At 41.6% G+C, this 142,977-nt stretch overlaps 3 protein-coding genes and 2 pseudogenes across 14 annotated transcripts; 2 read left to right on the top strand and 3 right to left on the bottom strand.

The window, feature by feature from the left end:
• Nucleotides 1-17,185: 17,185 nt before the first annotated feature.
• Nucleotides 17,186-28,054, bottom strand: KCNE3 (potassium voltage-gated channel subfamily E regulatory subunit 3). Of its 8 annotated transcripts, none has more exons than XM_082749800.1 (6): nt 27,477-27,684; nt 25,592-26,587; nt 24,740-24,908; nt 22,448-22,584; nt 20,074-20,192; nt 17,186-19,245 (listed from the first exon to the last, which is right to left on the bottom strand). In XM_082749800.1, exon 6 carries the CDS (start codon nt 19,203-19,205, stop codon nt 18,906-18,908), a length of 300 nt encoding a protein of 99 aa, XP_082605926.1. In that variant the 5' UTR covers nt 19,206-19,245; nt 20,074-20,192; nt 22,448-22,584; nt 24,740-24,908; nt 25,592-26,587; nt 27,477-27,684; the 3' UTR covers nt 17,186-18,905. The 8 variants fall into 8 exon arrangements, 6 of the variants coding, with proteins under 6 accessions (XP_082605926.1, XP_082605923.1, XP_082605927.1 ...); XM_082749797.1 differs by lacking the exon at nt 20,074-20,192 and having other exon boundaries at nt 25,592-25,716; nt 26,395-26,587; nt 27,477-27,670; XM_082749801.1 differs by lacking the exon at nt 24,740-24,908 and having other exon boundaries at nt 26,395-26,587.
• An 11,609-nt stretch (nt 28,055-39,663) lies between these two features.
• Nucleotides 39,664-41,755, bottom strand: LIPT2 (lipoyl(octanoyl) transferase 2). Its single transcript, XM_082749688.1, has 2 exons — nt 41,174-41,755; nt 39,664-40,619 (listed from the first exon to the last, which is right to left on the bottom strand). The coding sequence occupies exons 1-2, from the start codon at nt 41,637-41,639 to the stop codon at nt 40,390-40,392; spliced, it is 696 nt and encodes a 231-aa protein (XP_082605814.1). The 5' UTR covers nt 41,640-41,755; the 3' UTR covers nt 39,664-40,389.
• An 11,137-nt stretch (nt 41,756-52,892) lies between these two features.
• LOC309840528 (transcription initiation factor IIA subunit 2 pseudogene) lies at nt 52,893-53,591 on the top strand (annotated as a pseudogene). Its single transcript has one exon. The product of its transcript is annotated as a transcription initiation factor IIA subunit 2 pseudogene (transcript).
• A 23,660-nt stretch (nt 53,592-77,251) lies between these two features.
• POLD3 (DNA polymerase delta 3, accessory subunit) lies at nt 77,252-141,931 on the top strand. 3 transcript variants are annotated; one of them, XM_082749685.1, is made up of 12 exons: nt 77,252-77,270; nt 94,187-94,242; nt 99,797-99,899; nt 108,982-109,021; nt 110,245-110,377; nt 115,311-115,575; nt 116,961-117,033; nt 122,083-122,248; nt 124,907-125,013; nt 132,435-132,550; nt 133,922-133,997; nt 139,141-141,931. In XM_082749685.1, exons 3-12 carry the CDS (start codon nt 99,798-99,800, stop codon nt 139,341-139,343), a joined length of 1,281 nt encoding a protein of 426 aa, XP_082605811.1. In that variant the 5' UTR covers nt 77,252-77,270; nt 94,187-94,242; nt 99,797; the 3' UTR covers nt 139,344-141,931. The 3 variants fall into 3 exon arrangements, with proteins under 3 accessions (XP_082605811.1, XP_082605810.1, XP_082605809.1); XM_082749684.1 differs by lacking the exon at nt 77,252-77,270 and adding an exon at nt 88,718-88,736; XM_082749683.1 differs by lacking the exon at nt 77,252-77,270 and adding an exon at nt 92,494-92,673.
• LOC309841243 (GTP:AMP phosphotransferase AK3, mitochondrial pseudogene) lies at nt 107,625-108,260 on the bottom strand (annotated as a pseudogene). The gene has a single exon. The product of its transcript is annotated as a GTP:AMP phosphotransferase AK3, mitochondrial pseudogene (transcript).
• Nucleotides 141,932-142,977: the final 1,046 nt, after the last annotated feature.

Below are 142,977 nucleotides of genomic sequence, written 5' to 3'. Positions count from 1 at the left end.
GGGCTGGATCCCAGGACCCTGAGACCATGACCCTAGCCGAAGGCAGAGGCTTAACCCACTGAACCACCCAGGCGCCCGGAGCCTGTGCTTCTCTATACAGTCATCTTTCCCATTGTTCCAGGCTGCTTCATGCTCATTCATGATATAAGACTCGACAGAGAGGCTTCTATTATGTTTAGTCCACTATGATGGAACTACAAGATAATATATATGTGTATATATTTATATGTATGCATGTATATATATCAAGGTCTTTCACTTTATTAGTGTTTTAAATCTAGTTAGGAACACAGGATATATCCTTCAAAAGATTCAAAAGTTTTAAACACAAAGGAGCATGTGCTTAGTGTCAAATGAGTGATTTAGAACAGTATTTACAAGTAATTTCTTGCTAATAATGAAGCCAATTTTGTAGATGATTTGTCTTTATAAGATAAATTCTAGCGGATTATAAGGATAATAAAGATATTCACATTTCTATATGTTTTTTAAGCTGGGGAGATAGGGGTTGAATTATATCCAGCTAGCCAGAAATGATAAATTGTACATAACAGTAAGTCATTTCACATGTAACTTTACTAAGTGTTTCTATGGGGATATGAAGGAAAGGCTGAGAACTGTTCATTTATACACAGAACTTTGGAATTTCCCAATACATGCCGTTATTGAAGTCTAGTGATTTTGGAAACTTTTGTAAAGAAAATGAGAGCAGAATTGCATTTTTTTGGACTATAGGATTTAAACAGACTATAAAGAGATTATGGGGAGTGGGAGGAAGGACTCGTTCTAGGCCCTAGAAGTGTCAAGTAACTATGATTTAGAGCAAGGGAAACTAACATTGGATAAATAGTTGTCATATGACAAGGAGTTTGTTAGGTAGTTGGCATGTATCATATCATCTAATACTCAGAACCTGAGACAACTGAGATTACTTTCAGGGTTTCCCAGATAGGAAACTGATCTCGGGAGAGAAAAAGTAAAGTGCCCCCAAGGTCAACCAATTAGGAAGTGAGGTAGATTAAATATGGCCGCAAATTATTTTCAGCTCCTGTCACCAAGACCACCATACATCTGGGAGTTGAAAGGCCAAATGGAAGGCACCCAAGCAAAGCCAGACATGTAAGTGAGGTCATGACAAGCCTTCTAGCCCCATAGACTCTCTAGCTGAATGCAGCCCTGTGAGTGAGCTCAGGTAAAACCAGCAGAGGAACTGCCCAAGTGACCCACATAAACGTGAGAAGTAGTAAATTGCTGTTGTTCCAACTTCTGTGTTATGAAGTAATTGCTACATAGCCCTAGATAACTGAAACAGCCAAGCTTTGACTTTAGGTCTTCCTTGTTCCAGTGCTGGTATTCTTTCCATGACACATACTACCACTTTGTTATTGATAACATAGGAGTATTTGATAAGGTATCTATAAGGCTCCTTTGAATTCTTAATAGAATGATATTCTAGATACATGGAGTTGGAAAATCCAAGGTGTATTTGGATTACAGGAGGAAACCAGTTTAAGTAAGAAAGCTATCGTTAAAGAGGTAGTAGAAAGAAATCTTATAGTATAGTGATTAAGAGCAAAAACTAGTTTTGAATCCTAGGTCCACCACTCAATAGCTTTGGGCAAGTCAGAGAACCTCCCTGTGTCTTGGAATTTCCATTCTGAAAAGATAATGAAAATAGAACCTTCTTCCTAGGGTTGTTTTAAGAATTAAATGAGATAATGCAAGTACTAACTTAGAACAGGTACTGACTCACAGTGAGCTCTCAAATATGTGGACACCAAGTAGATAGACTAAGGAAGACACCACAGGCAGAGAGTCCAGCCTGTCCTTAAGGTAAGAGCGATGTCAAAAAGGCAGTGTTTGAGTCTGGTGATGATGCTTGCCTGGCAATAGCAGGACCCTTCTAAACATTTAAGAATCTTGGAAACTTTTGTGGATAGACTGCTGATTTTTTTTTATCTCCATGTTCGAAGCCAAGAAATTTTTATTATAACAATAGCTAGTGTAAGGACTTCTTTTAACATAAGTCTTTAACATATACATATGTTCAACTATAAAGTATTCACATCTTTTTGTCTATCTGATCACTACTATGCAAGTAATTAGGAATCATGGAGTCAGAGTTCTAGACATTCATTCAGTAAATATTTATGCAGCATTTGCCATGTGCTAGGCTCTTCGCTGTGTCCTGGGGAAAATAATAGTACAGGGAAATCACAATGGTTTTTGCAGTCATAGAAATTACAGTGGAATGGAGAATTTGAGACAAAGTAAGGAGGCAGTTACTGTCCAGGGGGATGAATGTTTTGTTGGGGAAAGCTTGAGATCCAGTGGGTACTTGTAGGAGGTCCTACTGACCCAGACTGAGAAAAGAGACCAAATAAAATATATTTCACTCCCTGAAATGAAGTGATCTAAATGGTTAGCTGAGAGATAAGTAGAAGTTAGCTAAGATGATGCCTGAAAATTTGCCCCAAGTCGAGTTTGCTTAAATGGTGTATTCACCTGGAGGAATAGTGTAGGGAATACTGTGTAGTTGGGGGAGGTGAAAGGTTCCCTCTGGAATTGGAATTTTATTCCTGACAGTTAAGGATAAGACAGCAGCAGCTGACTGGGACCTAGAGGTGACTGAACAGTGATATAATAAAACTGACCTAGAGAAAGCATTTGAATAGGTGACCCAGAGGGACAAAAGAATGGAAAAAGGGTGAGATTAAAGGATAGCTCGTATTTCAGGTTGTAAATGTTCAGATAAACAAAGGGTGGTATTAATGGGAAAAACAAGTGTCAGATGACATGAAGTCTGATCTTGGTTTGGCCTTTTAGTATATGGTGTTAGTTAGAAATATTTCCTCTCTGAGACTGATTTCTCCATCTCCAGCCTGTATGTGTTAGACTACAGTTGACTCGAACAACACAGGTTTGAACAAGCACGGGTCCAACTTGTATGCAGATTTTCTTCAGTAAATATAGTACAATACTATAAATGTATTTTTTCTTCCTTACAATTTTTTAAATAATACATTTTTTTCTTTTCTGTAGCTTACTTTATCGTAAGAATACATGAATAATACATATAACGTAATAAAAATGTGTCAATCGACTGCTTATGTTATCAGTAAGGCTTCTGGTTGATAGTGGGCTTTAGTAGTTAGGTTTTGGGGAAGTCGAAGTTACACTCAGATTATTGACTGGGTAAGGTGTCAGTGCCCCTAACCCCTACATTGTCCAAGAGTCAAAGGTATTTGAAAGGAAAGACAAGAAAGGAATGAATGCTACAGAACAGAAAGTGAAAGTGGTCGGACTAGCTGAATAGTATTCCAATTCGGTAACATTGTCATTTGAGCCCCAACCTGGCCAAAGCACAGAGGGTTTTAGGATCTGATGTTGAGCAGGTGAAGTCAGTAGTACCAGTTCTGTAAAGGGAACTAAGCTTTCTAGACTTAGAGCTCACTCCTCTAATTATTCATTGAATGTTTGTGGAGGAAAGTGGACTGTGATTTTTTACTTGGTTGCCTGTCTCTCTCCCTGCTCTTTGTCACGCTTCTGCTGTTAAAAGGAACTCAGAGAAGGCAAATGAAAAAATGAGCCTAGAGGAGCAGAACCCAAACCAAACTAAGTGATTGCAAATATTCACATTTCAGGTCTCAGTGTGGGAATGATCTTTAGAAAACTGTAGTGGACATCTTTTGTCTTGTTTGACTAACACCATCTTTTCATATTGGGACAGTAGCCTCCCTTCTGTTTAAACACCGGTTCCCCCTCTCGAATTGTGTGATTCCTATAGGGGCTAGAAATCATAGTATCCCTCACTCTTGGCACAGAGGTAATGTGTCACTCAAGCCAGGGCAAGGGGAGATTTTGCAAATTGGAATTAAGAGAAAGGGTTCAATCCTTCTCAGACAGCAAAACTGAGATGGAGTCAGAAGCTAGTGGTAGCCATGTCCTTTGTTGCACAAGGAAGACTGACAAGAGAGGAAGGCTGGGATAGGGGGGAGGGAGTCGGGGGGAAGGGAGGGGGAGAAGGAGGAGGCAGGTTACCTGTGGCATTATTGTGCCTGTTTCCATTTGTCCTCAAGACCCTGGTACAACTTTCCCTTTGTCACATGAGGGAATAAATTTGCCTTTTGACATTTTTGGGCTTCGGTCCCTGAAAACCAAAAAGTATTGCTTGACCCAGAAATCTTTGTTTTCTGTTGGCAGTGACTCCTTACTGTGTTCAGAGATAAGGCTGCTCCTGGCCTGGGCCCCTTGTAGGTCCAGCTTCCCTGAAACAGCCCCTTACTTTTCCTGCTTAGTATTTTTACAGTTTACTAAGTGGTACTTGTAAATTGCTTCTCCTGGGGCTTGATTTTGTCTTCTCCAACTCTCGATTTCAGCTCAGGTCATGATCTCAGTGTCAACAGATTGAGCCTCACATCAGGCTCCATGCCGGGTGTGGAGCCTACTTAAGATTCTGTCTCTCCCTCTCCCTCTGTCCCCACCCTGCCTCCACACTTGCATGCACACTCTCTTAAAAAAAAAAATTGTTTCTTACAGTGCCCTTTCATGGTACACAGCATGTTTTGCATGAGGATACTGGGGTGGTGTGACTTGTTGAGAGTCACATGTTATGTAAGAGGTAGAGCAAGGACTTGATCCAGGATGTTCAATAAATACCAATAAATAAATAAATAAATAAAATGGAGCTAGAGCCAAGCACCATTCTGGGGGCCCAGGGTACAATGTTGATCAAGACACAATCTCTGCTATCATGAAGCTGATAAAACAGTGTGAATGCAAACCGGTAACTAGGCACTTAGAATAAAGTGTGGTAAATGTAAACATAGGGGGAATATAGGGTCCTTTTGGAGCAGATGAGAGTAGCACTACACCTGATCTGAGTTAGGAAAAACTCCACAGCAGGGTCACTGCCAGCCTTTATGGTACCTGTCTGCAAATCAGAAAAAAAGGTGCCCTTTCCTCAAAATACTTAACTGCCAACTGCCAGAAAATTGTAATAAAAATATGTAAATCTGTAATATCTATTCTGCAATTGGCAAACTCTAGTTATACGCAGTATACAACCTGCACAACTGTGTGTGGCACCCTGCTTCCCAGAGGAAATAATGTTTAAGCTGAAATCTAAAGGGCAAAAAAGTGAGTTAGCAGACTCCCTACCTGTAGTTCCCCTGCATATCCTAGAACTGAGTCTTCTGCCAAACAGGCCATTATTTATTTAGGCTGCAAGGCCCTCCTGTGGCTGCTCTTGTGTCCTCATGGACACTACATGCTTTCCCTTCCCTTTAGCCTGGTCTCCCAGGAAACCCAGAGCACTCACTCCCTGCAGGTCATACAATCTCCCTAGACCTGTTTGTTTTCCAGATATTAGGTTAAGAGTTTGTGTTTCTGGACCGTAGCCCTCAGTGGTGCTTAATTCAAAAAGGAAGAAACCCCAAGAGAAAACCTGATCCTCTCTGGGAGGGGCTAGCCTGGAAGGTACAGTATTTGAAGTCCTGCCGATTGTGGAGCCTTCTCCTGATTGGCTGCTAATTATGCCATCCTCTTGACTGTGATTTTTGTTTTTTATTTTTAACTGTGGTGCTTAGCTCAATAGGAGAAATAAATGAGAAGGGAGCACAAAATCCTGTTGCTCTGAGAATCCTGAAATACTGAACCTGATAGCAATCCCACAGTATGCCTCCCCCACCCCAGCATTCTCATCTAAGTGAACATAAACAGCAAACTCAGACTTAAAAGGAAGTAGAGATGGTTTGTTTTTTATAAGAGAAAATGGAAGGATTCAGTAAAGGTCACGGACAGCTCCATCTTCCTAGCTTTGGTAACCTTGGGGGGTCCATGTGATTGCTGGAATGTATATGAATATTAGATATTTTAGAACCAGCTGGCAGAGGAACTATTTTCCTTCCCAGATCATCTGCACCTCTATATAAAGATAGAACAGAGTCACATTTCGATGCCCTGGATGTCTTGATCATGAATTTAGCTCCGCTTTAGAGATGTTACTAGTCCCCATTCCTATACTCTACTGCTTATCATAATGCTTGTTATATTGTGTTATGTTAATTATAATATAATACAATGTAATGTAATATATTACATTATATATACTATATGTAATATAGTATATATAGGCATAATAAATATATAATATAATATATTACATTATATATACTATATAATATAGTATATATAGGCATAATATAATATAATATATAAGGCATAATATAATATAATGTAATGTAATATATTACATTATATATACTATATATACTATAATATATATATACTATAGTATTATATTATAATTTATATTATTATATTATATTATTCCTGGGTTCATTGGAAATTCTTTTCATTCTATACTCCCTCCCTTTCATGACTCTCTGCAGACTCTTCCAAGATTAATTTAGGGAAGCTGTTAAAATCTTAGACTGTTCAAATGGAGGAACATTAAAGAATGTCTGGCCTAGTTCTGCAGATCACAGCTAAAGAGCACAGGCCCAGGGGGGCATTGAATGACAAAGGTCAGCCAGAGTGTTAGAGACAGAGTTTAGATGTCAAGCCTGGTGTTCTTTCCACCACTGACACTATCTCTCTTGCCAGGTGATTAAGTTGGGATGAATTTTGGCATGGTTCTGGAAAACCCACTGTCTTATCTTTCTAGCTATAAATCCCTTTTTCCCAGTTTCTTCCTATTCCCTCCCTTGTCTCTCTCAAATTTTGAGTCCGATCCAGGAGCGGCAACAGGTGTTGGGCCTGCCTCTCGGCGAATCCTGAATCTTGGCTGGCAGGCTCCTGGGGGTGGAGCATGCCCTTGTGCCACCCGGTAGGCTGCCAGATCAGTTTCAAGGTCTCTCTGGTAACTTCCAAGGCCAATTCTACTAAAAGCTCCTTTTTCCTTGGAGCATCCAGTGATTAGCATGAGGAAAATCTTCAGGTCTCCTTGGAGCTACCCACGGGTGAGGGAGATTTTATTGCTAACTGCCTTGAGCTCCCTAAGGATTTTTCTCTTTTGTACTAAGCTTGACATAGTATTAATATGCAATAGAGGCTATTAAAACATGCCTGTTGGAGGGGCACCTGGGTGGTTCAGTCAATTGAGCATCTGCCTTAGGCCCAGGTCTTGGTTCCAGGGTCCTGGCCTGAGCCCTCCATTGGGCTCCTGCTCATCAGGGGTTCTGCTATTTGGTCCAAATTTCCAAAAGTCTATTTTTCATGAGGGCTTTAGGTCTCTCTTGGGAAGGAGCTTATCCTAAGGAAAGTGAGGAGATAGACAATGTGGGTCCAGAATGGACTCTTCAAAATTAAAGAGGAGTGAGTCTAGGTTCAGCATATCATGGACTGGTTTCCTGGCCTTGATGCAGCCCTACATCTGTGTCCCCACCATTGGCCTAAGCTTAGTAATTTATGGAGAGGAACAGGGGTGAGGAGGAATCAGCAAAATATAGAAAAGCTGCTTTACTAAAACTCTGAAGGGCATAAATGATACTTATTGGAAGCCCATGTGACGAAGTATAGCATGATAAGGGGAGAAAAGTAGTCTCTCCTCTGCACAATCCATGTAATGGGTTCTCTGTACTGTGGGCTCCTAAAGGGTCAATGTCACCTGGCATGTGGAAGTCACTCTCTGAGTCTCCCAAAAATTAAGAGGAACATTTCTCAAGGAGCTAGGGTAACTTTGTCAAGAGGTAGAGACAAGAGCTTATAAAACTACAACCAAATTTGAATCATAGAGTAGCAGAGCTGAGAGGAACTACAGAGATCATCTAGGCTGCTAATTCTCAAACTGTGTTTCAGAGAAATTCTCAAATACCTGGGGGAGGGGAAGGAGTGCTACAGACGAAATATAAATGTGTAGTAGGTCAAGGAAGGGAGAAATTGATTTGACACAAGAAGGCTTTCAATAAAAACAAGAGGATGAGGAGATGAATTAACCATCTAGGTCAAATGGCTAATAGCTGGAGGGGCTAAGACTAGAATCATGACTTCTGGTTTCTTGTGTATGGTCATATGGGACTTTAGCTGTTACTTTTATAATGTGGTGGCTGTGAGCAGATTACTCAGAATGGAAAGAATTTTGGGGTCATGGTGTATGTTTTGTCCGTGTGTTCCTACTCCTGGGAGAGGGGCAGAGTGGATGTGACTTTTTAATGCAACTGGGTGACTTTAAACAAATATGCTCTTCCTGGAGTGTGGTTTTCATTATTTTTATATCCTCAGGCTCACAAATCAGCCGGGGCAGAAATGCCGACAGAAAAGCCTAATGGAAGGAATATATTTGTTTCTAATTTAGAATAATAACGACCACACCCCACAGATCAAAATCAGGGAAACTTCCACTGTTCTGCAGCACTGTGTTGATCAGCATTTCCAAAAGAGTTCTAATATGGTCTTGAGAAGGGATTCCATATCAATACTTTGGGAGAATGTTTCATATTATATCCTTGTTTTGGAGACTAATGTTGCTCATAGAAAAGTCCCTGAAGAGCTCTGCAAAAGATGTCTATTTAACCTTAATCCAATATTTCGCAAACTTGCTTCCTGATGGAAACTTTTATTCATGGAATATCTATTACCGTACAGAACACACTTGTGAAATGCTGAGGTAAAGACTACTGACTGGGAGCGGAGGAGGTCTGGGTTGTGGTCCTGACTCTACCACCCACTTGCATTTTTCATCATATTTGGACTTCAGTTTCCTCATCTGCGAAAGGAGAACTTTGAAAGCAACGATCTAGAGAGAAACAGAGGACTACTGTTTATCGCACATTGACTCTGTGCCACACACTGGCATGCCATCAAGGTCCTGACCTTAGAAAGGCCCCATGGTTGGTTTAATCACCTGTTACCATCTGCTCTCACCATCTTGAAATTCTTCATAATATTTTAATAAGGAGCTCTGTGTTTTTTTCTGCACTGGGCCCCATAAATTATGTAGCTGATCCTGTGAGGGTGTGTGTGCATTTAGAGAGAGAAAGAGAGAGATTATCTCTAATACTTAATCTCTCAACTTCACATCAGTCTAGTGAGAATGTGTGTGTATTACTATTTGTGATACATAGATATTGAAGCTGAGGTTGAAAGAGGTCAAATAAATTACTCAAGTTCACGTGAGGAGGGACCAGCAGAGCCCAGGGCTCTAACACTCTTGCTTTTCCCACTAGACCAGCTGCCAGGGCAAACATTTGGAAATTCTAAGATTCTTTTGTTCTTCCAACTAGTAGCTCTATCTCAATCTTCCAATAACAGAAGAACTGCATTAATACCATTTGTTGTCTGAGGGACTGTCTGGCTAACTGAATTAGGGAGTGAGGGACCAGATGTCAGGGAACACATGGCTGGGTGGCAGGGAATGAGTGGTTGTAGAAGTCAGACAGACATGGAGTCCAACAAACCTGATTCTGCCATTTACTAGCCATGTGACCTAGGGCTGTACTTCTGTGTCTCAGTCTGCCTCTTAAGTTATTATGAGGATTCAGGGACATAATGCGTTGCTTAACACATGGTAATCTCTCAAAAGATAATGACTATCTTTTTATTAACCACACTAGATTTGCTGTTGTGATATCAGAATACCAACTTTTTTTCTAGAGATTTTAATTATTTATTTGACACAGAGAGAGAGAGATCACAAGTAGGCAGAGAAGCAGGAAGAGAGAGAGAGGGAAGCAGGCTCCTGGCTGAGCAGAGAGCCCGATGCGGGGCTTGATCCCAGGACTCTGAGATAATGACCTGAGCTGAAGGAAAACACCAACTTTTTAGAACACCTTTGATTTATTCAATAACAAATGAAAGAACATTAGATTTCTTTAATTTTTCTAAATCAAATCAAATTTTAATTTCTCTAATTCAAATCAAATTAAATTTAGCTTCACTTTCACTTACCAGGTTGGTGGGACATAACATTTCAGAGCTTTTGTTAGGATTCAAAAAACCTTAAGGCTTACGCAACCTGGGAAACGTGAGCAGCTGTGTTCAATCCATTGTTGTCGTAGCTCATTGTCCAAGCAGGTGTGTTGCAGTCAGATGTATCTGGCCCAGTTGCTCAAGGCATCTACTCCTATTCTATACCTGGACACCAAGAGCTCCTGCATGGCTCCCAAAGCCATGGCTTGGTGCTCATTCCCCAGGTGTCCTTGTAGTCATCACTGTAGAGATACTGGCAGAGAGCCAAGTATGGATCCCTACCACCCCTAGATCCTCCAAGCAAGGCTTGCTTCCCCCTCCAAACAATCCAGCTTTGTCCCTTCATGAAGGTACAGGTTGGGGGCTCAGTTATTAAGCAACTACCTTTGGCCCAGGTTGGATCCCAGGGTCCTGGGTTCAAGCCCTACATCAGGTTACCTGCTCCGCAGGAAGCCTGCTTCTCCCTCTCCCACTCGCCTTGCTTGTCTTCCTGCTCTTGCTCTCTCTCTCTCCATCAAATAAATAAGTAAAATCTTAAAAAAAAAAAAAAAAAAAAGAACATATAGGTTGGAAACAGGGACCTCTAAATGTGTTCCCCTGAGGTAAAGAAAGCCTCCCAACTTACAAAGGACTAACTGTCTTTCCAAAAAGAGTACAAAGGAAAATTTTCTATGTCTTTTTACTAAGTCCACAGCAGAAAAAAAATTAACTGATTAATTCATTCAAGTACACCATGTTCTCAAACTTTTTCATCTTCTGGGAAGACACCTGTAACCTATATCTCCCTTGGTCACTGTTTTTCACACTGAAGCCTACATGTCTTCAGTAAAGACTGAAACTGGGGAAGTAAAGGTTTTGGGGAAAGAACAGGACTAGACGGAATATGTTGCTGATTCTCCCCATTTCTGGGTGAGAATTTTCACAACCAACTGTTTGAAATTCCATATTTCAGATCTTCTGAACCCCTTAGGAACAATGAGCCGTGGGTGGAAAAAACACAGGCTTTGGCAGCCTTGATTTTTAGGAGTATATATGTAGTGGTGTTTGTATTGTAGAGGTCTTGGTAATAGGGTGTTGCAACAGGTTAGGACACTGATGTCCATGGAACAGGTAAAAGGACAGGAAGTGCTGGGTCATTGGGAAAACGTTTTCCCCTAGTAGACACGGTTATGCTAGGTGTCTACCAAATGAAGAGCAAAATTAGAATTTTGCTCTAATGTAGCAACAGAGCTCTAGACCCGTCGTGCCGGGCCCTCTAGTGGCTAGTTCGTATTCAATGAACATAATGCTGTTTTCTCTAGTCTCCATCACTGTCTTGTCTTCTTTTTGGTTTCGTTAGAACCACTAAGTCTTCCATCTATATTCTGCCCTCCCATCCCTCTATCATTACTGGCTCAGAGCTAGGGCACAGAGCTTGAGGGAAATATTGGTTCCTTTGGAAACAGACTGAGATGGAGAGTGGCATGCAGGTTTGGAGGGGAGTACCCCAGTAAAGAAGTGAGGAAGAAGGAGTGGGCAGAGGGAGAAGCTGTCTCCCAATGTGGTTGCGGCTGAAGCCTCCGCTGATCCTAACGGGAGTTCTGGAGTTGAGATGGCACCTGACTCTTCCCAAATTGGTGCCATGGAACCAGAACTTTGTATCCCTGCATCAGTCTGTCATTAGTTGTGAGCCACGTCCAGGAGGGATCCTAGCCTTGGATGAAATAGTTAGCTGTGACCCAGGACAGCATACAGTGAAAGGAAGAAGCTGGGAGCTGTCAGCAGCTCACATTCCCAGCAGCTGGTGATTTAAAAGATCTGGGCCGAACACCACCGTATCCACTCCTGGGAATTTGCATTCACATTCATGGGCTCCCTGAGGACTTTGTTCCTCTCTTTTGTCAGTTTTCCCTTGATTCGTGGAGGGAAAGCCCAGAAACGAAAAGTCAAGAGTCACAGATTCTAGCACAGACTCTTGTTGCATGATCTTAAGGATGTCACCTAAGTTACCGTGGCCTCAGGGCTAGGAAGAGAGTTCAACAACAGTGCTTCATTTACATTTTAGGAAGTGCTCTCACATCCACTTGAAATTGAATCCACTGAACCAAACTCTCTAAACTAAATGAGAAAATGGAGACAAAAATAGTTTGAAAGACTGGAAGCACCCCACACACATGTGAGAGATTATATAACACAATACTCATCATAATGTTGATTTGTTCTCTAATTTATTGAACATCTACTTTGTGCCAAGGTTTCTCCTAGTTGATGGAGGCATAGAGATACATTAGACATGGTCCCTGCCTGTGCCTTTGCATTGTTTCTAGGAAGGGAAAAGACATGCCAAGAGAGTACAATGTGGTAAGTCCTGTCGAACCATAAACAGGGCAGTGCGATGAGTGAAAGAAGCCTCAGTTTATGGGGAGGAGGAGCATAGATGGGGTCAATGTAAAGCTTCATAGAAAGAGAACGTTTTTATAGGTAGGAAAACTGAAGTGGGAGAGCTAATCCTTGCCTCCATGAAGGCAGAAACCATGCCTACCGTATTTGCTGCTGTGTTCTTAGAATCAAACCACGCTGCCTTCATCTAGGCACTTAATAAGTATTTGTTGAACGAGCGAATAAATGATAAACCAAGAGCAGAACTGTAAGCCTGTAGCTGTTCCACAGAGCTCTTTTCAGATGTGCTTAAATAATACCATCCTCGGGGACACCTGGGTGACTCAGTGGGTTAAAGCCTCTGCCTTTGGCTCAGGTCATGATCTCAGGGTCCTGGGATCGAGCCCCTCATCGGACTCTCTGCTCAAGCAGGGAGCCTGCTTCCCTCTCTCTCTCTCTCTGCCTGCCTCTCTGCCTACTTGTGATCTCTGTCAAATAAATAAATAAAAATAAAAATAAAATACCATCCTCACTCTGACTAAGGGAGGTGCAGCCGTGATTCACATTAGATGCTTTCTTGAGATTAAATTCTTCTAATCTCCCAGCAGATGCCGTGGCTGGTCTCTCTGTTCCCCTTGTCTCCAGCATTCAGAGTCCGTGCCGTGGGACTCAGGGACCCTCACCCAAGAGCTGTCCCAACTGGCTTATTATTCCCATAGAATTGTGACAACGTCCTCTCTTCTCTTTGTGGCATCTTAGTTGGGGATGGAAGGTGCTGGGCAGGGATGAGATTGTGACTGCCCTATTTATTCCCTGAAGGAGAACAGAGAGGCCGGTCACAGTCTGTTGGGGGATTAGGAGGTTTAGATGTAAGAAAGCCATCTAATGTGACTCTCAAAGAAACCAGCTACAGACAGTGGGGAAAAAACATGGGCTTTGAATGTGGGCAAATCGGTGTTAACATCTAGACAGCCTCATGTATTAAATGAATGTTAAAGAAGCTATTTCACCTCTGAGCTTCTGTTTCCTCATCTATGAAATGGTGATTTAAAAAGAGTTAAGGGGTGCCTGGGTGGCTCAGTGGGTTAAAGCCTCTGCCTTTGGCTCAAGTCGTGATCCCAGGGTGCTGGGATCAAGCCCCGCATCAGGCTCTCTGCTCAGCAGGGAGCCTGCTTCCCCTCCTCTCTCTCTGCCTGCCTCTGCCTCCTTGTGATCTCTGTCTGTCAAATAAAATAAATAAAATCTTAAAAAAAAAAATAAAAGTGGGGTGCCTGGGTGGCTCAGTTGGTTGGGCAACTGCCTTCCGCTCAGGTCATGATCCCAGGGTCCTGGGATCAAACCCCATGTCGGACTCCTTGCTTGGCAAGGTGCCTGCTTCTCTCTCTCTCCCTCTGCCTGCTGCTCTGCCTGCTTGTGTTCTCTCTCACTCTCTGTCAAATAAATAAATAAAATTAAAAAAAAAAAAAAGTTAAGAGTGTTTGGAAAAGGTGAAATAAGGTAACATGGAAATTCCTAGCATAGTGCCTTTCAGAGGCTGTGTGCTCCTGGAAAACCAGTTTTTCTTCCCTTTTTCTTTCCTGATCACTAACTTCTGACTTTCCTACTCCCCAGGAGCTCATTCTCTGTCAGAGTTTAACCACTGCCATAGATGGGTTCTCTGGTTTCATCCGGGCAGATCATATTCTTGGTTTCTTAGTGACACCTGAAAGAGGATTCTTTCTCCTATATAAGGTTGGCTGAAAGCCTTGCTTAGTATATTTCCCTTATGCCTAAACCAATATCTTGGACATTACCATTCCAGGGAGAGATGAAACAAGACTCACTAATGCCAGAAAAAAATGAGCATAAGTCACACTGCCAGGACAGGCTTAATTATACCCACAAGACTCCAAACCCCCAACCCCCCCAAAACATGATCAAATCAGAGTAACAGCATTTCTTTCTCCTTTACAAGGCTGTATGTGTTTTCTAGTTGTTGTTGTTGTTCAAGGCCAGTCCTGGGGGAAAGAATGGGGAAGGTAGGGTGAAGACCATTAGCTGTCCTCCAAAATCCATTCATCCCTTCCGTAGAGATTCGGCTGGGATACAACTGCCCAGATAGAAACTTCATTTGCTGGCTCTCCTTGACGTCAGTTGTGGTCATGTTATTAAGCCCTTATCAGCGGTTGTGAGCAGAAGGGATATAGGCAGATTTTGCCTTGCTTGTTAAGAGTAAATCTGTGGCTCTGGAATTCTGTTTTCTCTCTCCTCTCTATGTAGAAATGCTCCAGGCAGAGTGCACTTGGAAGCTACCTGTTGAAGATGGCAGTCATTGTCCTTATTCCCTGAATGACTGAGTAGAGCAGAGCCATCCACCTACTGGAAATGCTGCCTTGGATCATACTAAATTCGACCTCCTAATCAAATCCTTATAGTTCTTCAAATCCTTCTTTAAATCTCCAGGAAACATCCACCAATTCTCTCTCCTCTTCTTGACCATCACTTATAATATCTGTTCCCCATGTTTTCTTGTAAACTACATTTTTTCCTCTGTGGTGCTGTTTGGTGTTACTTTGTTTTTTTTTTTTTTTTTTTTTTTTTTTTTGTTTTTTTTTTGGTGTGTGCTTCTTGTCTGTTTAACAGAAGGAGATCCTAAGAGGTGACTCCTTTGCTTCTGCTCCCATTTCCCCAGTAGCACATCTGTCATCATGGACACTGATGGAGCCCAAAGAGGCCCCCTTCCCCAGCTGCTGTGGGTGTTGCTGCCATCAGTTCGGAGCTGCTCCCTTCTCCAGAGATTTGGCTTCAGCCCAATGTGAGCATCCCCGGGAGGTCAAGTGCCCCCTCTAGGAGCCAGCAGCCAATGATGTGTGACATGGAGCAGAAAATGTTAGCCAAAAAAGGTGGAGCAATTCTGTGATGAATACTGAACTTCAGAACCTTCCCGAGGACTCAGGCGGTTGCAAACCTCCAACCAAAATAACTTCCTTGCTTAGCTTTCTTCCACTGTGCTAGCCTGCTGTAAGCTCACATGTGCCACTTGTCTCCAGAGAATTGCTCTCAGCTGATGAGATCCTCCTTACAACCCTCCCCTTTTCCTCTCTCCCCACCAGAGTGGGTCATAATCAATGCCTTACTGATACAGGGGCATAACGGACCAGACCCCTGGCTTCAAGGGGGTATAATCCTGCTGTGCAGTTTGTGCCTCAGCCATGTAGACCAGTTCCCTGTTGATTAGACCAGGGCTAGACATGACCTGAGACACACTTTGTCCTTTCTCCCTTGCAGGTTTTTCCTGGAAACTGCCCAGTCAATAAATGCCTGTCTCAGACTCTCTTTCTAGGGAACCCAGCCTCAAGCTATCGGCATCAGTATTCTGCTATCATTTCCCCAGATCACTTTCCCATTCATTTCTGGGGACTATTCAGATCCACACCCTGGGTTGGGTGTGCAGTGGTGCCAAAATTGGGTTAAAGGTGGTGCGGCAGTTAGATGGAGAACTGGTGAGCTCTACTGAAGTAATTGTAAGGGATACCTACTAATTATGGTTGTTATAAAGGTATTCCGAGCTAAATGAATTAATGTATAAAATGCTTAGACTACTTGCTGACATATAGTAAATGCTCGAACGTGTTAGGGCAGGGGTTTCTTTGATCTTTTTTACTTATGAATCCCCAGAGTGCCGAGATGCGTGCTTGGCACATAGTAGGCCCTCCATAAATAATTGTTGAATGAGTGCTTCCTGAAGTTTGCTTTGAGGGCTTAACATGTTGTGCTGGGATTTGGCCAGCAGAGGGCAGAACTGGTGCAGATAAAAGATCTTGGGCTCAGAAGAGGAAGGGCCACTGAACTCCAGACAGTTGGTGGTGGGTGGAACTGGGGGGGAGGTGAGTACCGAGGTAGATTGAGCCCCTACTTTGTGAATTCAGACCAATAAGTAACTCTGGGCCCTGGAGTTGCCCAGATGTCAGTAGCTCTTCTTTTGAACTTGTGTTCAATGCTAATATACATTAATTTCTGCAACTTACAAGCAGAATTTCTATTATCTTATTATTAATCCCTGTAAGTGTAAGGACTGTGTGATGGGGAGCCACTTCCATGGGTAGGCACACTGAAGTCCCAGAGATGCCACAGTCTGCCTGCTTCCAGATCAATTTCCCAGCCAACCACTATCTTTAAAAGTGTGGTTTCAGGGCGCCTGGGTGGCTGGGTGGGTTAGGGCCTCTGGCTCGGATCAGGGTTCCAGGGTCCTGGGATGGAGCCCCGCGTCGGGCTCTCTGCTCGGCGGAGGGTCTGCTTCCCCCTCTCTCTGTCTCTGCCTGCCTCTCTGCCTACTTGTGATCTCTGTCAAGGAAATAAATAAAATCTTAAAAAAAAAAAAAAAAGTGTGGTTTCACCGCATTTCTACCCACAAGCTTCCTTTGTCTTGTTCTCTTCTTTCACTTAGTCCATTTAGATCTGTCCTCTTTCAAAGATTTTTTTTTTTTTAAATTTATTTGACAGAGAGAGATCACAAGTAGGCAGAGAGGGAGGCAGAGAGAGAGGGGGAAGCAAGCTCCCTGCCTAGCGGAGATCCCAATGTAGGGTGTGATCCCAGGACCCTGAGATCATGACCTGAGCTGAAGGCAGAGGCTTAAGCCACCCAGGTGCCCCTACTCGATCTCGTTTCTTAAAACCCTCCTAGGACCATTCCTATACTTGATAGCATTTTCTGTTTTATTTGGGAGTTTGGGCTGGGTGATCTCTAAGGTCCCATTCAATTGGAGATTTCTGAATCTGTTGTCTTCCCATTTGTCAAATCTTCTAAAGTAGGTCTTTGCCTTCTCCCTCAAGAAGAACTAAAGAAAGGCTTGAACACACAGGGAGCTCAGCACAGATTTTATGGGGAGAGAACACAACTAACTGCTCATGGGAGTGAACTTGTTCTGTGATCCTTCACTCAAGAAACACATAGGCATTTATTTTTATTTTTTCAAAGTGGAAGTAGCTTCCCCCTCCCCTTATTGTACAAGCAACATACTTATGGTCAAATAAATCAAATATTACATAAATTTTTTAAGTAGAAAGGGGAAATCACCCACAGTCCTTCTCTTCAGAGATAATGGCAATTAAAATATTCTTTCAGAGTTTTTGCTATATACAAATTTGTATGTTTCAATAGGACCTTCTGGAGAACCCATGTAGATCCCTTAAATAGAATCAAACAGAACAGTGGGAGGTCCCAGTCTGGGATTTGTAGCTTGTAGAGGATTCACTCGCCGCATTGCACATATGAGACCGAACCATATGAAAACCACTGATAGCTGCTTTTTGACCTACAAACACAATTTTATGATTTAACCCAATAGCTGTGATGCCCAGAATGTCAGAACTGGTAGAGCCCTTAGAGACCTTCAAGTCTTAACTATTCCATTTTGGAAGAGGGAAAAAGATCAAAGAGAGAAGTAACCAGCTCGTTCACATACCAGAATCCTTCCACTGAACCAGATGGATACCTGCCTTGCACAACCTCCTTTTAATTTGGTAATCTTCTAGATGTGATGGTAATCTTCTAGAAGATTTCAATTTGGTATCAGAACTTCTCACAGAACGTCTCACAGAACTTCATCAAATCAGAAGAGGCTGTGTTAGAGGGAATGCCTGGAGATGTGGCTGGGAAGGGCGCCGCCACACGCTGAAACACGTCACTCCTTAGGCTCTTAGGAGGGGGGGTCCTAGTCATGTATTCACATGGTGATGTGTGTTTGTCATTTGCAAAAGCAGGATGTTTTCAAATTACTTTTCTTAAGGAGGGCCCCCAGAAATTGCAGACATTTCAGGCCTGGATCCTGTCTTGTGTGGCGCAGTTTTGAAAAGTGGTAGGCAAGGAAACCAGAGTTCCTGGGTTCTAGTCCTATGGTCCTGCTCTTGCCCAAATGGCCAGAATTGTACTTACTTTGCTTCCCTCACAGGGGGGAAAATCACAAATGTTAAATATCTTGGAACACATAAAATGTGAACAAATATAAATAAGTCACCTTACTCAGATTCTTATCTGTGATGCTATAATCACTGCTGTTCTTCATGGTCGTTGAAGATAACACATCAAAAAATGTGTCCTCAGGAGTGCCTGGGTGGCTAAGTCAGGTAAATGTCTGCTTTTGGCTGGGGTCATGATCTCAGGGTCCTGGGATCTAGCCCGGGTCAGGCTCCCTGCTCAGTGGGGAGCCTGCTTCTCCCCTCCCTCTTTGCCCCCTCCCGCTGCTTGTGCTTTATCTCTGCCTCTCTTTCAAATACATAAAATCTTTTTTAAAAAAATGTGTCCTCAGTGCATCTTCCTGTTTCATCTCCCTTTTCTACAATTTCCTTTTCTCCTTCCTCCAGTCTCTAGCCCCTAACCCCCAGTACTCCAGCCACTGGGCCAATTATTGGTTATTATCTTTTGCTACTTCTATATATTTGTTCACGGGGCTCCCATTGTCTATACAGTCTACCCTTACTGGGGGAAAAAAATCTTTATCCATAAGGTGCAGCTCTGCCAGCCCTTCTCCTCCCACTCTAATGATGACCTCCCTTAGGACTGTTTCTCGTTGATCTTACAGATGGGGACACTGAGGCCTGATGTGGTCCATAACTGGGTTCTGGTGTCTTGATATGCTGCCCTTCCCAGCCCCGTAGCCTCAGATCATAGACACACGGTTCTTGATGTACACATGGTAGGGGTCACTGCGCTTGTCCACTTTGCGGGAGCGGGTATATCCCAGGATGAGGCTGCCCACGGTGGCAGCGAATAGAAACATGACAAAGAGAATGTACATGTAGGAGTTGTCATCACGGCCAGGTAGGTTGGCCCTCCGCCCCTCAGACAGGCTGTCTGGCCCTGTCCGGCAGAGCAAGTTGCTGTGAATAGTGGCATTTAGAACCTTCAGCACTGCGTGCAGGCTCTCGTACCAGGTCTCGGTCCCGTTGGTGGTCTCCATAGCAACAGGGATCCAAATAGGCAAAGAACTGGAGGATGCTCTGTTGGTGAGAGAAAAGAGAGAGGAGATGGCTTCTGTCACCTGTGGCTTGAATTGTCTCCCGACCCCTTCAGACCCAGCTAAAATCCCAACGTCACAGTTTATTCTACCTACTTGTTTGTCTGTCTTCTCCACTAGATGGTAAGGTCAATGAAGGCAAAGAGCGTGTCTGCTCTACTAACTGCTTTATACAAGCACTTAAGACAGCACTCAGCAGATGCTCAGTATATACTTGTGGAATAAAGCCTTCCTTGACCACTGTAACCCATATGAACCTTTTTTTTTTTTTATTCTATAAATCATTGAAATGTTTCTTCTCTTTTCTCTCAGAGATTTTTACTCTATAATATAAAAAATATCCAAAGACAGCCTGGTATTGAAAAACTATGTCATTCCCTTTAAGCAAGGATCCACACTCACTTCTTTCTGGAAGATTTCAATGGTGCTCCCTACCCCACCCCCCGACCTTTTTAAAATATTTTATTTATTTATTTGAGAGAAAGAGGGGGGGAAAGAGGCAGAGGAGAAACAGGGAGCACAACGTGGGGCTTGATCCCAGGACTCTGAGATCATGACCTGAGCCAAAGGCAGATTAACCAACTGAGCCAACCAGGTGCCCTGAGTGCTCCCTACCCCTTAACCATACTCCACAAGTTTTACCAGCACAGCTTTCTCTTTTGGCCAGCAATTACAGATAAGGCAATGTGTGGCTATTTTCTTGTTATTGATAAGCAGACCACATGCTCCTGGTCAGCAGGACTGAGTCTCTCCCTCAAGTCTAGGGGACTACCCTGAAACTGGCTGGGTATTGTGCTTCCTCAGAGTCTACCTTGTGACTGGCTGGGTGTTCTTCCCTCAGCGGGCTCCAGTAAAGATGGCTACTTCAGGGACTTCTCCATAGGCCAAATACTCAAGTGTTCACTGACCAGTTCCAAAGCCCTCCTGTATCTAGGTAGAGTTGTCAGTCAACCAGTTAGCAAACTTGACTTGTAACCATATGGTCTCTTCCCCAGAAAAGATGACAGCTATGACCATGATTAGTATTTATGAACAACTCCATGAATATAGAAGTTGGGAGCAAAGAATCTAAAAATACAGCCATCATCCAGGACAGTCCTACCTTTCAAACAATGCCTTTGGGGCTCCCTGCAATTTGGTGCTTGGACTACCTTGTCTGGGTGGAGGAAGGGAAGATAACAAGGGCTCATGGACTTAAGATCCAGGAGGCAAAGGTTTTTTTCTACCACCCCACTTGTCAGGTAAGCAATTTCTGCCTTCTGCTTCCCTCATAACAGCCTATGGCAAGTAACAGCAGCACAATAAATTAATGCTCAACTGATCATTCAGCCAGTCATCATTTACAGAGACCCACTCTTGGGCAGGCCTCATGCTGGGAGCTTAGGGAGGCTCAGACCCAGTCTCTGCAGTTAGGGACACATTGCCAGGTGATCTATACTGTAGGGAACTGATCAGGGACTACTGGGGCTTAGAGAAAGAAGGGACAAATTCTGATCAGGGCTCAGAGAGTGTCACAGTGACAGAGGCATCTGAACTGGACATTGAAGGGTTTTTTGGAAGTAGAGAAGGTAAGAAAAGCAAAGAGGTGAACAAGAACGACAAAAACGAAATGTTTAGAAGAACAGAAAATAGCATAAAGGGGTTGGAGTGTAAGATGTGTGGAAGGATAAGATGGGACATGGGATAGAGAGGCTGCCCTGAATAAGGTCATGGACAGCCTTGAGTGCCAAGCTGCAGAGTTGGAACTTTATCCTGTAGCTAGGGAAGAGCCATGGAGCAGTATTTTATTTTTTATTTTTTTTAAAGATTTTATTTATTTATTTAACAGACAGAGATCACAAGTAGGCAGAGAGGCAGGCAGAGAGAGAGGAAGGGAAGCAGGCTCCCTGCAGAGCAGAGAGCCCATGCGGATGCGGGGCTCCATCTCAGGACCCTGGGATCATGACCTGAGCCAGAGGCAGAGGCTTTAACCCACTGAGCCATCCAGGCACCCCATGGGGCAGTATTTTAAAAGAGAATACTATGATAAAAGATTTGTGCTTTGAAAGGACACTCTGGCTGCTATGTGGATTGGAGGGAGCAAGAAAGGAGGCAGGAAGGCTGGTGACAAAGGTCTTGAAAATAGTTCAGGTAGAAGACACAGAGTCTGGAGCTGGGGCCCGGGAGATGACAAGGTAGGGGTGGGAAGCAATGTAAGATGTGAGAGGCATGTGGGGAAACATTTAGGGAGGAAGGGGCCTTGGACAGTTTTACAGGGAGATAACAGACAGATGGGATGCCTGAAGGAGCCCACTTTGAAAGAAATGGCCTTATTGCCCTGTGTGGGCTTTAGTTTCCTCATGTGTCAGAATGATTATCATCGGAAGTTGTTCAACGGGTACAGAGTTTCAGTTTTGCAAGATGAAGAAGTTCTAGAGATTTGTTGCACAATGATATAAATACAGTTAATACTACTGAGTTGTATATTTAAAAATGGTCACTAGGGTAAATTTTAGGTATTTTTTTCCTACCACAATTAAAAACATCATCATCCCTGCCCTGCCTTCCTCCAGGCTAGCTTGAGCATACAGTTTTATTATGGCGAAAAAAATGTTTGAACTCTATTCTCCATTTTTAAAAAAAAGATTTAAAGATTTTATTTATTTATTTGACAGAGATCACAAGTAGGCAGAGCAGTAGGCAGAAAGTGGGGGAAGCAGGCTCCCTGCTGAGCCCATAGACTGATGCGGGGCTCAATCCCAGGACCCTGAGATCATGACCTGAGCCGAAGGCAGAGGCTTAACCCACTGAGCCACCCAGGCACCCCAGCCTATTCTCCATTTAAAAAAATTTTTTTATTTATTCATTTGACAGAGAGAGATAGGCAGAGAGGCAGGCTGGGGTGGGGGGCAGGCTTCCCGCTGAGCAGAGAGCCTGATTCGGGGCTCGATCCCAGAACCCTGGGATCATGACCTGAGCTAAAGGCAGAGGCTTAACCCATTGAGCCACCCAGATGCCCCTATTCTCCATTTTTGAGAAGTAAATACATAGACACACTGCATACAATGAAGATGAAGTCTCCCTGTTCCCAGGGGTCCAGGCCTCTTTTCCAGAACAGTCCCTGTTACCAGTTTTCTTAGATATCCTTACAAGGTACTTTTAACTGACAGGGCAGAGGAAGGGCAACCTGAATGTGGAAGACTCACCAAATAACAGGTAGATCCTCTGTGGCGCCCAGTCAGCTTCAGGAATCTTCCTGTGGGTGCCCCCGGGTTCCTTAGTTCGCTCGGCCTCTTCAGGGTGTCTCTGGACACATCTCAGGTCTCAGTATTGACTTTGGGAGCTGGGAAGGCCCAGAGTTGGAAAGCAGGGGACAAGGGAGGAAAGGAAGGAATCAGACGCCCAGAAAACTCTTCAGAACCAGGGTGGATCTCCCAAGGCTGGGGCCCCAAGTGTTGTGCAATAGCCTTACTGTAGTTGCTAACCCCCTCCCATTTCCCCTTCCCCTCCCTGCGGCAGCTGGGTCTGGCCAGTCTAGAGTAGCAGTTACAGGAACTATGCCATGGCCAAGGGATATCTGACTGCTGTCCCTCATTTCCAGGCCTGCAACGTCTCTACTGGGTGACTTTATGAGAAGCCTCGGTTTAACAGGTGGATTGGTGCTCAGGGACCAGCCAATAGTGCAGACTCAAATATTCCTTTTCCCAAGGGTATAGGTATCTTAACAGAAGCCTCTGAAAGGTTGAAAGAGCCTGAGACCCAACGGAACCATGTGTGTGGGCAGAATGGCAGCTGGCCGTGGGGTCGATACAATGATGTCCCCAATGAACCTATTTGGACAGACTGGGTAAAACACAGTTACAGCATCAGTGCTATCGGTAGGGCAGCTCACTGTGACAGTTAAAGAAGAAAATGGCACAGATGGGGAGGCAGTTTAATTTCTGCAAAGCAGAGGTGGTGGGCAGGACCTTCAGAGTCCATCTGGTCTAACGTCTAATTAGTCTCCTTCATCTTATAGTGAAGGAAATGGAAACCTAAAGAGCTGTCTTGGTTCAGTGGCTACTTGTGTGACATAGGACATGTGACTTCCCTTTTCTGGGCCTCCACCTCTGTCTGTATCTATAAAATGAAGGGGTTTTATCTCCATAATCTGGTAAAGTCAGCTCTAACACCCCCACGAGGGTACAGATCACAAAACCACACTGTGAGGTTATGGGAGGTTGGATAGTTTGGTGGAAGAGGCATTTTGGGGTCCTTCTAGAGCCCGTAAATCACAATATAGAGAAGGCTGCCAACTTTGTTCTCACAGATTAAGATGTAACTGAGCTCCAGGACCAAGTTGCACTGAATATTCGTGCCTAGATAAACAAAGAGCCAAATTGGTTGACTTGTTCGTTTTTCCTCTTAACAGGCCATCTACCTGGGTGATGAAGCCAGGGAAGGAGGCAGACTCTGTGCAGAAAGTGGGGGTAGAGGGACAGTGTGGGGGATGGGGGGCTCTGAGGCGGGGTTCACTGAGTGGAGTAGAGCTTATGAAACCGTTCATCCCTCAGATCCTCCTTCAGGAGCCTCTCTGGCAAAGAAGCCACTGGAGGTGCTGAGTGGGGTTAGGAATGAGGGTCTGGGCACAGGGGCACCCTGCTGGGTCAGGAGAGACAGAGAGCTGATAAAGGGACACATTGATTCTCTTTGCACCACCTCTAGGCCCAAGGATTGCCGTTGGCCTACTGAGAATTTTGTTCTTCCTTCTGTGCTCCTTGGCTGCACTCATCAAGATAAGTCACTGATTATAAAGTTCATAATGGTGGGAGATGGAGCTCTTCTCTGGAGAGTTCCTAACTTGAAACAGAAGATAGGCCAGTTAAGAAGTCACTGACCACACAGAAAGCGATTTTAAAGATTATTTAGAATCTAGATTCTAGGCCAACTGCTCCATTTTGTAGACAGGGAAACGGAAGCCCCAGGAGGGAAGGTGATTTGCCCAGAATGGCAGGGCCGGTGAAGGGCAGAACTCCAATGGCAACTGGGACTTGGGGGCATGTGCCGTGTGGGTGCTTTTTCCACTACCATTGGTAATATTCGCTGGCGTCTGAGTTGTGCATCACACTGAACGCAGTCTCCTTGTGTTCTGGGGTATCAGGTCCTCGAACTCCATATTCTCACCAATCAAGAATCTGGTAAGGGCTGTGGGTAGGGGAAGGTTGGCATGTGGGAGGAGGCATTAACCTTCCTTTATAATCTCATCTCCTGTGGTCCTTTCTGCTCCAGATACACTCCTGTTCCCCCAAACAAGCCAGGAGCACTCTCTTCCTCTATACTCTGTTGCTATTTCCTGCACGTTAACAGGTTCTTCCTGAATGTTCTTTTTTTTTTTTTTTTAAGTAGGCTCTATGCCCAATGTGGGGCTTGAACTCATGACCCTGAGATGAAGAGTCAAATGCTTTATCAGCTGAGCCAGCCAGGTGCCCCATCCCTAAATGTTCTTGACTTGAACTCACAAGTGTCCAAGTTGGGATGGAGGTGTAGAGCTGTGATTTGAAGGATGAACTGGGCATCTTAGGTTTTCCTTCAGGTTTCTCTGGGGAAAAGAGAAACTCCACCATTGGTTCTTTTGGGTTCCCCACTGCTCTGTTTCAGCTGCTCTTTCAGAATGAATGTTTTAAGTACCTGGGGATGTAGTAAAGAGAGGCAAGGGGGGATTCACACAAAGAAGATAGGGAGGGGATCCAAAGACAACCCCTGGGACCACACAGATTTGCCATTGGTCCCTCAGGTGGACTTATCACTACCATTGACTGGGGAGCAGTGGAGTGGGAGAGGAATTAAAGGAATGGACCTTAGCACAGAGTTGGAAGGAGACACAGGAGTAAAATTTGACTGGCAGGGATCTTAATAATCATGTTGTTGGTATAAACCGCGTTCAACCAGAGCAAATTAGAGCACCCCCACCTTGAGGAAATCCCCTGCACAAGGCCTCAATCCAGGGGTAGAGCCAGGACCACAAACAGGTATCCCATCCACAGACCTTTCTACTTTTAGTTCCCTGTTGCCTGTAGAACAATCTAGCCTCCTCAAATTGTCATTTAAGCTTCTTTGGGTGTGACCCTACCTCTAGCCCCATCTCACCACAGCTCTCCCCAGTACCCTGTGGCCCCGTACCCATCCCCAGGGCCCAGATGTTCCCTGGACCTGAACCCCATTGAATCTAAAGGGCAAATATTCTTGGCCCCAAAACACTAGCAGTGGTTTTGCCACCCTCTTCCCTGTGTACCTACCCAGGGTGTGACCACACACACCCACCCATAGCACACACACAGTCCAATTCCCAGTCACACAGCCTGTGATCTTGCCTTTCATGTGTGCCTTTGATGGTTCCAATCTTGGCTGTATGCTTGGCTATGTGACCTTCAGCACTGCATTTACTTCCTCTGTAACTCATATATGAGATGGGGATAATGATCCCTGCCCTGTTTACCTTACGTGGGCACAGGGGCAGACAACAGAGGGGAAGGTGTATTAAGAAATTGCCAAGTATTATAGAAGCATAAGAGAGAATTATTGGGCAATCTGATTTCCTTTTCTATTTCCCAACCTCCAGATTACCAAGAACAACCAACCCTATGTTGCCCCTCCCTCCTCCCTTTGGCTTTCTTTTCTTGGGAGAAGTCAGCATGTTCTTATGACTCTTCTTGATTCTCAGACATACTTTCCTCCTTCAAGAGCCTTCCCTGGGGCGCATGGGTGGTGCAGTAGGTTAAGCATCTGACTCTTAGTTTCAGCTCAGGTCCTAACCTCAGGGTCATGAAATGAGCCCCCCCTCAGGCTCCGCACACAGCACAGAGTCTGCTTAAGGTTCTTTCTCCCTCTCCCTCTGCCCCTCCTACTCATGTTTTCTCTCTCTCTCTAAAATAAATAAATCTTTAAAATTTTTTTTTAAAAAAGGCTTCCTTGTTTCTCATACTCCGATCAGCTCTATCGTCCCCTTCCATTTAGCAGTACCATTCAGTAGTTCTGTGGCTGATGAAGAACACACCAGAACTGGAATCAAGAGACATGCTCCTACTGGGCCATGTCTAGCCATGTATCTTGGTTAAGTCACTTCTCCACTCTGGGCCTCATGTTCCCCATCAGTAAGTTGGGGGTTTTGTCTTACCTCTCTCTTGGTAGGTATCTGGAGCACCCACCCATTCAGTTTATGGAGAGAAATGTGTTTTGAGATGTGTGGAGTGAGTGAGGGATGAAGAAGGTTGCTGGTTATCATCTTAAGGAGTTGAGAAAATCTGAAAGCCGTTTCTATGTCTCAAGCAGGAATCTCCTCCATTTGGAACCAGCAAAGTGGATGGATGCTAGGAGATAATGAGGAACTTACACATTTATAATGCACCTTTATAGGAGTGGAGAGAGCCCTGCACTAGAAGTGAGGAGACTTGGGTTCCTTCTGCTTCTCTCAGGTTCCTGGTGTGTCCCTGGGCAAGCTATCTCCCCGCTGGGCCTCAGCCTCCCCACATGCAAATTGGTGAAGAGTGGGGAGGAGGAATAGGAGGAGATACTCTTTATGGGCCCTCTTACAAGGGCCTGTCTGAACTCATCTACTTTCTAGACAAGAGCATCCGAGGTCCAGACCCCTTTCCCCTCATGTCCCACAAAGCGTGCAGTCAACAGGACCAAGAAGCTCATTTTACAAGTGGTGACCCCGGAAAAGAAAGTTCAAGGCATACAGCCGGTATAGGGGACCTGCACAGGTTTACACAACCTATAAACTAGAACCCACTCTCCTGACTCCCAACCTAGACCTCTGTTATTAGCAACAGAGGGTGTCTTTAGGGGTCTTGAGGCTCGGGGCACGATGCAATAGCGAAAGGGCACGTCGGCTCCACGGAGCAAGCAGCTCTGGCCAAAGAAGAAGACCGCGTGGGGTCCCCGGGAGCCGTTTCTGCGTGTGCATTCGCTGCGGACCCTCCGGTGTTCGCATGCGTATCTGTGGACGTGGAAAGAGCTTTCCAGCCGCCGTCCCGGGGCCCGCGGGTGCTGGTGCAAGCCCCCAGGGTTTTCAGCTGGGCTCCTGGTACTCCCATGTGGGGCCCCGGGATTCCTGCAGCTCGGTTCTGGGGAGGTCCAGCTCCGTATGGGAGCCGCCCCCCACCTCCCGTCGGTGTTCCCAAGGGAGGCGGGAAGACCTCTGACTTCTACCCCCGGCTGCAGCCCAGCCTTCCCGACCCTGCGAGCGCGCCTTACCTGCCTCTCGGCAAGACTCCGACGGGCGCCCGTCTCTCGACAGGACCCCGCACCCTGTGCTCCTCGGTGCCCCCGCACAGCTGCCCTCCGCGTTCCGTCTACCTGTCCGCACACAGCCCGAGGCCCCTCGGCTCTGCACCCCGACCCGCGCTCTGCTCCCTTTAACCTTCCCCAGGGCGCCTCCTCCCCCGGCCGCGCCCGGCCCCCAGCACACCCACTTCTCCCCAGGCTGGCCTCGGGCGCCTCCGCCCAGTTACTTGGCCTCACGCGGCGTGGGCTCCGACCCTTCCGTCCCCTGCAGCGCCTGCTTCCTGGACCGGAGACCGAGTGCCTCTCACTTTGCTTCAGCTTGCCCAGCATGAGACTGATCTCCCAAACGCCAGGCTGAGCGTTGGGTGCGGGTGGAATCCAGCTTTGCTCCTAAGTGACTGTGTGGTGTTGGGCAAATCACTGCTTCTCCCTGGGCCGCAGCTTCCTCTCTGTAAAATGGGTCAAGGTCCTGCCTGTATGCTTTGTACGGTGATGGGTTGGGTCGGGTGAGATTGTAGAATTCAAAATATTAAAGCCGATGGTCACTGGAGAAGTCATCTGCTTCTAACACAAACCGTCTCTTTCAGACAGGAATGCAGAGGCCCAGTCTGGGGAAGGGACTTGCCCAGCCTTCCCACACTTGTCAGTGGCAGAGCTCCAACTCAGAATTCACTTTCTGTCTTTCACCCCAGCAGTGTCCCCTCCTTCCAAATCTCAACAGCTCTCACATGCCAGGATGACTGTTGTCCAGCCATACCTCCTCTGGTCCCTGCCCTAGAACACCCTGCACTTTCTGGCCACCAGGCCCTCCCCCACACTATTGCTTTCTTGCTGGTGACACTGCAGGCTCCAGAAAAGAGAAGTAGCCAGGGGCAGTTGGGGAATGAGGGTTGGGGGCTGTAGGCAGAGGAGTGGACAGTGGCCAGGAGCAGCCTCTCTGGGACTCTGTGGGAGTGCTTGTCAGTCCTTTTCAACAGCCTCCCGCCTTGGCATAATTAATAATAAACTGAGGCCAGCTCTCGCTCCCTTGCAAACAAAGATCTGTTCCAGGAGATCTGAGGCACATACTCTTATCACAGAATCTCAGATTATATTTAAGAGGTGCTATCATCTTAAAAAGGCCCACTGCATGGAGAGAACACTGTACAAGATTGCTATTCTTTATCAAAACACATTACTTCCCTGTTTTTCTGTGGTTGCATATTTTGACCCACCTACTCCTTTTTCTCAGTCTGATTAATCACCTCTCAAGGAAGTCATCCTGACTCTGGGCATGAAGAATCAAATTTCAGTCTGCCTAGAAATCACCTCAGAGCTCATTCTGGTAAAGTAGACTTTTGGGTCCCGCTCCAGAGGTTCTGATGCAGGAGATCTGGAATGGAGTGTAAACATGAGAACAAAGAAAGGAAGGAAGAGTGGAAGAGAAAGAAAGAGAAGGAGGGAGGGAGGGAGGAAGGAAAGAAAAGAAAGGAAGGAAAGAAAGAAAGAAAGAGAAAAGGAGAGAGGAAAAGAGGAAGGGAGGCAGGGAGGGAAGAAGGAAAGCAAGCAAGCAAGATTCCCAAATGATTCTGATGCCAGTGCTTCTTAAGATCAGCCTTGAGGAACCAGCCCCAGCTCAGGTAGGGCTGCTACCCAGGGCCTTGCATTTCCTCTATAGGACTATTTACTACAGTTATCAAAAGTAACTGTTTGCCCACCTCATTTATTAGATCGTGAGTTCTTTGAAGATAGGGATTTAGAATCCTAGTCTTTGAATCACACGGTCTTAGAATTCTAGAGTCATTTAGTGATAGAACCTAAGTTGGAAGGACTCTTAGAGTTATCTGGTCAAATCCCTTACCTGAACATCCCCTATATTCCATTTTGACATGATATTGTCCAGTTGCTCTTGCACACCCTTAGTGACAAGGAACTCATTGCTTCCAAGGCAGCCAAGGCTCTGATTGTTAGGACGTTTTCGTGTTTTAACAAAAACTGCCTCCTAGTTACTTCTACCGTTTGGTCTTTGTGTTCACTGGAGACACAAAGTATATGCCTAACTTCTATTCCCCTTTTCTGTCCTTCAGAAACTTAAGGCCTGGGGAGCGTGGGTGGCTCAGTGGGTTAAGCCTCTGCCTTTGCTCGGCTCAGGTCATGATCTCAGGGTCCTGGGATGGAGCCGTGCATCATGCTCTCTGCTGCCTCTCTGCCTACTTGTGATCTCTCTCTGTCGAATAAATAAATACAATCTTAAAAAAAAAAAAAAAAAAAGGAAAGAAAGAAACTTAAGGCCTGTTCTCTACTTCCCTTTCTCTGGAGTGAGGATGGAGCAGGAACTCTGTTAGGGAAGCCAGCTGGCTAAGGGGTTCTTGGAAAGTGGACTGAGATGCCTCATTTTCTTTATCTGTGCTTTGCAGATTTGCTACAAGACTTAGATGACCCAGTGTGTGTAACGGGCCCAGAGCTGAGCCCAGCATGACATATGTGCTTCATAAATGACAGCTCCTATTGTTATTAGATGAGAAAAGAAAGGGTGGGACAGGATTCCTGTCCCCAGGAGACCAAAGTCTGAGACAGATCTTCAGGGACCTCTAATACAAAAATGTTGGAGACAAGGCCCTGACCTTAGGACAGGATGGGCAGGGGAGTGGGGTGGGATGACTGAAGGGGTCAGGGGAAGACTCACCTGGAGATACAGCTCCTTCAAGTCTTTACTTAAGTGCCCTCTTCTTGCTGAGGTCTTCTCTGACCATTCAGTTTACAATCTGTAATCCTTCCCTTCCGCTGCCCCCCTCCACTGCCCTCCCTAACTCCCTTTTCTGCCTTGTTTTTCAGGAACACCTAACATCATCTGATATAGTTAACTTAAAAAACAAAAACAAAAACCTTTTGCTATTGTTTCTTTTGCTACCTGCCTCAACTGAGGCTCCCAGCTTCTGTCTATTAGCCCCATGTCAGAGCGCTCCCTGTTTCCATGTTCCTGGGACCACCCCTTCCCTCTCCTCTCCAGGCCTCGGGAGGTAATGATGTTGAAATGTTTCCAGCTCCAGGGTACATTGTGATCTATCCCTTGTGGTTTCCCTATTCCCTGCCCACCTCTGTGAATAGAGCCTCCTCAAATTACTGGCCTGAGATGGCCATCTGCTTCCTGTAGGCCCCAGGTTGACCCATCTGCCTAGGTCCATTGCTCTTCCCCTGAACACAGTACTTACCAGTCTGTGTTGTAATTGTCTACTTTGTTTGTTTGTTTGTTATTTAATTGTCTACTTTATTTGTTGACTCCACACCTAGAAGATTGGCTCCTAGAGGATGCTAGGGCAAAGTCTGCCCACAGTAGACCTTACTGAGAATGTGTTGAATGATTTAATGAATGGATGGATGGATGGATGGATGGATGTCGTGAAATTTCCTAGGAATTATGTTATGAGGGAAAACTTCCAAGAAGAGATGAAACCTGGGAGAGCCTGCGGGCTGCCTGGGTGGCACAGTGGATGAAAACATCTGAGTCTTGGGTTCAGCTTAAGTGTGATCTCAGGGTGGTGAGATCAAGTCCTTCATGAGCTCTGTCCTCTGTGCTCAGCAGGGAGTCTGCTTGCAAGTCTCTCTCTTCCTTTTCCACTCTCCTTCTCCCTCCCCCCACCCCATGTGCTCTCTCTCTCAAATAAATAAATAAATATTTTTTTAAAAAAGAACCCAAGAGGCTGGAAGGCTAACCGGGTGCTTTTTCAATCTCTAAGCCAGACCTCTCCTCTGAGCATTAGACTCCCATATCTGACTATGTACCTGACATCTCTGAATGATACATGGGGAGTGGGACTCTTGACTTCCTTCCCCAGCTCCCCTAAGTCTTCATTCTCTCAGTAAATGGAACCATCACCCCTCCAGTTTCCTGTTTGTTTTCTTCAGAAAACTCCACGTGCTCTTCGGTTTACCTGTGTATGGACTTGGGGTCTGCCTTTCCCATCAGAGTGTGAGCACTCCAAGAGAACAGACCAGGTGTGCCTTTTTCACCACAGAATACACAGGATGTAGCTCCATGTCTGCCTAGTAAGTAGGGGGAGAAGGGTTGGGAGGTAGGATGAGCACAGATTTTGTCTGTTGATAGTGTTAAAAGCCCAAGTCACCAAGGAAAATACAGCATGAGACACAGAGAAAGCTTAATGGTCACATCCTATCTTATTCCATTACTCACCAGCAGCCTGTACTTCTGTGATTTGTCTTCTCTTGGCCTGTCAGTTTGACCCTCAGAACACTTTGTCTTCTTGTTCTGAGCGTCACCTTCCTCCTGCCCCTACAAGCAGCACAGAGCAGTGAAAAGACACCTGGAAGAGGGGATAGCAAGGGTGGGATGGTGTGGTGTCAGGAGACTAAAGATCTCCATGGCATCTTCTCCCCACCTCCCCCTCACACATGTTACTTCCTGAGAAGCAAATGGTTCAGAACACTGCCTCTAGCGTCTGACAGAGGAATGAGAGCCTACCTTCTCTGAAACTTAGTTTCCTTATCTGTAGAATGGGGATTAAAAATAGCTACATCTGTGGATTACCATAAGATATTATATAAAAGCCTCACCTGGTACCTGGTACATAACAAGTGTTTCGTAAAGAATGACTATTTTTTTTTAAGATTTTATTTATCAGAGAGAGAGAGGGGGAGAGAGCAAGCACAGGCAGACAGAATGGCAGGCAGAGGCAGAGGGAGAAGCAGGCTCCCTGCTGAGCAAGGAGCCCGATGTGGGACTCGATCCCAGGATGCTGGGATCATGACCTGAGCCGAAGGCAGCCGCTTAACCAACTGAGCCACCCAGGCGTCCCCGTAAAGAATGACTATTAATGAGGGTATGTGTGTTCATAGTGTTGTAAATATGGACTTTTGAATCTTATGATCTTCAACAATAGGTTTATGGGAAGGCAGAAGAAAGTAGGATAAATGAGGACTAAGATTTGCAGAGGAAGTAAGTCTCAATCAGGAATCTTAGTTGCAACAGGCAGAAAATCCAACTCAAACTGACTTAAGTAGAGAAAGGAATTTATTGGCTCATGGAATTACAAAATTCAGAGTGTTGACATCAGGCATGGTTGGATCCAGGAGCTTAGATGATGTCTTCAGGAAGCTCTCTCTTTGCATCTTTGGGCTTGTTGCTCCTTTCAGAGGCAGGGTCCCATTTTGTGGAAACAAGATAGTTGCCTGCAGTTTCATGTATACACTCTAACCTGTCTGTAAAACCGTTAGGAAGAGCTTCTTTCCCCCACAGCCCTCCTGGCAGAAGTCTGGGTCTGACTCTTATTGTCCTGAAAGAGGCCCAGTGCCCATCCCTGCACCCATCACAGAAGCCAGGGAAAGAACCTGACAGGGGCATCATCTTTATTCAAACCGCAAAAACTTGGGTGGGAGAGATGGGGGAAGGTGATCAAAAAGTACAAATTTCCAGTTATAAAATAAACAAGTCGTGGGGACATAATAGACAGCCTAGTGACTACAGTTAACTAACAGTGTGCTGCGTATTTGAAAGTTGCTGAGAGTAGATACTAAAAGTTCTCATCACAAGAAAAAAATTTTATAACTATGGAAGGTATTAACTAGACTTACTGTGGTGATTGCGTTGCAATGTATGTAAATACTGAATCATTATGTTGTATGCCTGAAACTAACATGATGTTATATGCCAATTATACCTTAATGAAAAATAATGCATAAACTTAAAGTTGATGGGGGTGTGATTCCCTAAGGAAAATATGGATGTTTTTAGTGGAAGTGGGGTAAATAGTTGTATAAGTTGAAACAAGTGGGTCTTGGAGAACATCCCTGATTTGGGCAGACAGAGAGGAGGGAGAAGGCACCCAGAGATTCCTAGCCAAGGGAAAGTGAGAAGAGGGGATTAAGTGTGCTGTGAGCATGTCTCCCATATCTGGGGCAGTGGGAGTAGATGTGCCCTGTGGATCCCAGAGAGAAGATGCAAGTGTGTTTGGGGATGGGGAGTCACAGGACCTAGATCTCTACTCACAGGGAGTGTAACAGGCTGCGTTGGGCTGGGCTGGGAGAACTGTGCTATCACAGAAGTCTTCTAGATGGGCTCTGACATCCCTTGCATCCCACAGATCTGAAATCCTGTAGTCCCAGCTCTGATCCTGATCCCTCACCCCTTCATTTCTCTCCTCTCTCTTCTCTGAGGGGAATGCTGCATCCTCCCCCCCTGATATGTCTGCAGACATTCTGGATTCTAATTCTGGTTTCTGCAGGAACCCCTTAGTGGAAGCTAAGGGGAACCACTTGGGGCTGTTTCCTTCTGGCCACAGAAAGGGGTAGGTTGTCTGATCTCTGGGGCCTCTGCCAGCTCTGATCTTCCAGTACACTGTCAAAAACTCAGCCTGGCCTTCTAATTCAGCGTCACCTTGAGCCTTTTCTGCCCCTCCTCTCTTTTGTGGTTTCTCACCTTTACTTTTATGTTTCCATAGTACTCTGTGCAAACTTCTCCTCATGGTACTTCTAACAGTTTATTATGAATTTTATTTATACTATGTTTCCTCCACAAAGCTGTGAGCTCCTTGAAGACAAGGAAGAAGTCCCTGTGTCCTCAGGGCCCAGCACAAGCGGACACACCTCACACTGACCATCCCAAACCAGTCATGTTTTCTTCAATTCCCAGTAACACAGATTAAAGGCACGGTAGCCAGTTAGAGCCTATCAAGATGTGGGCAGAGGTGTGGAGTCTGGAAGCCATGTTATGTGAAAAACAGAAAAATCAGGAAAGTTAAACTTGAAGAAGAGACCACTTCTGGAATAGAATTCATTTGCTGGCCCAACAGGCCATTTCTGTGTACCTCTTTTGTGTGAGGCCCTAGACTGGGCCTGAAGAGGCCACAGAGGATGCCACTACGGTCCCTGCCTGGAGAGCTCACAGTCTGGACAATGTCAGCTGTGGAACAAAGTAACTGTAACACAGTGTGGTCACTGCTGTTAGAGGCGGATATAGGTAGGACATGGCCAGGAAAGGACTCCCAGAGAAGGCATCACAGGCGGGTAGGGTTTTGACGTGTTGGAGGCGGGTTTCAGTTTAGGAGGAGGAATAACTGTCTAACAATCAGAATTCTGTGGGAATGGAAGGCTGCCTGAGCATGGCCACAATGAGCACAACACGGACTGGATACTGATGTCTGTCAACAAAAGAACCAATGTGGGGGCGATAGGGAATGCTTCGTAACAACATAGATATGAAATTTGCTTCCTTTTACATGCTGCATACTAGGTTACAAACACAAACAAACAGTGTTGGGCTTAGAAAAACCCACGATTTAGGTATTACAAAAATATAACACTTTAGCCTTATATCAGTGTCTCTTGAATTTGAATAATATATGGATTCCTCAACAATTATTGAGATACTCAAAGCTGGCAATCTAAATATGTTCAAATTTAACTTGTATAAACTCTAATGCAACTATAAGAGCAAATATTTTATATAGATAATTTTTTATTCAATACAAACTTTTATTGAATATGAACAAAACTATGAAACAATTAAAATACCAATAACACTGATGCTACTGGTTGTGTTGAGTTATAGCAACATATTCCAGCTAGTAAGTGAAGAAGCATGTCAGAATCAGACTATTAAATTTTGTAACCCCCAACCAAATAATGAATCTAGGGAAAACTCATCATGAAAAAGAAAAAAAAACACAAAGATACTGCATGCCTTAAGCACACACCAGCACTTATGAAGCTGACTTGCCAAATAATATCACGTGTCAGGCTTTATCTTTCAAGCTTCAGGAAACACAGGGGGAAAAAGCTTTTTTAAAAAAAAAAAAGGTTGTGGGAGGAATCTATAGGTGAAGAGACTAGGAGACATTTATGAGACATGTGAACTAAATCCAGTATTTGAATCCTGATTTGAACAAACCAACTGTGGAAAAAAAAAGAGAGAGAGAGAGAGAAAGTTCAGCAAACAGCTGGAAAAATCTGAATAGTAACTGAATATTTGTTGATATTGAAGGTTGTTTTTTTTTTGAGCCCTTATCTTTGGGGAATACATACTGAGGTATTTATGGGTGAAATAATATGGTTTCTGTGATTTGCTTTACAATAGTCCAGGGAGTAAGCCAGAAGTACTTCCCAGTTTAAACAAATTAAGATTGGCCATGAGTTGATGATTGCTTTAGCTGCCTGATGGATAAGTGGGATTCATTGTTGTATGTTAAAAAGATTTTATATCAAAAAACTTAAAAAATGAAAAAAAAATCTAAGATGCTGGAGCGTTAAAAATTCAGGCATCTCCCTTGTACATTATTGATGGGAATATAAATTGGTGTGACTTTTATGGAAGGCATTATGACAGTATATATTAAAATAAAAATGCACATGGAGTGCCTGGGTGGCTCAGTGGGTTACGTCTCTGCCTTGGCTCAGGTTATGATCTCGGGGTCCTGAGATCGAGCCCCACATCGGGCTCTCTCCTCGGCAGGGGGCCTGCTTCTCCCTCTCTCTGCCTGCCTCTCTGCCTAGTTGTGATCTCTTTCTGTCAAATAAATAAATAAAATATTTTAAAAAATAAAATAAAATAAAAATGCACATATCCTTTGACTCAGAAAATCATTTCTAAAGATGCAACCTTTGTATTCACCATGTATGATGTAACACACACGCACACACACACTCACACATACACACACAGAATTTTCATTGCAGCCTTGCTTGTAAAAGCAAAAGGTTAGTAATAACCTAAATGTCCTCAATAGGGAAATAGCTAAATAAATCATAAGAAATCCACTGAATGGAATACTTTGTAGTCATTTTTAAAAAAGATTTAATTTACTTATTTGACAGAGAGAGAGACAGTGAGAACAGGAACACAAGCAGGGGGAGTGGGAGAGGGAGAAGCAGGCTTCCCACTGGGGAAGGAGCTGGATGTGGGACTCAATCCCAGGACTCTGGGATGAAAACCTGAGCCGAAAGCAGACACTGAATGACTGAGCCACCCAGGCCCCCCTCTCTGCAGTCATGTTTAAAAATGAAGATTCTCGGGGCGCCTGGGTGGCTCAGTGGGTTAAGCCGCTGCCTTCAGCTCAGGTCATGATCTCAGGGTCCTGGGATCGAGTCCCGCATCGGGCTCTCTGCTCAGCAGGGAGCCTGCTTCCCTCTCTCTCTCTCTCTCTCTCTGTCTGCCTCTCCGACTACTTGTGATTTCTCTCTGTCAAATAAATAAATAAGATCTTTAAAAAATAAATAAATAAATAAATAAATGAGGATTCTCTTTATATACTAATCTGAAACAACCTCCAATGTGCAATGCTGTGGGTATAGTATGTTAATATATGAAAAAAATGTATATAATCATGCATGCTTATGTTTGCATAAAATATCTATGAACTGTATAAAAAACAATATACCATCACTTGGGCCTCCAGGAAAAAGAAACTGAGTTTACAGGGGAAAAGAATAGGAGCAAGAATTACATTTCAATGCCACCATTTTGTACCTTTTTACTTTGCATTACCTATATTTAGAAAAACCTTGAATTCTAAGTTTTAAAAGAAATAAAAAACAAAATTAAGACATTCAAAAATATAATTGTTAAGATTATGTAGCAATGTGGGAAAATGTATGTAATATTAGGTTTAGTTTAAAAGAATATACATAATTTTATCCACATAATAATGACAAGTCCTTAAAATATGTATGTTTGTGATCAAGCACCAAAGATACACAAATGTAGGGGATTTGTTGTCAGGTGGGAGTACAAGCGTTTTATTTTTAAATTTTATAGATACTATAATATGATATGATTATATGTATGGTAAATTGTAATTTGGTAAAAAGAAGAATCAGATTTAGACTGGAAAGATCTGATTTCCACAGGGCTTTTGGAGAGAGGATTTTTGCAAGAAGTTACATCTGGTCATGCTGCCAGAGCTGGCTCTCTGTGGCTTCCTGCCAGCCTCACCAGAGAAATGAGATGCCGAACCAGTCACTGTGGCTGGTCACGTCCTTACATTTAGCACCTATGTACCACACCCTGGACAATCTGTTTATTTATGAGGAAGAGATTCTGTACAAACAAGAAGAGGCCTTCTGGAGGTAGGAAAACCAGAGTGTTAAAAATCCTTCTTCATAAGCTCAGCTTCCTTCCTTGAGGAAGGGCCCGTGTGGGAAACCGGAAGTGGGCTCTGTCCAGGCAGGAAGAAGAGCCAGGAACCCTGACCTGATCCCATGCGCCTGGCCTCTACCGACCCCTGGCCTTCTGCTCTGCATCCTTCCTGGCTCTGCTGACCCACAGTCCACCTGTTCTTGGAGGCTTGGCTCTTCCAGGATGCCTGGAAATCCCAGGCTCCCATTAGAGTGGGTGACATTGTCCTGTTGGTCACCCTTCCAGAGGAAAAGAGAAACCCCAAGGGGCCTGACACCAGCAATTCAGTGCTCCAGCTCAGAAGTGGTATGTCACCTCCATTCTTAATTCATTGATCAGAACAAATTGCTTGGCCCCAACCAACCACAAGGGAGTCACACAGTACAGTCCTGCCTGAAATATCTGGTGAACCACATTAATAATTAGCATATATTTCCTCATGTCTATTCTGTGCCAAGCCTTGAGCCTAATGAAATGAAGGCTCAGGAAGGTCAGGTAACTCAGTCATTACACCATGCAGAATGATTCCCAGTGTTCCAGAAACAGGGGACAGGCTGCTGACTGAGACAATGTACTTAAGAGTGCTAACACAGTACCTGGTACTAAAAATAAGTGCTGAATAAATGTTTCTTTCCCAGTCTCTGGAGGAATTCAAGACCAGCCTGTATAGTCACTTTATGAGCGTTGCTAGAGAGGGTAGTTGAACACTAGATGGGGAGCAACACTGTGCACAGCCCTACAACCATGAGAATCTCACTCACTTTTCCTGGAATAATTATTTCCCTTTTTGGCAATAATACTGCAAAGTAATTATCAACTACTATCCACCTCCCACATTCCTACAATAGCACTGTTGGCTCCATAGAGGGAAAACAAAAGAAAAGGGATATGGGTAAATGATGGGTGGACAAACCACCAATCAACTAATATTGACCAAGTGTTCATAACTTGTAAATCATTCTGTCCTGAGTGCTAAGTCAGTGTGCATAGCAGGAAAAGAACATGAGAATGGGCTTATATCTGACACCCAATCCTGACTTTGTGATTAACTCACTGTGTTTCTTGAATAAGTTTCTTCCCAAGTCTTGGTTTCATCTCTGTACAATGAGGAGGCAGGTATATACCTCCAAAGTCCATTCCAACTTGAATAACTGATAAAAACTGTGTGCAGAGTTAAACATCAAACCTCAGAAGTGGGAAAACTCGCCTTTCTTCTAGAAGCCAATGGGGCCACAGGACCCTGGAAGCTCAGAACTTTGGATACATTACCTAAAGCTGCACTTTGCAGTGTGGTAGCCACTGGCCACATGTGGCTACTGAACTTCTGAAGTGTGAAAATTCCAAAATGAGATGAGCTACAAGGAAAATATACACTGAATATCTAGATATGGCATGGAGAAAAGGAATGTAAAACATTTTTATATTAGGTTAATTACAGTGTTATTAATGTCAACCTGTTTATTTTTCCTTTTTTGATGTGGCTACTGTAAAAGCAAAATTACAGTGCGGCTCATGTTGTATTCCTATTGGACAGTGCTTATATAGGGGAAACTGAAGACCAGAGAGGTAAATGACTTGCCCAAAGAGCTGGGACTGCAGCCTGGGTCACCTGACTTTCATTCAAGGATCTTTCCACCGTAACTGCCTATGTTGGCCAGTTTCGAAGATGGTCCCTGATGATCTTCACTTTCCCTCACCCTGTGTAGTCTCTTTCACACTGAGTCAGGTTCATCTATTGGGAAATGTAGGAATGACTGTGTAACTTCCAAGACTCTGTTAAAAGACTTTGTGGCTTCCACCTTATCTCTTCTGGCATCAGTTGCTCTGGGGGAACAAGTAGCTCTATGGGGTGGCCCACATGGTGAGGAACACAGGCTTTGTCATCAACCAGTACCAACGAGGCAGAGCGAACCATCTTAGAAACAGATCCTCTATTCCCAGTCAAACCTTCAGACGACAGTTGATCCTGCAGACATCTTACCTACACCTCATGAGAGATCTCAACCCAGAAATCACCCAGCTAAGCTTTTCCCAAATTCCTGACCCACAGAATATATGAGATAATCTTTATTGCTTTAAGTCATTAAGTTTTAAGGTGATTTGTTACATAGCAATGAGTAGTTAATACACAGCCTTATAAATTTAGAGATCTCACTTAAGGAAAACTTACTTCTACCTTTGGCATTTGTATAGTGTGAGAAATTATTCTTGTCTTTTCCTGGCCTCTGGTCTGGCTCAGGTTACCTAACTAAAAATAGCTATCAAGCTTGGCAATCCAATGCAGGAAGTCAAGATCCCATTTTATTCTTTAAAGATTCCTTTCCCTTTTCCTTTTATTGCAGAAAGCTCCCCACCATATCACTTTTACCTGGGCTATCTAGAGATGTGATTCCCCACAAAATCAAAGGAACCAGAGCCCAGAATCACCAAATAAAATGCAGTATTTAGAAAGTGATAAATACTTGAAAACTGATTCTCTATATCTGTGTTTCTCTAAGCTGAGAAAATGCGGGGTCAATAGTAGTGCTAATGTCTTCCATTTATACATCATGTGTTGCTTTTCATAATGCTTTTGCATCTACCATATCTGAGGTAGGTGAGAAGATATAAATAAGCCAACAGACATAGGGAAACAATGGCTAAGAGCTCATACTTCGCTCATAGTCTCACGGTGAATGAATGACAGGGCCAACTCTAGAATCTGGGTTTCAGTGACTACCAAGTCAGTCTGGGTGCTTTTCAAGCAGGACCTCCCAGCTGTGATAACATGAACACTCATCAGTTGGAGCTGTTTTCTGAGATCAACGTGCACTTGTAGGTCTCTTTAAAGGCGTCAAGGAAAGGTGGTATTACTTCATCCACAGTGACATGCCTTTGGAGCTCCTCACTCAGAGAGGTGACACCTGTCCCAACCAGCCCGCAGGGGACAATGTGATCAAACCACACAAGGTCTGTAGAACAGTTCAGAGCCAGGCCGTGGGATGTGATGTGCCTTCCACAGCGGACTCCTGCAAGACAAGAAAAAGGGTCTCAGAGTAGATACCCTTCCCAGGCTTCAGGATCCCCCTCAGTCTGATGAAGGAATTGGACTCCATCACTGGTTTTCCAGCTTTGTTTCTGAGCCACCCAAGAGCTTGGGCATAGATGGGGGGGGGGGGGCAAGGCTGGGGAGGGGTGTGTGGCTCCACAGCTCCTGCACTTATTGTGGAGATTCCAGAAAATATCTTTTAACAGAGATTCTGCTGCTTTAAAAAAAAAAAATTTGTGTGTGTGTGTGTGTGTGTGTGAAGATTACTAAACTCCATTATCGTCCAGGCATTGTGACTCATTGGAAGTAACCTGGCAATTCACTTCTGGAAAAGATGAATGTTGGATGAGATAACCAGTGAGGGCCCTCCTGAAGGCTGCGAATATGAGATCAGTGAGAAGGTTTAGAACATCAAACGCAGCTGGTAGATCTGACTCAAAGCCCGCGCCAGATACACTTCCGCCCAGCCCAAGTTTGCTCTCCTCTCCATTGGTCCAGTCCCATAAAGCCCCGCCCCCGGCCCACCGCACTAACCTATTGCGCAGATCTTGCGCTCCCCGAGCCAGACGCCGGTGTAGGGTGGAGGCCGGGCGCGGGCGCCCCGCAAGTTCTGGAGCTCGCACAGGCGCACGGCGCACCCCTCCAGCGCCGCTACGTGGGTGCGCAGGCGCAGGCCCAGGCGTCTCAGGTCTAGGACTGGGTGGCAGAGCAGCTGGCCTGGGCCATGGAAGGTGGCCAGACCGCCGCGGCCTGTGGTGCGTACCTCGGCGCCCAAAGCCCGCAGCCGCGCCGTCTCCTCCGGCGTCAGGCCGCCGCGCAGCCCGGACGTGTACACGGGCCCCGCGGGCTCGCAGAGCAGGAGTGCGCCCGCCTCAGTCCCTGAGAGGGCCTCAGTGCCTGGCTCGGCCTGCAGCCGCCGCAACCAGCGCTCCTGCAGGGCCAGCAGCTCGGTGTAGGGTAGCCGGCCCAGCAGCACCAGGCGTACCGCCGGCTGCCGCATAGCTTCAGCGGGGGAATCTGCGAGGTTCCGCCCCCTGCCTGGGCTGGAAGCGTGACAGGAGGGGCGGGGACTCAGAGGCACGTCCCCAGTGGCCGCTCCTAAACGCTGGTCGCAGGCTTTCGATTGTCGGCCCAAGACCCAGTATCAGGTGTGACTCTTCCACTCATTCAACAACCAGTGGGCGCTTGATATAGTTAGTGGTGCACAGTGTATGGCGGAAAAAGTCTGTGCTGGGAAGCTTACAGTCTAATTGGAGACAATAAGCAAGTATTAAAGCGTTAAATAAATAAGGTTATCTCACATACTGAAAACTGTTAGGAAAAGAATATAAAATAGGATAATGTGTGTCCTGGGTGGAATTACCCGAGGAAGAGAGCGAAAAGGAGGTGAACGTGCAGAAAGTTTATGATGGGAAGCTCTAAGAGTGATGGAACCAGGATTCGCAGCGGGAGAAGTTAACCTGAAACAGTCGCTGTAGAGGCCTCAACCTGTCTCAAAGAATGCTCTGAACCGGGGATGACCTTTAAGAGTTATTCCGAATTAAAGAACAAGGCCCAGAAGTTTTTATTCCTATCACTGAGCTGTGATAGAGGCTCTATCTGTAACTCTCGTTAAGGCAACCTCTTCTATGGAAGGCAATTCCCACAGAAGAATTAGGAGCCAGAAGCAGCCTACTCTCAGAAGCTGGGGGAATGACTGGCTGGGTCCCGAGGGTGGATCTGGACCACAGTATCCATTCTGTTATTTCAGATTGTCATTCAAATAAATTGAGCTAATTCAATAAACTTTCACTGAGTACCAACTTTGTTAGGCCTATTTCCAGGTATATACTACAAAGCTGTAGCAATCAAACTAGTATGGTAATGGCACAAAAATAGACACATAGATCAACAGAACAGAACTGAAAACTCAGAAGTAAACCCTTGGTTATATGACAAAGGAGGCAAGAACATGCAATGGGAAAAAGACAGTCTCTTCAACAAATGGTGTTGGGAAAACTGGTTAGCTACATGCAAAAGAATGAAACTGCACCACTTTCTTACACTGTACACAAATATAAACTCTATTTTGAGTTTAAAGACCTAAAAGTGAGACCTGAAACCATAAAATTCTTAGAAGAAAACATAGGCAGTAATCTCTTTGACCTCAGCTGTAGAAACATTTTTCTAGATATGTTTCCTGAAGCAAGGGAAACGAAAACAAAAATAAACTTTTGGAGCAACAGTAAAACAAATAGATTTTGCACAATGAAGGAGACATCAACAAAACAAAAAACCCATGGAACAGTAGAAGATAATTGCAAATCATATATCCAATAAGGGGTAAATACCCCAAATATACAAAGAACTTACATAACTCAATGCCAGAAAAACACATATAATCCTATTAAATATGGGCAGGGGACATGAACAGACATTTTTCTAAAGAAGACATACAGATGGTCAACAGACACATGAAAACATGCTCAACATCACTAACCATCAGGGAAATGCAACTCAAAACCCACAATGAGGTATCGCCTCACACCTGTTAGAATGGCTAATATCAGAAACACAAGCAACAAGTGTTGGTGAGGTTGTGGAGAAAAAGGAACCCTCTTGAAGTTTGATGAGAATGCAAACTGGTACAGCCACTCTGGAAAAGAGTACGGAGGTTCCTCAAAAACTAAAAAAACAAAACAAAACAAAAAACCAGAATTACCCTATGCCAGTAATTACACTACCGGGTGTTTACCCAAAGAAAATGAAAACACTAGTTCAAAAAGATACATGCAGGCATGCCTGGGTGGCTCAATTGGTTAAGTGTCTACCTTTGGCTCAGGCCATGATCTCAGGGTCTTGGGATAGAGCCCGATGTCAGACTCTCTGCTCAGCGGGCAATCTGTTTCTCCCTCTCCTTTTGTCCTACCTCCCCCTTGTGCCCCCCCCAAATAAATAAATAAAATCTTTAAAAAAATGCATTATTTACAATAGTCAAGATATGGAAACAACCCATGTGTCCACTGATAGAAGAATGGACAAAGAAGATGTATATGTATACAATGGAATATTCCTTAGCCACAAAAATAAGAATGAAATCTTGTCATTTGCAACCACATGGATGGATCTGGAGGGTATAATGCTAAGTGAAGCAAGTCAGTCAGAGAAAGACAAATACCATACGATTTCACTCAATTGTAGAATTTAAGAACAAAACAAACAAAGAAAAAAAGAGACAAACCAAAAAGCAGACTCTTTACTATAGAGAACAAACTGATGGTATTTACCCCAAAGATACAGATGTCGTGAAAAGAAGGGCCATCTGTACCCCAATGTTTATAGCAGCAATGGCCACGGTCGCCAAACTATGGAAAGAACCAAGATGCTTTTCAACAGACAAATGGATAAGGAAGATGTGGTCCATATACACTATGGAGTATTATGCCTTCATCAGAAAGGATGAATACCCAACTTTTGTAGCAACATGGACAGGACTGGAAGAGATTATGCTGAGTGAAAGTGAGTGAGTCAAGCAGAGAGAGTCAATTATCATATGGTTTCACTTATTTGTGGAGCGTAATCATGGAGGACAAGGGGTGTTAAGAGAAGGGAGTTGGGGTAAATTGGAAGGGGAGGTGAATCATGAGAGATTATGGACTCTGAAAAACAATCTGAGAGGTTTGAAGTGGTGGGGGGTTGGGAGGTTGGAGAGTTGGGAGGTTGGGGTACCAGGTGGTGGGTATTATAGAGGGCACGGATTGCATGGAGCACTGGGTGTGGTGAAAAAAATAATGAATACTATTTTTCTGAAAATAAATAAATTTACTAAAAAAAAAATAAGTAGAGGAAAAAAAATTAAAAACATTTAAAAAGGGATGCCCGGGTGGCTCAGTTGTTAAGCATCTGCCTTCAGCTCAGGTCATGATCCCAGAGTCCTGGGATTGAGTCCCACATTGGGCTCCCTGCTCAGTGGGGGTCTACTTCTACCTCTCCCAGTCCCCCTGCTTGTGTTCCCTCTCTGAATATGTCTCCTCTCTCTGTCAAATAAATAAATAAAATCTTTTTTAAAAATTATAAAAAAGAATAACCTCATCTATATCTAAAGAATCTTTTTTTAAAAGATTTTATTTATTTATTTGGCAGCCAGAGATCACAAGTAGGCAGAGAGGCAGGCAGAAGAGGACGACGCAGGCTTGCCGCTGAGCAGAGAGCCCGATGCGGGGCTCGATCCCAGGACCCTGAGATCATGACCTGAGCTGAAGGCAGAGGATTTAACCCACTGAGCCACCCAGGTGCTCCTATACCTAAAAAGTCTTGATGGAATTTTGATAGGAATTGCATTGAACCTTTATATCTATTTGGGAAGAATCAAGACATTTGCTATATTGGGTCTTCCAGTCCATGGACATGGTTATGTCTCACCATTTATTTACATCTTCTTTGACTCCTTTCATCAGCATTTTGTAGTTTTCAGAAAACAAATCTATACATGTTTTGTTAGATTTGTACCTAAATATTTCTCCTTTTTGAGTGATTCTAAATGGTACTGTGTTTTTAATTTCTGTGTCCATGTGTTTGTTGCAAATATATGGAAATGCAACTGATTTTTGCTGAATTCACTTATTAGCCCTAATAATTTTTTGGTAGATTCCTTAGGAATTTCTATGTAGATAATCTTGTCATCCGCAAAAGGGACAGTTCTATTTTTTTCCTTTCTGATTGGGTATGCATTTAATTTCTTTGTTTTGCCTTATTGTACTGAACAGAACTTCCAGTACTATGTTGAATAAGGATAGTAAGAGCAGGTAGTAAGAGCTTCCTTGCCTTTTTCCAGTCTTAGGGGAAAAGCATTTAGTCTTCCACTGTCAGATAAATTGTTAGTTGTAGGCTTGTTGTAGATAATTTATTAAGTTGTGAAAGTTTCTTTCTATCCCTGTTTTCCTGAGGGTTTTGTTTATCATGAAGGTGTTGAATCTTGTCAAAAGTTTTTTTTTTGTTTTGTTTTGTAATGATTGGTATGATCATGTGATTTTTCTTTTTTAATCTGTTAATGTGGTAGATTACATTGATTGATTTTTGGATATTGACTAGCCTTGGGATGAATGAATATACATATATATGTATATACATATATATATATACATACATATCTGGAATAAAGCCCATTTGGTTATGGTATATAATTCATTTTATACATTTTTATAACTCTTTTTTTTTTAAGATTTTATTTATTTATTTGACAGAGAGAAATTACAAGTACACTGAGAGGCAGGCAGAGAGAGAGAGAAGGAAGCAGGCTCCCTGCTGAGCAGAGAGCCTGATGCGGGACTCGATCCCAGGACCCTGAGATCATGACCTGAGCCGAAGGCAGTGGCTTAACCCACTGAGCCACCCAGGTGCCCTTTATAATTCTTTTTATACATTGTTGTATTTGGTTTACTAGTATTTTGTTGAGAATTTTTGCATCTAAGTTTATGAGAGATATTGGTTGAAAGTTTTCTCTTTTTTGTACTTCTTTTGTTTTGGTATAGGACAATACTAGATTCATAAATAAATTGTGAAGTGTTTTTCCTCTTTTGTTTTCTGGAAAAGATTGTGTAGATTTTTTACATTCTTCTTTAAACATTTGGTAGAATTTCTGAAACTACCTGGGTCTAGAGATTTCTTTCATGGAGTTTTAAAATTACAAATTCAACTTTATTAATAGTTGTAGTTCTATTAAAACCATCAACTTCAAAAATAAATAAATAAATAAAATGATCTATTCCATATGGATGAGTTGTAGTAGTTTGTGTTTTTCAAGAAATTGGTCCATTTCATCTAAGTTGTCAAATTATGTGTAAGTTGTTTGTAGTAGTCACTTATTATCCCGTGGATACTTACATGGTCTATAGTGATGTCCATTTTGTCATTTTTTAAAAAGATTTTATTTATTCATTTGACAGACAGAGATCACAAGTAGGCAGAGAGACAGGCAGAGAAAGAGAGAGAGAGAGGGAAGCAGTCTCCCCGCTGAGCAGAGAGCCCGATGCAGGACTCGATCCCAGGACCCTGAAATCATGACCCCAGCTGAAGGCAGTGGCTCAACACACTGAGCCACCCAGGCACCCCCATTTTGTCATTTTTGATGTTGAAAATGTGTGTTGTCTCTCTCTCTCTCTTTTCTTTGTTAGTCTTATTAGAGATTTGTCAATTTTATTAATTTTTTCAAAGAATTCATTCTCTGTTTCATTGTTTCCATTGTTTTTGTTTCTAATTTCATTGATTTCTGCTCTTTATTATTCCCTCTTTCTGCTTGCTTTGGGTTTATTTTGTTGTTGTTGTTGTTTTCCAAATGATTTCTGTGTGGGAGATTAGATAATTGCTTTTAGACTTTTCCCCTCTTTTCTAGTATGTGAATTTAGTGCTACAAATTTTTCCCTCTCAGTATGACTTTGTCTGTATCCACAAAGTTTGCTATAGTGTATGATCATCTTCATTCAGTTCAATGTATCTTTTTATTTCCTTTGAGACTTCCTCTTTGACCCATGGATTATTTCTAAGTATGTTACATGCTTATTATCTTTCTGTTAATGATTTCTAGTCTGATTCCACTGTGGACAGAGAACACACTATATGATTACAGTTCTTTTAAAAAAAATGTTTCTTAATGGTTTCATATGGTCTACCTTGGTATATGTTCCATGGGCAGCTTAAAAAAAAATGTATGTTCTGTTGTTGTTGGGTACAGTAGTTTTTAAATGCTAATTAGAATCTATTGGTAGATGGTGATGATGTTTTCTTCTATATCCTTGCTGATTTTTCTATCTAGTTGTTCTACCAATGGTTCAAAGAAGGGTGTTGAAGTCTCCAAATTTAATTGCGGATTTACCTATTTCTCACTTGAGTTCTATTACTCTTTGTTTCACATATTTTGTTTGGTATATATCCATTTATGATTGCCCTGTCTTCTTGGTGGGTAGATCCTTCTATCATTTTATAAAGTTCTTCTCTGTCTCTGATACTGTTTTTTGCTCTGAAGTTTACTTTGATTGGATTGTAGTCACTTACTCCTGCTTCCTCTGATTACTTTTGCATCATATATATTTTTCCATCCTTTTACTTTCAATTTGTCTTTATTGTTATATTTAAAGTGAGTTTCTTACAGATAACATATGGTTGGATCATGCTTTACCCCCCTCACTCTACCAATCTCTGTCTTTCAATTGGTATATTTAGGTCATTTAGATTTAATGTAATTATTGATATATTTCTATATTAAGGCTTAATCTTGGTAGTTCATTTTTCTGTTTGTTCTGGTTTTTTATTATTATTTCTCTGTTTTCTTTTTACTGTCTTTCTGTGCTTAACATCATTGTCAGGAAATGTAAATCAAAACCACAATGAAATAATATTATGCACTCTGGTGAGTGTGTAAAATTAAAAAAAAAAAACTGAAAATATCAAGTGTTGACAAGATTGTGGAGCAACCAGAAATCTCACATAATGTTGTTGGTAGTGTAGAATGGTATAAACACATTGGTAAATGTCTGGCATTTCTTATGAAACTAAATATACACCCATCCTATGGCCCATTTTTTTCCTCTAGGAATGTACCCATGATAAATGAAAATATTTATACCACAAAAAGATTTTTGTAACAATGTTCAATACAACTTTATTCACCATACTCCCAAACTGGAAACAGCCCAAGTATCTATCAATTAGAATGGACATACTGCAGTATATTTATACAATGGAATGCTGCTCAAGAGTTAAAATGGACAAACTATCTTCCATGAGTAGGATAATTTGTGGCTCAAAAGATTCTTAAGTACTATAACTATGAAGAATATGAATATGGGCCCACATCTACTACCCAGCCAAAAGTAGTAGGTATCACTTGTACTTATGTCCCATGTCCAAAACTTAGTCACATGACCACATCTAGCTTTAAGAGAGTTTGTAAGTATAGTTGTTGGGTGATCTTATGCCTAGTTAAAATTTAGGCAGTCTGTTAATAAAGGAAGAATGGGGTATGTGACAGTCACTGTCACAATTATGTTGAAAAACTAACAAAGTGATAAAAAATATACATTTGTAGACATTTGTTTAAATATTTATTGCTTTTTTGTAGACATTTGTTTAAATATTTATTGCTTTTTTGTAGACATTTGTTTAAATATTTATTGCTTTTGATTTCATAGTTTCTGTATTTTGAATTCTTTTAAAAAAATGGGAGCAGAGTGGTCCTAAACATTTTTGGGGACCCTTAAGAAGCTTGTCAGCTCCAGCTTGTGGTACCTAATGGATACAAGATATCTGAGGATAATGAAACCACTGAGAGAGGGAAGGTATGATCTCTCTCAGCCCCAGCCCCTATCCTAGACAAGAAGGTAGCCTTTCAAAGGACTTGGGCCCAGATTCAGTATGCAAGTTGTGGGGCTAAAGGAATATAAACACTTAGACAAAGATATCAACTTCTTCTAAAAAACAAAACAAAACAAAACAAAACAAAACAACAACAACAAAAACAAGAGCAAGAGCGAGAGCGAGAGAAAGATACCAACTGATCCTTGTGTAGCTGGGGAATAGCCACAGGGGTGGGGAAGGAGGAAGTGGGAAGGTAGGGGTAAGGGAATAACAACTAGAATAAGACTCAGGGCCAAGAAATTGGAAAGGGAGACAAAATAACCTGGACAGACACATACAATGGTAGGTTTCAGAGCAAATTACAAAAGTCATTATGAGTCATCAGTGACAGTGCTGTTGTTTAAAAATAAACATAGCATTTAGATACCTCCAAGCTCTGAGGGAAGAATAGAGGTTAAACTTCATAAGCTCTGTCCCAGGGTATCTGTAGTTCATTAGAAAATAGCTATGGGATTAGGAAAGTAACTCAAGACTCAGCTCTTGGAGAAGATGATCTCAGTCTGTAAAAGGTTCTAATGGGAATTAGAAGGAGTCCTGGGCTGGGAGGTTGGGATCTGGGCTCATGTTCTGTGTCTATCACTATTTATTTGAGTATATGAACTCCTTTGGGGAAGGTCACACATAATTTGATCCCTAGATCCCCACTTACCTTAGTGCCTGGCACACAGTAAGTTTTTAGTGAATATTTGGAGAACGAAAGCATGATTTGTTAAATAAATAACTAGCTGTGTGTCCTTGAACTGGGACATTTTACCGGGGTCTTGACCATAAAAGGAAACAGTGGATCAAGGTAGACTTCAGGTCCCTAGTGATACTAAATTTTCAGGACATGAGGATGGGTGTTTGGCTACCATCATCCTAAAAAGTGTGTATCTCATAGTATGCTGAATCAACCTCAAATCATCCTATCAGCTTCAGTGTAAAGTGTCCTTTCCACAGTGCCACCCTGGCCCATCCCTCAACAACTTGTCTGTACCTCTGCAAATATATAGTCTGCCTGGGTTATTGTAGGTTGGGTTGGTCATCCTCCAGCCCCCCCACTTGACCTGTGACCTGAGAATACAGAGTAAAGCTAACACCATGTGCTCAGGACTCTAAAAGCTTTGAAACTATTAATGTATTTAATATCCTAACAACCCATAAAGTAGGTACTATTATCTTCCTCATTTCACAGACGAAGAAACGGAGACACAAAGTGAATATATTGCTTACTATTAAGCTACTACTATGAGCTAAGGACAGGATTCAAGTCTGGGTAATCAGGCTATAGAATCCTTGCCCTTAACCGGGATCCAAATACCCCATAGCGCGCATCTCATAGTTTGGCACATAAAGGCTACTCAACAAAAATGTTTGTTGAATAAATAAATAAGAGCAATAAACTGAGAAGCTGGGTGTTTGAAGGGCCTACTGATTGCCAGCCTTTCCTCAGGGTATAGGGTTAGTGTATTGTTTCATCTGTCCATTCATCCATCCCTCCCTTTATCCATCAATTCAATGAGTAGTTACGGTCCTGCCTGATTCCAGTCCATGTAGCTGGAGGCAGAATAGTGTGTCTTCCCAGCTGCTGGCTGCCATCTTGCTCTGAGAATCCATAGCACTGTCCGTGTTCTGAATCCTGGTGTTCTTCTTGGTATCTATGCCCCTAGATAGAGACATACCCCTTAGGCACTGATTGTGACTATTGATCCTGAACTGTTAGCTCCAGGGTCACAGCCAACCATGGCCTCCTTGCCAGATTCTATCTGCTCCCTCCCCTTCCTGATCGGCAATGGACAGGGGCCCAGCACACCCCAAGCATGTGATGTCATAGACCTGACGACACCTCTTAGTTCCCTGACCTCTAGTATCACTGACCCTCTTCTCAGTTTCTAAGGAGTTACAGATAAAATGAAGGACTTGAGTCAAAGCAGGCCTATGAAGGCTCTGCCACACTTGTGTAGACTCTGCTTATCAGTGCTGTATGGACCTCAGAAGTCATTCCAATCTCTGCTCTCCCTGAGGTAAGAGAAAGGCAAGGGACTTACACAAGTCTATTCAGGGAAAGAAACACGACTGGAACTCTGGGATCCTGACTACCAGCCCAGTGGTTCTGAAATCCATTTTTAGTAATGGAGACTTCTTATTGAAATTTTACATAGATCTCCATTATATAAGGCAGAATGCCTCTGCTTCTTGGCCTCTCTCTCCCTGTCTCAGCCTTAAAGTCACATCTTTCTTTATCATTCACTCTCAACAGTGGAGGCTGGTCTAGTGAGATCCTGAGCTTATGCATAAATGGCAGCCACCTCCCTCCAACCCATTTCCATCTATCTCACCTTTCACACTACATCCAGATACATTTCGAAAACCCAGACTTGTCTGTGCTACCCTCCAGTTTAAAAACATCCATTCACCTATTTGGCCAATGGTATTTATCAAATGCTTTCATTGTGATGGGCAACAGCACACGAAAAAAACAGATAGTCCCTGCCGGCCTTGGGTGGGTGGGTAAGACAGAAAGACCTGGTGGCAATCACACAAATCACTAAACAGGGTATACTGACTCAGAATAAACCAGGAGGATGGCTTGAGGCCAGACTCTTGAGGCCAGGACTGCACAAAGCTGGTCCTGCAGAACCTTAAAGGTCACTAAAGTTGTGGGTCTTTATCTTAAGAGCAATGGGAATACAGTTGAATCGTTTGCAGCAAGATAGCAATTCTGATGCTATTTATGTTTTAATATCATTCTGGTTGCTATGGGGAGAGCAGGTAGGAGGAAGGTGGGAGAGGAAGCAGAGAGGCCTGTTTAACCAAGAGATCATTGTACTCCAAGTGAGAGATGATGACAGCCTGGGCTGGAGGGGGCCAGCAGAGATGGAGCGAGGAGAGATGTAAGACATATTCAGGAGGCAGAACCACAGACCCAGTTGATGGACTGGATATGCGGGGAGTGAGGAAAAGGGAGGAATCAAGGGACACCTGGGTGGCTCAGTCAGTTAAACAACTGCCTTCAGCTCAGGGCATGGTTCCAGGCTCCTGGGATCGAGTCCCACATGGGGCTGCTTGCTCAGCAAGAATGCCCTCTGCCTGCTGTTCCCCTGCTTGTCCCCACCCCCCCTTTCTCTGACAAATAAATAAATAAAATCTTTTTTAAAAAAAGTAGGAATCAGGATGCAATGCCACCCATGGACTAATGCGGGAGGGATCTCTTCCCAGGACCCTGCATTTTAGAAGCCTTACGTATCCCCTCCCTTGCTGGCATGAACCCTCCCCACACCCCCCAGAGTTCAGTAAAGAAAGCATGGTTGATTTGACACTCGGAGCTGGTGCTCAGTGCTGGGGCTGCATGTCCTATACACGGAACATTCCCTTCTGTGTGTAAACTCGTTCAGGCCCCAGGGAAACACTTCATCTGTCTTGCTTTACAGCCTCAATACAAAAAAATTGTGTGTTTTACATGCAACAAAATGCACACATTTAAGTACACAGTGTGAGGAGATGAATGTATCCATCTGTGTAACCACCATCCCCCTCAATCATGGATATAGACCGCTTTCTTTACATGGCAGCTGTGTCTGGAGTTCCGTGGCTTGTGCTGCTGCCCACATCAGAGCTGGACACTGCTCTGGGCTATTCTGACCACGTGAGTGGCAGAGATCTTGGGGAGAGGAAGAGAGAAACACATGGATAGGTTCTGAGGAATCTATTTCCCCAGATAGCATGAATGCGTAATGGGACATCATTTCCCAGAGTGTTTGCTTCTCTTTGTGTTCTAATTTGTGGTCTAGGAGGAACTCAAGAGTTGCTTGGTATTTGTAACAGTGGCACATGGCAGCTAATAAATATTTTGATTATAAAAAATCCATACTACAGTTGCTCCGCTTTAGTCCGCTCCGCGGCGGGAAGCGCCTGCCCCACAGGACATCAATGCAAGCCTGAATAAGAAAAACCAACTTCTTTCTCCTAAGCCATGGCATATCAATTATACAGAAATACAACTTTGGGAAACAGTCTCCAGGAGAGCCTTGATGAGCTCATACAGTCTCAACAGATCACCCCCCAACTTGCCCTTCAAGTTCTACTTCAGTTTGATAAAGCTATAAATTCAGCATTGGCGCAGAGGGTCAGGAACAGAGTCAATTTCAGGGGCTCTCTAAATACATACAGATTCGGGGATAACGTGTGGACTTTTGTATTGAATGATGTTGAATTCAGAGAGGTGACAGAACTTATTAAAGTGGATAAAGTGAAAATTGTAGCCTGTGATGGTAAAAATACTGGCTCCAATACTACAGAATGAATAGGAAAAAAATGGCTTTTTTTTATGCCATCTTCTGTTGCTATTCATCACTTTTTGAAGAGAAGCATAGAAGAGACTTTTTTAATTTATTCTAGCATTGCGGAAATGACTACACTGTGCTATATATACTACCAGAATTCCAATAGGAAGAAGCTTATAACTATAGCCTCTTACATTACTTTTTCAGCATGAAGAAACAGAAGTTTTTTTTAACAACAAACATTGTTGCCTTCCTAAGAACATTCTTGAATAAATTCATTTTAAAACTCAAAAAAAAAATCCATACTACTCTTACATTTGTTTATATGTAAACATATGGTCTGATTATAGCATGAATATAATACTGATTCTTTGTGGACTTAGATATTGCTTTAAGAAATGATGAAAACCACAGTATAACTGGTGATGATTTATATAATGAAAAGATTTTGGATTATTTTTTGTTACAATTTGTTACATATGCTACTTTTTAAAAAATTTAGTTTTATTTCCACCCCCTTCACCTCCCCTCTGCTAACCATCTGTTTGTTCTCTACAGTTAAGAGTTTGTTTCTCGGTTTGACTTTCTTTTTATTTTCTTTGTTCCTTTTCTTTCTTAAATTCCACACATGAGTGAAATCATATGGTATTTGTCTTTCTCTGACTACTTTATTTCACTTAGCATTATACTCTCTAGTTCCATCCATGCTGTTGCAAATGACAAGATTTCATTCCTTTACATGGTTGAATAATGTTCCTTTGTCTATGTATACTACATTTTTTTTATCCATTCATCTATCAGTGGACGCATGGACTGCTTCCATAATTTGGCTATTGTAAATAATGTTGCCATAAACATAGGGTTGCATGTATCTCTTTGAATTTGGGGGGCAAATACCCAGTAGTAGAATTACTAGATTGTAGAGTAGCTCTATTTTTAACTTTTTGAAGAAACTCTGTGCTGTTTTCCACAGTGGCTCCACCAGTTTGCATTCCCACCAACATCCTCTCCAACACTTGTTTCTTGAGTTTTTTACTTTAGCCATTCTGACAGGCATAATGTGATACCTGACTGTGGTTTTGATTTGCATTGCCCTGATGATTAGTGATATTGAACATGTTTTCATGTGTCTGTTGCAATCTGTATGTCTTCTTTAGAGAAATGTCTGTTCATGTCTTCTGCCCATTATAATCAGATTATTTGGTGGTTTTTTTTTTGGCTGTTGAGTTGTATAAGTTCTTTGTATATTTGAAATATTAACCCTTTATTAGATATGCCATTTGCAAATATATTTTCCCATTTAGTAGGTTGTCTTTTAGTTTTGCTCATTGCTTCCTTTGCTGTGTGGAAGCTTTTTATTTTGATGTAGTGCCAATAGTTTATTTTTGCTTTTGTTTCCCTTGCCTCAGGAGACATATGCTACTATAGCCAATGTCAGAGAAATTACTGCCTATACTCCCTTCGAGGATTTTTATGGTTTCAGGTCTCACATTTAGGTCCATAATCCATTTTGAATTTATTTTGTGTATGGTATAAAAAGTAGTGCAGTTTCATTCTTCATCATGTTGCTGTTTTTCCAAGACCATTTATTGAAAAGATTTCTTCCCACTGGCTGTTCTTTCCTGTTTTATTGAAGATTAATTGATCATATAGCTGTGGGCTCAATTCTGGGTTTTCTATTCTGTTCTATTGATCTGTGTTTATTTTTGTGCCAGTGCCATACTGTTTTGATTGCTACAGCTTTATAATGTAATCTGAAGTCCAAAGTTGTGATGTCTCCAGCTTTTTTCTTTTTCATGATTGCTTTGGCTCTTCAGGGTTGTTTGTGGTTCCAAATTTTAAGATGGTTTGCTCTAGTTTGGTGAAAAATGCTGTTGATGTTTTTATAGGGATTACATTAAATCTGTAGATTACTTTGAGTACTATAGGCATTTTTTTAAAAGATTTTATTTATTTATTTGACAGAGAGCGATCACAAGAAGGCAGAGGCAGACAGAGACAGAGAGGGAAGCAGGCTCCCCGCCAAGCAGAGAGCCCGATGCGGGGCTTGATCCCAGGACCCGAAACAAAGGCAGAGGCTCTAACCCACTGAGCCACCCAGGCGCCCTGAGTAGTATAGACATTTTAACAATATTCTTCAAACCAATGATTATGAAACGACTTTACATTTCTTTGTGCCATCTTGAATTTCTTTCATCAGTGTTTTACAGGTTTCAGAGTACAGGTCTTTTACCTTTTTGGTTAAGTTTATTCCTAAGTATTTTTTAGTTTTGGTGTGATTATAAATGGGATTGTTTTCTTATTTTCTCTTTCTGCTGCTTCATGATTACTGTATAGAAATGCAATAAATTTCTGTACATTAATTTTATATCCTGTAACTTTACTGAATTCATTTATTATCAGTTCTAGTATTTTTTTTCTAGAGTCCTTAGGGTTTTCTATATATAATACCATGTCATCTGCAAATAGGGAAACTTTTATTTCTGCCTTATCAATTTGGATGCCTTTTTTTTCTTTTTGTCATCTGATTGCCTTGGCTAGGACGTCCAGTACGTTAAATAAAAGTGGTAAGAGTGGCCATTCTTGTCTTGTTCCTGACTTTAGGGAAAAAGCTCTCAGTTTTATAATCTATTATATATATTATGTTTATTTTTATATATAAATATAATTGTTCATACTTTTGATATAAATTTATTTTGATATATAATTATTATGAAATATATAATTATGTGTTCCCATAACAATATTTGAGCACAATATATAAAATTCAGGACACATTATGTTTTGTTTTGTTTTTTTAAGATTTTATTTATTTACGGGGCACCTGGGTGGCTCAGTGGGTTAAAGCCTGTCTTCGGCTCCGGTCATGAGGTCATGATCCCAGGGTTTTGGGATGGAGCCCTGCATCAGGATCCCTGCTCCTCGGGGAGCCTGCTCCCCCCAACCCCCTCCCCCACCATCGCCCTCCCCCCAGCTCCCGCCTGCCTGCCCCTTTGCCTACTTGTGATCTCTGACAAATAAATAAATGAAAAAATTTTAAGAGATTTTATTTATTTATTTGTCAGAAAGAGAGAGAGAGAGAGAGAATGCTCATAAGCAGGCAGAGGTGGAGAGAGAAGCAGGCTTCCTACTGAGAGCAAGGAGCGATGTGGGACTCAATTCCAGAACCTCAGGATCATGACCCAACCGACTGAGCCAGGCATCCCAAGGATACATTGTTTTAACCTAAATTTTGTCTTAAGATGTTTGTTGATGCTTAGCGAAGTAAGTCAATCAGAGAATGACATTTACCATATGATCTCCCTGATATGAGGAAGTTGAGAGGCAAAATGGGGTGTTTGGGGGGTAGGAAAGGAATAAATGAAACAAGATAGGATCGGGAGGGAGACAAATCATAAGAGACTCTTAATCTCACAAAACAAATGAGGGTTGCTCGGGGGAGGAGGGTCGGGAGAGGGTGGTTGGGTTATGGACATTGGGGAAGGTATGTGCTATGGTGAGTGCTGTAAAAAGTAAACCTGGCAATTCACAGACCTGTACCCCTGGGGCTAATAATACATTATATGTTAATAAAAAATTTTAAAAATTAAAAAAAAAAACCATCAGCAAGTAACAAATCGACAATTAAAAAAAAGGTGTTTGTTGACAATTCCAGTTACTAGTGGAAAGTTTTTCCAAATTGAAATTAGTAAGTAAAAAAAAAGTCTAAAATATACAATGATTCAACAAAGTTTATTTAATTTTGGACCTTATTGTCAATCAAAATTATTTGAGAACTTTTGATTATAACAATGTAATTGGTGATTTTGTTAAAATGAGGGTGAGAACAAATTTTATGAAATATATAATCATATATAAATCATATATTCCTTTTTTATACATATATTACTATCCATCAAAACAAAACCATTAAATTCAGTCATCTTTGATGTTTTGCCAGCTTTCAACCATAAAATAGCCATAGCTTTTGAGCAAAAGAAGCCAGAGTACAGTGCCTAATTCCATTTATATGAAGTCTGTAATAGGCAAAACTTATCTATGGTGATAGAAATTTGAGGGGTGGTTGCTGCAGGAGAGAAGAGGGGAAATTGCCTGCAAATAAGCATAAGGAAACTTGCTAGGCTAATGGTAATTGACTGGGGTGGTGGCCACACAATGTATTTGTTAATGCTCCTCAAACTATACTCTTAAAATGTGTGCATTTTATTCTGTGCAAAAATACCTCAAAAAATTAAGGAGACCTTTTCTCTTAATAAACAAGTAATTGATTTAATCTGATGTATAACTTTTAAAATATTTAGCATCATGGCATTGTATTTTTGGCCTGGGCCAGGAGATAATGCTTTGGTTTCCAGCAAGAGTCCTTGCATGGTACCATTACTGAGATGGGGAAAGCACAGGAGGATTATGCTTGATGGAGGCACTGCTGATGTGCAGCTGGTGCATTTCCAGACCACAGTATGACTGTGCCTGTTAGGAAAACCACTGCCACTGTGAGCCCCCTTGCTGCCCCAGCTGCTTGGACTTCCCCTGGACCCTCAGATACTCCCACTCTCCAGTATGTACAGTGTTGATGATAGCTGGCATAGCTATGGGCCTTTGGGATGCTGATCCCAAACCCGGGGGATCATATATTAAATGGTGCCTCTGTCCTAAATATTTTTAATATCTCTGCTGGTGGGGCTGGGCAAGGAAGCATGTAAGTCAGGCTTCTTTCTGGGAAATGTAAATTTATTATTTTTTTAAGATTTTATTTATTTATTTGACAGAGAGATCACAAGTAGGCAGAGAGGCAGGCAGAGAGAGGAGGAAGCAGGCTCTCCGCGGAGCAGAGAGCCCGATGCGGGGCTCGATCCCAGGACTCTGGGATCATGACCTGAGCTGAAGGCAGAGGCTTAATCCACTGAGCCACCCAGGCGCCCCGAGGGAAATGTAAATTTAGATATGACTATAAGACATCCAAGTGGAAACATCAACGCTATATAAATGGATAGAAATTGGGAGGTGAGGTCTGGTCTGGACATGGAAATGTTGGCTCCCCATTGCCAACACAAATCCAGACTCCCTCGCGCTGATCATCCAGCCCCCACCTATCTTACCAGTTCCATCTCCTGCCACCTCCCTGCTGGGACCCCTGCCTTCTTGCTGCCTCCTGATCATGCCTTGTTCTAGGACATGCCAGGCTCTCTGCCTGGAATGCTCTACCATGTCTTCCCCACTGCCCACCTTCCTCCTCATCCTCACTTGTCTCCTCCTCCTGCACCCTTCTGCCTCCTGTTCTACCTACCACGGCTCTCCGTAGAGAGGAAAACATACTGCCTTGTACACTTCTGTTTAGATCCCAGCTTCTTCCAGGTTAAGGTGGGGTCCGGTGGCTCTCCCAGCCCAGCAGAGCCCCGATATGGAGCAATTTTCCAGTGAACATTGAAGGGATGGATGATAATGCACAGTCTCAATGGTATTTACCACAGCCCCACCTTGACTCCATAGGCTCTGTGCATGTTGAGCCACTCATTTAGACAAGCTAAACTTGTTTTTCTCAAAAGAATAGGCTCTTTAATGGCAAAGACCATTCCTTACACATCACTTCTCACTCTCTTACCGCCTGAGAAAGAGCACACAAATGAAAAGAATGGAAGAGCTTAGTCAGTTGGAATTTAATCTCAGCCTAGCCTCTTGGGAGATGAGTGACTGGGGGAAGTGACGTAACCTCTCTGAGCCTCAGATTTCTCAGATGTCTAGGGCGGGGATAGTAGTACTTCCCTCATAAGGCAAACGTAAGGACTAAATGAAATAATGCCTATGAAAGTTTTTACCAGGGCCTGGGGAGAGGGGAATGGGGAGTTACGAGTACAGGGCTTCAGTCAGGGATTATAAAAAAAGTTTTGGAGATAGATAATAGTGGTGGTTGTACCACAGTGTAAATGTCGTTAATGACTTAAAACATGGCTAAAATGGTAAATTTTATGTCATGTATATTTTACCACAATACAAATCAATCAATCAATCAATCCAGAATGAGAGAAGTCAGACCCCTTCCCCACCCCCCACCCCCCACACCCGCACTAAAAAAGCATGGTCTCATGTACACAGTGGGTCATCTCTCTGTCTGAGTCTCCTCCTTCCTTCCTTCTGGATTTATCTTCACTTGGGTTCCAGGGCCAAGGCCAAGAGGCAGGATGAGGGAGAGCAGGATGGGTGTCGAGAGAGGAAGTGATTAAATGTTGAATGAGGATCTGGTGGTGGTGGGGTCAAAGCCAGGATGGCCCACCGGGAAGGTCTGGCTTGAGGAGCCAGGCTGCCTTTCTGCCTGGAAGGAAGAAGGATATCCGGAGGTCAGGGATGACACTAATGTTTTTAGCCATGGGAGAGAAGGGAGACATCCAAATTAAGGAGGAAAGGCGGGTGGGAATTGCAGGATGTCTGTATTGGCCTATGCTACAAAAATAAATGCTCCTGCGAGTAAGTATTACGTAAATAAATAAGTACAGATTTTTTTAAAAAGCCCTCAAATCCACTTTTTCCCTCCACTTTACCAAGGACAAGGGCAGCATAATAAACCGAGAAGGGAAACAAAGAGATTTAAGATTCTGGCTGCTATGGGGAAATTACAAATGAGGTCTGATGCTATTTTTGTTTCTTTTTCATTATGAAAAATACGTTGCCTGACATGGGCACCCTGCCACCATTGGGAGAACCGTGAGAATCCAGTTTGTTCCCAAAACATTGCCATGGGGAGGTGAGGTCACAAGGGAACATGGCTTTCCCCCAAGGGAGGCCTAACCAAAAATAAATAATGTCCTAGAAATGAGAATCAGAGCACATGGCCCTGGTCTAGTATTTTCATATTCTAGCTGGGTTCCTTGGGGCGAATCATTTCCCCTCTCTACATTTTAGTTGTTGTTATTCATTTCATTAGATGCTGATCTGTCTGATAGTGTAAGTCTAGGATATATTCTTTTCAAGCACTTGGAGAGAACAGTGGGAGTTGAAGAAAATGCCGAGCTCGTTGGTAGAGCTGAATATCGTAGAGCCAAAAGAGAGGTCACCTAGCTCATTCATTCACTCATTCATTCATTCATTCATTTGTTCATGTATTCTATATTCCTGTCTGAGCAATACCCTGTCCCTGGCTCTTGTATAGGAAAGTGAGGACCGCAAATGGATCGGATGCAGTTCTCACCTTCACCAAGCTTGCAGTCTAAAGGATGGAGGGGATGATATGGGGGCAAGGCAAGAGGGCAAATGAATAGTTATACCACTAGGGCCTAGAAGGTTGGAGACTGAGCATATAGGGTATGGTAAAGGTGCAGAGTGGGCAAGCTTCACTCAGCTTCTAGAAGCCAGGAAAGGCTTCCAGAGGATGAATACATTCAAAGGACAAGAAGAAGGTCACCAGGTGGATAAAAGGGGAGAATCAGCAGACTATCGTATGCACAAGTGATCTTGTCATTTCAGTCTCAGAGGACTGATGTTCTTCCTTCTAGTTCTTTAGGTAAAGACATCCCAGAGTTTTGGAAATCATTAGACCAGAGCTTCTCAAACCTGAATCTGTACACTCAGGGCTCCTAGATGCATTTTTAAAAGGGTAAAATGTGTCTATGAGAACTTTAAATGTTATATTTCATTCTGGTGATAATCCAAATACATTAAAATAAATATGTTCTGACTTGTCTGCAAGACCACTACCTACCATGTCACTTTGACCTTGACCTTATATTTATGATTGCTCTGGTGCCCTGGAGTGCTACCTTCATTGTTAGACCCTGGCCAGGGAACACAGGGGGGTGGACTCAATGTAAATGCTGCTGCTGTGCCAGGTGAAAGTCAGATGGGTTCTTGGAGTACTAGCAACATGAAGATTTTCCATGAGTCTGACCAGAGAAGCATGGTGGGAGCTGCCAGCAGTTATACTGTGCTGGGAGCTTGCAGACTCTAGAGAACTATGCAGTAGCTATGTGAGGCACAGCCAGGTTTCACATGGCAATTTCATTTCAGCAATACAATGTCTTCTGTCACATTCAACTGAAGTCTTTATTTGAATTTTATAGGTTTTATAGTTTTATTTTCCATTTGTCTTGGTTTAGAGTATTAAAACTATAAGCACAAGGGATGTATAGTGAGTTTTGTGCTTATAAATATGTAAGTGGCAGTAGAATAAAAATAAATCAACTTCAGAGTGAGTCCATGAGAATTAAAAATAATTTTTTTTAATTTTAAAGTAACCTCTACACCTCTACACTCAAACCTACAACCCCAAGATTAAGAGTCACATGCTCTACTGATTAAGCCAGTCAGGTACACCCATAGTCTGTGAGAATTTTGAAGAATAGCCCATTCATTACTTGAGTTTGAAAAACATTGTTAGCTTCTTGGTGAACAATTCTCATTGTTAAGAATGTCTTCATGGGGCGCCTGGGTGGCTCAGTGGGTTAAGCCGCTGCCTTCGGCTCAGGTCATGATCTCAGAGTCCTGGGATCGAGTCCCGCATCGGGCTCTCTGCTCAGCGGAGAGCCTGCTTCCCTCTCTCTCTCTCTGCCTGCCTCTTCGTCTACTTGTGATTTCTCTCTGTCAAATAAATAAATAAAATCTTTAAAAAAAATAAATAAATAAATAAAAAATTATTAAAAAAAAAAAAAAAAAAAAAAGAATGTCTTCTTATGGGCACCTGGGTGGCTCAGTGGGTTAAAGCCTCTGCCTTCGGCTCAGGTCATGATCCCAGGGTCCTGGGATGGAACCCCACATCGGACTCTCTGCTCAGCAGGGAGCCTGCTTCCTCCTCTCTCTCTCTGCCTGCCTCTCTGCCTACTTGTGATCTCTGTCTGTCAAATAAACAAATAATATCTTAAAAAAAAAAAAAAAAAGAATTTCTTCTTAGAGGGATACCTGTATGGCTCAGTTGGTTAAGCATCTGCCTTCAGCTCAGGTCATGATCTCAGGGTCCTGGGATCAAGTCCCACACTCGGGCTCCTTACTCAGCAGGGAGCCTGCTTCTCCCTCTGCTTGCCGTTCCCCTGCTTCTGTGCACACTCTCTCTCTGGCACACAAATAAATAAAATCTTCAAAAAAAAAAAAAAGAATTTCTTCTTAGAGTCTAAAGCAAGTCTTTCCTCCTGCCACCTAAGGTCAAAATAACCCCCAGAAAGAGGTTATTTTTATGCAGTTCAAAAAAAGTCCACAGGACCTCTAGGAAGTAACTCCGTCTTCCAGAGTTAGGCATATCTGACATTTATTTTACCATTTTTCCCCTGCCCCCCCCCCCAATATGTACCTTCAGCCAGGCTGCAGAGGTTAGTACCTTAGCAGTATTTAGTAAGCAATTTGAGCAAAGTCCTTGATCTCTCCAAGAGATACTTCCCTAATCTATAAAACAATTACGCTAATAAAATGTTACATTTCAGGGCTATTGTGAGGATTAATTGGGCAAGCTCCTGGGGATATAGTGGTAACAGTTCCAATAGCCACCACTAATGTTAAACACTTTTCCTACTTTACCTTACTTCATCTTCCCTAGTTTGCATGAAGATAGTTTAATCTGAAGTTTATAGCTTAAGAAACAGGCTCAGAGAGGTAAAAGGAATTTGCTCAGTTGGCTGAATTGGGAATCAAACCTAACCCTCAGGCAAATGGCCTTGCTGGTGACTATTGCCCAAAGTACTCATGCTCTGCCAGCTCCACCTATAAAATCTTACCTGCCTTTTAACAATTCTTAACAGAAGTAACTCTTCTCCTCCTGTGTGCTCATACATTTTGCTTAGCCTCATGGGTTACAGGAATTTAATCTACTTTTGTATTATACAGTCAGTTTACCCAGGACACACCCACTGGGAGGTGGAGGATGGGGACAGATTATCTGGGGTCTAGGAACAATCAAATGTTCTCTGACTCTGAGCCCCCACCCAGTGAAGTCACCTACATCCAGAGCCCCTTCCCAGAAAACCCCTACCACTCCTTTCCCATGGCCTGGTTCCCAGGGGCTCACTTAGGTGTTTGTTATGTTGAATGGAATTGCATGGAGCCAGGACAATGGGCTCCAGCCTTAGGCCTGAAACTATGGTGTCCCATCTGGACAAGTCATTTGAACTTCCTGGGCCTCACGCTCTGTAAAATGGGGTCAGGATGTGGGTATATGTGGAATGCTTGATGAAGTCCTACCCATTTTTAACATTCTATATTTTGAAAGTTGTAGCCAGAGCACAGACATGAGACCTATGGCCGAATAAAGTTTTTTGGAGCAGGCCATTTCCTGAGACTACGTTATTGTATTCTATCTTTATGAATTCTAGGGAGAAGGGGGAAAAATGGATATCGAAAATACAACTTACTGTAGTCACATTTGCTCACTCATGCTTTCTGTTTTTCTGCCTTTTTTTTTTTTTTTGGACAGAGTGAGAAAGTGTATAAGCAGGGGGGGTAGCAGGCAGAGGGAAAGGGAGAAGCAGGCTCCCCACTGAGCAAGGAACCCTATGTGGGCCTTGATCCCAGTATCCTGGGATCATGACCCAAGCTGAAGCCAGATGCTTGACAGACTCATCCACCCAGGAGCCCCTCTTTCTGTTATTCTTAATTTGTTTTTATCTATGTATTTCATTTATACAGTTTATATTGCTGTGACTTTAAATTCTCTAATATTTTCTTCTTTTTTAAAAAAATTATTTAATTATTTGATATATATAGAGAGAGTAGGATCAGGGGTAGGAGCCGAGGGAGAAGCAGGCTTGATGCTGAGCAAGGAGCATGAGTGTGGGACTCCATCCCAGGACCCTGAGATCATGACCTGAACTGAAGGCAGACACATAACCAACTGAGTCACCCAAGTGCCCCTCTTTCTGTTATTATTAATTCATTTTTTCTATGTATTTCATTACATGGTTTATATTGCTGTGCCTTTAAATCCATTAATCTTTTCTTGTATGTGTAATCTACTGTTACTCCCACTCAGTGTATTTGTCATCACAGACATCTGAGGTTCATCTCCAAAGGTTTGGTTTGTGTCTTTTTTTTTTTTTTTTATGCCTTCCATGCCTGTATTTAGCTTTCTGAACATATGGAACAATTGTCATTTCTGAAATGAAACTGAGCTTAGAGAAGTTAAGTAATTTATCAAAGGTCTTTAAAATAAAGGTGGTCTGGGACACCTGACTGGCTCAGTTGGTAGAACACATGCAACTCTTGATCTCAGGATTGTGGGTTCAAGACCCATGTTGGGTATAAAGATTACTTGAAAGATAAAAAAAAGAATAAAAAAGAATTAAAACAAGCAAACAAACACACACAGAGGTGGTTTCTCTCTAGCACCCATATTTTAAGCCATCAAATTGTACTGTCTTTCCATAGATACAGTGTGTTACTGTTTTCTCATTTTTATGATAAACTCTAATCAAAGCAGGTTAGAATAGAGAGGACTGCATAATTTTAAAAACTAAGGACGGAGCATAAGAGAATGTGAGGTAATATGTCAGCCACTAGCAATGAGGATGGCTCACATTTATCAAACACTTGTCTCGGGCCTAAAGTTTGGCTGAAATCCCTGTGTGCACTGCCTCTTTTATCTTCACAGTCTATTCAGCAAATATTATCTCCATTTATGAGAATGATTTAAAGAAGTAGTTGCCCGAAACCCCACAGTGAGATGGCACCCAGACCACATGCACACCCCCTGATGGCTGAGGCCAAGCTCTTAGTGCTCCACTGAATTGCCTGGCTTGGGAAGGTGAGAGGACAAAAACAGGTACTACAGGACCTTCATGCTCTCAGAGGTTAGAGTTTAGTGGAGGAAACAAGTGTGAAAACAGTTGCATTATATTATCCTTTAAGTTAGGATTTCCTTGATCGTAAGTGACAGAATTCTAATTAGACCGAGCAGAGTATAAAGGGAATTTTTTTCCAATATAATCATGAGCAGAGCAAGAAAGCAGCTAGATCCTTTAAGATAACTGGACCCAGAGGTTGGAATCTCCTCAGGATTCTCTCACTCTCTGGCACTTGTCTATTTCTTCCTCCCTTCTTCTATCATTTATTATAAAAAATTTCAGGGGTGCCTGGCTGGGTCAGTCAGTGGAGTATGAGACTCTTAATCTCCGGGTCATGAATTCAAGCTCCACACTGGGCACAGAATTTATATTTAAAAAAAAAATTCAAAAAACAGAAAAGTTGAAAGGTCTTTACACAGGTACACCACTGCTTAGATTTTACCATGGTTCCATTTTGCTATATTTAATGTGTCATGTAACCATCCATCCATTCCTGGTTTACTTTGCATACTGGATTTATTTTCTCAGAGTACCTTCCCACTGATGAACAAAATTCCCATCTCATACCTCACAGCCTTAACTCTGCAACTCGGGTTCAAAATCTCCTATGGCAGGATCAGATTCCTCTAAAGTGGGCTGTAGCCCCTGAACTAACTAAGGAGAAGGTATATTGTAGTGGGCAGTTCCCACCAGGACTACCTGGCAGGCATGAAGGGAGAGGCTGGAAAGGTTGGTGAGCAAACAAAATGGTGCAGGTGTGATAAATTCCCTAATGAAAGAAACTGCAGGGGATTGTGGGAATGCAAGGGGAGGCACTTAATCCAGTTGGGATAGTCCAATTTCGGGCTCTTTCAAAGGAGGTGATTCCTGAACTGTCTTAAAAGGTAGGGGGAGGGACGCCTGGGTGGCTCAGTTGGTTGGACGACTGCCTTCGGCTCAGGTCATGATCCTGGAGTCCCAGGATCGAGTCCCGCATCGGGCTCCCAGCTCCACGGGGAGTCTGCTTCTCTCTCTGACCTTCTCCTCGCTCATGCTCTCTCTCACTGTCTCTCTCTCAAATAAATAAATAAAAAAAAAAAAAAAAAAAAAAATCTTAAAAAAAAAAAAAAAAAGGTAGGGGGAGTGGGGCGCCTGGGTGGCTCAGTCGTGAAGCATCTGCCTTCAGCTCAGAGCATGATCCCAGGGTCTTGGGATCGAGCCCCGCGTCGGGATCCCTGTTCTGCGGGAAGCCTGCTTCTCCCTCTCTCCTCCTCCTCCTGCTTGTGTTTCCTCTCTTGCTGTGTCTCTGTCAAATAAATAAATAAAATCTTAAAAAAAAAAAAAAAGGTTAAAAAGGTATGGGGAGTGATCTCAGTGGTATGAGGAATTTGAGAAACAAGATAGAGAATCATAGGGGAAGGAAGGGAAAAATGAAACAAGACAAAACTGGGGAGACAAAGGAAAAATGAAACAAGATGAAACTGGGGAGACAAACCGTAGGAGACTCTTAATCTCAGGAAACATACTGAGGGTTGCTGGAGGGGAAGGTGATGGGAGGAATGGGGTGCCTGGATGATGGACACTGGGGAGGGTATGTGCTATGGTGAGCAATGCAAATTGTGTAAGACTGCTGAATCACAGACCTGTGCCCCTGAAACAAATAATACATTCTATGTTAATTTAAAATTTCAAAAAGGCAGGGGGAGTTAAGCATTGGGTAAAAGGCTGGAGACTAAACAGATCAAGGCGCAAAGTTTGGGAGTATCTGGGGAAGTATAAAGTAAGAAAATAAAAATAATGTGACCACACACATGTGCTCCAGCATTGAAACACTTTATATAGTGCAAGCAGCAGTGAACTGGCTCTCAGCTTCTTGTGTTCATGTTTTAGTTTGTAACTGGCCATTGAGGAGTATTTACACCATGGAAATCTGCAAACTTGCTTTTTTTTTTTTTTTCAGAGATTGGTTAAACATTTTGCCAGCACCACTGGCCACAGGCTATAAAATCCTGAAGTTGACTGTGATATTTTCTCCTGATGTTTTCTCACACAGGCTAATGTATTCCTACTAGAAAAACTTCTTTGACACATTCTATTTCTGGCCCTGAACGATTTTGTTTTCTCTTGAAGTTTCATTCCTTCATTTCCCAAACCTGCCTAAGCGGTGCCATGCTCGTTGGGGATCTTGCAGATATGACAGCACTAAGAAGCTAGGATATACCTGCTGTCAGAGCTCCCAGGGCTCCCACATCCCATACTGCTCCCAGGAGCCCAGGGCCAGTGCTCTTGTTCCTGTCTGGACTTTGCAGAGCATTTTACCAGAAACTTAAGTGGACAGATTGTTATCAGGAAAGAAAGATTCCTTAGCCTGTGAGATTGGTTGTGTTTTTTGTTTTTTTTTTTTTTTGAAAATAATCCATTAGCACTGATGGAGCCATAGCCCGCTTCAGGGTACCTCCCGTCTGGCTCCCACAGGAGATTACAATAGAGCTTGGCAAATTCTCCCAAGTCCATGTGTAAACCCTTCCCCTATGCAAATCTCCTTTCCCCACAGTGGTGTGCTCAGACTAGCTTTACTACCAAAAGTATTAATCAAAGTAACCCCTGAACCATGCTAAAATGACTAAGACATACTTTCTGCCCTTGAGGGGAGTCAGGACCCTTTCATAAATAACAAATAGAAGCAAAAATAAGTAATAAGTAAGAACAGTACTTAAAGAATCAAAAACATGGAAGGAATTATCTGATGCATCCATTTTGTATGCTTTCTTTTCAGTTTTGTTTTGTTTTTTTTTTTTTTTTTAGTAATCTCTATGCCGCCCAACACAGGGCTCAAATTAATGACCCTGAGATCATGAGTCATATGCTCTACCAACTGAGTCAGCCAGGTGCCCCTTTTCACTTTCTTGATATCTTTTGAAGCTCCAAAGTTTTAAATTTTGATGATGCCCCAATTGTTTTCTCTTTTGTTCTTTCAGCTTTTATGTTATCCCTAAGAAATATATATATGGCTTTATACAATTGCTTTTAAAATCAGTTAATAGAGAATTATGCACTTATATTGTCTTTTATCATATAAAAGATAACATAATTACCTTTACCAGTGTTCTTTGTCTTTTCATTTGGATTTGAATTACCATGCTAGGTAAGTTACTTTCAGGTTGAAGAACTTCTTTCAGCTTTTCTTTTAAGGCAGCCCTGCTAGCAAAAAATTCTTTCAGCTCTTTTCTTTGGGTTCTTTGAAATTTGAATACTGAATGTTGAATGCATAAAACATAATGGCTACTTTGAAGTCTTTTTTTTTTTTTAAAGAATTTATTTATTTATTTGACAGCGAGAGATCACAAGTAGACAGAGAGGCAGGCAGAGAGAGAGGAGGAAGCAGGCTCCCTGCTGAGCAGAGAGCCTGATGCGGGACTCTATCCCAGGACCCTGGGATCACGACCTGAGCCGAAAGCAGTGGCTTAACCCACTGAGCCACCCAGGGCCCCTACTTTGAAGTATTTGTCTATTAAATCTGACATCTAAGTAGGGCTTCTCATAGGCATTTTCTGTTGCCTGCTTTTGTTTCTTTTAGTAGGGGAGGGACAAAGGGAGAGAGAGGGAGAGAACATTAAGCAGGCTCCATGACCAGCACAGATGCCCAATGTAGGGCTCAATCTCACAACCCTGACATCACGACCTAAGCTGAAATCAAGAGTCGGATGCTTAATGACTGAGTCACCCAGGCACCCCTGAACATACTGTTTTTTTTTTAAAGATTTTATTTTTAAGTAATGTATACACCTAATTCAGGGCTCAAACCCACAGCCCTGAGATCACGAATTGCATGCTCCACTGACTGAACCAGGAAGGTGCCCCTAAACATAATTTTTTAAAGCTAAGAAATGTAATATATACTCTTTATAATATGTTAAACAATGGGAGAATTAACATATAAACACATGTTAATAATTCCCCGTATTTCCCACTAATACCTTCACCTTCCCTCCCTACCATCTTCCACCCCACCCCTAATTACCAATATTAACACTGTGCCGTATAACTTCCTACACCTTTCTTCTTGATAATACAAATATAAAAACCTAAAAAAAAAAAAAAAGGATTCTTTTCTTAACAAAAGCAGTTACATGTAGTACACACTACTATGAAACTTGCTTCTTCACTTAATGTTTCATATTCATTCTTCCTGGTCAGGAGATATACATTTAACTCATATTTTATTTATTATTTTTAAAGGATTTATTTATTTATTTTAGAGAGAGTGGAGTACAGGCAGGGGGAGGGGCAGAGAGAATCTTCCAGAAGACTCCCTGCTGAACATGGAGTCCCACACAGAGCTTAATCCCATGACCCATGAGATAATGACCAGACCCAACCAAGAGTTGGATGCTCAACCAACTGAGCTGCCCAGGTGACCTTAAATTTACCTCATATTTTACATAGCTAGATCATATTCCATAATATAATGTAACTGCACAAAAATGTACTCCTTTTTCTTCTTTGGACATTCAGTTTATATCCAGTTTTTTTTTGTTTGTTTTTGCCCCTGTGAACAATATTCCTACAGATACACACACACACCCCTTTATTCCAGTAATACAGAGTGTTAAAAGAGAGATACTAGGGGTGCCTGCGTGGCTCAATTGGTTAAGCATCTGCCTTTGGCTCAGGTCATGTTCCCAGGCTCCTGGGATTGAGCCCTGTATGGGGCTCCCTGCTCAGCGGGGAGCCTGCTTCTTCCTCTTCCTCTGCCCTCCCCATCTCCCACTGCCGCTCACTCTTCTCTCTCTCACACTCTCTGTCTTTTTCTCAAATAAATGAATTAAATCTTTAAAAAAAAGAGAGAGAGAGAGATACTGGACCAAAGAATACATATATTTTAAATTTTAATAGATTCTTCTAGAATATTTTCCAAAGATATTATGGTATAATGCTATATGTTCACCAGCAATGTGTAATACTGTCTGATTTCCTTACTTTCTAACAACAGCTGGCTGTTCTCAAAAATTAAAATAATTTTTGTCAATCATGTTTTGTAGAAATGCATCATATTTTTTAAAAGTTAACATTCCCTAACAACTAGTGGATTTGAGCATCTTTCCAGGTTTCCCATCCATTTGCATCACCTCTTTTGTGAATTACCTATTCATATCATCTACCCATTTTTCTCTGTGGGTTGTTCACCTTTTACACATTCCACACTGTGACTAAAGTGGTCAATAAAGAACCAGGACTACAACCCAATCTCCCAACTTCCAATCCAGATTTTCTCTACTCTGAGCACTTCCTGAACTATTACATGTTTTTGTTGTCATTTTTGTGCTATATATTTGTTATATTATATTATATTGTATTATATCATATCATATCATGTCTCCTCTGTCATAATGTTAGAGTAGCTACTTGTTGAGCAAATTGATCTCACACTGCTCACTTCTGCAGGCAGAAAAACCTTATTTGCTCTCACCAAGTTTCTCTAAAGTTCAGGTTACTGAATAGATCTTCCCTTATTACTAAATGAAATCTTGGACAGATCGTATTAGGTTTTTTATTTTTTTTGTTTTGGTCCTCAGGTAATGAGAGATCTCCAAGTGCTTTCAAATATCAAAAAGAAGACAAAAGTAGAAAGATGCGCCTTGTTTGGTTTGGAAGGAAGCAAGCATTTGTGTCAGAAACTGCATAGGGGACAGCCACTAAGGCTGTCATGACAAAATACAACAGACTGGGTCACTTAAGCAACAGAAATTTATTTCCTCACTAATCTGGAGGCTGGAATTCTGAGATCAAGATTCCAGCATGGTTAGCTTCTTAGCTTGCAGATGGCCACTTCCTCTCTATGTGCTCTCATGGCCTTCCTGCAAGGCATGTGCATGGAGAGAAAGGGAGAGTGTGTTCTCATGTCTCTTCTAGTAAGGACACTAATCCTATTGGATTAGGGTCCTACACTTATGACCTTACTTAAACTTAATTTTACCTCCCAGAGGCTCCATTTCCAAACATTACTCACACTGGAGGTTAGGACTTGAACATAGGAGGGAAGGGAAACACAAACATTCAGTAAATGACAGGGAGCCACATGGAAAGTGTTGGGACTAGCCTCTAGGGTCTCAGAGTGGTCTCCAGCTGATAGTCAGCAGGAAAATGGGGACCTTAGTCCTACAATCATAAGCAACTGAATTCTGCAATAATCAGAGCTTGAAAGAGGACTCTAAGGCCCAGACCCAACCAACACTTTGAATTTAGCCTGGTGAGATCCTGAACAGAGAACTGAATCATGCCATGTGCAGACTTCCAGCATATAGAAACTGAGATGATAAATCTGTGTTGCTTTAAGTTGCTACATTTGGGGTGATTTGTTACACATCAATAGAAAACAAATATACTCCTTAAGAAAAAGAATCCAAAGTTATAAAGGGGCCTAAAGGGACCCTGAAACACAAGCTTTGTTAGTTTCAAGGTATATCCATCTCTGGCTCCAGGGAAGGAAGATGAGGAACACAGGCCATCAACTGCAATATGTCACCTGTTTAGGGTGGGTCAGATGTCCTAAACAAATTTGGAAGGCTTTGGCAGATCTTTTGGAGATCCTCCCTTAGAGCTTCTACCTGGACTTCCCTTGACAAGGCAAGGCCTCTCCTCTAGGTTAGCTCCTGAGTTTCTAGCAGTCTATCCTCTTTGCTGGGATCACTGTGCCCTCCATGCAATTCTTTGAGGGCAGGCAGCTCTTAAGAATATCCCAGTTAATGCCCTTCTTCTAAGTCCACATCAGTCCCTAGAACCTAACACCTGTCTTGCCCCATAGCTAGTGGGAGAACAGTTGGCTCTAACACAACCATCTCTCTCCTTGTTTTACAAGTTTCTTTCTTTAAAAAAAAAAAAAAAAAAAAAAAAATATATATATATATATATATATATATATATATATATATTTATTTATTTGAAAGAGAGAGAGTATGAGTGGAGTAGGGAGGAGCAGAGGGAGAAGCAGAATCCCCACCAAGCAGGGAGCCCAATGTGAGGCTCAATCTCAAGACCCTGGAATCATGACCTGAGTTGAAGGTAGAGTCTTTTTTTTTTTTTTTTTAAGATTTTATTTATTTGTCACAGAAAGTGAGAGAGAGAGAGCACAAACGTGCAAGCAGGCAGAGTGGCAGGCAGAGGCAGAGAGAGAAACAGGCTCCCTGCTGAATAAGGAGCCCAATGTAGAACTCAATCCCAAGGCCCTGGGATCATGACCTGAGCCAAAGGCAGCGGCTTAACCCACTGAGCCACCCAGGTGTCCCTGAAGGTAGATTGTTAAACAAACTGAGCTACCCAGGAACCCCTGTCTCACAGGTTTCAATCAGTCCCTCATCACTAAGTTCCTCAAACTTGTGTCAAATTATGTCTTATGATCCCCAAACTCGAGAATCATGTGTCAAGTTCTCTGAGTGGTTTTCTGGAAGTCTTCTATCTCCCTTGGCTTAAGGAAAGAGGAGAATATACCCTTTGCCCCAAGTACTGATGGCTATTCAGGAGAAAGACCATTGGTGTGGGATTCAGGAACTCTGAGCTCTAGTCTGACTTATTATGCCCTTGGGAAACTTTCTTTTCCATTCTGGACCTTTGTTCCCTGGGTCAGTTAAATGATGATGCTGGAGTGGATTCACACATTTATTCAGTAAATGATCATTGAGTCTCTACTGCATGCCTGGAACTGTTCTGGACATTGGGAGTCAGCAGAAAACAAACAAGATGGCCTCTGGGGGCCCTTCCAGCCCTCACATGCTTCTCCCCACCCATTTCCCACTCATCCCTCAGTCCCATGGACAGTCAGTCCTGGCCTCCCCAATGACCACCCTTTCTACCCCAGCAGAGTATAACCTCCTCTTGCTGGGACCTTTGATGGAACTAAAGCTGAGCATTCTCTGAAGACAGCCTTGCTGTTCCTCTCTGTTACTGCCCATTAATCTGGTCTGTCTGAACTGGAAGTGCTCCCTGATCAACGACAACGGAAAGGTTTATTTGTAGTGATCAGGAAGTCCCCCATGACCCCTTTCCATCCAGGAAGCCCCAGGAGGAAAAAACAAAAGATGAAACGCTGGCTGACTTCCCAGCTTCCAAGTGTTCAGCAATACTCTTGTCTGGAGGGTCCTTTCTTCCCAGCAGACTGTGACCTCCCTCAGAAACTCCTTCCTTGTCATTGAGCCCCAGGCCCTCAGTTCCTTTCCAGAGGATCCAGAAGGACTTAGGTGACGTAAAAGAGGTATAAGAAATGAAGATTGTCTCTCTGGGAAAGGATGCATGGTGTCTTATCCTAAGCTAAGTCTCCGTTTCTGGGAGGGAGGGAGGCTGAATTCAGAGTGGGAAAAATATTCTCAGTGGTTAAGGAAGCAAGTGAGTCACCTGCTCTGACCTTCATCCATGCCTTCCCATGGCCAGGGTAGTTTCAGAGAGTGGGTGAGAATGGAAGTGGTTTCCTTTTTTTTTTTTTTTTTTTTTAAGATTATTTATTTATTTATTTGACAGAGATCGCAAGTAGGCAGAGAAGCAGGCAGAGAGAGAGGAGGAAGCAGGCTCCTTGCTGAGCAGAGAGCCTGATGTGGGCCTCGATCCCAGGACCCAGAGATCATGACCTGAGCCGAAGACAGAGGCTTAACCCGCTGAGCCACCCAGGTGCCCCATGGAAGTGATTTCTAATCCTCAATTTTTGCTTGCTGAGTTATTTGGGAATCCTTACCTGTGACCTTGCCTTCCATTCATCACTCTTCTCCCAACAGCTTAGCTAACCTGCCTGAAGGAAAGTTAACATCGATAGGATACCACCTTTTTAGGAACCCAGGGCCTGTGCTTAAAAGTGCCTCATGCTTGGTTTAATACTCTGCTGTTACTCTTCAAATTCTTGATAATTTCTGAACAAGAAGCCCATGTTTTCGTTTTGCACTGGGCCCCACAAATTGCACAGTGGGTCCTGGTTGAGAGTGTCCCATGTGTTAGGGTCTAAGTCAGGTACTTGACATACTTGTGTCATTCCAACTTCTAACTGTGCTGAACTAGGGATTGTTCGCTTCTTGTTACCACTGATGAAATTTAAGCTTAGGTAAATACTTTGCTGAAGGCTACTTACCAGCTAGCTACAGGGTCGAGTCAGGATCCAAACCCAAATCTGACTCCTGAGTTAGTGCTCCTTCTGGTCCACAGCTGTCTACCAGAAAAAATGCTTTTACTTCCACTATATGGGAGAGCTGAGTCTGGAGAAGCGATTAAGGAGAGTTAGGCGGGAGTGGGATGAAAGGATTTGACCAGAGCTAGAATTTATTTCTTTTTAATAATATTTATTGATTGATTTGACAGAGATCACAAGTAGGCAGAGAGGCAGGCAGAGAGAGGGGAGGAAGCAGGCTCCCTGTGGAGGAGAGAGCCCAATGTGGGGCTCGATCCCAGGACCCTGGGATCATGACCTGAGCAGAAGGTAGAGGCTTTAACCCACTGAGCCACCCAGGCACCCCATTTTTTTTTTAAGATTTTTTTTTTCAGAGCTAGAATTTCAAGCAAGCCCTGAGTATATGTTTTTCGAGAACAACCCACATGCAGATACCCAGTCAAACATCCCACTCCAACTCTCATACACACATATGCACACATGTTCATATCTACACACAGCACCAGTCCAGAGCCTGCCTTCCAAAGCAGTTCAATTATGTGTGTCATTACAGTGTCCTAGAGTGTCAACACCACAAGGACCCCTAGGAAAGCACCTCATTTGCTAATCTGATTCCCTCACTTGACAGATGAGAATGTTCAGAAAGGGAAGCTCAGAGAAGCGCAGAGAGGGAGGAGATGGTCCAGGTCACACACTTCACTAGTGGCAGAGATGGGACTTTGTGCCGGCCTCCTAACTCTAGATCCAAGGGCACGACATAGGATGAATCGATGGGAGGTAAAGTGGGGTAACTACAGAAGTATCTGAGCAGAACGTAAGTATGATCCTGAGCTTAACCAGGCTTTCCTTCCTCCTGACCATCCTTCCTCTGCACCCCAAGCAAAATTTACCCACCATTATCTGAGAAATACTTGGCTTCTGACCCTGGCTGGGCACAGAAATCCCCACCTCTGTATCAGTATTTATAGTAATGCTATTGCTTAAGACCCAAAAACACCTGCTTTAAGGGGTCAAGTGGTTTGGATTAACAAGGTTGACTGTTCTTTCATTGACAAGCAAAACAAAACACATAAACAGGATAAGGCTTGAGGGCTTAATTACTCTATAGAAACAGAAGAGTTCCTATGAAGTAAAAGCAAAACAAAGACCTGCCAGGGACTGCCCTGAAGGAACAGGTGACCTTGGGCTCATCCATCTTTGGGCCTTCTCTGGGAAACCTCCCAACACTAGCCTCTAAGACCAGACTGGGCTTGAGCTGGAGTCACGCCGCTACAGGGCATAGTTTTGATCCACTTTGGAGATCTTTCTCCTCCCATGTTTCCTCTGGACAGATCTGGGTTCAACTTTGACTTTGCCATTTACTAAATGTGATTTGGGGCATGTTGGGACAGTCTCTTTGATGACGGAGCAGGAGGCTGGCTGAGAACGGAGCAGGGGCTGGCACCTTGCACCCCCTCTCCACCCACTCCCCTTGGTAATATGTGTGACATTTCACAGGCACCCCTGACTGCCCTAAAAGAAGAGCAAATGGTTATCTTGCAGAGATCACAGTCCTGCAAGGCAGGAGTCTCTCTTGGTTTACAAATGTCCTTGAGATTTACAACAAAGAAGTTGCCTTATCAATAGCCCAATTTCCAAAGATACATAACTCAGTTCCTCAAGCCCTAACATCACCCTCCCCTCCATAAAAAAACCGAAGGAGATGGAGGTAGAAGGAAAAGTAAATAAAGTTAAATTTCTTTTAAGACCTAAATCTCACTAACAAGGACGTTTGATAGCAGGAATGTAACATTCCACCAGGAGACTCCCAATTGTCTTTATGTTAGCGCCTCATTAGAGGGAAAGTGGCCTTGGCTTGATAGTAACCAGGCCTTCCATATCCTGACAGTCTTCTTTATCCCAATAGCCCTTCTGAACAACCCTTTGTCCTCACCTACCCAACTCCTGTGTATATAACCAGCCACTCCTCACAACCCGGGGCAGCAGCATCTCCGTCTGCCCACGGGTCCTGTCCCCGTGCTTTAATAATCCACCATTTTGCACCAAAGATGTCTTAAGAATTCTTTCTTTAGTCGTCAGCTCCGAACCTCACCCCACCGAACCTGACTTAGGTTCTGGGACTTCATCATCTTCAAGCCTCAGTTTCCTAATGCGTAAAATGGGCATGGTACTCAAACCTGTGTCTCAGGAGATTCCCGTGTGGGTCTTTCAGTGGTAAACCTGTGGTGTCCCACCCAGACAAACCAGGAAGGCTGGTCACGTTGAGCTATTGGGGAGGCAATGCTGAGGAAGGATTTCTCCAAGGGGCTGGCACACTATGATTGCTCCTATAGTGATTACTATCCTTTTCTCTTACCTAACACATTCTTTTTAAAGATTTATTTATTTGTTTGTTTATTTTAGAGAGAGAGCACACCCCAGTGTGGAGTGGGGGGAGGGGTGGAGGGACAGGGAGAAGAAGAGAATCCTCAAGGAGACTCCCCGCTGAGCTGGGAGCCCTAGGTGGGGCTCAAGGCAGGGGGTCAATCTCAGGGCCCTGAGATCCTGACCTGAGCTGAAATCAATAGTCAGAAGCTTAACTGACTTAGCCACCCAGGCACCCCCTTACTTCAAACATTTAAAGAGACCTTCTGTTTGCCCTACCTTGTGTTAAGCACTGTTAAGAGAATTTATAAGCATTCATAAAGTTCATTTTATATTTGCAAGGCATTTTCATACCTATTTTCTCATGTAATCTTTACAGCATCCCTCCGAAGGAGGTAAAACTCAGTATCCCTATTTTATAGGTAAGATAACTGAAGCTCAGAAAGAGCTTGGCTAATAATAGGTTGCTATGGACTCAATTTGTCCCCCCCCCCCACCAGTTCATATGTTGAAATCCTAATCCCCATTGTGATGGCATTTGGAGGTGGAGCCTTTGGGAGGTAAATAGGTTTAGATGAGATCATAAGGGTGAAGCTTCTTAGGAAGGATTAGTACCCTGACAAGAAGAGACTAGAACTCTTTCTCTCTATGTCGTGTGAGAATGCCACAAGAAGGTGGCAATCTGCAAACCAGAAAGAGGTCTGCAAACCAGAAAGAGGCTCTCAGCTTCCAGAACTGTGAGAAGTCAAGGTTTTTTTAAACCCGCCAGTCTACGTTTTTTGTTACAGCAGCCTGCGCTAACTGATGCGTAAGGGAAGGGCTAGGATACAGATTAAGTCCCTTGGCTGCAGAGCTTAAGGATTTTCACGGGTCATGGTCTCAGGGTCCTGGGATTGAACTCCATGTTGGGCTCCCCACTCAGTGAGGAGTCTGCTTGAAATTTTCTCTCTCCCTTTCCTCTGTCCTTCCCCCCACTTTGCTCATGCATATTTTAGGGCACTCTAAAATAAAAATAAATAAATCTTTAAAACAGAAAAGGAATTGTTGAAGGGATGTTAGGTTGCTCACAATTTCCTGGAGGGCCAGAGAAGCTTTCACCCCAGGATGAACTCCCCAATTCACCATATATACCTGGCCCAGTAAACATGACAGCCACTGTTGCAGGGAGTGAGTTCCACTGCCTGCACATCAAGATGACCAATGCCAGATTCTGGACTCTGCCACTTCAGCTGCTGCCTCTGCTGCCAGCCATGGCTCACACTGATTCTGCACACCCCTGCTTCTTTGCCTCACTAACTTCTAGTTCAAGGTTGGCCTAAGGCAGGTCCATCTGACTGGCCAGGCTTGGGTCATGTGCCATGCTTTAGTTGAGGGGGTTTCTGGGCAAGTGAGTTTGGCATTTTCAGTTTCTATAATGGGAAGCTGACTCTCTGTATCTCATAAGATGGGACCTCTCCAAACATGAAAATGTCCTAAAACTCCGCAGCCCAAAATAATTACGGGTTTGTTAACCCGTCCCTTCTCCACTTTCTCTGTAACTCTAGACCAACCACCCCAAACTCCAAATTTTATTTTGTCTCAATAGACCATACTAAAGGTATCCCAGCTGTTGTGAATTCATCCAGAATGGAGTCCAGAGTTCTTAAAAAAAATTGTGCTTTTACACAGATGTATTAATGCAGGTCTTCCAAGAAGCAGAGCCAAGAGGAGATTAAATATGCGAGGATTTTGCTCATATAACAACATGTGGGAAAAAGAAAAATGAGAAAGGAGAGGTTGGTTGAACCATAAACCCTCCATGCAATTCTGACCCTAAGTAAGCAGAAAGGGAGGGAAGTTTGGGTAGAAAGTATCCTAGACAACTTCTAAAGAAGTTTGAGCTGTCATGAAGCCAGAGTTCATTGTCAGAGGAGTCTGTGTCCCTCAGGAATATGTTTGCTTAGTCTCCCTGCTACACACAGTGCTTGGATGGTAGCCGCTCAAAGGTGGTGTGGGTGGTATCAGCACAAACGGGTGGTGGATTCTACATGGGGCCCTTGGTCTATTATACTCCTATAGTTGAGATCTGCAAGGCAGCTTTTCATGGTCCTATATGTGCTCTTCTCTCCACCTGCAACACCTCTTTTCCAACTTTTTCTTTTTGGCTAACTCCTTTTGGTCTTAAAAAAAAAAAGTCTCAAACCTGTGTGAAGTCCTCCCTGAAATCCCTAGTCACAATGCTCCCATAGCATCTTCTAGCCAGCAGTCTCCCTACAGCCACTGAGCTCCTTATAACTATCTATTGAGATGCCTGTTCTTTTTAAACAAAGCCCCTTGAAAGCAGGAGGCATTGCTGGACCCCCAGCATTTACATCAGTACATGTTGGGGGTTGAGTGAGTGAATGTGTAGATGGGAGAGTTGGTTATCAGGGTCCTGTTCTCACTTAAGCTGTTCTGACAAGGTCTATTCAATTTCTCCTTGCTCATCTCCATCTCTGTCCCTGTCCATTGCCACTGCTACCACCCTAGTTCTTTGCTATCAGTAACGTCTAGACTATAGCAGCTACCTGCTCACTGAGCTCTTTGCAACACTGTCTCTTCCAGTTCATCCTCTACACAGTACCCAAGTGATATTTTGAGATAAAATATCCATCAATAGCTCTCTACGAAAAAGAGGGAAGTCTGAACTCTATGGCCCCTTATGATCTGGCCCTTGGGGACTTGTCCAGCCCCTCTCTTGCTGTGTGGTCTCACACCCCAACCCTATACCATAGTGTTGCCCATGGTTTCCTCTAATATACTTGGCTAGTCCATGCCTTGATTTCCCTTGTTCTGCTTAGCAAGGCACCAACCCACTTTTTAAAATTCTAATTTAATTAATTAATTATTGTTATTATTATTATTTTTTTTACCAACCCACCTTTTGAGTTTCTCTTCAAAGATTCTCCTCTGCAAAGACTTTCTAACCTTTATCCCAAGGAGAATTGACCAATCCATTATTTGTGCCCGTTTCCCTCCTTACACTTTTAGCCTGGGTCCCATAACCCTCCATTTTTTCTTCTGCTTGCTACTTGAGTGCAAGGTCAATGTTTTATTTGTTTCTGATTCTACAGGGCTTAGCATAGGGCCCTCAAAAGAGTTTTTAGGTACTTGTTAAGTGTTTACAGTGACTGCAGGCATAAACGAATGAATATTTGAAGGACAGGTTAATTGATATATTTGCATTTTAACTGGGATTAGATATATGTCTAGAGGCCTGATTTTTTTTTTTAAAGATTTTATTTATTTATCAGAGAGAGGAGGGGGGAGAGAGCAAGCACAGGCAGACAGAATGGCAGGCAGAGGCAGAGGGAGAAGCGGGCTCCCCGCTGAGCAAGGAGCCCGATGTGGGACTCGATCCCAGGACGCTGGGATCATGACCTGAGCCGAAGGCAGCTGCTTAACCAACTGTGCCACCCAGGCGTCCCTAGAGGCCTGGTTTTTTATTTTTGTCTGTTGTTTTGTTGGTTGGTTTGCCTACTTGCCCAACTCTAAACCCCTTTCTTATATTTGGAGAATTCTCCACCTTAGGATTCTTGGAGAAAGGCAGATCTTGTCTCCCTATTATAGAAGTAAAAAAGGCTAGAAATTTGCTTTCCAGCTCTCCCTTTCAGCTAGGATATGCATATTGATTTAGAGCCTATTAATCAGGTACATTCTCCTAGAACTTAGAATAAGACACTTGTACTGCAAAGAAGCAGGGATGATGGAGTTTGGCAGTGGTGGGGGCTGGGGCAGCAACATCCAGGTTTCAGGGCAGCAAGGCCAGCAGAGTGAGTGGTGGCCTCGGGGTCCAGTGTTCAGGGCAGGGGTAGAGATAGCAATGGTGCCTTTACTGAATTAGTTCTGTAACATGGTAGATTAGGGATGAGGTTGTTCCTGCCCTGACTCCCTTTGCTTCTGCCAATTATTCTAATACTTTTATTGACATATAATTCATATACTATACAATTCATCCATTTAAAATATACAATTCATTTTCTAGATGATTCTCTGATGTGTGCAGCTATCACCATAGACAATTTTAGGACATTTTTATCATCTCTAAAAGAAACCTCATTCTCTTTAGTTATCACTCCCACCCCTCCTGCTTCTCCCTCCCTATGCCTGTCCCCAGCCTTGAGCAACTGCTAATCCACTTTCTGTCTATAGATTTCCCTATTCCCTATTCTATATCCCTATAGAAATCCCTATAGATTTCCCTATTCCTTTCATATAAATGGAATCACATAGTATATAGTTAGTTGTGACTGGCTTGTTTCATTTAGCACAATTTTTTCAAGTTTCATCCATGCAGTATCTTGTGTTAGCGCTTCATTCTTTTTTTTATGACTGAATAATATTCTACTGTGTTCCGGATCTTGTTTATTCTGTCGACAGTTGATAGACATTTGGGCCTTTTCTACTTTTTGACCATTATGAATAATACCACTATAAACATCTGTGTACAAGTGTCTGTGTGGATATATGTTTTCATTTTCAGTCAATTTTTTGAGCCTAATTCTTCAGGCTTTCTGGTGACTCTATGAGCTATAGAAGATCATTCTAACAAATTTATTTCTTATTCAAATCAGCCAGTGTTGACTTCTGTTATTTATAACCATGAGGCTTTTAATTCCTTTTCCTTTGAGACCAAGTTCTTAACCCCAGGACAAAAGGGTTATTGTCGGCTACTGTGATACACTTCTAAGTCTCAAGTTCAGCTTTCTCTATACTTTAATGGAGATATTGAGATCCAAAGGGAGAAAGTGACTTGCTAGTCAGTGGCACATCTAGGACTAAAATCTAGGACTTCCCATCACAATTTAAATTCCCCCTTTGTACTATGCTTCCTTTCATCAAGTCAACAAGTGTTTGTCAAGCTCTGTGGTCATAGGATATATGGAAGAAGCAGAGGATAATAGAGTCCAAAGACATGATTTGTATTGCCAGTTTTGCCACTTCCTTCCTTTGTGACCTTGGACAGTGTTCCTAATGTCTCTGGGCGTCAGCGAGCCCATCCATAGAAGAGAGGAAGGATCCTGGGGGAAGAGGTTGAATTAGACAGAATCTCAAGCACCTACAGCCTCTGTAAGGTGCTACTGTTTTACTTATTCTGTTCTATTTTTCTCGGTTATAATCTATTCCCTCTTAATTACAGTTTACAGCAGCAACATTTATCTGCTTTAAGAAGAATAAATCCTGCTGATGTTTTCGTCATTTTGTTGCCTTTTCATCTTGCATCTTTTCCACAGTCTTCTTCATTCTTATATTGCTTTATTTTCATAATGGCGTTTCAGGTCACATACTTTCAACACAGACAACACTGTGCTTACTTCATTTTCACAAAAACTCAGTTCTTTCCTCCTCTTTTTCTGAAACGTGTGGTCCTCCCAATCTAGCTCTTTCTTCCTTCTATTGAATACATGGCCAAGAAATATTTCACTTATAAGAAAAAGGGTTTAAGAAAAATAACACAATGGGACGCCTGGGTGGCTCAGTGGGTTAAAGCCTCTGCTCAGGTCGTGATCCCAGGGTCCTGGGATCAAGCCCCGCGTCGGGCTCTCTGCTCGGCAGGGAGCCTGCTTCCTCCTCTCTCTCTCTCTCTGCCTGCCTCTCTGCCTACTTGTGATCTCTGTCTCTCAAATAAATAAATAAAATCTTTAAAAAAAAAAAAAAAGGAAAAGAAAAATAACACAGCAAGTACTTGGACCAATGGCAAAATGTCCTTGGCAGATGTCAGCTAGATGCTTGAATTAATAAATAAGACCAGAAATCTGATTTTTAATGTGAAATCCCCTGTTCTTTAAATTGGCAATAAATTCAATTTAAAGGTTGACTTTCCTAATGTTTTGTAATTAGTGTTGCGATCCTAATCAGTGTTACTCTTCCTGTGAGAAGGAGCACCAGCGCCTCCTAATGGGAGATGACAAAGGAACAGTGACTCTGCCATCTGCAGATGTCCATACCTGCCAGGCCTTTTTTTTTTTTTAAGATTTTATTTATTTATTTGACAGACAGACATCACAAGTAGGCAGAGAGGTAGGCAGGGGTCGGGGAGCAGGCTCCCTGCCAAGCAGAGAGCCCAATGCGAGGCTCGATCCCAGGACCCTGAGATCAGGACCTGAGCTGAAGGCAGAGGCTTAACCCACTGAGCCACCCAGGTGCCCCTGCCAGTCCTTTATTAGGGTTTGAGCACTACCCTCTGAAAGGGTCAGATCTGGAAGGCTTTAGTTCTGGACCCCTTGTTTTATGAATGAGTGTCTGAGGTACAAGGAGGTCTTTCTTCCCAAGCTGCCTAGCCAGCTTCTGGATAAAATCCATGAATAGAATCTGTGCTCTGGTAAGCATGAGGGATGTACTGGCACAGAGCCCAAAGTGTGGCTAGAGAAGGATGTGGGGAAAGGATAAAGGAGCAGGAGATACCAAAGGAAATTGGAGGCTGTTGCAAAACTCTGGGAATGGGGACAAGGGCTAAGGGGCGGAATTACCAAAGTCCACGAATGAGTGACATTTTATGCTACCAGATTAATTTTTATAAAACTTTGGTTTGGTCATTCATTAACTCCAGCCAATTTTGGCTTCATAATGATACCAGACACAAGCCACTCTGTCACCGTGTGGACACTGAATGCCCTTCCCCGTACCCAGCCTTCTCCCCCACGTTTCTATCAGGAATTCTAGGCTGAATGGGGGTTAAGAAGTCCCAATGTAAGTCCCACATTCAGTTATTTTCTGGTGTGTGAGCTTGGAAAAAGTCACTAAACATCTGGGACTTTAACTTTTCCATCTGTAGTGTACCCATCTGAAGAGTGGTTCCTCCCATGAGGCAGTTCTGCTGAGCCTGTGTTTTCACTTGGTCTTTCCTCTAGTTGTGTCTGTTGTCTGAATTTACTCTTCTTACACAGATACCAGTCTTACTGGATTAAGGTCCACCCTAATAACCCCATTTAAACTTAATTACCTCTTTAAAAACCATTCCGAGGTACTGGGGGTTAGGACTTCAATATCTGGTTGGGTTTGGAGGGGGGACACAATTCAGCCCATAAAGAATCCATACACAAATAACTAACATTATAGGACCCATCTATATGAAAAGACAAAATTATAAAGACAGAGAACAGATGAGTGGTTACCTGGAGTCGGGGATAGGAACAGGGATTCATTATATAAGTGGGGAATGAAGGCACATAGGAATATTTTGAGGGTGATGAAAGCATTCTAAAATTGGGTTATTGGGTTTTTTTTTTTAAGATTTTATGTATTTATTTGACACAGAGAGAGAGATCACAAATAGGCAGAGAGGCAGGCAGAGGGAGAGGAAGAAGCAGGCTCCCTGCTGAGCAGATAGCCCAATGCAGGGCTCAATCCCAGGACCCTGAGATCATGACCTGAGCTGCAGGCAGAGGCCTTAACCCACTGAGCCACCCAGGCACCCCTGTGTTACTGTTTTAAGTGGCGGGTAATATCATCAGATCTGTGTTTTAGAAACATCAACCTGGGGGTAGGTACCTGGGTGACAAAGTTGGTTAAGCATCCAACTCTTTTTTTTTTTTTTTAAGATTTGATTTATTTATTTGACAGAGAGAGAGAAGGATCACAAGTAGGCAGAGAGGCAGGCGGAGAGAGAGGGGGAAGCAGGCTCCCTGCCAAGCAGAGAGTCCAATGCAGGGCTCAATCTCAGGACACTGAGATCATGACCTGAGCTGAAGGCAGAGGCTTAACCCACTGAGCCACCCAGGCACTCCAGCACCCAACTCTTGATTTCCACTCAGGTCATGATCTGGTTGTGAGATCAAGCATTTCTAATAAAACTCTCAACAATCTATAAACAGGATAGAACACCACAAATTTGATAAAGGGTATCTAGGAGATACAGCTAACGTAATAGTTAACGTAACAATGAAAGACTAATGAGCTGGGCATGGAATCTGCTTGGGATTCTCTCTCTCCCACTTTCCCTCTGATTCCCCCCACCCCCATCTTTCTAACAAAAGAAATATAAATATTATCCTGGAACTTGTGTTAATGATGGTCCATGGTGCGAGATTAGAGTAGAAATTAGGCTGGAGAAGATGAAGATGAATGTGAATTCCCTTAATAAGCAGAAAAACAAGTTAAGGAAAGCATACCAATGTAAAGGATGTCCTGAAATTGAATAGGTACAGAGAAATCAAAGGTGTGATGGAGTCATCTCCTCATGGACAGAGAAAGGGGAAATGAGGATAATTTGTTTGGGTAAAGTTTACCTCTTAATTTTGTTCTTACTCCAGAGTCTTAGGAGAAAATATTGAAAAGTAAGATTATTCAAATTAGTCAATCCATGGAGTATTTACTAGATAAAAATTACTAGATAAAACATTGTGTATGAAGTTTATATATATAGGAATGAATGAAGCCTCCCTTTGGGGTCTCCAGCAGCAGTACTCTTTGCAGCTCTCAAACATGTTTAGGATCTATGCTTGGTCCTAACTTATGCCCCTAAAAGTGCCTCCCCCCCAACCAAAGTCATTTCTGTTCACTGGGCCTCTGAAGGAAGCTGGATTTTCCCAGTTAGTTTATCAGCAATGCTCACTGTGATAACAGACTATGTAATACTTTGAGTGGTGGAAGGGAAGGTAGACAACACCTTCCACAAACAATATTTTGTGGATCAACATAAGAGGATTATAGAATAGAACAATATTTAATTCACTTTTATCCATCCATTGATTCATTCGGCCATTCAGTTACCAGTCAATGCATATTTGCTAAAGGCCTCCCCTGTGCCAGCTGTGGCCACTCTGGGTGCTGGGAATTCACGGATGAAAAAGCTTCAAGGAATTTCCATTCCATGGGAACTGAGGATCTACCATATGCCCTCCTGCAGATTCTGGTCTGAAGTTTCTGGGGGATCCCTACTGAGGATCCCTTTTCCAGATGGAAAAGACCCCAGAACGCCTGTCATACTTTTTTTAAGACAAATGTCCTCCATCACTTCCCACCCCTATTTCTTGGGTAGATATGTTGTGAAGTTCATGACCACCCTCACTCCCAATCATCTTTTCATTTCCACATGGCAAGTTGGCCAGAGTTGTTCTTACCCTCCATCTTTAGTACCTCTTCTTACTTTTCCTCCCTCCTAACTCACTGTCATCTGGCTTTTGTGCCTCTTGCTTCTGGGGCCCGTGTCATTGGAAACCTCCTGACTGCCAAATCCAATGCTTTCCTCTCAACCCCCACCCAACACCATTTCAGGGAAGCATTTGACACTGTTGCAAACTACCTCCTTCAAAATCACATCTTTTTTTTTCCACACTGAGCCCTCCCAGTGCTCCTCTTCTCCCTCAGTTCGGTTTTTAGCCCTCTTCTTCTTTGTGTGTTCTTATCTGCTGATGTTCCCTAGGATTCTGCCTTCTGCTCTGTCCCTGGGTGATCTACTCCCCTCTGAAGGCCCATCTAGATGTTGTGGACCCCTAGTCTAACTCTGTTTCTTAGCATCTTGTATTCTACTGTATTCATATATACATAGTGGGCTCATAGAAGGAATTCATTCAGTGAGTGACATAGGAATGAGTAAAGGAGCACCTGTCGAAGAAAACTGTCCATGGTTGCCCAGTATCCTGAAAAAGATAATGATACTCTGAGATAGATTTGTTTGTTTGTTTGTTTGGGGGGAAAGGTCAAAGGGAGAATCTTCAGCAGGTTCCACACCCAGCACAAAGCCCAATGTTGGGCTCCATCTCATGACCCCGAGACCTTGACCTAATCCAAAATCAAGAGTCAGACACTTAACCAGCTGAGCCAACCGGATGCCCTGATAACCTAGATTTAAAAGACCAGCTCCTAAGATAAGCTTAGCAAACCAGGCTCAACCATTTAGGAATTACAGAATGGAGAATTGTTAAGAGCATCTGTAACGATGTGGGAAAATTTGAAGGTAGTGTTGTAGATGAGCTCCAGTAACTTATGGCTGTGTTTAAACCACGAGGAAGTAGAAACTATGATTAAGGCAAAGCCAAACAGAATAGTCGCAGAGAGAGAAGCAGTGATACCTAGAAGTGACCACCCTCACTCCCAACCATGAGACAATGAGGCAAAGAGAGCAGCTACTATCTCCACTGGGTCTAAATGACCTTTGCACCCTCCTTTACTCCATACCAAAGCTGAGGTCACTTGACATTTCCTCAGGAAGTTTCCCTAACCAGCAGTGCTGGGGGCCAGAGAGCAGGGGTCTCTAAGAACGAACGATCATGTTTCTTTCTTTTTTTTTTTTTTTAAAGATTTTATTTATTTATTTGACAGAGAGAAATCACAAGTAGATGGAGAGGCAGGCAGAGAGAGAGAGAGAGGGAAGCAGGCTCCCTGCTGAGCAGAGAGCCCGATGCGGGACTTGATCCCAGGACCCTGAGATCATGACCCGAGCCAAAGGCAGTGGCTTAACCCACTGAGCCACCCAGGCGCCCCAAGGATCATGTTTCTTTCTACCTCTGAATGCCAAGCTTCCCTCACTTACCCCTTCCTGTCCCCAATTTAATAATTCAGAAATGGTGTGCTTAGGACAAAACTTCCCATAACCAATTTCCAATTATCTTCACTTTTGCCATCACCCCCTGGTTTTAGGTAATTTTGCCACAAGCATCTTTGTCACATAACTAATTGGCTGTAAGGCAATATTGTCACACAAAAGAAAAGGTAAGTAGTTGATTGTTTGGTTTGACAGTTTGTTGGTTTCATTCCACTGGTTGAGTTTGGTCTCATTTCTCCATTAATGCAGTACTCCCGTTTTTACATTGTATGAATCTCAGCACTCATAATGGACTATACAGTGGCACAGAGTTTTGAACCCACATTTCCCATAGAATTTTGTAATATCTATAATGGACATTTGGCAATATGCCAAGAACAAACAATAGTGTAGAAGGCTTTCACAATGCAACACAAAGTTCAATTACAGATATGCACCCTACTCTTTGGAAACTGATACCTCTCTTCATGAAGGAAGAAATTTTAGCAAAAACATTTGATGTTCAGTGAGATGAATCAACAAGCAAAAAATATATATATAATATTGTGAATGAAAGACTTTGAAGACAAATGTTTAGGTATAATCCACAAAATAAAATCAAGTTATTTACACAGCATGGCCATGAATCTACACTATGCATTTAAATGTATTCATATATTTCTTATTTTGCCATAAGATCCTTTTAATTTTGTTATTCATTTTTTTAAAAAGATTTATTTATTTATTTGACAGACAGAAATTACAAGGAGGCAGAGAGGCAGGCAGAGAGAGTGGAAGAAGCAGGCTCCCCATTGAGCAGAGAGCCTGATTTAGGGCTCGATCCCAGGACCCTGGGATCATGACCCGAGCCAAAGGCAGAGGCTTTAACCCACTGAACCACCCAGGCGCCCCTATTCATTTTTAATTATATCCTTTTTAAAAAAAATGTTTTTCCTGGTGATGAGAACTTTTTAAAAAAATATTTTATTTATTATTTGATAGAGAGAGATAAAGCGAGAGAGGAAACAAGCAGGGGGAGTGGGAGAGGGAGAAGCAGGTTTCCCACTGAGCAGGGAGCCCTACATGGGGCTCCATCCCAGGACCCTGGAATCATGACCTGAGCCCAAGGCAGACACTTAATGACTGAGCCACCCAGGCGCCCCAATTATGTCCTTTATAATGAATGTCCCTATTTTATGTTTTTGTGATTTTATCTTTTATGACAAAATTGCCTTTAGGCTAATTAGTTATGTGGCCAAAATGCTTGCAGCAAAGATGCTTACAGCAAAAATATGGACACACACTCCTCCAAAGCACCCTTCCAGCCCTCAAAGGGATGGGGAAAAGAAAATCATATACAAAGCAATTGCAAGATGGGAGAGTGAGGGGATCTTCTTTTTCTGGGTGACTGAGGCAACAAAGGTAGCGAAGTGAACCTTTTGGTGATTGAGCTGAGAAATAAACAGGCTGAGGTGCAGTCGTGGGCTTGGGGGTGCAGTGGGGTGGCAGTGGGTGGGAAACAGGGGAACCAGTGTCTGAATGCCCTCTTGGCTCACCCACTTTGTTTTGGTAACTGAGGGGTTTTATACTGACTTTTGTAGAACTGATAAGGTGTGTTAGAACAGCGTGTTATTTTAGGGCTCTCAGCTCCCCAGCTGTGAAGAAGGTTGACGTGTCCTGGCCTTGATAGCTGTACATTCCACAAGACAGTCTGTGCAAGGTACGTAGGTTCTCACAAAATAACTCTTTTTATATCAGCTTGTTGTGCATGTTAGAAGCTTTAACACTAACAGCGCTCTGATTTCATTTCTTATATATTTCATCTAAAGTGAAAGGATACATGCCATCTACTCTTGGATACCTAAATCCAGTTTTCCCTACATTTCTTCTAATCCCCAGGTTGAATTAGTTGCCTTTGCCAGGTTTCCATGGCAACCTGTGCTTCCCGCACAGGGCAGCTGTTTACTCCCTACAGATTAAACTCCCAGAGATGAAGACCATGCTGTGTTTTCAATAGTCACACAGGGCCTGATAGACAGGAGGCCTTGAATAATACTTGATAAATGAATGTATGAATGATCTAATGCTAAATACCTTGGTGTTAATAAGTTCTGGGTCCCCAGGTCTCTGGAATGACCTGTGGACATTTATGTGGTCCCCAAATAGTAATTCTTAATCTTGTATTCCTTCTGAACTGACCTCCTGTCTGAGATGCTATCCCCCAGAGACTTGTGGCAGCCCTGTAGCCAGGGTAGCTGGTGAGGCTTCTGAGCTGCTTCCACAGGCCCCCTTTTCTGGTCAGAGTCCTGGCCTCTTTCTCCTACTCTCAATCTGATGGTCCTGCCTGCATTGAAGTTGACCACTCCTCATTTTCTCCCATATATTGGGTCCAGTATAGATTTCCCATCCCATGCCCTGTCAAAATCACAATCATTGGATTTTCTGATACCAGTCATTTTGGGGATGAAGTGGGGATGAAAAGGAGGAAATAGGAGGGTCAGTCTTCTATTTCTAATGTCAATGTCTTTTGAAGCATGAAGACTGAAGAATCTCGATCCTGTGGCTCCCACTTCTGGTATCAGCTGACACTACCATCCCCAAGTTTTGTCTGGCTTCATTTGCTTAGGAAATACTTTGGTTGATTGTTCTGATTCCTGGAGAACTGTTCTTGTTTTTGACATTGATGTGAAGCTTCATCTTCAAGGAAAAGGGACTGAACTATCTTTTTTTTGGAAAGAAGTAGCATTAAGGTAGAGATAGAAATGGTGGTACTTTCCCCCTTTGGAGATTTGCCCATTACATTTCAAATAGGGAAAACTTTGCAGATGCCTGGAATAAGAAGATGAGTTAATTTTACATTGCTAATGGCCCAGGAACAGAACAGGCCCTGTTAGATCTGCAATTGACAAGGAAAGGTAGCGCTTGAGAGCTCCCCCTGCTGTCCACCCAAGTCTATTCCAAACTAGGTTTCCTTTTATTAATTGTTCACAAGAGCTGTTGCTAAAAATTAAATTATATAAAATTACAATTAAATCATGTTAAAAACAAAGACAACAAATATTCAAATATCATCACTTTCTAATTATTTTACTACATTTTACTGCCATATGTGCTCTTGAGGTTATTTGTTTATTCTACATATATTGTGGAAGTAATGGTGTGATACTGTGTGTATTTACCTAACTCTTCGTTTAGTAACATCAATATCAGGAGCTTGAAATCTGCCATGATGGGAGTATATACACCACAGACAACGTCAACCCCTACAAATCAGGGCTTTTTTTTTTTTTTTAAAGATTTTATTTACTTATTTGACAGACAGAGATCACAAGTAGGCAGAGAGGCAGGCAGAGAGAGAGGAGGAAGCAGGCTCTCCGCTGAGCAGAGAGACCGACGTGGGGCTCGATCCCAGGACATTGGGATTATGACCTGAGCTGAAGGCAGAGGCTTTAACCCACTGAGCCACCCAGGCGCCCCCAAATCAGGGCTTTTTAAATTTGATTGTTAAGCATTTATCAATATACCACTGTGTTTTATTGGCCCTGCTTTTAAAGATCATGAAATGGAGGTCTAGAGAAGTTCAGTGATTTGCCTAAGGCCACGCAGAAAGTGGTAAAGCTGGGATTCAAGCCCAGGTTTTTGTTTGCTTGCTTTTTAAAAGAAAAATAGATTTCCAAAGCCCACATGTGTTCCATTCAGCTCCTCTCCCCTGGGGTAGGAATGTTGAGGAATGTTGAAGCTGGGTAGGCCTCCCAAGGTTAACCACTCATCTGGCTTCTAAAAGTCATGGAACCTTTTAATACTAATATATCTGGCCCATGTTGGGGCAGCTATCCTATATGGTATTATCATCTGCTCACTTTTTGGGCGTGGTGTCAAGACTTTGGTCAATTATCTTGACTTATTTCCCATTCCAGTGGAACAATGACAAGAAACTTGAATTCCAATCCCAACACTACTACCCAACCCCATGGCCTGGAAAATTCATCTCTCCTCTGTTAAAACTCAGCAATCTTAGTCTATAAAACATGGACAAACACAATCCATTTGCAGGGTTGCTATAGGAGCTAGTTAGAAGCTCACTCTCAAGGCACCTGGTATGGCATAGCCTGGTGTATAGTAATATAACCCATCTGTTATTGATTTTATTGTGTGCAGGCATAATGTGAGGGTTTTATATATGTTTTCTCAATTACAACTGTGGCCAAATAGAATTCTTTGATTTTCTCATCTGCTCTTCTCTGTCTTCCATAGCTCAGGAGTCAAATGTATCACCATTTACCTAAAGATTTAGATTCCAAATCTAGGTATTTTCCTTCATTCCTGTCTTTCCTACATTCTATTCATCTGATTCATCAGCAGGTTTTGCTGACTCTAAAAGAAAAACCAAAGTCACTCAGTTCTCTTAACTTGCACTATCGCTATCCTATTTTAAATCATTACCATCCCTCAAATATCTTTATGAGAATGTAAGCTACATGTGAAGAGGCTCTTGTGTATTATTGATCTTGACTCTATCTCCAGCACCCAGAACAGTGCCTGGCCCTTAGTAGGCTTTTGCTGTCCTGAATGAATTGCAGAAAAACTTTTAAGTGAGTACTATTATTACTTCTGTATTATAGATCGGGTAACATGTTTGCAGTGAGTAAATGACTTACTTAAGATCACACAATAATGATCAAAACCAGGATTCAAATCCAGAGTCTAACTCTAGAGTTTGCTCCATTTTCCACCATGCCACCCTACTGAACTACACTGACTTATGCTGAAATCAATTTACTTTAGCTGACCTTCTTTACTTTACTTTAGCTGATGGTACTTTAGCTGATGTTAGGAGAAATTTCAGTTGAAATCCCCCAACATGAAAACTTTTCCTGAGAGTAAAATTCTTGTGCCCCTTCACACAGCCTCATAGGCGCAGCATGAATTACCTTCTCCAAGTCTCACCTCTCTTCATTGGACTCTCCTCCCAACATTTTACGTACAATCAACTCTTTTTTCTTCCCAGCAAATAGTCCTGCTTCTATCTGAAATATTTATCTTCGCCCATCCCTTCTGGAAAACTATCTATAATTTCTCACTTCTGAGGAATTATAACAGGCAGCATTTTATCCCAGGTGGCATCACTCTACTAAATTTGCTGGTTTATTTCTGTCTTTATCATTCACTGCTGTGTCTCCAGTGTCTAAGAAGTGTCTGGAGTAGGTACTTGACACACCTTTGTTGAATAACGGTATGAAAGGGAAAGGATTATATTATCAATTTTCAGGTGGTAAGGTTGTGGCTCCCAGAGATGAGGTATTTTGTCCTGGGCTAGTCATTAGGTTGTAGACCGAGAGATTTGAAACCACGGCTCCAAATACAAGGTCCCCACATCACCAGCATACTGCAAGCGCCTCACTTCCGTCAGCTCCAACTTACTAGCTCCGCCTACTTGAGTCTGCGCCGTCTCCGAGACTAGTTTGACCCCCCGGCGGCCGCCGTAGTGCGTCGCCTTCGTTGCTGTGGGAAACGACCCGGGACCCGGGAGAGAGAAAGACGTTTCCCGCCGGCGGGAGCTACGTTTGTGGTGGCGGGGCTCGCAGCTCCGTAGCACCATGGCGGACCAGCTTTATCTGGAAAACATAGACGAGTTCGTCACGGACCAGAACAAGATCGTGAGGAGCTAGGACTGGGGGATGTGGGCATGCGACTGGAGTCCTGGGCCTGGCGAGGGTGGTGGGGGTCTAGACCCCTCCGCTCTTGGCCTGGTGGGGACTGGCGGAGGGGAGACAAGTCCCCACGTCTCGGGTCCCAGGGCCGGCGAGGACTTGCGGCGGGGGGAATTCCTCTGGCTCGCGCAAGTCCGCGTCCCTTGGGTGGGCGTGCTGGGCACTGGCAAGGAGTAGGGGCCAAGAAGGACAGGCGTGGAAGGAAGGGCACTGGTAGATAATATTTCTTTTTCTTTCTTTCTTTCTTTTTTTTTTTTTTAAAGATTTTATTTATTTGACAGATCACAAGTAGGCAGAGAGGCAGGCAGGGGTGGGGGCGGCCGGGGAAGAAGGCTCCCTGCTGAGCAGAGATGTGGGTCTTGATTCCAGGTCCCTGGGATCATGACCTGAGCCGAAGGCAGCAGAAGCTTTAACCCACTTAGCCACCCAAGCGCCCCTAGATAATATTTCTAAGGCGTTTCTACACCTGTCTCCTAAGTTGGTTGGAGTTTCAAGTCCTACGTTTACTGTTGAGGAAATTGTGTCCTAACTGGGTTCGGTGACCACTTGTTTAACCTTTGAACAGTAGGTTTCCTCCCCCAGGAAATTTGGTATTAGGCTTGACCTGCTTCCCAGGGAGGAATGAAAGATCCAGTGAGATAATGAATGTGAATGGACTTTGCAAACCGTGATAACTGAGTGCTTACTGTGAGCTTGGGGTATATATTATTACATTTAATCATTACAGCGACTCACCCAGAGGGCCATGGAAAGGTCCCTAAAGAAAGTTGAAGCAGAGGGGCAAATGACTTATATATTTATAGTTAGTAAGGGATAGGCAGTTTTCCAACCTAGGTTAGTTTCTTTTGCTAACACGCTTTGCCTCACCTTTGTAAGTCTTAATTACTGGAAACTCAGCATTTAGAATTGGAAGACTTCAAGAGGTGAGGAGCCTACAAGGAAGTGACAAATGACAGGAGAGTTCAAGGAAAGATGGAAGGAAGGTCAAGTCTTGATGCCAGTAGATTGTAGTCTAACCCCAGATACAGTATTCACCAACTTCTTTCATTCCCTGGCCCCTGCACCATCTGTGCCTGTTAATGTTTGTATGGCTGTGACTTTTCTTAGAAGTTTATGAGTCTTATACTTCAAAGTAATCCACTTTCTGGATGAGTTTTAATAGTTGTTAGTGGTAGCTACAAAAAAGGACAGAATGTAAATAAAGGGCACCAGTAAAACAAAACAAAAAAAAAAATGTGAAGGAAATGAGAGCTTTTTCTTTGTATATTCAGCCTTTCTTTTTAGACTTTCTGGTTAATTAGCCTGTGAAAGAAACTTTTTAGTATTTGTAAGATAAAGATCTCAGTCCTCCTACTGGCCCAGATGGATGGTTCTTGGAAAAACTAGGATGGCATAATTATCTCAGAGTAGGAATTTTTAGGAGCCCTTAGTAATGTTAAACAATTTCTTCTTCTTGCAGGTGACCTACAAATGGCTGAGTTATACACTAGGGGTTCATGTTAACCAAGCTAAACAGTAAGTCCAATTTACTACTAATTTCGCTCACATTAGAATTGTTTTGTTTTAAGCTTTATTGGTAGCCTTGAAATTAGAATTTTTTTCCTCTCTTGGAAAATAGGAAAGAATACTATTTTTACTACCTTATACTAGATTTGTCTATTAATTAGGAAATAGGTGGACTTATATACAAATGTGTGGTGATGCATTTACTGGATTTATTTATAACCTTGGCTTCTGGTTAACATCACTTTGTTACTTCAGATTTATAAGTAGGCCAATTTTGTTTACATCTCAGATTTTATATACCTGTTATCTTACATCTTTGTTACATTTTCACATGTGCTCCTTAGGCCCACATGTGGATGTTATTGAAGTACTTTCATAATGAGGTCAACAGGTGTTTGACACAAAGCTGTGTGACAGTATAAGACTGGGGAGAACTATTTAAGTGAAAATTAAAAGGGAGTGTTCAGAATGGCACAGCATTGCCCTTCTTGAATTTGCTGTATCACCTTTGCTTGCTGAAACTTGTTCAACTTGAGGCCAAAAGGGGAAAAGCAGGCTTTTGAATTAACACCAATATTTCTTAAAAATGTTGTCTTTGTCCCAAGGGGAGGGATTGGTGAACAGACTGGGGCCACATATATTACATTAAACACCCATTTACTTCACTTTATTACTAAAGGTGGTCTGGGTTTTTTCCCCCTTTTTTGAGTTGTGGGAGCTTTCTTTGAGTCAGGGAATGTTCCATGAATCTTAGAAAATTCCTGATACCTAGAATGTGTTGATTTGGCTTTATGTGGACTGCTGTTTGACAGACTTTGAATCAGGCTTTGACTGTGATGTTCATGCATTAAAGACCTGAAACTCTTGGCCTATGGATGAATTTGTACTGATTTTGACTATCTGAGATTTCTGTTGCTAATGCCGGTGCTGACCCAAACCCAAGAGTTTCAGGTAACTTTTAGAGTGGGACACGTATAAGACTAATTGTTATGGTTATAGATGTTAATGAAATAACTATTACTGTATAAACCTGTTGGGGCTTAAAGGTGCATATTGAGGACTGGAGATGAAATAAAGTTGCCTGTAAATTTTATCATAGTTACCTTGATTACCTGAATTTTTATAGAATTAACATACTGACTAGCCCCTGTCTCTCACTGAACTTCATCCCATACCAATCTCTACCTCACTTACACTGTAGCCATATTTGTTCTTTTGTTCATTAACTTTGCCAGACTTATTTCTACCTTAGGACATTTGAACCCTTCCCTCTGTTTGGAATGCTCTTCTCCCAGCTGTCCTCATCTTTTAAGTTTTAGTTCAAATGTCACACATTACTTTTTACAACAACCCTTCCCTAATGCTCTGTTTTAGGTAACCCCACCCCAACCTAATTCTCTGTCATATCACTCCGTTAATTGCGTTCCTAATTTTTTTTTTTTTGAAAAACGGCTTTATTGAGATATAATTCATATACCATGTAGTTCACCCATTGAAAATATATAATTCAGTAATTTTTGGTATATTTACAGAGTTATGCAGCCATCACTCTAATTAGTTATAGAACATTTTCATCACCCCCAAAGAAACCCTGTATCCATTAGAAGTCACTTAGCATTTTCTCTCCACTCCTTTCTCTTCCCTCCCCCACCCTCCCGGCATTAGGCAACCACTAGTAAACTGTCCTTCTATAGATTTACCTATACTGGTCATTTTGTGTGAATGGAATCCTGTAATATATAATCTCGTGTGTCTGGTTTCTTTCACTTAGCATAATGTTTTCAAGGTTTGTCCATGCTGTAGTATGTATCAGTACTTAATTCCTTTTCATGGCTGAATAATACTCCATCATATGGCAGGTTATTTCCCTAGGGCTGCCATAACAGAATGCTATGAACAAGGGGGCTTAAAACAACAAATTTATTGTCTTGCAAATCTAGAGGCTAGAATTCCAACATTAAGGTCTTGGCAGGGCCATCCTCTCTCTGAAACCTGTAGAGAAGAATCCTTCATTCCTTCCTAGATTCTGGCAGTCTTCCTAGATTTGCTGGCAGTCTTTCACATTCTTTGGCCTATAGCTACATAGCGCTAGTGTCTATGTTTGTTGTCACATGGCATTCTTCCTATATGCCATGTGTTCACCTGGCTGTCATATAAAGATACCAGTCATATTGGATTAGGAGTCCACCCTACTCTAATATGACCTCATCTTACCTGATTACAATTGCAAAGATCCTCTTTCCAAAGAAGGTCACACTCTGAGGCACTGGTGGTTAGGACTTCAACATACCTTTTGTGGGTTGGGGGAGAGCAGGGACACAGTTCAACCCATAACATACTTAAATAGTATATTTTATTTCTCATTATCAATTGATGGACATTTGGGTTTTTCCACATTTTGGGTATTATAAATAATGCTTCTGTGAATATTTGTATACAAGTTTTTATGTGGACATATGTATTCAGTTCTCTTAGATATATACCTATTTCTGGGTCATATATATAACATTTTGAGGAACTGGCAAGCTGTATTTTAAAGTGGCTGCACTAATTTAAAATCCCACCAGTAAGGTATGGGGATTCCAGTTTCTCCACATTCTTGCCAACTCTTTATTATCTGTCTTTTATTTTAGCCATCTCCTAGTGGTATAAAGTGGTATTATTATGGTTTTGATTTGATTTGCTTTTCTATGATGACCAATGATGTTGATCATCTTTTCCTGTGCTTGTTAGCTATTTGTGTATCTATAACTATTCAGATCCTTGCTCTGTTTTTTCACTGGGTTGTCTTCTTATTGTTAAGTTGTAAATACCACTTTATGGATATAAGATCCTGATCAAATACATATGTGCTGCCGAAGTGAGCACCTGATCAGATAAATGATTTGTAAAAATTTTATCCCGTTCTGTGGGTTGTCTTTGCCCTTTCTCTCTTTCTTTTTTTTTTTAAAGATTTCTTAGAAATTTATTTAACAGAGAGAGAGAGATCACAAGTAGGCAGAGACAAAGGGGGAAGCAGGCTCCCTGCTGAGCAGAGAGCCCGATGCAGAGTTCAATCCCAGGACCCTGTGATCATGACCTGAGCCAAGGCAGAGGCTTAACCCACTGAACCACCCAGGTGCCCCTTGATGGTACTTTGTTTTGTTTTGAAAGATTTTATTTATTTATTTGGCAGACAGAGATCATAAGTAGCAGAGAGAGAGGAGGAAGCAGGCTCCCCGCTGAGCAGAGAGCCCAATGCGGGGCTTCATCCCAGGACCCTGGGATCATGACCTGAGCCGAAGGTAGAGGCTTTAACCCACTGAGCCCCCAGGCGCCCCAATGGTACTTTTTGAAACACCAAAGTTTTTATTGTTGATGAAGCCCAATTTATTTCTTTTATCTTTTTTTAAAATACTATTTTTATATTTTTTTATCTTTTAAAGATTTTATTTATTGATTTGTCAGAGAGAGAGCACAAGTTGGGGAGCAGTAGGCAGAGGGAGAGGCAAGCGGAGGGAGAAGCAGGCTTCCTGCTGAGCAAGGAGCCCAGTGTGGGACTCGATCCTGGGACCCTGGCATCATGACCTGAGCCGAAGGCAGACGCTTAACAGACTGGCCCACCCAGCGGTCCTTAAAATACCATTTTTAAGTAAGCTTTACACCCAGTGTGGGAATTGAGCTCACGAACCCCAAGATCAAGAATCACCTGTTCTTCCAGTTGAGCAAGGGAGGCGCCACTGTTTCTTTTATCTTTTGTTACTTGTGCTCTGTATATGGTATCTGAGAAGGCTTTGCTCAATCTAAGGTCATGAAGATTTACTTCTAGGTTTTATTCTAAGAGTTTTGTAGTTTTAGCTCTTACAACAGAAATTATCACTATATTCAAGGTTTCTACGTAGCATGTGCTTGTTAACATCTTAAAAAATACTTGAGGCCTCACAATAAGAATACACTGTAGTTTTCAAATTAGGGTGTTGGCTCAAGCTAATTTTATTTTATTTATTTTTATTTTTAATTTTAGAGAAGGGTCAGAGAAAGAGGGAGGGAGAGAGAATCTCAAGCAGGCTCCATGCCCAGTGCAGCACCCAATGCTGGGCTCAGTCCCAGACTCCTAAGATCATGACCAGAGTCAAAATCAAGAGCTGTACGCTTAACTGACTGAGCAACCCAGGCACCACAACTCAAACTAATTTTAAATGAAGCCCTAAAATATGCAAATAGGCACTATTTCTTCCAGGAGTCATTTCGTATATGGTGTAAAGAGAGGGTCCAGTTTCATTTCTTTGCATGTGGATATCCAGTTGATCCAGAATTTTATACTTATTACTATCTGACATTTTCTAGGGCTGCCTGCCTGCACAAGAATGTAAACTCTATGAAGGTGGGGAACATGTTTATCAGGTTGATCACTTTTCCAATTACTCTTACTATGAAACAAATTATCCCCAAATTTAACAGCTTGAAACAACCATTTTATTATGTTCATAAATTCTTTTAGTTTGGAATTTGGAAAGGGCACGGTGTGAATGGTTTATCTCTGCTCCATAGTGTCTGGTGCTTTGGCTGGGGTCCTGATCATGTGGGCATCTTTTTTTTTTTTTTTTTTAAGATTTTTTTTTTTTTTTTAGTTGACAGAGTGGGAGAGAGCAAGCACAAGCAGGGGGAGTGGGAGACAAGGGGGAAGCAGGCTCCCCACTGAGCAAGGAGCCAAGGTCAGGTTCAATCCCAGAACCCTGAAATCATGACCTGTGCCAAAGGCAGCCGCTTAACTGACTGAGTCACCCAGGTGCCCCTTAATAAAATTGGAATTTCAGAACTAAACACTTACAATCATCTACATAGTGGTTCTTAATGTTTTAGAGTAATCCCTCAGAGAATCTGTTAAAAACCCTAAACTCTCTCCCCACAAAAAACACACAAGCATTTTGCTTGCAGTTTGGGTGGTGGAGGGTTATAAATGGCCATATGAGTCCCATACAGCTCCTGGTTTTATACCTCAGGATTAAGAGGCTTAGAAGAATTAATTAACTTATCCAGGAGCGCATAGTTAGTGATTGAACTGTTCCTTGACAAGTTATATCCATTGTTTGTTACTGCCACTGTTTTAAAGCAGGTTCAGTGCATTTTGGCTTGTTACTAGATTTCTTTTATTTCAATTGTTTGGTCACTGTGCCAACGCAATACAAGTTGACTCCAACCTGTATGTCCTGTCTAAAGTCTGTCATTTTTTACAGGGCGCCTGAGTGGCTCAGTGGGTTAAGCCTCTATCTTTGGCTTAGGTCCTGGTCTCAGGATCCTGGGATCGAGCCCTACATTGGCCTCTCTGCTCTGTAGGGAGCCTGCTTCCCCCTCTCTCTCTGTCTACTTGTGATCTCTCTCTGTCAAATAAATAAATAAAATCTTTAAAAAAAAAAAAATAAAGTCTGTCTTTTTTTAACTTTCTGTTCATGGCAGCAAAAATATTCTGTAAAAAATTTTATAGACTGTCAGATTTAATATATCTGACTTTTACATCATGAATTAAGAGTCAATGAGGTAAAAACTCTTACAATTAATGACTTGTACCTTTTGTTTGGAACAGGATGCTCTATGATTATGTTGAAAGGAAGCGAAAGGAGAATTCGGGAGCCCAGCTGCATGTCACGTATTTAGTGTCTGGCAGTCTCATTCAGAATGGACATTCTGTAAGTTGTCAGAATCTTACAATGAACTGTTTGAGCCATAAACAGTGTTATATAAAATAACATTGAAAAAAAACAGGATGCAATATTACGGAAGTTTTAAAAGACAACTGCAAGTTTTTGTGGGGTTTTTTGTTTTTGTTTTTGTTTTTTTGTATTTTTAGACTAAACCTAAAACCCTGAGAAGCTTGGGTATTATCTTGGCTGCGATGCAGAGACAATATCATGATTATGCAGTTTTCTTAGGCAGTAAGACATTAGGAGACTGCTCTGTTATTCCTCTTTCTTCCTCTTGAAAGTATATTGGGAACAGGGATGGTTAATTTCCAGACTGTTCAGATGTCAGTCCACAAACTCAGGTGTCCAGGAAGTCCAGTTTTACTTATTTTTTACCTGAGTGTGATTTCAGTTTGAGCTTTAATTTTGGTCAGTTTAGTGGCTGAAGGATGGGGATGTTGGGGCTGAGCTAATGCGGTGCAGAGGCAGAGGCCAGGAACATCCTTGTTCTCATGTATCTTTTCATAGTCCCATCTTGCATCTTGTCATCCATCAACACAGGTCACTGCTGTGTTTTCATCGTCCTGACCACAAAGCTTTCTCGGGCCTATTGATTTTCTCTGAGCTACTTCCATGTCCCTCTTAGGGGCACAAGGATCATCCCATTACTCCCATGCCTGAATGGGCACCAGAAGCTCTGCTGAGATAACTCATTCCTTTCCCTGTGCTGGACTGATCTTTGGGAACTTTGATAATTTCTCCTCTCGGACTTCCTCTCAGAAGTAAGGTATACCTCTTCTGTTCTCACTTCCCCAAACCTCTACACTGAAGGCTCTTTTGCTCCCACCACTACCACCAATAGGCCTCCATAGAATTTAGCCTAAGGATTAGGTTTCTTTCTCAGTGATCCAGTAATACATGTTTTTCTTTTCCCTTTTGACTTTCCCTTGGAGTCCTAAGTTCAGAAAAGCCTGATTTATCAAAATACTGATTGGATTTATCTTGTAGCAAGAGTCCCAAGCATGTGAGATTTAAAATGAAGTGGCATTTTAATAATTTACAAGGTGAAACAACTGCTATGAGGATCCAATCCTTATATTGTATGACCAGCATTTTCTTTCCTTATTGGTAAGCTATTTGGCAAACTAGATGATAATCAAGACATTTTTAAGTGTAGGCAGAATCAGATGTCATTATATATCAGAAACACAAAATTAAGCAGACCTGATTCATTTGGTCCTAGAAATAAACCTGCTACCAGAATCCTTTCCGTGCATGGCTCTGGAATGGATACTGCCCAAGTTTACATCTGAATGTCTTCTTTCCTTTTGTTTCTGGGATTAACTAGCCCCCTCTGTTTCTTTCTTTAATTAGTCAATGCCTTCAATCTAGTCATGTTAGTTCTTTACATTCCTTTAAAGCACTCTTGTATTCCTTTAAAGCAGTCGTTTGAATTTTTTTGATCACTGATTCGTTTGAGAATCTGGAAGCAAAATACATATGTTGACATACTCATAAAATTTTTAGTGTTCACAGATCTTCTGGAACAGGGTCCAAGGTTAAGAATTTGTGGGTTTTTTTGTTTTGTTTTGTTTTGTTTTGTTTTACAGATTTTATTTATTTGACAGACAGAGATCACAAGTAGGCAGAGGCAGGCAAAGAGAGAGAGAGGGACGCAGGCTCCCCTCCGAGCAGAGAGCCTGACTTGGGGCTCAATTCCAGGACCCTGGGATCATGACCTGAGCTGAAGGCAGAGGCATTAACCCACTGAGCCACCCAGGCGCCCCAAGAATTTATGTTTTAAGGTAGAGTTGTAGATTTTTATTCTAACCCACATGACGAGGTTCTTAATTTCAAATCCTCAGGTGGTCTTCAGGGTTTGGGGGGTTTGGGGATGAATCCCCAAAAGTACATTTAAATTGTGTTCCTCAAGGGCAGCTGGGTAGCTCAGCCCCCACCCCGAGTCAAGCTCCCTGCTCAGTGGGGAACCTGCTTCTTCCTCTCCCTCTGCCTGCCACTCTGCCTACTTGTGCTCTCTCTCCATCTCTCTGTCAAGTAAATAAAATCTATAAATAAATAAATAAATAAATAGTGTTCCTCAGGGCATTTTTTTGAAACCAATCTTTCAAAATGATATGTAACTTATAATGAGTTAAAGAACTTCTATGCTGTGGCTTGCTTATAGAAGGCATTCTGTTTCTCAATTTAAGTGCGCATTTAAATCCTGCTTTTGTTAAGCAGCAGAATGATTTTTCAAATGAAATTTTAGAATCCTAACATATAAAACATATTAAGAATAGAGTTGCTGTTGCTGAAGTGGTTGTGAGAATTTTGGAGCCTTGTACTCACCCTCTAAACAGCCTCACAGGGCAGCTTTGCAGAACCCTCTGGAATTACAGATCGAATGTGGGTGCTTACCCATGCTTTTTCCTTAAAGAAAGCCCTCCTAAGGAAAGGCAGATGATTAAGCATAATGTCATGTTTTGTTCTTATTTCTTCTGATATCTTTTTAAAGTTTTAAGTGTTTTTAGAAAGAAAAAGAACACTGGCTTTGATGGATTTTTAAAAATATAAAATTTTTTTTTTAAAGATTTTATTTATTTATTTGACAGAGAGAGATCACAAGTAGGCAGAGAGGCAGGCAGAGAGAATGAGAGGAGGAAGCAGGCTCCCTGCTGAACAGAGAGCCCGATGCGGGGCTCGATCCCAGGACCCTGAGATCATGACCTGAGCGGAAGGCAGCGGCTTAACCCACTGAGCCACCCAGGCGCCCAAAATATAAAATTTTTTTAAGTGATCATCATTATTATTTTTTAAAAATATTTTATTTATTTGCCAGAGAGAGAGATTGAGTACACACAAGCAGGCAGAGAGGCAGAGGCAGCGAGAGAAGCAGACTCCCTGCCAAGCAAGCAGCCCGATATGGGACTCCATCCGAGGACCCTGGGATCATGACCTGAGCCGAAGGCAGCTGCTTAATGAACTGAGCCACCCAGGCGCCCCATAGTGATCATTATTGTACAAAATATTATTTAAAAAAAAAAAACGAAAACAAAGTGAAAGCCTCCTTCTAATCGCAACCCAGAGAATTATTTGAAAATTTCAAGGGAGTGTTTTGTTAATTTTCTTTTTGTGGTTTTGAAGGTTGACAGCCTAATCTATGCTTTCTGAAGTTCCCCACTAGCTGTACATCTAATGATCGTTGCCGAGATTGATTTTTATTGTTGCCTAGATTATTAATTCACTAGGAATTACAAAATGGTAATGTTCTGTCATTTTTTCTGCATGTGTTGACTGGAATTTTTCTATAAAGAATAACTTTCTCTCATTAAATAGCCATATTTTCTTTTTTTTTTTTTTTTTTTTCTTTAACTGCTGTAAAGTTCAGAGGGCTTACCTCAGCCAGGCTCTGAGTTTGTGGATACTGAACTTCTGTGTCCATCTTAAAAGGAACCCACTGAAGCAGAGCTCTACCCTGGTCTATGTTGTTCAGCATCAGCAAGGTGGCATTTCAACTGTGTCATTTTTATGCATTTTCAATATCCCTTGAGGCAACATTTAGCCACACTGAGCTGTGTGGGCTGTTTCAATTTTCTCCTGAAGCTACCAATTTTTGTTTTTAGGGCCTTACTTACAAAGTTGCACAAGTTTGAGTGGATAATTCCTACTGTTCCTTTTCTCATTAACTCTGTAATTTTTATTGTGTAGTTTTACAGAATATGACTTTTTTTGGAATGACTTGTTTTTTTAAAAGAGAAAATGCATTATGAAAACATACTAATATTCCCAGTTCTAATTTACAGCTATGTTTTTTCTTTTTAACTTGGTTGATTTTATACTGCTTTTTTCTCTTACGTTGTAAATTTTGGTAGTTCTTAACATTTTTCATAAATTTATATTTGCTTTAGTCAAACATAACAAGATTTAGAAAAGCAAAACTATTATTTTTACTAGTAATATGATTACTAAAAACAGTTTAAGATTTCTTTGTAGTTCCTTTTGTCTGTAGGATATATCCTACTACGGATGCACAATCAGCCTGTATTTTAGTTACTTGCAATAACTCCTCTCTGGTTAAACCACCAGCTCAGTATCTCGTTAAATTACAATCTTTACCCACTTTCAATTTTTAGGTTCCCTGCTTTCCTTACAGGTAACTATGTTAAAAGATTTTGCTTCTCTTTCCATTGTTTGAATGTATTTTTTATATATTCAAATATATATTCATATTACCCCCTTTTTTTAAACAAAAGTTTTCATACTATATACCCTATTTTTACATTTTGCTCTTTCTTTTTTTTTTTTTTTAAAGATTTTATTTATTTATATGACAGAGAGAGAGAGAGAGACATCACAAGTAGGAAGAGAGGCAGGCAGAGAGAGAGGAGGAAGCAGGCTCCCCACTGAGCAGAGAGCCTGATTCGGGGCTCGATCCCAGGACCCTGGGATCATGACCTGAGCCGAAGGCAGAGGCTTTAACTCACTGAGCCACCCAGGCATCCCTCACCTGATCCTACATTGATCTACTTTAGTTTTTTCAGCAGTCCCTTTTTTTTAAATTAATTTTTTATTTTTTTATTAACATATAATGTATTATTAGACCCTGGGGTATAGGTCTGTGATTGCCAGGTTTACATACTTCACAGCACTCACCATAGCACATACGATCCCCAATGTCCCAGCAGTCCCTTTTTAATAGTTTTTTGAGTCATTTACAGTATTTCACCATTACAGATAGTGTTGTAGTGAATATATGGTTTGTATATTTTGCCACATTTAGGGTTACATTTTCCTAGGATTCCTAAGGTGTATATGTACTGCATTGGGTAATTGCCAATACCTCTCCATTTTTCATTCCCATGAGTGATGTGTGAGAGACCCCTTCTCCACACAATGTGTGTTGTCATCTGTTTCAGGGTCAGTTGCATTTCTTTTCCTTTGCCTGTTTTTCTAAAGAAGTGTCCTTCTCCATTTTGGAAGCAATATACTAATACTCTTTGTGATGTGAGTTGCAGATATTTTTGTCTTTGTACTTTGTGCTTAAAGTTTATTTTTGTCATTTGAAGTTGTATATTTGTTAGTTTAATGGATAATTTAAGTGAACTCTTACTGTTCATAGTTAGGAAACCTTTCCTTATTCTCAGATTGTATCTGTTTACATTTATCCATTTATAGAAGAATTCATCCATATTTTCTTACGGTATATGTATGGTTTCATTCTTTATATTTAAATCTTTGCTTGATTTAGAAGGTATTCCAGATCTGAGCGACAGACCCAATTTTTATTTGGTTCCATATGATTATATATTAATTCTTATTAAGAATTCTTATTAAGAACTTCTTACTAAGAAGTCGCTTTTACTTAAACTATTTGAGATGCTGTGTTTGCTTTTTTGTTTGTGTTCACAGTTATAAAATTTAGTTTTATTTTAATACAATAATACTAATGTATGCCAGATAACCTATTGATAATTCATGTTTAGTAGTGCACACATTTTTAGGAAGCATGTAATAAACATTCATAGAAAATTTTGTAAAGAATGAAATGTTTACTATAATCCTTCTTAAAAGCCTTGGTCCATTTTGAAAGATCAACCTTGAATTTTTAAAAAATCAAAAGAAAGGAAAATAAACACACAAAATACATAAGAAACACATGCTAGGCATTCATATTTTAAGTGTCCTTAGTAAAATGGGCTAAATTTTCAAAGGCAGTTAATAACAGCTTTTACAAGGACTTATTTCATTTGATTTAGCACCAAGTAAAGTAAGTATGCCATTGAAGAATCATGTTTCTCCTCTAGCTCTCATGTTGCTCCATTCTTCCTACCAGGCCACAGGACATCAGCAAGCATCCTTGTTGCCCACTGAGGAATTAAATATTTTTGTTTTAATATGGCTATTCAGATTATACTTGCTGATAAAGGTTTTTCCTGTCAGATAAGTGAACATAACTATGGTGGTCATCATTAGAGGTGTTAATTTTGATTAGGTAAAGAGCTCATTCAGCAAACTCAGTTATTTTCCTGGCCATTTTTAACTTGGCATATAAATACTTTTAATTATTTTACTAATTATGATTGTTATTGTTATATATATCAAGGTAATTTTCCCCAAGGATACCTGATCTTTTTCTATTTCCTGATGATAAAGTATTCTTGCTTTACTAGTGTTATGGGTTTCTTTTCTTTTTTCTTTTTTTTTTTTTTTTTTTGGACTTTAATTTGTTACTCATCAAGGCAGAGCGTACATTTTGATTAAAAAACAAAACTAACTAGGGGCGCCTGGGTGGCTCAGTGGGTTAAGCCGCTGCCTTCGGCTCGGGTCATGGTCTCAGGGTCCTGGGATCGAGTCCCGCATCGGGCTCTCTGCTCAGCAGGGAGCCTGCTTCCTCCTCTCTCTCTGCCTGCCTCTCTGCCTACTTGTGATCTCTCTCTGTCAAATAAATAAATAAATCTTTAAAAAAAAAAAAAAAAACAACTAACTAGATCCTGAGGTGCCTTGGTGGCTCAGTTGTTAAGTGCCTGTCTACAGTCCTGGGATCGACCCCTGCATTGGGCTCCCTGCTCAATGGGAAGCCTGCTTCTCCCTCTCCCACTCTCCCTCTCTTGCTATGTCTCTGTCTAACAAATAAATAAATAATATTTAAAAAAAACAAAACTAACTAGATCTTAAAGCACATGTTTCTAAGCTGAATAACATGAAAACATTAAGACTTTAATTACATATTCTGTTGAAAATTTGACTTGGGTGTTTCTGCAAGAACTTATGTCAATTTCTAACATAAATCATATCCCTCAGTGCCTGTGTATTCTCAAAAGAAAAATCTTGGGGAAATGAATTTTCTTATGAGCTAATTAATACACTTTGTAACAAATTGAAAATTCGGAGTAAACTGAAGGCATGTTTAACATAAATAAATTCAGCTTACATGGCTAGTTTATAAATGTCTTAGTGTAGGGGTGCTGGGTGGCTTAGTTAAGTGTCTGACTCTTGGTCTCAGGTCATGATCTTATGGTTTGTGAGGTCAAGCCCTGATTTGAGCTCTGCTTAGCAGGGAGTCTGCTTGGGGATTTTCTCCCTTTGCTCTGCCTCTGCTCGATTGCTTGCTTGTTTGCACACACACACATTCTCTCTCTCTCTCAAAAGGAAAAAAGAAAAGTCTTTAAGAAAGAAATAAGTGTCTTAGGTAAAGGCAGTAGTGAATTTGCATCATGCAACTAATCTGTAAATCCAGTTGGTTTTTTCCTGGAATTTTATAGACATAGTATCTCACAGAGCCATATACGGCAATGCTAAAGATGTCTTTTTTGACATCAATCTGCACAAAAGCCTCTGATGAGATACTTTCCCCAAATGACATGGAATTTGTTTCTTTTCCAGAAAATAAGGAAACATTATCAACCACTTATTCTTCTGAGCAAATGTTAGGTTACTACCAATTGCTCTTTTAATTATGCTCAAATAGGTTTTTTTTTTTAAAGTTTAGACATTTCTGATGTTTTTCAGTTGCACCTCCATAGAAGATAACTGTAAAACACACTAGATGATTTCAAAAGTTGAGCTTCATATCTGACTCATTTGGCATATACTTAATTTCCAGATAAAATCAGTAGAAATGAAACTAATATAATGTTCAAAGAACTCCTAGATTCTGGTCTTAGGACAACGAGCTTCTAAATGCATGGATGAGGAGCTTCTGCTTATCTGACTAGGTAAATGCAGTTTTCCTCATGATGTAACTGATATTTTCTGGTTTATTTGTTGAACTTTTTGTTGGTAGGAAGGCATACACATAGGGCCAGATCTTGTTGGTTTCTGTTCTGGAGAATGTTTCTAACATCCCTCTTGTCTGGTAGATGATATTCCAGGACCAGCTCTGTTTGGGCTTTGTAAGCCTTTGATCTCTTGAGGACCATCTCTTTCATCTGTTACTCTCACACTGGATGAGAGGCTCTCCAGTCAGATCACCAAGGCCCATGGTATTGGGAGAGTCGAATTTGACGTTGGAGACTTGGTGACTAGATGGATGAATTGAGGAAGCAATGGATGTTGCTTCATGACCTCAAAGGTCATGTTGAGATTAATCACTCTATCTGATAAACTATCCAGGGCTTCTGCCTGTGAAAGTACTTTGGAAAACTATCCAATAGCCGGCTATACTGAGTGAGATTTTTCAGCTCATGAAGGGCCAAGCTGAGTCATGACATTGTCCAAAATGAGCTTCCCTTGTTCAGTGAAAGTCTTGGCTAACCTGCCAATTTCTCTGCCCCAGGCCTGTTTGAGACTGGGTCCTTGCTGGAGAGGGGCTTCAGCTCGAAGTATTGGTGGTGTGCAATGAATGACATACCTTGCCCGAGCCACCATGATCACTGTGTTCAGTAGTCCGGGGCCCCACAGATAGTGGGGCTTTGGCCTGGCTGCGCACTCAATCTCCTCTGTGGGCTGGCAGCACTGTAAGCTGGGGGCTGCCTTTTGTTCGGTTTTTGATTGTATTGATATGTATATTCTATCACTTTCTTACCCAGATGGAGAAATTTTAAAATAAACAAGTTAAAATGAGTCTGACTTTATTAAACTGTATACAGATTTTCTTAAAAAAGATTTTATTTATTTATTTGAGAGAGCGAAAGCATGAGTGGGGTGGAGGAGTAGAGGGAGAGAAAGAAGCAGATTCTTCCCTGAACAGGGAACCCAGCACCGGGCTGGGCAGACACTTAACCTATTGAGTTACCCAGGCAGCCCTGTGCATAAATTTTTTAAAAAGATTTTATTTGTTATTTGTTTGTTTTGTTTGTTTAAGGTGGCGGGGAGAAGCAGAAGGAGAGGGAGAGGGGCAAGCAGATTCTGAGGCCCTGCTGGATGCCACAACTTTGAGATTATGTCCTGAGCTGAAACCAAGTTAGATACTCAACCTACTGAGCCACCCAGACACCCTTGTACACAGAGTTTTAGGGTTATCTGATGTTCCTAATTTCACATTTGTTATCTGATGTTCATAATTCACTTTGAATTATCAGCAAAGAAACTGTAAAATTGCAAGTTGTATTACTACTTTAAACACTAATGAAGTGTTATTTCCTTGCAGTGCCACAAGGTTGCAGTAGTGAGAGAAGATAAATTGGAAGGTAAGTGTTTTAGCAACTTACCAAGATTTTCCTCTTACGCCGTCAATGTAGGTATAGTAAAAAATCTGCCCCTAGCATGCAATATATTGAGCTCTTTAACTGAAAAGCTGAATATTTTTTTATTAGTAGTTTCTGAAACATGTTAAAATAGGATACTACCTCTAACTAACTTCCCATAGCTTCCTATAGCTGCTGTCATTTACAACACACACACTTTTATTACAGGATTTCAAGACTCATGTCATTCGTGCAAAAAATTATCGTGAATACCATATGGAACACCTCATCAACTGGAAGAGACAATAGTCTCTAAATATTGTGTTCCATAACAGTTTTTAGGAAGAAAATTAGAGAATGCTTTTTTAAAGTCAGAAAGACTTAATATAACTTATAAATTAAATTTATCATTCCATTTCAAGACTATTAATGCTCTGGTTCTATTATTTAAAAATCCAGTTCAGAGGAATTTTGTAACAGGGTCCACATGATCTGGACATTGTCTCAAGACAAAACCTGTACTGTTGTATTTTGTATACAAAGACTCCTGACAGTGGTGTCATTTTCTTACAAAATAACTCCGAGATATTCAGGGTGGAGGAGATGTCCACTTTTGTCTTTCTGAATTTCCCATAGTTTTGGCCAATGTGAGATTTAGTTATTCAGTAGATACATAATGAATATTTACTCTATCTAGCTTTGTGCTAGGTGCTGTAGACTCAGTCACAGTCCCATTCTTGGTGGAACCTAACATTTGTTCTTGCGACATTGTTTTATGGTTTTTTGCTGCAGACTTACCTGGTTAGTAGTATTTTTGTTATAGAGTTGCTTTCTCTATACAAAAATTGAATTGTATAATTGAGTCTTCTCAGATAGAAATTACTTTAATTATATGCTAGAGTGTAAGATTCTTCCGTGACTGAAGAAAAAAAAAAGGAACGTCATAGTCATCATCAATCATTCATTAATGTTTACTGAAAGTCCACTGGATGAGTGATACCCTTACAGGTGTTGAACTTAGAACTGACTCACCACCACCTACCTTGTCATGATGTTCCAGTTACAGAAGAGTTGATATTATACTGTGTATGTGACTCTTTGGCCTTTTAGAGCTTTTGAACCACCACAGATTGCAAATGGTTTTAATGCAGAAAGGTTTCTTGTTAAAGTCCCTACATGCTATGAAGTTTGTGTATTAACAGACTGCTTTTCCTGTTGACTTGTAGCAGTGAAGTCCAAGCTAGCGGTGACTGCCAGCATCCATGTGTACAGCATCCAGAAAGCCATGCTAAAGGACAGTGGGCCTCTGTTCAATACGGACTATGACATCCTTAAAAGCAACTTGCAGAACTGCAGCAAGTGAGCTCCTTAATGTTCCTTGTGGGCTTCTTTACGAATTGATTTTGTAAGATGTTTACACAGTGGCTGCCTCTTAAGAGCAAATGCCAAGTCTAGTAAAACCCCATTTATCTTGCAGTAAGACACATGCCTGGTTTTATTAGTACATCATAAGGTGAAAAATAGCAGCCACAACCCATACTGAAAATCCCAGTGGACTCCCCATAAATTTATTTCTCATGTATTTATCCTGTCACCACCACCCGAAATGTTTGTTGTGCCCCCTCATTACTCCCTTACCTCAGTCTCTGCTTGTCTAAATCCTACCCATTTTTCAAGAACCAGTTCAGATGTCCTTCAAGAACTGTTTCTGATTTGTTATCCCTCTGTCTTCTGTCCAAAAGCATTTGATCTTCCACAGCCAGGCTCAGATCTTGTTCATCTTTTGTATCCTTTATATCATCTTCAGTGAGGTCGTGGACTGTAATGCACAGGTTTGTGTTGTGGCTTTGCTGCTTAATAGCCTGGTGGTTTTGGACAAATCACTTAAGTTCTTTTGAGCTTTGGCTTTTTCATTTTTAAATTAGATGTAATAATGCCTGCTTTGTGGGGTTGTATTGAAGGTTCAAGTCAGTTCCCCATACATATTAAGCACTGACTACTTTGACAGGTACAAAGGAGATAATTTTAATTCATTCCACAAAGATGCTATGCCATACACTAGGGAGTGAATATGGCCCAACTTATGGAACTGATAGTCCTAAGGGAGTATAATATAGTGTGACAGTGCTCTAACAGGAGTAATACTGTGGGAGAATATATGGGGAAGCACTCATTCCCAACTTGTGAGTGAGGAGGCAAAAGAAAGAAGGCTTCCTGGAGGTGTGGCAGCTAAACTGAGGCCTGAAGACTTGAGTTGTAGTAGCCAATCAAAGGAGAAGTAGCAAAGTAAAGACAGAGCTGCGAGAAAACCTGGTGCTGTGTGAGACCGTAGTCGTTTTCTATGGCAGGAACTTAGAGTGAGAGGTAGAATATTATGAGATATAAGACAGAAGTAGGTGTCAGATTATATGCTTTGACCACGAGGTTAAGGAGTTTAGACTTTATTCTGAGGGCACTAGGGAGCTACTGAAGATGTTGAAGCAAATGGGTGAAATGATCAAAATTGCATTACAGAAATATGACTTGGGGGCACTGGGGTGGCGCAGTTGGTTAAGCATCTAACTCTTGATTTTAGCTCAGGTGATCTCAGGGTCATGGGATTAAACCCTGTGTTGGCCACTGTGCTCAGCAGGGAGTTTGCTTGAGATTCTCGCTCCCTCTCCACCTCACTGTGTTCGTGCATGTGCATGTGCTCTCACTCTTTAAATGAATAAATAAATAAAATCTTAAAAAAAAAAAAAAGATCCCTTGGCTGCAATGATGAACATAGATCAGAAGGGAATGAATAATTGGGAGACAGAGCCATCAGAGAGAAGAAATGTAGTGATTCAGGGTGGAGAAGAGTTACCTGAAGTATCGTAGTGGTGTTGGAGATGAAGCAGTATGAGAGTTAAGAGTCATGCTCTCAAAACCTGGATTTTGTAATGCTTGGGGACCAGGTGTGTGTGTGTGTGTGTATGGGGGCGGTATTCATGGTGTTCAGGATGATGGCCATGTGTCTGGATGGGTGATGGTGTCTTCACTAAGAAAGGGAATATGTGGGAAGGCATAGACTTGGGGAGAGAACAAAAAACGTTAAATTGGGTTTGGACATGTTGAGTTTGTGAAAACTGTGGGGAGTCCAAGTGGCGATGTCCATGCAGTAGTGTAGAGTCAAGGAGAGAAATCTAGCTTGAAATTAGAAATTTTGGCATCAGAGAAAATAGCTAATTAATTGAACCACAGCAGTAGATATAGTCATGCAGAGAGAATGTATAGAATGAAAGAGGGCAGAAAGTCAAACTCTAGGCTACAATTACTAGCTGTATAACCTTGAGCAAATTACTTAATCTCCGTGTCTCAGTTTCCTCCTCGATAGAGCAACGCTAACAATGGTTCTAACCTCAAAGGGTTGTCAAGGAATAAATGAATGAATATATATAAAACACTTCAAATGGTGCTTGGCACATAGTAAGCACTATTTAAGTGATAGCCATTTTTCAAGGAATGGGCAAGAGAAGCGGAGCCTAAATGGGAGCAACCAGGGATGAGAGGAAAATCACGAGTATATGGGGTTCTAAAAGCTAAGGAAAGAATTTCAAGGAGGGACAGATTGACAATGTCATATCTTGCTGAGAAGCTGAGTAAAACAGGAACTGAAAAGTGTCCATTGGATTTAGTGATGACCTTGGTAAGAGGGTTTTCAGTGGATTGACCAGATTCTGGTCAGCTGAGGAAATGGGAGCATGAGAAAGTGAGACAGCAAATATGAACAACTCCTTCCAGGAAATTTGACTGTAAAATGGAGGAAAAAGAGAGGTAGCTAAAAAGGACTTGAGACTAAGGGAGGATCTTCACATTTTTAAAGTTGAGAGTGCCTTGAACTTGTACTATTAGGAAAGAGCCATGAAAGAAGAAATGGTTGAGGCTACTGGGGAAGATGGGATAACTGATAGAACCAGGTTCTTGAGGAGAAATAGATATAGACTTGCCAATAGTTTCTGGAAGTTCCATGAGAATAGGGATTGTGTCTATTTTGTACCAAAATGGTACCTAGCAAATGGTAAGCATTCAATAAGTAATTGTTGAGTGAATTAATGGTAGATAATAGCTCTTTTATTCTACAGCTCAAAACCTTAAGTATAATAAGCATACAAATATTTATTAAATAAATAAATGTAATTACATAGCTAAAGAGTAATGATTTATATTTATAAGTGGTGTTTTTAGGGAAGGATCACAAGAAAAGATGAATACCCAGATGTGTTTATGTAAATTATATTTTAAATTCCAAAAATAACCAGTATTAAAATATAGTTATGGCATGTGAAGCTTTAAAAATCAGTTCTTCTGTTGTATCTAATAAGCAAACAGGAATAAAGGTGACTCAAAAGTTCAAAATGAAATTTCCTCAGAGACCACTAAAGTAAACATGGCAAGTAGAAATGTGGCAGTAGGAAGCACTTTAATGAAACTTTACTTAAATACTTAAAGTATCTTGGGTGGAAATGTGAAGAATTTACTCCAATAAAAAAGTTTGTGTTTGGTCCTGAGAATTATGGGCCAACTGAGATCTGACTAATTGTTTTGTGTGTTTTAAGAAGCGCTATGACAGGAAGAAAATTGAAATTTTAGGACCGAGCAGATTTTTCTCTCTTCGGACATGTTCCCAGCCTAACTTGGTCTCTTCCTTATTGCCAGTTTCTGGTCCTGACCCTAAGGTGTGGAATGTAGACCAAATGGAGAAAGAGTTGTCTGAGGGCCAACTTTAGATGTTGACAATGAAATAAGACATTGCTCTTTTCCTTGTACATAGAAGTACTGCAAGGCTAGAGAGGAAGACCAGTGGGTGAAAGGAAATGATCTCTGTCTGTTATTAACTCTGATGCACAAAATATTTGTGGTAGTGTGGGGTTTTCTGAAGTGGACTGTAGTAAATCAGTTGAAGATTTTTGAAGCTATACACTCTACCTTTGGGACTGTTCAGTCTAAAGTTACTTCTGAAATTAAATAATTTATCAGTGACTTTTTTCTTACACTAGTTACTCCAGCAGTTAATCTTGGAAGTTTTGCCTGGTTGATCTCCTACTCGATCCTACGCGATTACTCTCACCACATTGTTTCTTTCTTAACCTCCATCTTCTCCCACTCCAAGTTGAAGTGATACATTGAAGAAGAGAGAGAAACCAGAGGTCTCATTTCCAGGATCTTCAGTTATCATTCTTTCACTAGTATTTCTATGTGCCAGGTCTTGTACTGCGTACCTAAAATACAAAAGATGAATAATGCCCTTTGCTACATCCAAGGAGCTCTCACCAACCCCCAGTAAGCTAAAGACTGGGGGAAATCAAATGGTGTTCTTTTTTAGAAAAGTGGGGGAACTTTGCTGTAAGCACAACTGTGATTTGTGTGAAACAGGCGCATCTATGATGATTATAGAAAAAGAGATGGGGGCGCCTGGATAGCTCAGTGGGTTAAGGCCTCTGCCTTTGGCTCCTCAGGTCATGATTCCAGAGTCCTGGGATCAAGCCCCACATCTGGCGCTCTGCTCAGCAGAGAACCTATTTCCTCCTCTCTCTCTCTGCCTGCCTCTCTGCCTACTTGTGATCCCTGTCTGTCAAATGAATAAATAAATCTTTAAAAAATAAAAAAAAGAGATGAATGTTCCCTTTGATATACCATGCATACTGTGCCAAGTTTCTTCACTTGGTTTGGGGCATACTTGTCTGGTGCTGTTAGTTGGTATTATTAGAAATTATGAACAAATGACAGTGAAGGACCACCAGTCATAGGAGCCAGTGGCTCTGTTCCCAGCTTCTTCCTTGTTTCAAAGCATGATCCACTCTGGCCAGGAGAGTTGCCAGGAAATTTGTTAATATTTAAAGCTCATAATTTTGGTCCAGTCAATATTTATTGCATATGTAGTCCTATAAGTTGAAGGTCTTTAAAAACAAGAGGTAACCCTTTGGTTTCCCAAGGGTTAGTGAAATTACTAATCTTTTGTTATTTTCTGGTGTATTCTTATTGTTTTGAATTTAAAAGCTTTATTCAAAAAAGTAAAGATATTCAATATGGTATGGAGGAACACATCAGATTCCAGTCCCAGTTCTATTACTGACTATATGTATAATCTAGGGCAAGTCCCTCACTGTCTCTCCAATACTTGTTTTGTATCTAAATGAGAGTTTTGCACAATATAATTTCTAATATCTATGTTAGTTGTAAAATGTTCTAATTTAATACTATTAGACTTAGAATGTAACATGTGGAAAGGAGTAAGACTTTGAAATTAATGTAATATTTGTGACCTCAGGTTTAGTGCCATACACTGTGCAGCTGCAGTCCCCAGAGCTGCTGTTGAATCCTCGTCCTCTGAAAAGTTTGAGCAGTCCAATCTTCAAGTATCAAGTGAGACACCAGCCAATAATGAGTTGACAACCAATGGTCACAGTCCACCTACCTCCAAACAGATTTTCCAGCAGCCCAAAGGGATAATGGGTATGTTTGCCTCTAAAGCTGCTTCTAAAACTCAAGATGCCAACAAGGAAACCAAAACAGAGACTAAAGAGGTAACAAATGTAAGTCTTTAAAGGTATGTCTTTATTGGGGCGCCTGGGTGGCTCAGTGGGTTAAAGCCTCTGCTTTCAGCTCAGGTCATGATCCCAGGGTCCTGAGATCGAGCCCTGCATTGGGCTCTCTGCTCAGCAGGGAGCCTGCTTCCTTGTCTCTCTCTGCCTGCCTCTCTGCCTACTTGTGATCTCTGTCTGTCAAATAAATAAAATCTTTAAAAAAAAAAATAAAGATACGTCTTTATAGCTTAGAATGGGTAACTGGAAAAGCATTATAGTTCCAGTGGTAGCAGTTTAATCACTTTTATATTATATAAAGTTTATTATATACATCAGGCTCTGATGTATATAATATGTTCTATTTTTTCTCCTTTAGTTTGAATCCTTTAATTCTTGATATTCTCATCTCAAATAGTCCTTTTTCTTTCAATAATGCTTCTCACCAAGCCTTGGATTCTTCTGTAAAATGGCCCTGTATACATTACAAGATGGTTGTGCAAGCCAAATAATGCATGTGAGAACACCTGAAAATTACAGAGTTTAAGGAATTTTATATTAGCAATATGTCATTTTGGGAACATCTTATATTCTGACCTTTGCCTTCTAGTCCTTTCTTCTTAGTATATTTAACATTCTCGTTCTGTTTTATGAATTTTTGTTTTTTTCTTTAGCTGCTTCCCTTCGTTTTTTATTATTCACTCATATGAAGTAACTTAAGTGCATTCACTTGAGAAAAGTCTCATTAAGACAGTATTTAAAAATACTCCAGAAAGGCACAATTATTGTTTTTTTTTTTTGTTATTACCTTCATTGTGATTTTACAGCTTCCACTTTGGGAAAGGAGAGGGGATTAGAAGGAAAACACTAACATTATGGAACTACTGTGTGCCAATAGTTTGATCTCTGCTTAAATCCTCCTAACAGTCAGTGAAGGAGAGATCTCCATTTTGCATGTGGTGAAGCTGAGTGCTAGACTTATTGACGGATTTGCCTGGGTATCAGATTGCTATTCAGTGGTGCAATCAGTTTTCAAATCCACTTCTGATTATTATAAATGTAACATTTTGAAGGTTCTCCCTCCACTTCTTGTGTACCATACTGCCTCTGATCTGTTTTAATTCTATTAAACTAAGTAGTTTTAAAATATTCTTAAAAGTTTAAACACATTCATGGATAGTAAGTCTATAAGAACGATGAGCAAGTAAGCTTTGTAGATAAACATGAGGTACTCTGGTCTGGATTTGTTCTTTTATCTAATGCTGACACATTTTGGCATGATTATATAGAGACTGTGCCATCACAGCTGTGTGCCCTGGTATTGAAGAGATTAAGACTGCTATACAAAGAACAGCCTTAGACACTAGAAAAAAATCATGTGTGTTTTCTGCTTTTAGGTATCTTCCACAGGCAACAAGGCACCAGGGAAAGGGAATGTGATGAGCAATTTTTTTGGAAAAGCTGCAATGAGTAAGCATGTTTTTACCTTCCTTTGATTAATACATGAATGTTCATATAATAACATATTTGAGATGAAAGCCACCTTTTTCAGTTTTTACCCATCTGGTATATTGTACAGCCTTCCTGCATCCTAATACAAATTTTTCAGTCTACTGACCAAATATTGAATGGGAGTAACCCAACTGGACCAGTGGATTTTATGGGTGAGCCGAGTTCAGTTTAGATCTTTTGTGGGATAGTTTACTACTCCTGTTTTTACTTCCTGCCTTGTAAAGAGAATTTATTATTTGTTTCACAGGGCTCTTGAAAATGGGTGACAAAATAGAAGGAGGCTGCTTGGTTATACAGTATAGTGTTGAGGTTAATATCCTAAGTGCTGGGGTCAGGTTTGTCTCATGTGACCATTATTAATTATTACCCCTGTCTCCCAGGGGGTTGCAAAAACAAATCTTTGACCTTCTGTAGTTATTTTTTACAGATTACTCATGATAATGAACTAGACCTCAGTATGAATTAGAAGGACCCGGGGTAGTGGCCACTTAAAAATAATACTTTTTGAGAAAATAGAATCGCCTTTATTTAAAATTTTTTTAAAAATAAGGATTCTTTCATATGGAAAGAGCCAGTAGTCACATATTTTCATACTTCTCATACCAAGTACACATCCCCTGAGGGTATGTGGCATAATACCAGAAAGAATTTAGGAGCCACAGGATAATTATGGCACACTTTCTTGGAGCATCAGTTTTACAAAGATCTTGTGGGAAGGCGTTTTGTTACATGCCTATGCAAGCAAAATTAGTCAGAATTCTGCTTTCCCATGATGGTCAAATTAGTGGTTGGAGGAGGCTTTGGGGTGATAGTGTTTATTTGCCAAAAAGCTATCCCAAAAAGTTTTTGTGTTCTGAAAATAGATGGAAAATTTGATACGTTCAGGTTATTGGGAAGCACGTTGTGTTGTTGCGGGCAGAGTGCACAGGGAGGGCTCCCTACTTCTGTGAAAATAGATGGTGCTAATGTCACTGGCCTGCATGGCTGGTACTGGTCAACTGAACCGAATCAGGTTGTGTGGTTTCTTGGTGACTTTTGGGTCCACATTTTTATTTGTTTTGTTTTATTTGTTGTTTTTGGTGCATTTGAACCAGTGAATGTAAGCATTTTTATTATTTCTAAAATATATAAACTATGAATATTTGTTAGTCAAAAAAAAATCAAGCTATACAGAAGTATACACTTATTTATTGATGTGTTTATTTAGGAAGTATTTATTGAGCAGCTGCTGTGTACTTGGAACTATTATGCATGATGATACAATGAAGAAAATGTAGACAAGTGAGATCACTGCCCTCATGGTCCTTACATACTACCAGGAGAGACAGACAAATAAAGAATAAAATAGTTAATTATAATTACTAGGCAGACAGTAGGCAGATAGGGAGTGGGGAAACTGGATAAAATAAAAGAATTAAATATTTATCTAATAAAAAGAATGGCTTTTAAAGTTGATTTATTTAACAGATGTTTTTTAAAGAAGAATGTTTAGAGTAAAATGATGAATATTTTTATTGTATTTGACACATGACAAGATCATTGCAATGAAAATGAAGAGTGTTGGATGAAAAGAATTGTGGAGACTTGAAGCACTTAAAACTTAATGCTGGGGGCGTCTGGGTGGCTCAGTGGGTTAAAGCCTCTGCCTTCAGCTCAGGTCATGATACCAGGATCCTGGGATCGAGCCCCATATCGGACTTTTTGCTCAGCAGGGAGCCTGCTTCCTCCTCCTTTCTCTCTGTCTGCCTCTCTGCCTACTTGGGATCTCTGTCTGTCAAATAAATAAAATCTTAAAAAAAAAAAGCAAAAACCTAATGCTGAACAATAGCAAGTGTAACAATTACCCTCATACATTGCTATGGAGAATAGAAAATGATGTGCTTGTTCTAGAGACAGTATGGCAGTCTTTCAAAAAGTTAAACGATTATCCAACACTTCCATCTATTCCTGTATATCTACTCAAGTGAATTAAAACTATATGTCCACAAAAAATCTTGTACACAAATGTTCATAGCAGCATTATTCATAATAGTCAAAAAGTGGAAACAACCCAAAGGTCCATCATCTGATGAATGGATAAACAAAGTATGGTATAGCCATACAATGGAATTTACTATTATTTTTTTTAAAAGATTTTATTTATTTACTAGAAGGAGAGAGATAGACCACAAGTCAGGGAGGGACCAAGGGAAAGGGAGGAAGAGACTCCCTGCCGAGCAGGGAGGCCAATGCAGGGTTTGATCTCAGGATCCCAAGATGACAATCTGAGCTGAAGTCAGATGCTCAACTGACTGAGCCACCCAGGTGTCCCACAATAGAATATTATTGAGCCATAAAAAAGGAATCAACCTATACTATAACATGGATGAAACTTGAAACATGGGAAATGAAAGAAGCTAGACAGGAAAGGCCACATGTTATGTAATTCTATTTATACAAGATGTCCAGAATAGGCAAATCTATCAAGACAGAATGTAGAATATTAGTAGATTAGTGTCGTGGGCTGGGTTGGGATTGGGGAGTGACTGCTAACGGGTACAGGGTTCCTTTCTTGGGGTGATGAAAATGTTCTAAAATTAGATAGCGGTGATGTTTGCACAGATAAAAACCACAGAATTTTACACTTTAAAGATTTTATTTATTTATTTGACAGACAGAGATCACAAGTAGGCAGAGAGGCAGGCAGAGAGAGTGGGGGAAGCAGGCTCCCTGCTGAGCAGAGAGCCCGATGTGGGGCTTGATCCCAGGACCCTGGGATCATGACCTGAGCCGAAAGCAGAGGCTTTAACCCACTGAGCCACTCAGGTGCCCCGAATTTTACACTTTAAATGGGTGAATTTTCTGGTATGGGAATTACCTCCTTAACAAGAACCTTAATGCTTTATATGTGAAAAAAAATTACAGCATTGGTGACAAAATTAAGAAGTCATCTGTATTTTGTATACATCTGTATACAAAATACAGATGTATACAAAATACAGAGTATAAAAAGGAGATGCTTTGGGGGCACCTGGGTGGCTCAGTGGGTTAAGCCTCTGCCTTCAGCTCAGGTCATGATCCCAGGATCCTGGGATGGAGCCCTGTATTGGGCTCTCTGCTCAGCGAGGAGCCTGCTTCCTCCTCTCTCTTTGCCTGCCTCTCTGCCTACTTGTGATCTGTCAAATAAATAAATAAGTAAATAAAATCTGGGGCGGGGGGAGGAGATGCTTTTAATAGTCAATGATACAAATGACTTGATCATTCAGATAAAAAGGAAAATATGTGATTAAATTTTCCTTAACAGTAGTCTGAAAATGTTACAGTAAACTGCCTCTTTACTGGGTAATTGGCCAATTGTAGCTGTACATGTAAATGAATTAGGAGTTCCTCAAATACTGTGAAATCAAGACAGAGTAAAAAAACTCTGGATGCTGAAGTCTGTTTGGTCACTGGTATTTTTTTTAATTAAGTTCAGTTTCCTGAAATTGGTAGACTCTTTTCTTACTCCAAGAGGGAGGTAGGAAATACTTTTTTTAAAAAATAATTTTAAAACAGTTGCTGTCAATATGAAATAATTCTGTAACAAAATGCAAAATTTGCTTAAGCTTTACGGATATACATGCAACTTCAGAGAACTCACTTTCTGAGGGTCAGTTACTGACTCCAGACCCCCTGGAGAAGCATGTTTACTCTCCTATACAATTTGGTGGAAAAGTTTGAGCAGTACCGATACTTGAGAACACCAGTGTTAAAAAGGCAGGAGAGAACGCCGCAATTCTCTAGTGGATTCCACCATTTAGAATTCTCAGTGAAGTCTTCGGAAAATGAAACTTAAATGGGTTGCATGTTATACTTTTATCTGTCATCTGTTCTTTCACATAATATACTTTACTTGCAAATTCTTATCCTAAGCTGTGTGTAATGACCAAGGCTAAGATATCAGTTGTTTTTTTCTACATTATAGCTGGCTTGAGCTGTTCTACAGCATATAACCAAACCCACTTATTGAAGAGCCTCAGGCTGTTTACAGCTTTCTGAGAGTATTTTGTGACTTCTCTTGGGGAAAAAAAATTACTATATATAGCATGAAGGATATTCTTCTATAATTTCTCAGATGGCTTGGCCCATCTTGCTTGCATTTCTTAGTTCTCTGCACAGCTTAGTAGTTTTTGTGTTTTTCAGATTGGTATAAGGAAAGAGGTAAGGATTTTGAGGAGTTAAACAAACTGGCTGGGTTCAAATCCTGACTCTTACCTTTTTTTATAGATGTTACCTTGGGTAAGTCATATAACCTCACATACTAATCCCTTTTAGTCCTTTCTATAGTCTCATAAATATTACTTCAGTTTTTCTAGAAAAGACTGACTTTTAGGTAACTTACCCAGAGTAAAACAGTATAACTCAAACTTTTCTGATTCCAAAGTAGACTTTTAATTATGTTATTAAGGGGCATCTGGCTGGCTCAGTGGGAAGGGCATGCGACTCTTGATCTTGGGATTGTGAGTTCGAGCCCCACATTTGGTGTAAAGATTACAAAAATAATTAAATTTTTAAAACCCTTTAATTATATCATTAAGATAGAAGTAGTGAGATGATAAGAGTATCCATATTTAAGTAGATAGAATATAATAGAAAATAGGATCTTGGTACAAATTTCTGTTGTCACTGTTTGTAAGCTGTGTACTCTTGGGAAACATCTTTTATCCCTCAGACTCTTAATTTTCCCATCTAATAAATGAGTTGTATTTGCTTTTTGTAAGCCATGCTTTTACTATTATTTGGCCTGTGGGCTGTGATATAATGAGGGATTAGCAAGAGGCAGAAATGAAAACAGAGCTAGAGTGGTAGTTGGAAAGGAGACATGTTCTCTGACTAGACCCTGAGTTCTGTTAGGACAGGGACTATTTTTTTTTTATCCCTTTAGCCCCTGCTCCTAATAAATTATTTGGCACTTAGTAGATTGTTAGAAGAATGATAGATTAATATTGTATGATGAGGTTATATATCATCTGCTTGCTGTATTTGTAGATAAACTTAAAGTCAATTTGGATTCAGAACAAGCAGTGAAAGAAGAAAAAATAGTGGAGCAACCTCCAGTGTCTGTCACTGAACCAAAGCTGGCAGCCCCTACAGGCCTGAAGAAATCCAGCAAAAAAGCAGAGCCTGTTAAGATGCAGCAGAAGGAAAAAAAAAGGTAGGAAAATTTTGTTGCCTGTGGGGGATGAGTGTCTCTGCTGGGGGTGAGAAGGTCTGTTTGGGCTTATTGACAGCTGGCGGTTTTTAGTTGAGTACTAAATCCTACTTAATGCCTTAGGGATACAGCTGTATAACCAAAATGAAGAGAGAGAGAAGTTCAGTAGCTTATCTAGTGAAAGAGAACTGTGGAATCAGCCAGTTTAGGTGATTTAGAGCCCAAAGCCAGTTTTTTGGGCCCCATCGATCTAAATTGATTATCTTTTTTTCTTTACTTCATTTGAAGTTTGTGGACATGGCATAAGTGTGCCTGATTGTGTCTGTGTGTCTGTTTTCACTTCAGATTGCCAAGCGAGGGGTTACTGTTTCCAGTCAAATTTAAGAGAAAAAGTTCTTTGTTTTCTTTTTATATCAATGAGTTTATTTTTCAAGTGGTAAAATGTAATTAGAAAAGAAAATAAAAAGCACACAAGCTGTTAAAAATGGATCCAGGAATTTGAGACACTACCTCATAGTTGGTAGGAATTAGTCTGTTGAAAGAAATTCTAAAGACACTGTCAGCACTGATAGGCCCAGAAATACTTGACTTTTGTGGCAAGGCTGGGGCTACTCTAGTAGAAAACATCAACAAAATGCTGAAGTTTCAGAGGGTCAAGGCTCTGTTCAGTGGGCCTTATCCCCAAGAATATGTGATGTGTGTGGGTTAAAATGTCCCTAGTCCATCAGTAAGACACTCATTGTTGATGGTTATAGCCAGGAGTGCTTTCAATATTTCATTACCAAGTATGATGTTAACTGTATGTTTTTAGTAGATGCCCTTTACTAGATGGAGGCAATCTTTTTCTGTTCCTAGTTTCTGGAGGTTTTTTATGAATGTGTGTTGAATTTTGACAGATCCTTTTTCTGCATTTATTGAGATGATCATTTGATGTTTCTGTTAATATGGTGAATTTACCTTGGTTTTTAAATGTTAAACTAACCTTGCATTCTTGGGATGAACCTCACTTTGGTCATAAGGTGTTATCCTTTTTATAAATTGTTAGATTCTGTTGGCTAGTATTATAAGGATTTTTTTGCCGCTGCATCTGTGAGGGCTATAGATCAGCCATTTTCTTTTCTGTTAATGTCTTTTTCAGATTTCAGTATCTGAGTTATGCTAACTTCATAAAATTAGTCAGGAGTTGTTTCCTTCTGTTTTCTCAGAGAGTTTGTGTAATATATGTATTATTTTTTTTTCCTTAAAAGTTTGATAAAATTCACCAGCAAATCCAAACCCAGAGTTTTCTTTGTGGAAAGGTTTATTTTATTAATTTCTATTTTTTAAATAGAGCTATTTAAATTTTCTTGTTCTCATTGGGTCAGTTTTTGTTTTATATATATAATATATATTTAAAAAAAAATTTTTTTTTTAAGATTTTATTCATTTGACAGAGGTGGGGCCAGGCAGAGGGAGAAGCAGACTCCCTGATGCAGGACTTGATCACAGGATCCTGGGATCATAACCTGAGCCAAAGGCAGACACTTAAATGACTGAACTCTGCAGGTGCCCCAGTTTTGGTTATATTTTTAAAGGAATTTATTTCATCTAAGTTATTGAGTTTATTGGCATAAAGTTCCTGATAATAGTCTTATTCTTTGAGTATCTATAGAATCTGTACTTATCACTACAGATTCATTCTTTCATTCCTAATATTGGTAATATGTAGTTTTGTCTTTTTTAAAATCAGACTTATAAAGGGGTTTATTAATTTTATTAATCTTTTGCCCCAAAATAACAACCTTTGGCTTTGTTAATTTTTTTCTATTTTATTTCATTGATTTCTGCTCTTCATTAATTTTTTCTACTCATTTGGGGTTTAATTTTTTTCTCGCTTGAGGTAGAAAAATAAGTTGATATTTAAAGTTATATAAGAAATAAGTTAAAGAAGATTAAAAACTGTATCTCATACATATTTGAGTAGTGTGGTAGAGTATCCACAGGAGCTAACTAATGACAAGATGGAGTCTAGGTTTTTTTATTATGTCATGAGAATCACATTAAGGTCTTATGTCTATGCCTTTGCCCATATTTCCTCTTTGAAGTATTTGTTTTATTCTCTTTAATATCTTTGTCTGCCTTTTTTTATCTGATAAACTTCCACTTAGCTTTCGGTTTTCAAGTAAGAGTCTTGTCGCATAACATTTTAATTGTGCAGTCATACCTGTCATATTATCTTGTATTTGGTGGTGTTTATATCTATTTCTCCTGCCAGAGCTTCTTGAAAAATAGTATTTTTTTTCACCTTTCATCCTCAGTGTTTAGCAAAGAGCCTCTACTTAGTAGCTGCTTATTCAGTGCTTTTTGAATCATTGAAAAGTCAATAGGAAAAGTAAGAAGGAATCTGTAGGAATTTGTAATGATTCTTGATGAGCTGGTAAGTAGCTTCCAATGATCAATATAGAGAGCTAGAAAAATGTTTAATTCTGGTCACCCCATGGAGTGACTTAGTTGTGGCCAGTTAGCAGAATATCCTTAAAAAAGAACCTTTACTGGTCTACTTTGACTCTTCTATCCTCTGGAATTAAGATCATGAGTTATGAAACAAGACTGATAGTAGCATATAAATACTTTCATTTTTATTTTGTGTAACATGCTTAAATTATTCCTGGATGCCAACAGGGGGAAGCGAGTGGAGTTATCTGATGATGAGACAAAAGAAACTGAAAATATGAAGAAAAAGAGGAGACGAATCAAACTTCCTGAGTCTGATAGCAGTGAAGATGAAGGTGGGCATTGCTGTTAATTTTTGGCTAGTGGGATTGTCTCAGGCTGCTGTAACAAAAATATCATACACTCGATGGCTTAAACAAGACAGATTTGTTTCTCACAGTTGTGAGGACTGAGAAGTTCAAAATTAAGGCACTGTCTGATGTGCGTGGTTCCTGGTGGGAGCTCTCCTCCTAATTTGTAGGATACCTTCTTATCCTCGCGTGGTAGAGAGAGAAATCGTCTCTCTTGTGTTTTGTATAAGGACAGTAATCTCATTCCATTAACTACCTCCCAGAGGCCTCGCCTCCAGATACCATCACATTAGGGATTAGAGCTTCAGCATATGAATTTTGGGGGAACACAGATATTTAGTCAGTAACATGGGCCAATTCTTACTATGCTTAAGGAGTTAGTTAAAAAGTAATTTATCACAGGTCACAATGACAATAGCAATCCTAGTGTTAAGAGACATAGCACCACCTAAAGTCTGCTTTAACCTTTTGACAAGAACCATCATTTTCTGGTAATATGCCAAAATAAACATAAAAGAAAAAGAATAAGGGGCGCCTGGGTGGCTCAGTGGGTTGATCCACAGCCTTCGGCTCGGGTCATGATCTCAGGGCCCTGGGATCGAGTCCCGCATCAGGCTCTCTGCTTGGCGGGGAGCCTGCTTCCCTCTCTCTCTCTCTGCCTGCCTCTCCATCTACTTTTGATTTCTCTCTGTCAAATAAATAAATAAAATCTTTAAAAAAAAAAAAAAAAGAAAAAGAATAAGGGTTATTATTATATATATTATCAAAGAGCTTCTCTTTTTTAAAAATGAAGTGGTGATATTCCTTTGGCTACCTTCATGTGACTCTTTTAAAATGGGTAATATTGTAGGCATCAAGGCTGTTGGTGGCATGGTGGTATTCCACACCACGTAAATAAAGCCATGCCAAGATTAAGAATCTATAGTGTCATTGTTGAAAGGGATTGATGCCATAGACCCTTTCAGTTTTAGGCTGTGGGCACTGTTGTGAGATCAACAGAGTAAGGGCAAGATTCTTTTTTTTTTTTTTTAACCCACTGAGCCCCCCAGGTGCCCCAAGGGCAAAATTAATGTGCCTCTTCAAAAATATCAGATACTCTAAGAGGCAAAATCTCTTCCCAAAGAGTGTAAATGTGTAAATGAAGGTGTAGAGAAAGAGGAGGCTGTTAAAGAGAAAGATGCCTTGGTTGAACTCACATACCAGATGACTTCTACCCTGTTTTGAGAATAGTGGTGAAAAGCTTGGATTTTCAAAATCAGTTCTCCATGAATTTTTGCCATACTGAGTAAAAAACATTTTGAGGGGACTAGGGAGATATAGTCGAAAGGAATTCAGCATCAAGTGAAGGTATAAAGACAAACAGACTGATGCTAGAAGAGATTAAAGGAGAATAACAAAGAAAAAGGAATCAGCATGCTGTTGAAGGACAAAATAAACTTGTTAGACTCTACTCTTACCTGAAAATGCTATAAGAAGAACTGAAAATGACAACAGAGGTTTCCCCAAAACAACTCAGCAACTGTACATGTACAATTGAGTGAAAAAGCAAATTATGTAAACAGATGATTGTAATGTAAAAGAAATGAACAGACCCAGGAAATTGTAGAAGGAAATTAAATCTGTCTATGATAGAGGCACATCTTGGACTCTTCCATGGATTTAGATCCTAACAGCCAGGCTTACTTATGTTGGAATTTGTGGCCTCTGATACCCCATGAGAGGTATAGTGCCCACCAGAGCTGTGGTTTTTTTAGTGACTCTGGAGTGGGTAGGGATAGGGCATTGTGAGCATCCTAGAGGGGTAGTTGCTGTATACTCATTCCATGTCATTTATCAAAATGTTTTGACCAAGACTACTGAAAGGAGGATACCCAAGCATGTAGATGAAACAAGAACCATTAAGGAACGTTCTGACCAGTAAAGAATTGAGAAATAGAGGCAACTCCATGCAGACACTTGGGAAAATAATTAGAATATAACAGGAATATGTGCTAATTGGATTAGTCTTCCATATTTCCAAGCAGGAAAGGACTTGGGGAAGATTCTGAAAGAGGCTTTCAAGCCATTAGCCTAATGTACTTTGAAAAGGTAAATTCGATAGTCTAGTGAAGGAGTCCGCTCTAAGTCAAGGAATTACTGTGGTTGATTGAGCACTTGTTACATATTTTTGAAATATTCTTTGTAGTTCTGATCCTTATCCCACAAAAACAATACTTGTGGGTGATTAGAAATATGAGTGGGGTTATTAGTTGGAAAGAAGCGAAAAGAAATGTGAAAAGAGGACAACCTATAGTAATGGATAATATAGATGACAGGCTTTCAGATTTTTTACCTAGTAAAAATAATTTTTAGCATCTGACTAAATTTATAAACCTTTTCCTTTTTATTCCTGAATGTTTTCTTTGTCTCAAAGTCAATGAGCTTTAATTTAAACCTTCACAGCGTCTCTAACCTATTACCATTTTATTACCAATATAGGTTATTCAGGATGCTGCCTTTTGCTGGAAATTAGCAGATGAGCAACAGGAGTGGAGGAAATGGCAGGGACTTTGGAGTCAAACAGATATGAATATAAATCTTACCTCTGCCACTTACTGTGCGACTTTAGGCAGATTGTTTAATTTCTCCACTTCTTTGTTTCTCCATCTCTAAATTGGGGATGTTATCACACACTGTGTAGGTTTTTTTATGAACATCAAATAAGACATATTAACAGTGCCAGGACAGTGCTTAACATAGCAGCTTTCCTTATTATTCACCCTACGTTTGTTATAGAGGTGTTCAATAAGTGTTTAACAGTAGTAAATCTCTTCTCAGAAAATTCTGTTCAACTTCATATCTTTAAATCTCTACTCAAGGGACTTTTCCTTTGTTTCTCTTCCTGGCAGAGGCTTGAGCATATTCAGCAGGTCTGCATATTCTGTCAAGCAAGAAAAGGCCAGACCCAGAAAGAAATTACATTAAGAGTAATGTCTACGTTGCTAGGAAGAAATAGTTTTAATTGATACGTTTGAGTTTTTGCTAACATTTTCAGTTTTCGCAAATTGCTTATGGAGAATGTTAAGCAAATGACACCCTCCTCTTTTTAGGTTAAGATAGGTAGTTTAAAAAATTTCCTAGGAAGCTATGAATGATTTCCAGAATTTCTAATTACCTATCTCTGCCATAGAACTCTGTGATTAAACAGTGGTTACATTGCTGGATCCCTGAAATTTGTTTTACCACAGTTCTTATTCTGCACCAACAAAGGTTGTTTTCCTGGGATAATGTTACATTTTACTGTTTGAGTGTCTTTTATCTGAAGAGCTGCAAAGTCATTACAGATAGATTTAAAATACACGAGTGTAAGGGTGCCTGGGTGGCTCAGTTGTTAAGCATCTGCCTTTGGCTCATGTCATGATCCCAGGGTCCTGGGATCAAGCCCTGCATTGGGCTCCCTGCTTCACGGGGGGCCTGCTTCTCCTTCTCTCACTCCCTCTGCTATGTTCCTTCTCTACCTGTGTCTCTGTCTGTCAAATAAATAAATAAAAATAATTTAAAAAAATAAAATACACCAATGTATGAAACGTTGCTTATGCTTGTGTCACTAAAAATAAATCAAGGGAGAATGCTTGCCTTGATAGTAAAGACTAAAGTAGGGAGACATGGATTCTAGCATATGAATGTGGGCAGATTTTTTAAAAACAAATAATAGGAGGGGTGCCTGGCTCAGTGGGTTAAAGGCTCTGCTTCGGCTCAGGTCATGATCTCAGAGTCCTGGGATTGAGTTCTGCATCGGGCTCTCCGCTCAGCGGGAAGCCTGCTTCTCTTCCCCTCTCTCTCTGCCTGCCTCTCTGCCTACTTGTGATCTCTGTCAAATAAATAAATAAAATCTTTAAAAAATAATAATAAAACAAATAATAGGGATTTTGTGGGATTATTATGAGTGAATGATTAATGTTTGTAAAGTCCAGAAAATTCTAGTTGTTTTCTCTATCCTTCCTTTCTTAAGATATTTTCCTTAAAACATTTTTTTTTTAAAGATTTTATTTATTTATTTGACAGAGAGATCACAGTAGACAGAGAGGCAGGCAGAGAGAGAGAGAGAGGGAAGCAGGCTTCCTGCTGAGCAGAGAGCCCAATTCGGGACTTGATCCCAGGACCCTGAGATCATGATCTGAGCCCAAGGCAGCGGCTTAACCCACTGAGCCACCCAGGTGCCCCTCCTTAAAACATTTTTTTAAATAAAGTGAAACACGATTTGAAAAACCAGATAAAATAGAAGTTTTGTAATAGATAGTAACCTCTCCTGTCTGACTCATCTACTTGACTGATGCTTCTCTTGTCAACTTTCTCCCATCTGCCTTCCATCTTTGGGGGATTTGCTAAAAATTCTTATTCATTACAAGTTCTTGGCTTGCTCCCTTTTCTTTTCTCTTCCCTGGTATGGTGGGGGTGGAGGGGCAGGTTTACAGCATTTCATTCCTTTGTCATCATTGTAATCATTCTCTTTGGGGGGATGTGGAAGGGAGAGGGAGGCATATGCTCACTCTTCCTTGACCTAGAAGCCGCTCAGCCCAAATGTAGTTCAGAAAATGATTGTTTTCCTTTATTAAAAAAATACTGTTGGGGCACCTGGGTGGCTCAGTGGGTTAAAGCCTCTACCTTCAGCTCAGGTCATGATCTCAGGGTCCTGGGATCAAGCCCTGCATCGGGCTCTCTGCTCAGCAAGGAGCCTGTTTCCTCCTCTCTCTCTGCCTGCCTCTCTGCCTACTTGTGATCTCTCTCTGTCAAATAAATTTTTTAAAAAATACTGTTATTTGTGTTCAGTGCCAGGGAAATTGTGATGTCTCTGCCTCTCTGGAGGTTAGAGTCGGGGTGTAGGGTTGGGGGGATCTAGGTAAACAATTCCATACAGTGCAGTGAGAGGGGTCTTAGAGGATGGTACTAGGATTAAATGTTTTAATGGTTGCCAAAGTGGAAATAGGATTAAAACTCTTAAATTTATTACTGTGAGTACTCAAAATTCCTTTTGTTTGGCTTTCTTGCTGTGTAAAGCTTCCTCCTGCCTGTGAAAAACACGTGACACAGCTTTCTGAGTTGCTATACCTTCAGAAAAATGAGAGCCTGGTTCTGTGGTTTGACTTTTGCTTACTTGAGCTCCTGTTATGTTCTAGCCTCCCAGAGCTGGGTTACTGGCTGGACTACTTTCCTCATGTTTCTGACTCTTATTTCCCAGACTTATAAAGTTTTGGGGCCCATTTCATACTGAAGTGTATAATTTATTGTTTCATTCTGGCTCTTGTTTTGCTTCACCTCTTTAGGTCATTTGGCCTTCAGCCCTCCACTGTCATAATTTTTAACACTGACCTAATCAGTTGGGAGAATTTCAGATCCAAGACTTGTGCTAAGAATTTGAATACAGCCAGGAGGTTCAGGGAGCAGGTGAGGCTAAGCAGCTATCCAGTCTTTTTACCAGCAATTTCTTTGTGATGATTAAGCAATAGGTCAGCTGAGGAGTTTCACTTCCTCCCTCATGAGCCTTATACAAGACCACTGTTTCTGGGATTGTTCAGGAATGATGAGATCCCTCTGGTGATTCTCTCTTCTTGGGTGATTCCACTTCCAGAGCAATATTGCTTTCCCAAAAGTATTCTTTCCTGCTAATCTCACTGTAGTGAAACAAACCTCATCAATAGGCGATCACTAGAAATAGCGGCCCTATACAATACTGAGCAAGTCTTAGTTGTTAGAGCTATAATTGTGACTGTTTCAAGGTAGTTTTTCCTTCAGTTTATGCTCTTAAGGTCAGCTGGAAAATTACAGTCTAACAAACATCTATAGGTGATTGCAGATAAACCTTACATCACGGTCACAAAAATTCTGGCATGGAACATTTGCTGTAATCTGAGAATTATATCCACTTAATCTTAAAAGAAAATGTCTGCCCTGAAAGCTGAGGCAACACAGGATAGTTGGACTCGTAAGGCTGTGGCATCAGACTGACTGGAGTCGAAAGCTTCCTGTTTCAGTTGTAAGCTCCATGACCTTGGCAAGCTCATTAACCTCTTTTTACTCAACTGTAATGCGTGAATAATAATATTTGTCAAAAAAATAATATTTGTCTCTTAGTGTTGTTGTGAGTATAAAGGGAACAATTATAAGTGGAATGAATACATGACACGTGGTGGATGATCAGTAGATATATATTTTTTTAAGATTTTTAATTTATTTATTTTGACAGAGAGAGATCACAAGTAGAGAGAGAGACAAGTGGGGGGGTGGGCAGAAGCAGGCTCCCCACTGAGCAGGGAGCCTGATGTGGAGCTCGATCCCAGGACTCTGGGATCATAACCTGAGCCGAAGGCAGAGGCTTCAACCCACTGAGCCACCCAGGCATCCCTGATCAGTAGATATTTATAAAACAACTTTATATCCTGACTTTCCTGTCAAATAAAAGGTTTAGCTAAGGTGATCTCTAAGGTATATTCCAGCTTTAATAATTCTTAATTCTTGGGGCGCCTGGGTGGCTCAGTGGGTTAAAGCCTCTGCCTTCGGCTCAGGTCATGATCTCAGGGTCCTGGGTTCGAGCCCCGCATCAGTCTCTCTGCTCAGCGGGGAGCTTGCTTCTTCCTCTCTCTCTGCCTGCCTCTCTGACTACTTGTGATCTATCTCTGTCAAGTAAATAAATAAAATCTTTAAAAATAATAATAATAATAATAATTCTTAATTCTTGGGGCAGCTGGGTGGCTCCGTCATTAAGTGTCTGCCTTCAGCTCAGGTCATGATCCCAGGGTTCTGAGATCAAGCCCCACATTGGCTCCCTGCTCAGTGGGAAGCCTGTTTCTCCCTCTCCCACTCCCCCTTCTTGTGTTCCTTCTCTCACTGTCTCTGTCTCTCTGTCAAATAAATAAATAAAAACTTTAAAAAAATTCTTTGCTTTTTCTTTGTATAAAGTTAAGAAAATGTGTATTTTTTAAAAGATTTATCTATCTATTTGAGAGAGAGAAGGAGGCAGAGAGTGATCAGAGGAATGGGCAGATGCTCTCTGTAGTTACTACAGACTGGGCAGAGGATCTGTAAGCAGACTCCCCACTGATCACAGAGCCTGACACAGGACTTGATCCCACAACCCTCAGATCAGGACCTGAACTGAAAACAAGAGTTGGACACTGAACCAACTGAGCCACCTACGCACCCCAAGGAAATGTATATTTTAAAGATATTTAACTGCAGAGCCTATGGTTTTCATGAATTACTGCTTGCAAAATGTCCTGTGTTGGACACGAAAGTTTAAAAAGCCACTGGAGGGATGCCTGGGTGGCTCAGATGGTTAAGCGGCCGCCTTCGGCTTGAAAGCCACTGGAGAGGGCGTTGTACCAGATAGTGCCACAATTCTCTTATCTAAGCTTGTTTCATTATTTCAGTCATACCAGACTCTCCTGGGGATTATGAAGCTGAGTCACCATCCCCACCTCCTCCTCCGCCTTCTCCACCTCCTGAACCAGTACCGAAGACTGAACCAGAACCTCCTTCTGTCAAGGTAAAGCTTTACTGGGACAGTTGCCTTTCCATCTGTCCTCTATCTCCCAAGGACCTGAAACTCCTGTGCTGAATCGGTTGCTGCTGTACAGTTCACAGATACCAGTAGATGGCTCTTGTCTCATTTTGCTCTCCTGTAGTTACTACAGACTGGGCATTCCCTGTCCTCACCTGAAGCGAGAGTTCAGTGATAGGCGCAAAGTCTTAGGAAGGTTGCTGAGGTCAGGCCTGGGAGTAGTTTTATTTTTCTGACCTCTAGCATCAAGGCTGCTGTGCTACCTTACTTCTGTTGGAATTGCACCAAATAAGGTGTTGCCTGCATCAGAGCAAACTGTGGAAAAATAGAGTAGAACAAACAATTATACACATTTGTTGCTCTTCAGAAACTCTTCTGGAAAAGGGCAAGGTGAGAAAAGCTGGCAACAAATGGGGAAATACAGTTCTGAATGAACTTCAGCTGCACCTTGTCTACATCTATCTGTGTAAATAATGAAGAGTTGAGGAGAAGGATGCTAACAAGTTTTTTTCCCCTTTATGACTTTAGTTTTCCTTAATCCATTATGTTAAGACTGTCATTTAAATTTTGCACTAATTTTTCATTAGCTAAGGAGAAAATGGTTAAAAGACCAGTAGAGATAAAAGGACATTGGTATTAGTAATACCTGTGTAAGACTAAATTAGATGGGGGCAGTGTTGCAGTGTCAAGTCTAAAAAAAAAAACAAGTATTGGGGCACCTGGATGGCTCAGTTGGTTGAGTGTCTGGGTCCAGGGTCCTGGGCTTGAGCCCAACATCAGGCCTCCTGCTCAGCAGGGAATCTGCTTCTCCCTCTCCCTCTGCCCTTCTCTCCTTTCCTCCATCTCGTGCTCTTTTGCGCTCTTTCTCTCAAATAAATAAGTAAACCTTTAAAATATAAAATAGCAAGTTTCCCCAGCAAATGGGGATGCCATGGAAACATCTCATCTGGTTTAGGGGCCTTCCCTTTGTGCTCCCACAATGTCTGCCACAGCCTCTCCGTTAAAGACCTTGTAACCACATTGGATTGCAGTGGTCTGTTTTCCTTGTCTCTCATCTTGACTAAGGTCCTTGTCCTATTGGTCTTTCTAACCATGGTACCTGCACTACTCCAAAAAGTTTGTTGACTGAATGAACACAGTTCTTGGCTGAATGTGCTTTTTATCTCATAAACAACTTGCATATACAAGAACGTAACTTGTCTGTGTGGTAGGACTGGTCCCTAAAAGGAAGTGGGTAGAGTTCCTCCTTCAACTTTTTGTCATCATGGAATATTGGAGGGCAATTGTTGTAGAAATTTTTGTTACTTTTCTCTGTAGATTCATGGTTGTAACCTCTAATTTTTCTTGATCTTTTAGAGCTCAAGTGGAGAAAAAAGAAAACGAAAGCGGGTGCTGAAATCGAAAACCTTTGTAGATGAGGAAGGCTGCATGGGTAAGAAGCATTTTTGGCTCTAAATCTAGAATTAGAATTATTACCATAGAGAGGCTTCATAATCACTTACAGAGCAAGTCACCTCACACTTGAGTGTGCACGTGACTCACCCCCAAGTGAGACTGGGCCGCTTGTCTGGCACACACTCGGAGTAGCAGAGTGTAGAGGAGACTACAGTTAAAGTCAGATCGTGGGTGCATGTTTGGGCCATATGCTGTAAGAACATGCTTTGAGATATTGGATGAAAGTCACATCACCTCTGGTGGGGAGTTTCTTGATCTATGGAATAGATGTAAAATACCCATTTTTATGTGGCTTTGTTAAGATACAGGTGAGGTAATATTTAAAAACACTTTTGGGGCACCTGGGTGGCTCAGTTGGTTGAGCATCTCACTCTTGATTTTGGCTCAGGTCATGATCTCCGGGTCATAAGATCAAGCCTGGCTTCAGGTTCCCTGTTTAGTGGAGAGTCTGCTTCAGAGTCTTTCCCTTCTGCCCTTTCCCCTGCTTGCACTTGCTCACTCTCCATGTCTGTCTATGTCTCTCTCAAATAAATAAATAAATCTTAAAAACAACAGCAACGACAACACACTTTCAAGGTGGAAACCATAATTACTAACTTAAAATGTTACTGACATTGAGAAACTTTTAGTTTTTTATAGGGGTTGTTTTATACATTTAAACAGTGGAAAAGAAGCCCCCACAGATGCTTAGACTCTGAAGAGAGTGTAAGAATCTTCATGGTATTTTGTCCCGTTTGTTCTACAGAGGGGTTTGACTAATCCACATCACTTCCTTTATAAGTTGCCTGTTGGTAAGTCATGTTAGTAAAAGCACGTGCTTTCTTTGGTGTCCTAGAGGGAAATGAGAATTTAGGTTTTGAATTATAGGTTGATTCCTTCAGCCATTGTTTAACCTTGCCCTCCCCTTCCACAGTTGACTCCCACTTCTGTGGGGCTTTCATGCTTGAAGCTGGAGGGGATGCCCTAGTCCTGGTGCTGCCCTTTTGTGTTTAGAAAGAGTTGCGGGCTTACGCTGCCTTAGGCTCAGGTCATGATCTCAGGGTCCTGGGATCGAGTCCTGCATCGGGCTCTCTGCTCAGCAGGGAGCCTGCTTTCTCCTCTCTCTCTCTGCCTGCCTCTCTGCCTACTTGTGATCTCTCTCTGTCAAATAAATAAATAAAATCTTTAAAAAAAAAAAAAAAGAGTTGCGGGCTTAGGTTTGTAAACCCCTTGTTAGTTGGATAGCCTGTAACTGTAGTTTCTCCCTTCCTGCAGCACTTGCTCTCTTAAAGAAGTATTTTTTTCCCTTTGTTGATTTTCCTTTTCTGGTTCAAACTTTTATCTTAAAAAGATTGATCATCTCTGAAGAATCCACTTTTCCTATGATATGTGGTTGTTAGAACTAGTATGAACTCCATCTCATTGTTCCTCACCTCCCACTCTTCTGAAAAGGCTTGTGCCATTTTAATTGTAGCATATGATCGGGGAATAAAATTCCTTACATGTGGAAATTTGTCTTTTCAGTGCCAGAATTTTTTGTGAGCCTATGAATTCCAGACTTTGAGAAGGGTTGGTTTTTTGTTTTTTGTTCTGTTTTATTTGCTTTCAATCTTTTAATAGTGTACTGTTAAGCATTTTGGTTTGACTATTGATGATATATATATTTACTGTTGAAGTTCTTATTCTTTTTTTTTCTTTTAAATTCAAGAGGACAAAAGCATCACCACTAGTTTTTTCCTCCTCCTACCCCAAAAGAAAATGTCAGATATATCATTGTGAGCATTCACTGGGAGTTTGTGGCTAATTACTTATTGCTTTGTTCAAAACACAGCACTCACGTTTGGGCCAGGTATGGGATGGGGTTTTTTGTACTCCTGTCTCCAGACAGGACTATTAAGAGCCTTGGATGCTGCAGTGAAAACTGCTCTCATAGCACTTTTTTTTTTTTTTTTTAAGGTTTTTAGTCCAAGCTCAACCTAATGAATCTTGGCTCTTGTTACCAACAAAGGAGTTGTGTTTTCCTTTCTCTTTTTGGACTCTTCCAGTGTACCAGCACAGGGGGTTTGCCCGATCCTGTGCTGGATCAGAGTTGGTATGGGAGTTTTAAAAACTGGTCTTTCTCTTTCTTTGAGTTTGCTGTGGAAACTGGGGAGTTGAGCCCCTGAGATAAGTTTGGGGTAGACTTCTAGATGAAGTGGATTTCTAAGAGCAAAATATTGTTTGAGTAGAGAATAATAATTCTAATGTTGCCCATGTAAACTTGGTAGGTCAGAACAGTTGCATGTTACTCAGTTAAAATAAAGACTCTGTATTTTTTATATTGAAATCTCCTTTGTCCTGTAGTTTGAAATAACTATAGCTTTGAATATAGAAATCCTTCTTACAGCTCTCGAGGTACACCAAGTGTGCTGCTTAAGAAATTTTATTGGTGTTGCCCTGACTGGTTTTTAACTCCCTCAAGCAGTGCATTGCACAGAACTGGCAATGAGACAACCAGTGGTTTCAGTAATAAGTAATGAAATAATGAGCTAATTGATGTTGGAGTTCAATATTATAGACCTGCCATTTGAATACAAAATATAGCTTATGAAGGAGCAAGTCTTATACCACCAACTAATAGTAAGTTGTTTCTTTTTTAGATCTGCATGTGACTCTTCAGACTTTCCTAATTTGAGATATTGAGTAAATAGGAGCTCATAAGTTTGTTCCAAAAATCCAGTTACATAATGCTTTTCAATTTGCTTATGAGATGGTGGTGGTATTCAGGGATCATAATTGCTAAACTAATAGGTATGCCATGGGAATTCCCTAAGTATCTTAGAGTAACATTTCTCAAACTTGGCTGAGTAGATGCATTACCTGAGGACCTTGCTAAAAATCAAATTGTGATTCAGTAAGCCCTCAGGCAGGACCTGACATTCTGCATTTCTAGTAAACTCAGGGGAGAGTCGCATGCACTCGTCTGTGGAGCGCAATTGAGTAGTAAGGCCTTTGAGAACACTTAAGATATATGTTTAAAGCTTATCAGTGTTTTTAGCAAAGTGAATTCTAGGCTCTTGAAAGTAATGACAAATCCTAGGAGTTCTTGAGGAGGAACCGTTAATTATGCAACCTCAATGGCATTAGATGGCTGTGGAGAAGGGATGCTCCACTGGCCACAGCCAGTTGACCTCCAGCATGGCTTTCCCATCGTAAGGGGAGAAAAATCGCATGGGCAGGTACTTGCCTAAGATTACTAGGTGCATCTGTACCTTCTGTGAGGTGGTGTTATCCCCATTTTACAGGGGAGGAAAGAGCACTGACTGTCAAAGTGTGGTCAGGAGACTAGCATTCCCTGGGAACATGTTAGAAAAGCAAATTCTCAGATCTATTCCTGATTTACTGAATCTGAAACTGGAAATTGAACAAGCCCTGCAGGGGATCCTGATGCACACCAAAAGTTTGAGAACATGTCAGTGGCAGACTAGATGGTAGAATGCAGATCTGTTTGATTCCAAAGCCACTGCCTCTGGAACAGTTTGACTAATATATTTTATTAGAAAGAACAATCAGTAATTAAGTGCTTAAAACTATTATTCGTGGTGCACCTGGGTGGCTCAGTGGATTAAGCCCCTGCCTTCGGCTTAGGTTATGATCTCAGGGTCCTGGGATCAAGCCCCACATCAGGCTCTCTGCTTAGCGGGGAGCCTGCTTCCCCCCACCCCCCCCCCACCTGCCTCTCTGCCTACTTGTGATCTCTGTTGTCAAATAAATAAATTAAATCTTAAAAAAATAAAAACTATTATTGTTCTTTAATGGGAAAAATACCTTTCACTTCAATCGCTTGTACATTTATTATCGCATTAGGTTACTGTGTTCAGCGAAGAGGAGAGGTTTTCCTTTACTGTTTTTCTTCATCCTCCTGCTGCAGCTTCGAAGGCTGAGAAAGAATTTAGACGGTCATACAGCCGGTTATACAGCTGCTGCAGCTCTCTCTAGTCACAGGAGGGTGGCATTGTGCTGTTTCTCGTGTATGGTTTGTGCGCCTCAGTAATACTGAAGAGACGCTCATCAGCTCTGTGACATCATTGTCAGAAGTTAGTGCCTGTGCCTGTCTTCTCTTCAGCTGCTTTGTACTGACTGCTCACTTTTCGAAGTTTCCATTGGGAAGAGATCAGTGAATATTATTGGTTTAAGAGAAGGCAATATATGCCTTCGGCTGATAGGAAGTTAAGAGAATTAGTAACTTTGTTTCTCATTTTATCACTGTCCTTACTTAAAATGATAAAGTTTGTCACTTGAGGCAGTTATCATCGTAATGGAGACTACTACTAAGTCTTGAGTCATTCGGAACTAAGAACTGAACAGCTAAGTAATCTACATTTCTTTGTACTTAGGATATGCAGAGTGAATGATACCAGGATAGAGCTAGCCAGGAGGGTCTAACTGTAAGCCTTGTTGGACAGGATGGGGACTGGCAAATAGAGTAGAGATTAGGGCTAGGGAAACCAACAATGGAAATAGGTAGGCACTATTGGGTCAGGGAAGTGAGGATGAAGAAGTTAGTCAAAGCACGGAGATAGAAGTAGGTGTTTGAGATACAGACAATTTCAGTGCAGAGTTTAAGAAGTTAGCTAGCATAGACCAAGGACCCAAATGCAGAATTCGGGTAATCAAATGATAGGGGCCCATTAAAAGGCATAGGACGTAGCATGACACAGTAATGTTGAATGTTGATTCTGAGCCCCAGCTAGAGTCTGTGTGAGCTCAGGATACACAGACTTCCCACTTGTGGCCAGAAGTGATCTCCCAGTGGAAGAAAGCTTCAGGACTAGGTGAGCACACCTGCTTTGATCAGAGGATCTGAGGGAACCAGAGGGAACAAGACATCTCATTCTCTCTCTCTCTCTTTTTTTTAAGATTAATTAATTTATTTGACAGAGATTACAAGTAGGCAGAAGCAGACAGAGAGGGAAGCAGGCTCCCCGCTGAGCAGAGAGCCCAATGTGGGGCTCAATCCCAGGACCCTGAGACCACGACCCGAGCTGAAGGCAGAGGCCCAACCCACTGAGCCACCCAGGCACCCAACATCTCATTCTCTTAATTGTATTGTTCTAAATGACTCGACCCATTCCTATCCCATTTTTTCCTTATTCTGCCAGTGACTGAAAAAGTCTACGAGAGTGAATCCTGCACAGATAGTGAAGAGGAGCTTAAGATGAAGACCTCCTCCATACACAGACCCTCCACTATGACTGTGAAAAAAGAACCCAAAGAAGAACGAAAGGGCCCAAAGAAAGGGACTGCTGCTCTGGGCAAAGCCAACAGACAAGTATCCATTACTGGCTTCTTCCAGAGGAAGTGAACTGCCATCTCTGTTAAGTCAGAGACATGGAGTGGTCAGAGGAGAAGACCAAGACAGACAGACTCTCACTTACTGTGTAAGTTCATCCTGTGCCTGACCTTGCCTATATCAAAAGACTTCTTCCATCCTGTGAGGTTTATACTGTTTCTGGTTTTTAACCAAAGGGAAAGCACCTGGAAGCAAGAGGCAAAAGAATATTTAAGAAGCTGTTATGTTCTAAGGACATTTTCTTAAGCACAATCTTTGACCTGTTCTGGAGAAGAATCCACTCCAAAAATAAATTGGAACAGGTTTCAGAATTATCACTGAAGCCATTTAGTTGCTAATTCATTGGGCCCTTACACACCCTCTGCCCTGAGCACTTATGGCTCAGGAAGTATTCCTCCGTGTTCCTTTGCATTCTGTGGACTTGTGTGGGTCTTCATTTATCCCTGAATTTTACAGGACGTGTTTACCACTCCCTCTATAATCCCTTCCCCACTACCGTACTTCTGTGTGAAGCCATTTTCTGTAAGTCTTGTAAATCTTGGTTGGACTAAAGGCTGAAACAAAAATCTCCCTGTAATTCTCTAATCCTCTCTTCCTCTGTTAGAAAGTACACGGACTCCTGGCTACAGACCAGCACATTGCTGGTGTTCTCTCCCTTTCACAAAAGCTCTCTGGACCTTCACTCTCAATTAGTAAGTAGGGGAAAGCCTCAGGCAGAGCACAAATAGAAATATAATGTTTGACTCCACCAGAAATGACTTAGTGTCCACCCTGATGGCAGCGGAGGCCTTGCCATGTTGCTGACACACAGCGCACTTTACACTTCTTTTGAGCTTTGTCTCCTTCCTGCTCCCAATCTCAGTACCTGGAGAGTGAACACCAGCCAATGAAATGGAGGCTAAGAAGAGAAATCCCTTTCCACGTGCAGGGTACAGTAGTCAAGAAAAATTTCTCCTTCTCGAGGAACCTGAATGTTCAGAAACAGCAACTTTCCAGGAATGGAAGAGAGAAAGCACACATTTTTATACAGATGTTGCTCATCTGTATTTTTAACCCTCCCATTTGCCTAAAAATACAAGCTAGCCAAGAAAAGATGGAGAAACTGAGTTGTTAGGACTAAACAGCAAGTAAAACATTTTCATTTGTTACTTATGGAAAATCGTCTAGTCCTGTGATAACTTTTGAGCAGTTTTCATTATGGCTGGATAGTGAGCTCGGTGGATGGAGGTGGTGGTGTAGTGAATCCTGCACAGTGAGTTCCAGGCAAAGGAATGCAGGCTCGGCTGCTGGCGTGGCTCACTACTGACAGACGAGGGATGTCTGACTTAGCCTGCGTATGTCGTGATGCAGTCAGCCGTCTGCTGTTTAAGGTTAGGACTTCGACTGACCTTGGATTAACGTGAACGTCTTTACCAGCCGTCCCCCAGGGCTTCCTGGCCAGGCACTGTGTGGACTTGATTGAGACCAGAAGTTTGGGAGATGAGTCCTGGCATTACATCTAGGACTTGAGAAGGCAGAGGCTTTGTGTAGCAAGCAGAGTAAAGCTTGACATATTCCATAGCCCTTTCTTTCTAAAATGTAAAAGGATGGAAAACCTCAACTTATCTTTCCAAAAAACCCTCTGGAGAGTGATCTCTTTTAGGTGGTTATTTTTGTCATTGCCTCTAGTCCTTTTTCTTAATGAGAATGGAAAATTAAAGAAAAAACAGTCTAGTTTTTTTTTTTTTTTTTTTAATTATTATGCTGGGATCTCTCATAAAACTGAATTTTGAATTGGAAAATTCTTGGTGGTGGTTGGAGTTCCCTCTTTGAAATGATGATGCCCATATCCATATCCAGTCTGCTGCCTAACCTCTGAGCTGTCTACAAGGTTTAGGAAGGAGTGAAGTGGTGGCCTTTGTTTTCCCTTTTTAAGCAAAACTCTACTGTGTTCTCCACAGGAATTAAATACATTTGAGAAGCTGTGTTAAAACAGTGCTTCAAACTGAATGTCTGCTGGGGCGGTTACTCAACAGGACAGCCGCAGTGTGCAGTCACCTCAACTCTGAATGGAGACAAGGCTGGTTTCCAGTTTATATTGTTAAAATTGCACACCCCGTAGTCTGAGATGAACAAGTTATTTGCTGCCTTCATCATTTTTTCAGCCCCATGGGAACTCTTAGTTTCAGCCAGACTCAATTTTTAGTTCGCTTCGGAGAAAATGTAGTCCTGATCTTGCACACTGTATTTGTTTGGCTTCATCACTTGCTAGCCATGTGACCTTGGGCACATTTCTAAGCCTCAGGTTCTTTGTCAAAATAGAGCTAAAATGAGGAACTCTGGATTTGTCAAGACTGAAAAAATATGTATTTAAGTAGCATAAATTTGGTATACAGGTGGTAGCACGGGGCACCTGTTCAGCGTCTGCCTTCAGCTCAGGTCATAATTACAGGGTCTTGGGATCAAGTCCTGTGTCGAGCCCTGCATGGGGCTCCCTGCTTAGCGGGAAGCCTGCTTCTTCCTCTCCCACTACCCCTGCTTGTGTTCCCTCTCTTGCTGTCTCTCTCTCTATGTCAAATAAATAAATAAAATCTTAAAAAAATAAAAAATGTGGTAACACATAGGTGCTTTCCAAATGGTGGCTTCCTTCCTGATGTGAGAAATGATGCCAGCAGCTACCAGCTTTCTGAAATGTTGTCAAGGATATGAATCAGAGGTTAGACTCTTTCAGGGTCATCATTCTGGCTGTAAATGTGATCAAAGGGAGATGATGATAATTGCCGTATTTTATTTTATTTTTTTAAAGATTTATTTTTTTTGACCAAGAGAGATCACAAGTAGGTAGACAGGCAGGCAGAGAGAGAGAGAGGAGGAAGCAGGCTCCCTGCTGAGCAGAGAGCCCAATGCAGGGCTCAATCCCAGGACCCTGAGATCCTGACCTGAGATGAAGGCAGAGGCTTAACCCACTGAGCCACCTAGGTGCCCCGATAATTGCCCTATTTTATGAAACAGTTTCCAGAGTAGATACCTTTCTTTTGAAAGAAAGTGAAATTCCTTAGCTGTATATACTATTCATGAAAACATTTATGTGTATCTACTATATGTCAGGCCTCTGAGCTGGGCACAAGGGGTATAGTAGAGTCCTATGCTTGTCTGCAGGATCTAGCGGAAGAGACAAGCCAGTAAAATGACATTATAACGTCCTATGGTAGAATGCAGTGACAAATAAGCACAGGCTTCTCTGAGACCTCAGGAGGGTGGACATTCTTTCTAGAAGAGAGAAAGCTAAGGAGATATTTGAAAGGTAAGTAGGATTTGACCAAGCAAAGAGGAGTGAAAAAGATTTTCTAGGCAGAGGAGCATGACTTTGGGTGGAAATGGATGGCAGACTTTGGGAGTAAGAGGGAAATAAATGTATTGAGAAATGAGGCTGGGGTCCTGGTGAAAAGTTAGGATTTTATTTGAAGACTAAGGGCCAACTAAAGAATTTTAAGAAGAGGAGTAACATTAGAAGTTGATTGTCATCTGAGAGGGCAGCTGGCATTTTCTTTGAGTTGGTATGTCATATAGTGAGTCTTTCTACCCATGCATGCACATTGTATCTTAGTTCTGGTACTATTAAAATTAAAGTTTTAGTGGGATTAGAGAAAAATGTCACCATTAAAAT

This window comes from Mustela nivalis (assembly GCF_964662115.1).
Source record: "Mustela nivalis genome assembly, chromosome: 9".
Classification (NCBI taxonomy): Eukaryota; Metazoa; Chordata; class Mammalia; order Carnivora; family Mustelidae; genus Mustela; species Mustela nivalis.
Note: the sequence above shows the minus strand (reverse complement) of the source record. Positions and strands in the feature narration are given on the sequence as shown.

Coding starts and splice junctions, on each gene's coding strand:
- KCNE3 (XM_082749799.1), bottom strand. CDS start 19,205: ATGGAGACCACCAACGGGACCGAGACCTGGTACGAGAGCCTGCACGCA.
- LIPT2 (XM_082749688.1), bottom strand. CDS start 41,639: ATGCGGCAGCCGGCGGTACGCCTGGTGCTGCTGGGCCGGCTACCCTAC. Junction 40,620..41,173: donor GCGCAAGATCTGCGCAATAG/GTTAGTGCGGTG, acceptor CTTGTCTTGCAG/GAGTCCGCTGTGGAAGGCAC.
- POLD3 (XM_082749683.1), top strand. CDS start 92,614: ATGGCGGACCAGCTTTATCTGGAAAACATAGACGAGTTCGTCACGGAC. Junction 94,243..99,796: donor CATGTTAACCAAGCTAAACA/GTAAGTCCAATT, acceptor TGTTTGGAACAG/GATGCTCTATGATTATGTTG. Junction 99,900..108,981: donor TCATTCAGAATGGACATTCT/GTAAGTTGTCAG, acceptor ATTTCCTTGCAG/TGCCACAAGGTTGCAGTAGT.